The sequence below is a fragment of the Leucopleurus acutus genome, assembly GCF_964270905.1.
Source record: "Leucopleurus acutus genome assembly, chromosome: 1".
Taxonomy (NCBI): domain Eukaryota; kingdom Metazoa; phylum Chordata; class Mammalia; order Artiodactyla; family Delphinidae; genus Leucopleurus; species Leucopleurus acutus.
In genome coordinates this window covers 47,517,028-47,661,206 of record NC_139142.1, presented here as the reverse complement: position 1 = coordinate 47,661,206, position 144,179 = coordinate 47,517,028, and the positions used below count along the sequence as shown (strand labels likewise).

The following is a 144,179-nucleotide window of genomic DNA, read 5'->3' as shown; positions in this document are numbered from 1 at the left end:
ATAAAGAGTTGCATTTTGGACTTATAAAACTTGAGATGTCTGTTGGACATCCAAGTGTAAATGAGGCTTTCATGGACGTCTGCAATGTGCCTTCTTGCATTTCCTTCCCCTTCTTCTGGTAAGAGCCTGGCTGCCCTGTCTTCCTTTGGGGGCCAGCCCTCACACATGTCAGGCCATGACATTCCAGAGGGGTTGACTCCAGCCCTAGGACCGGGCATGTGACTCAGAGTATCACAACTCCTGGCCACATTGCTCTGTCTGAAGATGATGCAATTAGGACCCATCAAATGTCTGCTGGCACAGTTGAGAATCATTCTCTTTTCTGCTGGCTTGCTGAGAGCAAAGGATGCCTGGTTAGTATACATCTCACCACCACTAGCAGAAAGCCTTGATGAGAAATCAGAACTCAGAAGAAAGCAGAGGAGCACCAAGGTGAGAGTTCAAGTCTACATGTTAGAGTTTGGGCTCTTGGGTCTAACGACTCTTAAATCCTATCCTTCAAAATTTCATTTATGTTAACCATTTTTATTTGTGCCAGGTTGAGTTGGGGTTTCTGTCACTTGCAACTCATAAAGTCCCAAATAATAAATATCTCAAATTTTTCCACTGAAATAGCTCTAACAGCAAAGAAAAATAAATATAACTCAGTGGTAAACTGATAGTTCAGAGAGGGCCAAAACTTGCATAAGATATCTTTAAAATCTCCCGTTTCATCTTTAAATTTAATGTGAATTTTACATCACTTTCCAAATTACTTTGGGTTTCATACCAATAAAAAAGAATGCCCTCCATCTTCAAACAAAAAGTGATATTTTATAAAAGTGCAACATTTTTTCCCTGTAACTCTGTTTACCCTATTTTGAAATTGGCTTATGACCCTAAGAGAGCCAGAACTCGTCACAGGAATTGCATGGAGGGGATTCAGATCGAGAGAATGTTCAGTTCAATGTAAAGGATGAATTTGGAGGACAAGAGCTGGATGTGAATCCTGGTTATATACTTGCCAGGTGACTTTAAGAAAGTTTCAGTTTCCACATCAAAAAACAGGCCTTCATATTTTCTCTCTCTCACACTCATAGGCTTTCATTGTCAACCTTGGCAAACCCTTCCTACTTCACCTGGCTACTGCAAGGACAAATCTAATGGTGAGAGAATGCTCATTCTCCTTGAGAGGAGATCCTTGGGAGTCGGCATACCCTAAGAACTCATCATCACTCTTAGAATTGGAAGTATGATTGGTTACAAATGACTCTACGTTCGAAAACATAATTTAAAACAATTTGCAAATTAATGGAATATCTTCAATACACTTTCTTGACTTTCACAAAACATTTGTAAGGTTTCTTACGGTATTTTTATGAATAGAATAATGAAAGCTAACATTACTGCTTAGGTGGAGGTGCAGCTGATTGAATAATACATTGAAAATATCGATTACCGGTTCTGAAAAGAGTTCACTTAACTGCACACCACAAGGCAGTCTCTGTCCTTGCCCCTGTCAGGTGCAACGTTTTCTCTTAGTAATATGTGAGAACATTACATATAATTGATTAACAGAAACAACAGGTTCAAAATGATCCTGACAGGCCTAGAGTATTGTACAGTAACGTTTAAAATAATAATCAGTTTAAACAAATGTTAACTGTTCAGTTCATCCTTTAAGCAATTCTTGTTCAATAGGTCTGAGTATATAGTTAATTATAAGTACAAAATTATTTGGGGAAAAGTGGTTGCCTTTCAGTAACTTAGCTTTGGGTAGAAATAGGAGTATAATACCCAGAACTCAAGAACTAAGAGATCCCACATCACTCAGCACTGAGGAGATAACATTTTGTGTTATACTCTGGAGAAAGATGTAGGAAAAAGCTTTACTATGTCCTGGAAGAAGTGAGCAAATGTAGGGGAGCTGGAAAACACTGAGGTTGGAAGGGGTTCTGGGATGTGTACCCTGATGAGGGCTGAGACTGCAGGGAGGCGTGGTCTTTATTTCTTCCAGGCCGCCACAGAGCAGAGGCTGCAGGCTTCCTCCCTCTACTTGAGAGGCTACGGCCAGGAGGGAAAGGGGGCAGGTGAGGTAGGCTCTAGCTCAGGATGAGAAAGAACCAGCGACCACAGAGCGGACCCTCCCACGGCAAACCCTCTGTCACAGGCTGGTCTTCAACGAAGACTTCACACACTTCCCCAGGGACCCTGAAGAAGGGCGGCTGTGTTCATCTGGTCACGCTGGACTAGATGAACTCCGTGGTGTCTTCCAAACCTAAGTTTATGTAATTTATTTACAAATTATTAAGACAAGAAGGTAAATTAGAATGACACCAGCCCATTACAATGTCCCTATTTTTACAAACACAAGGCAAGGTAGGAGATGCCCCTGGGCGCCTTGTTGTCTCACTGTTTAACTTTGGTAGCAATTGTTTTGCTTCAGTCACTATTGCAACCAGACTGGAATTTCTATCTGGTTTTACTTTGTTCGTGTAGTGGTGAAGGGCATGAGCTCTGAGACAGAGATTGAATTTTGGTTTTACCAGCGTAGATTTGACGGATGTTATTTCACCTTTAAGCCTCAGTTTCCAATCTGTAAACTGGGAATGATAATGGACCTGCTCACGGGGTAGTTGCGAGGATCTAATGAGATACTGCATGCAAAGAACTTGAGTGGTGCCCACAACATAGCAAACCCTCAGTAAATGCTACCTGTGATTATATGGTTGGCAGTAATAAGCCATACCTTCCTTTGCAACGTATCTCTTGGATTTTACCTTCAACTTTACTCTGCCCTATTTTAGGGCCTGAGTTTGTTTTGGAACTATGCTGCTGCTTTGGGAATAGTAGAATTTGAAAATGTGAAATGGGGCTTCTTAAACAGATGATAAAGGGCAGCATCGTGCAGTGGTGAGCGCGGGAGCCTGGTTCCGGTCCTCCATTCGGACCAGCTCTGGGACTGGACAAACCACTTATGCTCAGCATCGGTAAAATGAGAGGGTTATATGGAATGCTCTTCATGCTCTTTCCGGGCTAAAATGGGCTAAAGTGTTTCATCCTCAGTGGAGCCATGGGCGGAAAACAATAATAAATCATGAGGACAGACAGAAGGAATGGGAAAACCGAAAAGCCTAAACACTGACTATTTAAAGTAGTCTGTGAACCAAAGTACCCCTTTATGCTTCACTGTGCAAGTAATGGTCCTTGGGTGCTATATAAAACAAGGCAATAACAATGTATTCTAACTGTAAATTACTAAAATTGCCCTAAATTTTAATAAGGGTGTACCTCATTCAACTGAGGGGAAGTTAAAGGGGACGTCTGCCAGACATTGCCACAATAATCCCATGTCCCCCATTATAGGCCTCCATGCTATGGAAAGTGGTCACAGCCAAATGAGATAGAAAATGGCCTGCTATATATCCCCAGTGTGCTGTTTATTTGATTTGCACTAAAATTCTATAGATTACAGGATCAAGAACAGATGGAATTAAAAGAATCCTTTTACTGCCTGACAGCCACCTGAAGCTTTACTCTAAGCCAGGTCCACAGGCTCTGTGTATTAGAGGCCTCAGAGGCTCTCTGGGTATTACCTAGAGGCCCCAGTAATCAAGTGCACACGTTTCACTTCCCCCTCCCTCCTCCTCCCTTCTACTCCCTTCCCCCAATTTATCTAGCACCTCCATTGTAAGTGCACTGTGTATTCAAAGAATAAGATGCAATTCAGGTTTCAAGGAATTGACAGTGTTATAGAAGAAACAGACACATAAATTGACAATTTAGCATAAGGAAATAAGTGCCGTGCAGAAAGGTGTTCAGAGGTTGGAAGCCTTAGAGGAGGCTTGTCTAGCCCAGAGCAGGAGTGGGAGAGGTGGGAGGCAACATAAATGATAAAGAAGATTGTTGAGGGATGGTGGGTACGGACTCATAAAAGCTTAATAGGAATTAGCCAGGTAAATAAATGGAGTAGGGAGGAGTGGGCATTCCAAGCAGAGGGAAGAACATGAAACGAGGCAGCAGGAAACAGCACAGTAACTACCAAATGCGCTATGAGCAGCTCCATGTTGCAGACTCACAAAGTGCAGGCCAGAATGTGGGAAGACAGACAAAAGAGCTTGGCGTGGCCTGAAGTAAGAAGGTCCATTTGTGTGATGCTAAGTAGCCTAGACTAGTGGTTCTCAGTGTGGTCCATGAGCCAGCAGTATCAACATCACCTGGGAATTTACTGGACATGTAAATTCTCAGGTCCTATTCTGAACCTACCGAACTAGGAACTCTGGAGGTGGGTCCAGCAATTAATGTTCCCACAGGTGATTCTGATGTACACTACATTTTGAAAAACCCTCACCTAGACTTTAACCTATAGTAGTAACAGAACTTTTGAAGACTGTTAAGAAGAGTGAGATGCACAGATGCAGTTTTTAAATATTTTAAAAAATATTATATTGATGTATAGTTGATTTACAATATTGTGTTAGTTTCAGGTGTACAGCAAAGTGATTCAGTTATACATATGGGTATATCTATTCTTTTTCAAATTCTTTTTCCATTTAGGTTATTATAGACTACTGAGTAAGAGTTCCCCGCGTTATACAGTAGGTCCTTGTTAGTTATCTATTTTAAATATAGTACTGTGTATATGTTAATCCCAAACTTCTAATTTATCCCTCACCCCCACCTTTCCTCTTTGGTAACCATGAATTTGTTTTCTAAGTCTTTGAGTCTGTTTCTGTTTTGTAAATAAGTTCATTTGTACCATTTTTTTAGATTCCACATATAAGCAATATCATATGATATTCATCTTTCTCTGTCTGACTTACTTCACTTAGCACGATAATCTCTAGGTCCATCCATGTTGCTACAAATGGCATTATTTCATTCTTTTTTATGGCTGAGTAGTATTCCATTGTATATATGTACCACATCTTTATCCATTCATCTGTCGATAGACATTTAGGTTGCTTCCATGTCTTGCCTATTGTAAATAGTGCTGCAATGAACATTGGGGTGCATGTATCTTTTTGACTTATGGTTTTCTCCAGATATATGCCTAGGAGTGGGGCTGCTGGATCATATGGTAGCTCTATTTTTACTTTTTTAAGGAACCTCCATACTGTTTTCCATAGCGCCTGTACCAATTTACATTCCCACCAACAGTGTAGGAGGGTTCCCTTTTCTCCACACCCTCTCCAGCATTTATTGTTTGTAGACTTTTTGATGATGGCCATTCTGACTGGTGTGAGGTGATATCTCATTGTAGTTTTGATTTGCGTTTCTCTAATAATTAGCAATGTTGAACATGTTATCATGTGCCTCTTGGCTATCTGTATGTCTTCTTTGGAGAAATATCTATTTAGGTCTTCTGCCCATTTTTGGATGGGGTTGTTTGTTTCTTTGATATTGAGCTGCATGAGCTGTTTGTATATTTTGGTGATTAATCCCTTGTCAGTCGCATCATTTACAAATATTTTCTCCCACTCTATGGGTTGTCTTTTCTTTTTGTTTATGGTGTCCTTTGCTGTGCAAAAGCTTTTAAGTTTAATTAGGTCCTGTTTGCTTATTTTTGTTTTTATTTCCCTTACTCTAGGAGGTGGATCAAAAAAAGATCTTGCTGTGATTTATGTCAAAGAGTGTTCTGCCTATGTTTTCCTCTAAGAGTTTTATGGTATATGGCCTTACATTTAGGTCTTTAAACCATTTTGAATTTATTTTTGTGGATGGTGTTAGGGAGTATTCTAATTCCATTCTTCTACATGGAGCTGTCCAGTTTTCCCATCACCACTTATTGAAGAGACTGTCTTTTCTCCATTGTTTATTTTGACCTCCTTTGTCATAGATTAGGTGACCATAGGTGTGTGGTTTATCTCTGGGCTTTCTGTCCTGTTCCATTGATCTGTATTTCTGTTTTTGTGCCAGAACCATATTATTTTGGTTACACAGATGCATTTTAAGTCTCTGCTCAGGTTCCTACTTGTCCTCAAAATCCCCATCCCCTTCAATAGCAAAACCAATACGATGACCTTCTAGCTCGGAGAAATCTTAAGACTTCATGGTTTGCTGGGCCATGCAACATTGGATAGCAGGGTCCCAGCTCATCAGATATTTCTGGAAGCCCACTTCTGTTCCAAGGTCCATCTTCTCCTACTATTCCTACTCAAACAATGCGACTAAATGGAGAGGATTCTGACACCGTTTCTAGCTGGTTCTAGCTGGAAGATCAAATTCCTTTAGGCCCACCACTGAGTTCTGCAACCACAATGCTGTCAACATGTCACCCCACAACTTCACAGGTTTTTATCCCCCTCACACCTGCCACCAATTCTGCAGAACTTGGTGAACATCAGTCCAGGTTTTCCTTCCTTCCCAAGTTCCTGCAGGTGGCAACCAAGAGAGAATCCACCACTCCCTGATCCTGTGGCCCCATCTTGATTTAATCTTTTCACTGATCCTGTAAAAACCAAATTAGGAATATGATCTCAAATACACATTTCCTTGCCTTTCATGATTTTTAGAGATTATTGCTCTAATGAAAGGCCACTCAAGAAGATGGACTTGCATTTGAGAAGCAAAGTCATCTATATCTTCTTAGATAGGTATAAAACTATAGAGCTGGATAGAATCAAGCTACTAGGAAAGATGGGTCCTGAAAAATCCTTATCATAGAGGTAATATCTTTACAGGCTACAAAAAATATGTATTTGGCACATTTTGGGATAGTCCCCCATCATCAGTCAAAAATTACACTGAAAAATTTACTAAAAAATCTCATTCAGATACAAGATTTATGTAAACTTTCAGAAGTTGGTTCATCCTAACTGTAACCCTGTAATTTTCAAGTTTTATTTTTAGCAGTGGGATATTTTCTAAGCACTCTTTGCACCATCTTCCAATATATAAGATAAAAGTCAAACCATTCAGGTTGAAGCTCAGAAAGGGAAGAACAGAGAGCACCTCCTCTCAGCACTTTACCTGTCCCCTTCGCTAGTCTCTGAGACCCCTCCATGGGCCCACTGATTTAGAACCATTGATCTAATTTATTCCCAGTAGGTGTGAATAATCCCACTTCATTAATAAGGCTGATAGGGCTTCCCTGGTAGCGCAGTGGTTGAGAGTCTGCTTGCCGATGCAGGGGACACAGGTTCGTGCTCCGGTCCAGGAAGATCCCACATGCTGCGGAGCGGCTGGGCCCGTGAGCCATGGCCGCTGAGCCTGCGCGTCCGGAGCCTGTGCTCCGCAATGGGAGAGGCCACAACAGTGAGAGGCCCGCGTACCGCAAAAAAAAAATAATAATAATAAGGCTGATAGTAGCTGTATTAGCCAGAATTCTCCAGAGAAATAGAGCCAATAGGATGTTTATGTGTCTGTATCTTAATTCACCTAGTGTGTGTGTGTGTGTGTGTGTGTGTGTGTGTAATATACAATACATACAGAGAGAGAAAGAGAGGGAGTGAGATTTATTTTAAGGAATTGCTCCATGTGATTGCAGAGGGCTGGCAGTCTGAAACTTGCAGAGTAGGCCAGCAGGCTAGAAATGCCAGATTTTGCAGTCTGGAGTCTGAAGGAAGTCTGGAGGGAGGACATCTTCCTTCTTCCTCCAGGGACTTTAGTCTTTGCTTGTAAGGCCTTCAACTGACTGTATGAAGCCTACTCACGTGACGGAGGACAGTCTGCTTTACTCAATGTCTACTGATTTAAATGTTAATCACATCTAACAAATACCTTCACAGTAATATCTAGACTGGTGTTTGACCAAACCACTGGGTACCATAACCTAGCGAATTTGATAAATACATTATCCATCACAGTAGCTGAAACAGATTGTGCTGATTTTCCTAGATACTATAGTAGTAAGAAAGGTTCTAAAGAGCTGGGTAACCAGAGATGAAAAGCAAACATCTTGAAGTGCCAATGTGGTAAAAAAAAATGGTTCTTTGAAATGAATAATATAACCAGGGGTCTAGCAAGGACCGTACCGGGAAAGGCAGGGAAAAGCAGACCTAATTTTGAGGAATTTGGTTTATCCCAAATACAAATTATAGAGTAGAAATTAGTCACCAAAACTCTGCCAAAAACTGAAAACTTTTCCTTAAAGATCTATTGACATTTGAGGTTATTACACCAGCAGATTGGAGTTTCGTGCGTAACTGTGACCTATTTCTCAGCAACTGGTTCTTGTTACCAGGGATGTTAATGAAGGAAATGAAATTTTTCCTTTTGAAAACTGAGATCATGCTTCTTCCCCAAAGGAATATTAGTTCTTCAATCTAAAAGAAAATAGTTCAGAAAGGAGTGGCTGGATGATAACCAATATAGGCTGTTCATGTGTTTACTCACTCAAGTTTTGGGATCAAAAAAAAGTGTGATCTCTTGCACTGTATATCTCAGGTCTCAAAATGCCGCTCCGCCCCCACCCCATTGCCAAGCTAGACTACATAAATTATTATGCTGGTACCACCCTCATCAATTTGGCCATAGCTGTTGGATCAGGACAGCCATTTTTATATCTACAGCTAGGAGGTAATATGGCACAAACGCTCTACCCCACAGACAAGATGGTGACTAAATGACAAGCCTAGTTCTCCCTTTGAGAAAGTATTGAGTCCTAAAAAGAAAGTCAGTTAAAAGCAGCTGGTGAGGGGAGCAAAGACTGAAACTCACACAGACAAGCCAGGGGATAGGAATACAGAGATGACCAAGGCACAGATATGATTTTACAATCTAGTAGAGGTGTCTGACAAGAAAAAGAGAAATATAATACAATATGAGAAACACTTCAATAGCAAGGCACAGGGGACACTAAGGGAACATAGAGAAGTGGTACTTAGGTGACGAAGGATGGCTTTCTGGAGGAGACCATACCATTAGCTGAGGGGTAATAATGGCAGAGCACTGCGATAGGGCTCCTTGAACTTCTGCTATTGAGGGGGTGACATGATGGGTCCCTAAAGCTAGAACTGGACCTTGAGGAATAGAAATCTTCTAGTTCTTAAACTACACTGTGCTTGCCATATAGCCGAGATATGTGTCTGTGGCTGTCTTTACATGACTTCTGGTTCCATTGCTATTACTTGGTTCCCATGAGGCCTGAGACACCTCTTTTCCTTACTCTTTTTCCATGTGTATTTAAAGCAAGGCCCCCTTATTTGAGACAATCAAGAGTCAGTGTTACTTGTAACCTGAAAACCAAACATGCCACTTTTGGTTAACTACTTGTTGTATAAAGAAGCTTTACAAGTTGAGGCCAAAACAACATAAAAGCCAGAGGTTTGGCTCATGATAAATCATAGTGTCCTTAAAATTCAAATTTCTTAAATGCAAAAAAAGACATACTCCATTTTTTTAAAACAAGTATCTTTTCTTTAAATTAATTAATTAATTTTGGGCTGCATTGGGTCTTCGTTGCTGTGCGTGGACTTTTCTCTAGTTGCAGCGAGCAGGGGCTACTCTTTGTTGCAGTGTGCCGGCTTCTCAATGTGGTGGCTTCTCTTGTTGAGGAGCATGGGCTCTAGGCACACAGGCTTCAGTAGTTGTGGCCCGTGGGCTCAGTAGTTGTGGCTCACAGGCTCAGTAGTTGTGGCGCACGGGCTTAGTTGCTCCGCGACATGTGGGATCTTTCCAGACCAGGGCTCGAACCCGTGTCCCCTGCATTGGCAGGCGGATTCTTGACCACTGCACCACCAGGGAAGCCCATTTAATTTTTATTATAAAGCCTGAAAGTTTTTACTTATGCTACTGTGACTGATGTATAGTAGACAAACCAAGGGTAATTTATACTCTCCCCCTTTCCAATTAGGGATGGGAAACCATGAAGTCCAAGAATCAAAAGGAATGGCTTAATTTCTATACCTCAAACCATCTTCAAGTGTTAATTAAAATTATCCACAGAACACTGACTCAAAATTAAAATTAAACACTTATATACACACACATGCACTTTATGAAAACCAGAATTAGATATATAATTTTCACACCTGCTTCTAATTGATATTTTATTTGACTCAACCTCTCCTTCTAGTTGGATTTCCTTAGTTGTCAGACTACAACAGGATATAAAAGCAAAAAAACATAGACAACTACTGGAGAATGGAGAGAAATTTATTTCCATTTATAGATTAATTGGACCATTAATTACAGTAATTGTACCAATAGTAGTGTTAGTGACACTATTTATTGTGCAAAATTATTTGTGAATGGTATCTTACAAGAGATAAAATTGAGTTAAAAATTTGAGCCTTCTAAAAATAAGATAGAATGAATTTTTAATTTACCACACACAGTGTAACATACCTTGTACAAATTAGAGTTGTGCTAACTTGAAAAGGCTGAACTTAAAATATCAATAAAGTTTCACTTTCAGCACAAAATTAGAAATAATATAAATCTATTTTTTAATCTTGAAGAATTATAATTGTAAGTTGGAGGAGGGATGAATGAATTACCAACTGTGTTTATGTTACTGGCTTATGTCTTGGCCACTTTCACTAGTAAACATTGTTTGTCAGTCCTATGGGAGCAATGAGACATGAAATATGCAAGTTTTGAATTCTGCCAAGTCTTCAGGAACACATCACTCATAAAATGAAATTGTACTGCACTTTCTCTGTTCTGGACATATGCCTGTACCGTTCATGTCAATAAAGTTTCTTTAGTTTCTTGGCTGGCATCTCAGTCTTAAGAGGCAGAAGAGAAAGTCACGATGAATTTAGGTGTCAGGCTATTAAGTTGCAATGGTTAACTTTGTATGCCAATTTGACTGGGCTAAGGGATGCCCAGACAGCTGGTAAAACATTTTATTTGGATGTGTCTGTGAGAGTGTTTCCAGAAGAGATTAGCTGTTGAATTGGTGAACTGAGTAAAGCAAGTGGTCCTCCCCAGTGTGGGTGGACATCATCCAATTTGTTGAGGACCTGAATAGAACAAAAAAGAGGAGGAAGGACACACTCTCTGCTTGAGTGGAGACTTTCATCTTCTGCTGGCCTCAGACATTGGCATTCCTGGTTCTCAAGCTTTTGGACTCAGATTGGGACTTATACCATCAGCACCTCTATCCTCAGACCTTTGTACTTGGACAGCCGTCCTGTCTCCAGCCTATAGACCACAGATCAAGGAACTTCTTGGCCTCCATAACTGCTTGAACCAATTTCTGTAACAAATCTACTCTTCAATAGATAGGTATTGGGCTAGCCAAAAAGTTCGTTCAGGTTTTTCCATAAGATGTTACAGAGAACTTTTTGGCCAACCCAGTAGATATATAGGTAGGTAGGTAGGTAGATAGATAGATAGATAGATAGATAGATAGATAGATAGATAGATAGATAGATAGATAGATAGATCCTATTGGTTCTTTTTCTCTGGAGAACCCTGATACATAAGTGATGTTTAGAAAATCTGAAATATATAGCTCATTGCACACAGTCATCTTCTAAATTTTTAGTTCATTAGTTTTTTTTCCTTTTTCACGTTATGAAACCCTTTGACAGTTTAAAGAAAGCTATCAATCTAACCCTCAGAAAAAGGCCTATGTGCACATGTATACTCCATTTTGCCTACGTATATCATGGACCCCAAGTAAAGAACCCCTCTTTTGATATACAATATTTACAGAAAGGAGGTCCACAGAAGCAAATACATACACTCTACCACAGTCACCACTGCCGCAGTTCAGCAGTCAATTTGTAGCATACCATGTATTGAGTACATGCCTACGTAGGATGTGGTCTTGGGTTCAAATTACTTTTCAATACCTTTCCCTCAACACTCTGAAATATTCTGGGATTTCTCTTTGTATTCAAGATCAAAGAATTTTAGATCATTAAACCAAAGATGAAAGAAGATGCCTGATGTTACAAATACTTACAAATAATATTTTTGGTAACCATTAGAAAGCAGAAATGACGAGCAAAACAAATTAAAACACAGAAACAGCATAAACCACTCAGTGTGCTAAATTTCACACAATAAAAGTAAAATATAAGAGAGCTAATTAAGGGTATTTTTTTATCCTAAAATAGTTTCTTCAATCAGTTTATACCAGAAACACACACACACAGGCACATATATATACACATACACATATATAGGCATACATGGCCAAGCTCTAAAATTATATGAACATACCCAGAATTTATGAGTTTTCATTTAGAATGCAATTCTTAATGTTTTTTAAGTTACAAAATGGTTTCTTTAACTGAAGTTTTGTCTGTTCAACTGCCTATCATATGTATGTATGAAAGGGCATCTACCCACAGGATTAGCCATTCAGAAAATATAAACTGTGAGTTGAAATATGTCATCAAAGTAAAAAGAAGCCCTATTTTAAAAAGACACTTGAAAACCATAAAAATCATTATTTTCTCTAGTAGGTGAAAAGCTAAAGACCATTCTCAGGGAGAACAACAGCCACGGACAGAGCCTGAACTCTCAGATTTCCTGCTCTATTAATGGAGATGAAAAACCTCCATTTTATGAAGTCAAGATTAGAGCAAGTGTTAACAAAATAAAGTCAGCTACATATTTTTTAAAATTCTGATACCATTAAGGGAATAAGGGAATTACTAGAAATAACTCCAGAATTCTTTCCCACTGAACTTAAAGTCTTTATACAGTGTCTGTCTGTTAATAGTTATGAGAAGGAAGAGAAAAACAAAGAAATTTCTATATGATAAGTATTGTTTCGTTTCTGACTTCCATTATGAAAAAATATATTTTTTAAAATTTTATGTTCTCAGTGTTAAATACTATATCTGAAATGTTTATAATAATTGCATTTGAGATGATTTCTAGAGGCTTGGGAAAGAACAATTATAGGTTTTTGCATTTACTTTTAGAAAGACAAATCATTTCTTGTGTTTCTATAAGAAAATGACCATTGTGAATTCTTGGGTTCCTGCTCATAATATACAAGATTACTTTCTCAGGAAAAACAAATTATGGTTAGAAAGTTTCTGAAGCAGAGAGCAGGGCTCAATCAGAAATTCCTTCCACGGACTGTGGAAAGTGATTCGGGATGTATCAGAACACTCACACTGAAGAAGTTTTAGGTGCTAATTGTGTCTTTAATGTTTTCCTGAAGCCAAAACTCAGATTTATGTAAGACATAAGAGGCACGAGAGGACTATCTTGAGTCTTAGCACTTGGAAAGGCCTTTGGAAAAGAAATGGAAAGGAGACATAGTTTCTGAGGAAACCTGGACAACATGAACTAATGACTGGGATAAATTTGTGACAAGTCTACAAAAAGGAGCTTTATTGGAGGGGAAAACAACAATCTATTGTAGAGAGTATCAATGATTAAAAATATCAAAATAAACTTCTAGAAGTCCTTTATAGCCTTGAAAAAATACATTTTACAAAATGCTCTATAACATGTATCACAGATCCTGAGAGCTACAAACACTTAAAAGCATAAAGTTTGTAGTATACTCCTTAAGATGGCATTATCTAAAACAAAAATTCTCAACCAACAGGTGGTAAGTGGCAGCACAAGGAAATTTTCTGAATTTTATTCTCTACAAAATCCATTTTTTAATCCTGCCCAAGGATGAAATTTTGTCTTGACTTCTGAATAATAAAAATTTGGAAAGTCCCAGTGTCAAATGTACAGGAAGAAATTTCATGATCATAGCTCTGTGGTTTTGTTTGATGACAAAAACATGGGAAGGCGATATTACATTCCATCAACATCACAGAATGGATTGTAGGTTGTATTTCCTAGGCCTTCTTTCAGTCTCCTAGAGTCTAATTTCCTTCTATTGTGGGTTCTTCTTTATGCTGCCATTTATTAGTAGAGTTTGATAGAAAACTTCAATTCACAGGTTTAAATTCCTTCTCCCACACATTCACCAAGCATATTAAGTTACATCCTTTACTTCCTTGAACCCTAGTTTCATCATTTGTAATACAAAACTGGAAATACCTACCAATCAGGTCTTCCCTCCTAGGGCTTGAGTATAACTCATCTTCTAAAACATGCAGTATCTTTTCCCCATATATATACCTAGGAAGTTACTTTGGTTCGATGGAAACTATTTTTTCAATTATTTGTTTTCAACTTTCCCACTTATCATGGATAGTTTTCCACTGTGGCTTCTGAAAATATACATGGAACAATCTATTTCCTGTGTCTCATTTTCCCACATTTCCTATTTTTTATGCATAGAAACAAATATCACATCCATACTAACAGCATGTACGACCTGTCTGTCCTCTTTCCCCATCATCCTGTAAAATGTTACCAATCTGAAAATTTCTGACCATCGACTGTCACTCCGTCTTCACTGTTGAAAATTCTTTTCTGAAGGAAAATTGCTCTAAGATGTATCTTTTTACCATCAATCCACACCCGTCTACATCCATCACCCGTAATACCTGCATCTCACCTACTGCTTCTACCTGACTTGTGATCTATGGGGAAAACTGCTGACTTACAGTCAGCAACTCTAGTTTGAGTTCTGGTTCCATTCCTTAAGAGCTCTAGAAAAGTCCTCTTAAACAGGGGATCCCAACTGGGTTCCCTATCGGCATCATCTGGGCAGCTTTTTATCTGTTAGAGCAGTCTTGGAGGTTGAGTGGGAGAGTAAACACATGAGTCTACTTTATGAAAAGCTCCTGTAGGTGATGCAAATGAGGACTTAAGTATGAGATCTACTTGCCAGAACCTCTGAATTATTTTCCTAGCTTATAAAATGCCAAGTCTATTTTATAGTGATATCATGAAGGTTAAACAGGCAATATATGGGAAAGAGTGTTCTAAACTGGAAAACTGAATATAAAACAAGGTATTATGAGTCAATATTTCTGTGGGGTTTAGAGTAGAATAAGTTCATTGTCAATCGCTTCTGCAGCAACTGTCACACACAGAGGATTAGAAACAAGCATCAATACTGAGAATCTGCTGAAATTCTCACAGTATAAAATCTCAGGGTTGGTCAGAGCACCACCTTAAAAATGCATAAAGAGGTTTTAAAGCCAACAAACAAAATACTTTTACTGCAATTGAAAATTTTAAAAAACATCTAAAAATAAAATTCACTCTGTCTGACTTGAATTACATTGACTTCATTGTGGGAATCTGCCTCTCAAAGTCCCGATCTTCTAGGAAACTAGAGAAATATTGGAACACTTTGAAGCCGAAATAAAGAAAATTGATGTGCAAATATTGGTCTCTGTTCCTCCCGTACGTAAGCCGTTTCCTGGAACTGTAGTAATTGAAATGCCAAGGGAGGTTTACTAACTCGGTCCCCATTTTTTGCATTTTATATTGCAGGGGAATAAACTATACTCTAATAGCCTGGAAAAAATACTGCAGGAAATGACTTCAGCCCTAGAGAGTTTCTAATTCATTATAATTTCCAGGATAAAACATTCACCTACAACTTTTAAGTCCCCAGAGGGTTTAATCTACTGAACCTAATGCAAGCAAACAGGCTGGCAGAAAGGGACTATTACTCTAAAATAATTGTAATTATCCATTTGGGAAGACCATGGACTTTGCACTCAATCCACAATACATGTTCAACTTTTCCCTTTCATCAAAATAGAAATATGTGAAGTTTACTTTTTCATTCTTGCAGGGAAAAAACACCTAATAAGCTTGTAACCTAAATTTATAACCTAAGATCCGGAGTTCAAGCTTATTAGTTCAACAACACTTTGCAGTGTCTGGCTCCTCTTTCTCTCTGGCTTCCTAGATTCCATTTCCCCAAATACCCTTCTCTCCATATGGAACTCCTTCTCTTGTTTCATGCACCAGTTGTATAATGAGCTGGTTTATGCAGAAATGACCTGATGCATGCAGAAACAATACCATGGGCGCCATGTCATCACCCATGCTCTTTCCTCTCCCTGGAAATTCCCGTAGCAACTTCTACTTCTACTTCAGAATTCAGCTTAAGCATCCTGTCCCCTAGAAAGTTTTCTGGCCCTTAGCCTATTTAGCTGCCCTGGGATCCTCTGGGATTCCTTATCATCCTAGGTACCCCTCTGCCCTAGCACTCGTAAGACAACGGGCAGAAATGATTTCCACATCTCTCCCCCACGCTGGATGCTAAGGTCTTGAGGGTAAAGGACAGCGCCTGATTTGTCTTTATATCCATGGTACTTGGCTCAGGGCCTGGCACTTAGTGGGCACCACAGATGTTTGGTGGTGGAATGAACGAATGATGTGATCTAAAGAAATGTTGCATGAAACCTCAGAATCAATCATACCACTTGCAAGTATTGCAATTACTACATATTTTCTAATTTTTTGTGTAGCCAGCTTTTTTCTTTAGGTGAGAGAAGGTGAACTCCACTTCTCTGGTAAGCAAGGAGGCAATCCAGGGAGTCCCTTGCGTGACATTCCTTGCTCTTGGGAGAGTCATTTGAATCCTTCTTACATGTTAAGCAAGTGAAAGCCAAGATCCTCTGGCTATAGAAATGGGCATATGAAGTCCAGTCCCCTTTGGTATGCAAAATTCAAGAAGCAGTGAACTTATTTGCCTAAGGCTCCCTGGACTTTGAGAGACCTTCCCAGTGGGCCAGAGTGTCCCTGAACAATGCTCAGGAGCAGGAGAAAACAGGGAAGTGTCCCCAGAATAAACCTTGAGGGTAGAAAGTTCTGATAATTTTTGGCTGAACGCAGGGCTGAGCTGATAGAGAAGAGCAGCAGGAATCCTGGGTCTCAAGAGATGGCAGATGTCAGAACTGCCTCCACCCAGCCTCAGGGGGCATTGGCGCCCTGGGCAAGAAGCTATGTATGAACAACGGGAGCTGGTCAGTAAGAGATGTAACAATTGGGGGACCCAGGCCTTCCCTTGGCATGGAGCTTCTCATTGAAGAGCTTGTGGGTCATCTTCACTTTGACTGGGGTGTGTCTTCAGACCAGCACCAATAAGAAGAACAAAGCAGAATAGTCATAACCCCCCCCCCTCATCTCCCACTTTCCCTCCTGTGCCAGAGACTGTGGATTGGTTACACTAATTTCCATTGCTGTTTCCCACTAGAGAGCTTGGGAAACCAAATACATGTCTTGCTTCCCAGCTCTTTTGCAGGTAGGAGTGGCTGTGTGGCCCAGCTCTGGCGCAAGCATGATACACAAGCAGAAGTCTCCCAGGCGACTTCTGATTAAGACTTTGTTTTCCATATAAAAGAGAAAGACGTATCTGGCACTGCCCTCCCTCCTCTTTTCCTGCCTGAATACATTGCTAGATGTTTGAGCCTCAGCAAGCATCTTGCAGTGAAGGGGAAACAAGCCATTACATTATGGATAGCAAAGCAAAAAACAGAACTTAGTACTACCATGGAGTCGTTATATCTACAGACTTCTTGTCACTTTGGTTAAATAAAACTTTACATGTTTAAGCTACTGTCAGATTATCATTATATGCAGTTAAAGCATTCTTAATTGATACAACATTCACACCCTCAGCTGTATTCATCAGACACTAGTAACCACAAGTGATACATAGACTCATGGGGGAGGTCACCCTTAGCAGGACATCTGGTGGCGTGCTACTCAGTACAGAATGGTGCTCTGAGGCATTGTACTCTGGGATGCCAGGAGGGTGTTCTTTTCAGCCAAAGGACACTGTAGGTATAAGTATGTTAATTTTTAAAGTTCAGATTGGAAGAGCAAACTCCAATACTAAAGCAACTACGGACCACATTTATGATCAAATGATTCTTCCAGACCTCTGTGTGGACACTAAATATAGATTTAACCAGAGAATGAAAGAAAACAATTTTTTAGTGTTGTATATGGAAAGGAAAAAGTAAATTGAATAAAACTCATGTTCTAACACAGGCATCTCAAACTCTAAAAATAAGAAGTGAAATATTTAGGTCAAATAAAAACCAAATGGTTAGTAGTGGTTACCACTTGGTTCTGTAATTAGAGTTGGAGGGAAGTGAGACAGCTATTGCATTTTTTTATATTTCTGTATTCTTTGTTTTCTTTGTTTGTTTTTTTTTGCGGTACGCGGGCCTCTCACTGTTGCGGCCTCTCCCGTTGCGGAGCCCAGGCTCCAGACGCGCAGGCCCAGCGGCCATGGCTCACGGGCCCAGCCGCTCCACGGCATGTGGGATCTTCCCGGACCGGGGCACGAACCCGTGTCCCCTGCATCGGCAGGCGGACTCTCAACCACTGCGCCACCAGGGAAGCCCTATTTCTGTATTCTTTGAATTTTTGTTACAAGAATGTATTAATTTGCTAATGGGAAAAAATTTCTGATAAATAAACCCACCTCTAAGAAGGCATTTATCAGATGCTTACTATGCATTTTCCTGTTTAATCCTCAACACTATGTGATGGGCATTATGTTCACCAATAAAGAAATTAAGATGTAAAGATTTTAAGTAACTTGACAATATCACACAGCTAGTGATTGGAAGAATAAGGACTCGAAGATTCTTCAGTCCAAATCCAAAGCCCATTCTCTAAGCACAGTGCAATACTGCTTCTCCCAGATGTTTCTGGATATGTAGGTATTCTTAATTCCCTTTACCAAGCCTGAGAGTTTCTTTGAATGACATGTTCATTAGACTCTTTTTAAGGAAACTGTCTTCCAATAGCTTCCTCCCCTCTCTCCTTCCCTCGAGTATAAGTATCAATATCTTTAGAAACAAGAATGATCCTACCTTCTTTTAGTGTCTCGTTAGGGATTTATTTACCATTCACACTTGTCAAGACCATCTAAGGCGGGTGTATCCTTAGAGTCCCATCCTGGTAACTTTGGGGAAGAGATTTAAATGCATTAGTTACTCTCAGTACAAGACACCAGGCACTCAGAAGGAGTTTCATGGCACAAAGAACTGGGTAGCAGGTTATGTTGTTTCTCTAATGAGGAAATACGTTTAAATGTGAGGAAAGTTAATTCCTCAAAAATAGGCTTCATAACTATATAAAGTATCAATGTAAGAAACAGAAAATTCAGACTGTACCTAATGTCAGAGGAAATGAATGCTTTATTTGAATAAAAGGCTGGCGTGAAATATCGCCTACTGTAAGTCAGAAGGTCTGTCTGGAATATTTCACAAGACTCCAGATTCTGCATCTTTTTTTTATAGCTCTTGAGGCCTATATAAGAACTTGACCCTGGGGTTATCCAAACTAAATCTTGGATAAGCTTCCATTAACGTATCTTAGTAAAAAAAGAATAAGGCATATTTTAAAAGACTATGAAATTACAACCATAAAGTGTTAGAACGTGAATCAACTCTAAGTGGGAGATAGGCTTGAATTCACTGCTTATTCAATGATCCAGTAATAGGTCATTTTAGTATTATTTTTACATATTGTATATGTTTAATTTTCAATACAAAAAGAAATATTATGGACAGAAAAGCCTTTACACGGCACCATCCCACTAAATGAATGTGAAAGAGACTCAGGTTTAATCCCAAGTTTTGCCATTAAGAAACTATATGACTCCCAGACTTTTATCTAAAGCTCAGACTTGCACACCCAGCTCCTTAACTCTACATATCTAGTTATCATTTGGTCGTTTTTCCCCCTAGATTAATTGTACTGTGGTCAGAGAGAATGTTCTGTATCATTTTAGCCCTTTAGCAATTATTGAGACTTGCTTTATAGCTCAGCACATGTCAGTTTTTATAAACGTTCCATGTGTGCTTGAAAAGAATGTATATTCTGCAGTCAGGTAAAGTTAGATTAAGTTTATTAAATGACAGTTTAAATCGTTGATAAATTTTCTTCTGCTGGCTCTATTAATTAATTAGGTGCTCAAAAATCTCATATGATGGCAAATATGTGAACTTCTATTAGCTTTGTGTCATATAATTTGAAACTGTTATTAGGTGATTACAGATTTACAATTGTTATAACTTACTGGCAAATTGAACATTTTATCATTATGAAGTGACCCTTTATCTTCAGTAATGCTTTTTACCTTAATGTCTTTCCTATCTGATATTAAGGCTATCTTATCTGACCAACTTCCTCTTACCTAGAATTGAATGGTATATCTTTTTCTGTCCTTTTACCTTTAACTTTTCTGTATATTTAAGTTTAACGTGTATCTCTTATAAACTTTGTATCATTGACTTTTTGATCCTGCCTGACAATCTTTTAATCGGAATATTTGGTCCATTTGCATTTTGTTTACCAGCATTTCAGTTTAAATTGCTGTCTTACTTTGTGCTATTTATCCCACCTGTTCTATGTTTCATTTATTTTCCTTTCTTGCTTTCTTTTGATTATTTTTGATAGCTACATTTTTCCCCTCTCAGAGTGAGAAAGTTTTCTATCCTTTTAGTGGATACTCTAAAAATTACAAAATGCATACTTACTGTCTGTTATAAGCTAAAATTAATCAGTAACTTTATCCATTTCCCAGGGAATTTAGGATACATTAACTCAATTGACTCCTTTCCCTACTCATATATTGTTGGTTAATATGTTAATTCCATCAAGTTTGCTCTTTTAAGTTTCGCATTTATGAGTGTTTTATACTCTCAGTGCTCATTTAGATTCACCCATGAATTTATCACTTTGCTCCTCATGCCTTTTTGCTTCTCTGCCCTCCCATCTGGGATCTCTTTCCTTCCACACGAAGTAAATATCCTGAATCTCCCTATTTTTCCTGATGGTCACTCTGTCTCTGCTATTCTGAAATGTCTTTAACTTACTCCTTTCTTTCAAAAAATATTTTCACTGGATATAAAATTCTGGGTTAGCAATTATTTTTCCTTCAGCCTTTTGAAAATATCATGCCAGTCTTTGGTTCAGTTGTTGTCTAACCGCCAATGCTGTGGAGATAATCTGTCTTTTCCTCTGACATCTTTTAAGATTTTCTTTGCCTCTGATGTTCTGTAGTTTCACTGTGTGTGGGTTTCTTTTTATTTAATCCACTTAGGGATTTATAAGCTTCTGAATTTGTGAATTGTTATCTTTCATCATCCTGGAAAATCCTCAGTAATTATCTTCTTATTTGGCATCTCTGCCCCCATTCTCTCTTTCCTCTCCTTCTGGAACTCCTATTAATCTTTAACAGATGTTAGTCTTTCTCATTCCATCACCCTGGACTTTTAATCTCTTTTCTATATATTCCATCTTTTTGTCTCTCTGTGGTATACACTGAATAATTTTTATCATCTGTCTTCTAGTTACTACTCTTTTTTCAGCTGTCTTGTTTTTTTTTTTTTGCGGTACACAGGTCTCTCACTGTTGTGGCCTCTCCTGTTGTGGAGCACAGGCTCCGGACGCGCAGGCTCAGCAGCCATGGCTCACGGGCCTAGCCGCTCCGTGGCATGTGGGATCTTCCCGGACCGGGGCACGAACCCGTGTCCCCTGCATCGGCAGGCAGACTCTCAACCACTGCGCCACCAGGGAAGCCCGAATTTTTAACCATAGATATTGTATTTTTATTTCTAAACGTTCTATTTTGTTCTTCTTCAAATCAGTTCTGGTGACTTTTATAGTTGCCTGTTTTCTCCAGATATATTCAAACTTGCCTTTTATTTTTCCAGTAACTCCTTTAACACGTTCATCATAGTTAAAGTCTCTGTCTCACAATTGCAATATCTGGGTCACCTCTGAGTTTAGTTCTGTCATTTGTTTCATCTCTTGTCAATGGATTTTTTCTCTTATTTTCTTTCTTAGGCCTTAGAATTTTTGACTGAATGCCACACATCTTGTGGAGGATAGTTGAGAGAGATAAATAATATTTACAAATGGCCATTAGTGTGGGGGACTGAGTGAATCAAGTCAGTCAAAACGGGTTTGGGTTTTATCATTTTACCTTTGGTGTACTACAATCTGCATGTTCCTCCAGGGATGGGCTACACTCAGCTTGTACTTGAGTTAGACCTGGGTGCCAGAGGATCTGTTTTCCTGCTCCACCCTCAGCTTTGAGCAAGTCCTGCTTACCTGTGTCACCTGACAAACTTCTGCCTCCCAAAGTGGTAAACTGCTCTTCTCACACTGATAGCAGATCTCTGCTTGGTATTGGCACAGGATCCTGGGCCCAAGAGGTTTTCTACCTCTCCCCAGGGACCAAAGGCGTTTTTCTTTTTTTAATTGGGGTTTAGTTGTTTTACAATGTTGTGTTAGTTTCTACTGTACAGCGAAGTGGAGTTCCCTGTGCTATACAGCAGGTTATTAGTTATCTACATTATACATATATAGTTATCTACTTTATATGTATATATGTCAATCCCAGTCTCCCAGTTCATCCCACCCCCAACCCCGCTTTCCCCCCTTGGTGTCCCTGTTTCTGCCTTGCAAACCAGTGCATCTGTACCATTTTTCTAGGTTCCACATATATGTGTTAATATACAATATTTTTCTCTTTCTGACTTACTTCATTCTGTACGACAATCTCTAGGTCCATCCACATCTCTACAAATGACCCAATTTCGTTCCTTTTTATGGCTGACTAATATACCATTGTATATATGTATCACATCTTCTTTATCCATGTGTCTGTTGATGGACACTTAGCTTGCTTCCATGACCTGGCTATTGTAAATAGTGCTGCAATGAACACTGGGGTGCATGTGTCTTTTTGAATTATGGTTTTCTCTCAGTATATGCCCAGTAGTGAGATTGCTGGGTCATATGGTAATTCTATTTTTAGTTTTTTAAGGAACCTCCATACTGTTCTCCATAGTGGCTGTATCAATTTACATTCCCACCAACAGTGCATGAGGGTTCCCTTTTCTCCACACCCTCTCCAGCATTTATTGTTTGTAGATTTTCTGACAATGCCATTCTGACTGGTGTGAGGTGATACCTCACTGTAGTTTCGATTTGCATTTCTCTAATAATTAGTGATGCTGAGCATCTTTTCATGTGTTTGTTGGCTATCTGTATGTCTTCTTTGTTGAAATGTCTATTTAGCTCTTCCGCCTATTTTTGGATTGGGTTATTTGTTTTTTTTTTGATATTCAGCTGCATGAGCTGTTTATATATTTTGGAGAGTAAACCTTTGTCTGTTGATTTGCTTGCAAATATTTTCTCCCATTCTGAGGGTTGTCTTTTTGTCTTGTTTATGGTTTCATCTGCTGTGCAAAACGTTTTACGTTTCATTAGGTCCCATTTGTTTATTTTTTATTTCTATTTCTCTAGGAGGTGGGTCAAAAAAGATCTTGCTGTGGTATATGTCAAAGAGTTCTGCCTATGTTTTCCTCTAAGAGTTTTATAGTGTCTGGTCTTACATTTATGTTTTTAATCCATTTTGGTTATTTTTATGTATGGTGTTAGGGATTGTAGCTGTCCAGTTTTCCCAGCACCACTTATTGAAGAGGGCTTCTTTTCTCCATTTTGTATCCTTGCCTACTTTGTCATAGATTAGTTGACCATAGGTGCGTGGGTTTATCTCTGGGCTTTCTATCCTGTTCCATTGATCTATATTTCTGTTTTTGTGCCAGTACCATATTGTCTTGATGACTGTAGCTTTGTAGTATAGTCTGAAGTCAGGGAGCCTGATTCCTCCAGCTCCGTTTTTTTCCCCTCAAGATTGCTTTGGCTATTTGGGGTCTTTTGTGTCTACATACAGATTTTAAGATTTTTTTGTTCTAGTTCTGTGAAAAATGCCATTGGTAGTTTGATAGGGATTGCATTGAATCTGTAGATTGCTTTGGGTAGTATAGTCATTTTCATAATGTTGATTCTTCCAATCCAAGAACATGGTATATCTCTCCATCTGTTTGTATCATCTTTGATTTCTTTCATCAGTGTCTTATAGTTTTCTGAGTAGAGGTCTTTTACCTCCTTAGGTAGGTTTATTCCTAGGCATTTTATTCTTTTTGTTGCAATGGAGAATGGGATTGTTTCCTTAAATTCTCTTTCTGATTTTTGTTGTTAGTGTATAGGAATGCAAGTGATTTCTGTGCATTAATTTTTTATCCTGCTACTTTACCAAATTCATTGATTAGCTCTAGTAGTTTTTTGGTGACATCTTTACAATTCTCTATGTATAGTATCATGTCATTTGCGAACAGTGACAGTTTTACTTCTTCTTTTCCTATTTGTATTCCTTTTATTTCTTTTTCTTCTCTGATTTCCAAGGCTAGGGCTTTCAAAACTATGTTGAATAATAGTGGCAAGAGTGGACGTCCTTGTCTTGTTCCTGATCTTAGAGGGAATGCTTTCAATTTTTCACCATTGAGAATGATGTTTGCTGTAGGTTTTTCATACATGGCCTTTATTATGTTGAGGTAGGTTCCCTCTATGCTCACTTTCTGGACAGTTTTTATCATAAATGGGTGTTGAATATTGTCAGAAGCTTTTTCTATGTCTGTTGAGATTATCATGTGGTTTTTATCCTTCAATTTGTTAATATGGTGTGTCACATTGATTGATTTGCATATATTGAAGATTTCTTGAATCCCTGGGATAAATCCCACTTGATCATGGTGTATGATCCTTTTAATGTTTTGTTGGATTCTATTTGCTAGTATTTTGTTGAGTATTTTTGCATCTATATTCGTCAGTGATACAGGTCTGTAATTTTCTTTCTTGTAGTATCTTTGTCTGGTTTTGGTATCAGGGTGATGGTGGCCTCATAGAATGAGTTTGGGGGTATTCCTTCCTCTGCAAGTTTTTGGAAGAGTTTGAGAAGGATGGGTGTTAGCTCTTCTCTAAATGTTTGATATAATTCACCCGTGAAGCCATCTGGTCCTTGACTTTTGTTTGTTGGAAGATTTTTAATCAGTTTCCATTTCATTGCTTGTGATTGGTCTGTTCATATTTCCCATTTTTCCTGGTTCAGTCTTGGAAAGTTATACCTTTCTAAGAATTTGTCCATTTCTTCTAGGTTGTCTGTTTTATTGGTATATATTTGCTTGTAATAGTCTTTTATGATGCTCTGTATTTCTGTGGTTTCCATTGTAACCTCTCCTTTTTCATTTCTAATTTTATGATTTCAGTACTCTTCCTCCTGTTCTTGGTGAGTTTGGCTAAAGGTTTATCAATTTTGTTTATCTGCTCAAAGAAGCAATTTTTAGTTTTGTTGATCTTTGTTATTGTTTCCTTTGTTTCTATTTCATTTATTTCTGCTCTGATATTTATGATTTCTTTCCTTCTACTAACTTTGGGTTTTGTTTGTTCTTCTTTCTCTAGTTCCTTTAGGTGTAAGGTTAGATTGTTTATTTGAGATTTTTCTTGTTTCTTGAGGTAGGATTGTATTGCTATAAACTTCCCTCTTAGAACTGCTTTTGGTGCATCCCATAGGTTTGGGATAGTTTTGTTTTTGTTGTCATTTCTCTGTAGGTATATTTTGATTTCCTCTTTGATTTCTTCAGTGATCTCTTGTTTATTTAGTAGCGTATTGTTTAACCTCCGTGTGTTTGTGTTCTTTATGTTTTTTTCCCTGTAATTTATTTCTAATCTCATAGTGTTGTGGTCAGAAAAGATGCTTGATATGATTTCAATTTTCTTAAATTTACTGAGGCTTCATTTGTGACCCAAGATGTGATCTGTCCTGGAGAATGTTCCATGTGCACTTGAGAAGAAACTGTAATCTGCTGTTTTCGATTGGGATGTCCTGTAAATATAAATTAAATCTATCTGGTCTGTTGTGTTATTTAAAGCTTGTTTTTCCATATTAATTTTCTGTCTGGATGTTCTGTTCATTGGTGTATGTGAGGTGTTAATATCCCCCACTATTATTGTGTTGCTGTCGATTTCCTCTTTTATAGCTGTTAGCATTTGCCTTATGTATTGAAGTGCTCCTATGTTGGTTGCATATATAATTATAATTGTTGTATCTTCTTTTTGGATTGATCCCTTGATCATTATGTAGTGTCCTTCCTTGACTCTTGTAACATTCTTTTTTTTAACGTCTATTTTATCTGATATGAATATTGCTACTCCAGCTTTCTTTTGATTTCCATTTGCATGGAGTGTAATTTTCCATCCCCTCACTTTCAGTCTGTATGTGTCCCTAGGTCTGAAGTGGGTCTCTTGTAGACAGCGTATATATGGGTCTTGTTTTTGTATCCATTCAGCCAGTCTTTTGTTTGGAGCATTTAATCCATTCACATTTAAGGTAATAATCAATATGTATGTTCCTATTACTATTTTCTTAATTGTTTTGGGTTTGTTTTTGTAGGTCCTTTTCTTCTCTTGTGTTTCCCACTTAGAGAAGTTCCTTTAGCATTTGTCATAGAGCTGGTTTGGTGGTGCTGAATTCTCTTAGCTTTTGCTTGTCTGTAAAGGTTTTAATTTCTCCATCAAATGTGAATGAGATCCTTGCTGGGCAGAGTATTCTTTGTTGTAGGTTCTTCCCTTTCATCACTTTAAATATATAGTGCCACTCCCTTCTGGCTTGCAGAGTTTCTGCTAATAAATCAGCTGTTAACCTTATGGGGATTCCCTTGTATGCTATTTGTTATTTTTCCCTTGTTGCTTTTAATAATTTTTGCCTTTAATTTTTGTCAGTTAGATTACTGTGTATCTCGTCATGTTTCTCCTTGGGTTTATCCTGCCTGGGACTCTCTGGACTTCCTGGACTTGGGTGGCTATTTCCTTTCCCATGTTAGGGAAGTTTTCTACTATAATCTCTTCAAATAGTTTCTCGGGTCCTTTCTCTCTCTCTCTCTTCTCCTTCTGGGTCCTCTATAATGTGAATATTGATGTGTTTAATGTTGCTCCAGAGGTCTCTTAGGCTATCCTAATTTCTTTTCTTTTTTCTTTATTCTGTTCTGCAGCAGTGATTTCCACCATTCTGTCTTCCAGGTCATTTATCCGTTCTTCTGCCAGAGTTATTCTGCTATTGATTCCTTCTGGTGTATTTTTCATTTCAGTTATTGTATTGTTCGTCTCTGTTTGTTTGTTCTTTAATTCTTCCAGGTCTTTGTAAAACATTTCTTGCATCTTCTTGATCCTTGCCTCCATTCTTTTTGTGAGGTCCTGGATCATCTTCACTATCATTATTCTGAATTCTTTTTCTGGAAGGTTGCCTATCTCCACTTCATCTAGTTGTTTTTATGGGGTTTTATCTTGTTCCTTCATCTTGGACATAGTCCTCTGCCTTTTCATTTTGGCTATCTTTCTGTGATTGTGGTTTTTGTTCTGCAAGCTGCAGATTGTAGCTCTTGCTTCCACTGTCTGCCCTTTGGTGGATTGGGCCAAAGGTTTTTTGCATTTACCTCTCCCTCAGAGGCAGTGTATCTTTGCCTGGGACCTGAAGGCAGGAAGGTATGCTCTCTCTCCAGCAGTGGTTAATGTTTTTTTTTACTCATACAAGAGAAAGGTCTGAGGAAGTAGGCAGTGTTTCATGTCTGTTACCCAAGATTATTAGATCAACCACTATCTGCATGCCTGTGTCACTGAGGGATGTCTTCTCACCAGGCTCCTGTCCCAGTCATTCTCATTAGCACCCAGTGGAGGCTGGTGGAAAGGAGCTCCCAGGTGAATGTAAACTACTGTCATGTCAAGGTTCCTACTTCCTCTAAGCTAATACTTTCGTCCATACTTGGCCCTTAAAGAATTCTTTAAAATTTTAGCTGATTTCTGTTGGGATACACTTCTTCATGGGTATCTCATGTTTGTGCATGATCGGTGAAAAGGCACTGACTGCCTTTGTCCTGTCTGGACTACCTTCTCAGCCTGGGAAAACAGAGATAGCATTTCCCTCTGGAAGAGAAACACTTTTGATTACTGTCTACTATAATGAAGATGTCTCCCTCCAGAGCCAAGGGGAGGCATGCTTAATACCCATTATAAAATATTTAGGTTCCTTGAGCTCAGGGTACCTTCCTGAAATGCAACCCACTGCATGTATAGGTGTTACCTGGCCTCTACTCATTGCCCTATAGGATTGGGGATCAGGGAACCAGCACAGATACTGAAACTCAGATTGATACTGTTTGGGCAAGTAATAATGTCCCTTGTCTCTGATATAAGAAACTGTGGCAAGCTAACTTATAACTTGCAGATAGAGTGAAATCTTAGAACTTTCCACGTTTCTTCTTTACTGGCAGCCTCCTATTCTCTGCCAAAGGTGAAACAGTCCATGTATTCTGTCTCAGGGGCTTGTCACTCTGAAATTCAGTTCCTTTGGCTGCCTTCTCTTACGTGTAATAGAAAAGTTATGATTTTTTTTTCTTCTTAGGATGGGAGGAACATTCTCTTGCAGCTTTCTATATCTTAAATGGAAGCACAACTCCCAAGGTATACCTATTTAATTACTTTCTATTACCAAAGATAGATACTTATTGATCTTTGAATTTAATGTTCTGCTTATACATGCTTAGTTTTTAAAAGAAGCATAAGCTTGGGTAATGAACTCTAGGAATTCTGAAAAATGGTTCATGGAATATTTCATCACAAGGGCTGGAAACAATGGACCAAGGATGTTTACGTTCCAGCATAGGTGAGTCAGGAGGGGGTAAAAGAATCTGACTCATGATGAATGAGATGTTATACAGAATGTACATATGCACAGGCCACCAACTCTTATAGAGAATCAGGGAGATATATAGGAAAATTACAACCACTTAGGGGTAGAGAGAGGGCTTTTGAAGGTCTTAAAAATGGACAGGAGGATGTGGTAGAAACACCTGAAAAGGAAACAAAGGCTAGGTAGAAGAACAGAAAGTGGAGTCTTGAGGATTCATAGATTTTCTATTTCTTTGTTGTTTTTTTCCCTCTCTACATTCACTCTCCCTTTTTCTAATAAACAGAATCTAGATTTCTCTTGTGAGGTTCACCTCTTCTGTATTGTGAAAGTCTGGTTAGGGCTGACATTTAAAGTGCCTAGTGTTCACCTAGCCAACATTCCCAGGACTCCCTGAGTCATGAAAGACAGAAAAACAGCTGGAACTGATCCATTACTGAACTGTTAGTTCCTGCTACATAGATCCCAAAACAGCTTTGGTTCCTAGCTTTTCAAAGCATAGCTTCACTCTGTGAATTACCCAATATTCTCATTTTGCTTAAGTTAACCAAAGTTGAATTTCTGTTGCTTGCAACCAAAGAACTTCAACTGATACAGGGAAAGTGGTCCAATAGAGGGCATGATAGAGGCCAAAAGAAGCTTTTAAAGGTAGCCTGAAATCCAGATACTTTATTTAAAATTATTAAAAGAACACATATTAATAACTGTCAAAATTGCTGGCTATGGTACGATGACTAATTGATTTCATGTTTTTACATGCTTGTAGTTAATGGTTAGGCTGACGATGTTTTATTACTAAGAACTATAGAGTTCACTCTCATATCTCCCAAGTAAGAAATAAAAACAACTGAGAACTGAAATAATACACATTACATGCTCTAAGAAAAACATCTAGGAAGGAGTGCTGGGAGGAGCAATAATCTATGTTACAATGAAATATACAGTCGACCCTTGAACAATATATAAGGGAATCATTATATAACATATAACAGTATATTATATATATATAATATATATATATATATCTTACTCTGCATCCTTTTTAGGGTTATTTCATTACTTTTTGAAAATATTATAAAAGTAAATTTACCATTTTGCCATGGACTAGTTTAACACAGGGTTATTCAACCTTGGCACTATTGATATTTGGGCAGGATAATTCTTTGTTGGGGGGCAGGGGAGCTGTCCAATGCATTGTAGGGTGTTTACTAGCATCCCTGGCCTCTAATAACCCCATTATATGCCAGTAACACCCCTATAATGCCAATCAAAAATGTCTCTTGAGAATGGACTTGAGGACCTGGGGAGGGGGAAGGGTAAGCTGGGACGAAGTGAGAGAGTGGCATAGACATATACACACTACCAAATGGAAAATAGATAGCTAGTGGGAAGCAGTTGCATAGCACAGGGAGATCAGCTCAGTGCTTTGTGTCACCTAGAGGGGTGGGATAGGGAGGGTGGGAGAGAGATGCAAGAGGGAGGAGATATGGGATATATGTATATGTACAGCTGATTCACTTTGTTATACAGCAGAAATGAATACACCATTGTACAGCAGTTATACTCCAATAAAGATGTTAAAATAAATAAACTAAATTAAAAAATGTCTCTTGACATTGCCAAATGTCCTCTGGGGGTGGAGGGGAGAGGGCAAAATTTTTCCCTGATTAAGAAACACTGTTTTTTAACATCATGACTACAATAAGACAAATATAACTGCCAGCTCTATGATTCCATTGTGGAATCAATTGTGATTAAACTAGAGTTACATTCATCTTTTAGTTTAAAATGTATTGTGGCTAGAACTAAGTAAATTATGCCAGTTATTGTTTAGAGCTGAGCTGTCTAATACCATAGTCACCAGCCACATGTGGCTAACAAGCACTTGAAATGTAGCTACTCTGAAGTGAGATGTGTAGTAATTGTAAAATATGCACTGGATTTTGAAGACTTGATATGAAAAAAAGAATGTAAAATAATTATCATTTTTATGTTAACTGAACAATTTTGGATATACTTACTGGGTGAAATATATTAAAATTAATTTTACCTGCTCAGTTCTACTTTTTTAATGGGGCTACAGAAAATTCTAAATTACATGAAATGGTGCATTATATTTCTATTGGACCTCACTGGTCTAGAAACTTGAAATGATTTAGTATTGTTTTTTAAAAATTATTTAATTATTAACAAACTTTATTTTTTAGAGCAAGTTTAGATTTCCAGCAAAACTGAGCAGAAAGTACAGAGAGTTCCCATATAATCCTTGCCTTCCACATGTCCAGTCTCTGACACTGAGTTTTTAATCATGAATTGGTGCTGAATTTTGTGAAATATTTTTCCTGCATCTATTCACATGTTCATGATTTTTCTCTTTTAGATGGTTGATATGATGTGTTACATTAATTGATTTTCAAATGTTCATGCATCCTTGCCTACAAAGGATAAATCCCACTTGGTCATGGTACATAATTTTTTTTGTATATTGTTGGATTCAATTTGTTGCCTATTTTTGCATCTATGTTCATGGCCCATTGTTGATCTATAGTTTTCTTGTACTTTGACTGGTTTTGATATTAGAGTAATGCTGGCCTCATAGAATGAGTTTAGAAGTATTTTATTGGCTTCTATCTTTTGGAATAAATTGCAAAGAATTGGTATAATTTGTTCTTTAAATGTTGGATAAAATTCCCCAGTGAACACATCTGGGCATGGTGCTTTCTGTTTTAAAAGGTTATTAATGATTGATTCAACTTCTTTAATAGCTGTAGGCCTATTCAGATGGTCTACTTCTTCTTGTGTGAGTTTTGGCAGATTGTCTTTAAAGGAATTGGTCCATTTCATCTAGGTAATCAAATTTGTGGACAGAGAGCTGTTCATAGTGTTCCTTTAATATACTATTATAATCCATAGGATCTGTAGTGATGTTTCCTCTTTCATTTTTGATATTAGTAACTTGTATCTTTTTTTTAAACTTTATTGGAGTATAATTGCTTTACAATGGTGTTAGTTTCTGCTTAATAACAAAGTGAATCAGCTATGCATATACATATATCCCCATATATGCATATGCTCCCATATCTCTTCCCTCTTGCATCTCCCTCCCTCCCACCCTCCCTATCCCACCCCTCTAGGTGGTCACAAAGCACCGAGCTGATTTCCCTGTGCTATGCAGCTGCTTCCCACTAGCTAGCGATTTTACGTTTGGTAGTGTATATATGTCCATGCCACTCTCTCACTTTGTCCCAGCTTACCCTTCCCTCTCCCCGTATCCTCAAGTCCATTCTCTAGTAGGTCTGTGTCTTTATTCCCATCTTCCCCTAGATTCTTCATGACCGTTTTGGTTTTTTTTTTTTTTAGATTCCATATATATGTGTTAGCATACGATACTTGTTTTTCTCTTTCTGACTTACTTCACTCTGTATAACAGACTCTAGGTCCATCTACCTCACTACAAATAACTCAATTTCGTTTCTTTTTATGGCTGGGGGATATTCCATTGTATATATGTGTCACATCTTCTTTATCCATTCATCTGTCGATGGACACTTAGGCTGCTTCCATGTCCTGACTATTGTAAATAGAGCTGCAATGAACATTTTGGTACATGACTCTTTTTGAATTATGGTTTTCTCAGGGGATATGCCCAGTAGTGGGATTCCTGGGTTGTATGGTAGTTCTATTTTTAGTTTTTTAAGGAACCTCTATACTGTTCTCCATAGTGGCTGCATCAATTTACATTCCCACCAACAGTGCAAGAGTGTTCCCTTTTCTCCATATCCTCTCCAGCATTTACTGTTTCTAGATTTTTTGATGAGGGCCATTCTGACCGGTGTGAGATGATATCTCATTGTAGTTTTGATTTGCATTTCTCTAATGATTAATCATGTTGAGCATTCTTTCATGTGTTTCTTGGCAATCTGTATACCTTCTTTGGAGAAATGTTTATTTAGGTCTTCTGCCCATTTTTGGATTGGGTCGTTTTTTTGATATTGAGCTGCTTGTAAATTTTGGAGATCAATCCTTTGTCAGTTGCTTCATTTGCAACTATTTTCTCCCATTCTGAGGGTTGTCTTTTCGTCTTGTTTATGGTTTCCTTTGCTGTGCAAAAGCTTTGACGTTTCATTAGGTCCCATCTGTTTATTTTTGTTTTTATTTCCATTTCTCTAGGAGGTGGGTCAAAAGGGATTGTGCTGTGATTTATGTCAGAGTGTTCTGCCTATGTTTTCCTCTAAGAGTTTTATAGTGTCTGGCCTTACATTTAGGTCTTTAATCTACTTTGAGTTTATTTTTTGTGTATGGTTTTAGGGAGTGTTCTAATTTCATTCTTTTACATGTAGCTGTCCAGTTTTCCTAGCACCACTTGTCGAAGAGGCTGTCTTTTCTCCATTGTATATTCTTGCCTTCTTTATCAAAAATAAGGTAACCATATGTGTGTGGGTTTATCTCTGGGCGTTCTATCAGTTCCATTAGTCTACATTTCTGTTTTTGTGCCAGTACGATACTGTCTTGATTAATGTAGCTTTGTAGAATAGTCTGCAGTCAGGGAACCTGATTCCTCCAGCTCCATTTTTCTTTTTAAGATTGCTTCGGTTATTCAGGGTCTTTTGTGTTTCCATACAAATTGTGAAAAATTTTTTTCTAGTTCTGTGAAAAATGCCATTGGTAGTTTGATAGGGATTGCATTGAATCTGTAGATTGCTTTGGGTAGTAGAGTCACTTTCACAATGTTGATTCTTCCAATCCAAGAACATGGTATATCTCTCCATCTATTTGTATCATCTTTAATTTCTTTCATCAGTGTCTTATAATTTTCTGCATACAGGTCTTTTGTCTCTGTAGATAGGTTTATTCCTAGATATTTTATTCTTTTTGTTGCAGTGTACCTGGGAGTGTTTTCTTAATTTCACTTTCAGATTTTTCATCATTAGTGTATAGGAATGCAAGAGATTTCTGTGCATTAACTTTGTATCCTGCTACTTTACCAAATTCGTTGATTAGCTCTAGTAGTTTTCTGGTAGCATCTTTAGGATTCTCTATGTACAGTATCATGTCATCTGCAAACAGTGACAGCTTTACTTCTTCTTTTCCGATTTGGATTCCTTTTATTTCTTTTTCTTCTCTGATTGCTGTGGCTAAAAGTTCCAAAACTATGTTGAATAATGGTGAGATAGTATTACTTTTTAGTGAAATAAATTCTTAAGTCTATCAAATAAGCCAAAAAGACTTCAGAAAGCTTTCCACAGCCCTATGAAATTAGCTGACTTTTGAGCATCATAATTCTTTATTATCATGCCTGAATTGTTTTTTGGCTTCTTCAAACCAATTACTTCTATTCCAATGCTTTTTTCTCAGTGTTCCAGTAGGTTCATTTCTGATTGCTGATTTATCTTCAGGCTGTTCTTTGTCATTTTCCTGCACATCAGTTTCTTTTATACACTCAGGAACTTTCCTAGTAGGATGCTGTGATGTTGCAGCATCCATCATACTTAGAAAATCATAAGCAGGCAGAGGAGGTTTCCATTTCTGAGCAGGTAAAATTTCTGGAAGAAAGACAGAATCAAGGTTTAAAGATGAACAGATATAAAATCTCATCACATGAATATACTAGAAAATGTTTTATTTTGCAAAATATATTTGTAGGAGTAAAGGTCTTATCAGTTTTCCTTATCTGAGCAAAGCTATATTTTATTATCATCATTGTCTAAGAAGCTTGATACATTTGTCACTATTAGACATTTTTCATATATTACATTTACAAGCTATTCTATTTTAAATAAAGATAAGTATTAATAGGAAAAACACAAAAGGTCCATAATCTCACTGCCTGTTAACCCTTGTTGAGGTTTTAAAAAATAGCAATATGTGTAATGAGATTACACACAGCCAGGGACAAGTTAAAATGAAGAAGTCTCTTGCTTCCCTCACTATCCCTGTCTTTTTCCCAAAGAACTATAACTATGAAACATTTCAGGAAAAAAATTTGGAACATACATAGAGATTTATTATTTAGACAAGTATTTCCTTACATTTTAAAGCATTTTCTGTTTTGGAAGATTTGATTAACATCCTTTGCACATACTTGATGAAAAAAAAGTACATTTTATAAAAATAATTATAGGCAAGAAATCATTTAAAATTGCTATGGAATCAACTACTATAAACAGACAGTGATTGGAATCACGGCAGTGAATCTTAACATTATTTTAAAACATTGGTCATTAAAAAAAGAAGATGAATTTACGCTGACAACATATATATGAGATAAACTAGCTTTTCTCCATTTAGAAAACAGATTTCACACAATTTCAGAGTTTAGTTGGCTATTTGAAATACTATTTGAGAAATAAACTATATATAAGGAAATGTGTAAAGTAAACATTTAAAAAATAAATTCCAGTGAAAGAATCTATGCACTGGTACATGAAAAGAAAGTAATGCTCAAAAATAAAAACTTTAGCATCTCTCATAAATCAAATAAAAGCTTAGGACATTTTAAGAAACTTTAATTTCCTAGAGTAGATTAAAGCACAAACGAAAATCTGCATCAATATATATGTATGTCTATACTCTACTTATTGATATATGATTTCTTCACTCAGACTCAATTATATGAAATCCATGGTACATCAGCAGGGTATTAAATTTAGGCTACCCTTGTAATTGATGTTTCAAATTACAGTGTTGTCAGGTTAGCAGATTCAAAAGTGACAAACAGATAAAATAGTTTCTTGAATATAATGACTAGGTAAGAAGTAAGAATAACTATACTTTGCAATATGCAGATAAAGCATCTTTAAGTCCAATTTAAAGCACAGCAAAGATTTAGCAGTATTTATTTTTTAAGGTAAACACTGCAGCCTAGTGGTCTGAGATGATGACAAAATGCCCGAAACTGGACATCCTAATTCTGCTAATTATTTCCTGAAGGAACTCTATAAAGATCTTAATATTTTCAGTTACAAATAAAACTGTATTCTCATCACATATGGTCAATAAAGACATTATTATCAAATTAGTAATGATAATAATAATAATCGCCAACATTGATTGAGGCTTTACTATATATCAGGCATTATGTAGTTAATCCTTACAACCCTATGAGGAAAGTACAATTATTATCCCAGTTTATAGGTGAGAAAACCAAGGCCTAGAAAGGTCAGAGAACTTGACCAAAATTAAGTGTAAGTCTCAAATAAGAATAGCCAGTGGTGACAATTTCACAGGAATTAAGATGTGCAGCAAGCAAGGTGAGGCAGGGACTGGTGGCACCACGTTACAGATTCAGGCTATTCTACGAGTGGCTGCAACATCCCTTGTCTCAGATCTGTCTCCCAAGGTGTGGTGAGAGCAGGTCCTGGCAGCACAGAAGACAAGTCCCAATACAGAAAAGTCCTGCTTGGACTTTTGCTTCTTCCCTATTCCCAGAGGCTGCAGGAATAACTTCAGATCAGGAGCAGTGATACAAAGAAGTAATGGAAACCAGAGGTATTAACATAATTGCAATGGAAGAAATACCAGTCTCTCAGGAAACTCAGAAGAATAATTCTGATTCTTTCCTCTAGTAATGGTTTGAGTTGAGGAATCAAAGCCCCCAAGGATGCTCCTTGTAGGAAAGGATCTTTATATGAAGAATAATAACACTTTAGGTTTTACACTTTAAAACGTATGCCTTCGCATACTTAATTTTGATTTTTAAAATAACTGTGACGTAGTCAGAGTAGGAACTATTAATCTCCTTTTATAGTTGTAAAGGAGGGAACAAAGAAAAAACTTGCCTAAAACCACAGTTAGTAATCAGGGAGGCTGGGTCAGAAGCTCAGGTTTCTGTGTCTTTGAACATCACACGACCTTTTTTAAAGCAATTCAGTTGGAGAGGTACTCTGGCCCGACTTACATATAATCCTATCTGACTTAGAGTCCCCGAGGCCTCTGTGTCACAGCAACTGCAAAATGACAACACTCAACTGCTTCTATAAAATAGCAATGCAGATAGAGAAGAGAACATAGACTATCTGAAGAGCTCAAGAGCTACAACCGAAAGGACCCCTATGTTGTGTGGCTAGAATGAAGAAGCCAACATTGAGTGATAACAACCATAGAAAGGCTTCTTTCAGATTATGGAAGACAAAATAGTCAATTTAATTACTTTTTTACATATCCTAGGAAAATGTTAAAACTAATAAATTATCTCAGAAAATTAAGACTTAAAAATATATACATCTAAAAGGACCCAGAAAAGCCAAAATAATCCTGCACATGAAGAACAGAGTTGGAGGATGTAAATTTCCCAATTTAAAACCTGTTACACAGCGGGAGGGGCCACAGCAGTGAGAGGCCCGCGTACCGCAAAAAAAAAAAAAAAAAAAACCTGTTACAAAGATGCTGTATTCAAGAGAGTGGGGCAACTGCCATATGCTATCTGTGTACATAATAGAAAAACATGTACATGACTGTTCATAGCAGCATTATTCATAATAGCAAAAAGTGGAGACAATGCAAATGTCCATCAACTGCTGAATGGAGAAACAAAATGGGGTATATCCATCCAATAGAATATTATTCATCCATAGAAAGGAATGAACTACTGATTCATGCTATAACATGGATGGTCCTTGAAAGCCTATGCTAAGGGAAAGAAGCCAGACCCAAAAGGCCTCATGTTGTATGATTCCATTTATACGAAATGTCCAGATTAGGCAAATCCATAAAGATGGAAGGTACATGAGTGGTTGTCAGGGAATGAAGGGAGGGGAGAATGGGGAGTGAGTGCTAATGGGTATAGGGTTTCTTTTTGCAGTGATGAAAACGCTTTAAAACTCAGTAGTGGTGATGGTCGCACAGCCTCGTGAATATACAAAAAAACCCATCAAATTGTATACTTTAAAAGGGTGCATTTTACGGTATGTGAATTACATTTCAATATACAAATACCTTTTATAGACTATTTAAACACAATAATTTAGTTAAAACTGCCTAACTTAACAGAAATGAAGTAGATAGACCTCCTGGGAAGAACAGGTATGCTGCAATGATTGGCACTTAAAACAAATAAATTCAAGAATCTGATTAAATATACATAAATATACATAATGACAGACTCACACAATGCATGCTGGCTGAGAGACAGTGTAACACTGAATTGGAGTTTATATACCAGAACTGTGTGTATATAAATATATAAAACTGTGTGTGTGTGTGTGTGTGTGTGTGTGTATATATATATATATATATGTATATATATATATTCACAGTGTGTATACATATATATTCACACACACACCCTTATTTCAGAACTCGGTCATGAACAGTGTCAAAATGTTATTATAATATAGTTCATTTGGTTTTCAATAACAAAATCCTCAGAAGTACCTTAGGAAACTTTTCATTACATCAAATTTCACACTATTTCCTCAACAGACTAATGATCTAGATGATTACATGTTAACTAATTTAAATTATATCAACAGGCCTGTTGTTGTCACAATTGTATATAAACTAACATACACATCTATACCACAGGTATAAATCCACATAGGTTTTAGAAAAATAGGGAGTATGGCATGTCATAAGCCAGCATTATAAATTCTGGGTCAAGATCTATTTTCTTGTGGTTCAAAATTCTGGCTCTGGAGTACAACAGAGCCATGTTGAAATCCAAGCTTCCTCATTTACTGGTTAATTACGACTTTGAACTAGTTACTTAACTCTTCTACAGGTAATGATAGTTCCTATGACTCTTGTGAGAATAAATGAGATAATGCATGTGAATCACGTAGCTTTGAGCCAGACACCTACTGAGCATTCAATAAATGTTAGCTATTATTATTAAATTTCATATGACACTTATTTTCTGTGGGTAGTAATGCCTACCATATAGGAGACTGTCCCATGGACAATGCTATCAGCGTATTAATATTTAGAATACTTACAAACATTACAATTCAACTCATTCTAGCATCCATGAGCGATAATTCAAGTTTAAAAAAATCCATGAAACAAAATATAAAATTGTGCACATTAAAACAGGAAACTTACTGATATGACTTTCTAGTCCTGCTTCTAATTTTTTCAGCCACAATAAAAGGTTCTGTTCAGTGATAGCCTGGTCTGAAGGAAATGCAAATACTTGGCCGCCTGAATGCAGATTTACCACAGCAAGAAGAGGAAGGGGAGGTAGGGTATCAAAATATGCCTGCAAGATTCCTCTCCCCACGGGAGTATTCTTCCTATAAAAGGGAGCAACTGAACACGTTAATTAATATTTCTTTCTATAACAAAATAACAAGAACAACAGTTTGTAAAACATATTAACCTTTAAATATAGTATCATGCGAGGAAGTTTATTTTATGAAAATATGTCCTAAAAATCAAGAGGTCTGTAACTATGTTATTAGTAACCAGAGGCATAAAAAGTTTCTTTTAACATAGGGTACTTACTGTATTTCTCTTAGCAGAAAAAAGGCAACCAATGAGTTTTAATGAAAAACATAGTCCAAAGGCTTGTCAATTTTGTCTCAATACAATCAATACGTTCCTTCCAAAGTTTAGTCAAGTATCTGATCACATGTCAGCTCAAAAATTAAATGGCTACAAAACTATAAAATAACAAGATACTAATAATAAATACCCCTTTTCCAAATAAAATTGTCTCTTTCCTCAGGATTAATTTCAAATTAAAAAGATTTTTTAAAGTATTCATACAAGGAAACCACAAGTTTAAGACACCTATTTTTCCTAATACATCACATTCCACATAATGGAAAGGACTATTTCACTCTGACATAGCTACAAGGATAATTACCTGGGAAAATTTTGTTTCAAGTAGTAGGCTGTACTGTTAGTGAACTCTTCACAACAAAAGTGTACACTGCCCCATTTTTGTAATTTTTCCAATGAGTTAAAAATGAAATGTCTTTCATCTGATGACTTTGAACAATGGATAGTGTATCTAAATATGTGAACTGTGTTCAGAGACATTAAGTGTAATAACACAAGCCACACATCTAGAAAATATACCAGGAAATATTGTTGGTAAATGCACTGATAATTTTCTGTAAAGTTTTAGGCTGCATTTTTAAAATACAGAAATACAGAAAAAGGAATTAAAGAAAAATGCCAAAATAACACAATGTTTATTTTTCTGTATTTGCCAAATTTCCCTCAATGAACATCCATTACTTTTAAAATCAGAAAAATTATTATCTTTAAAAATTTACTGTATGACACCAAAAACAAAGGCAACAAAAGCAAAAATAAACAAGTGGGACTACATCAAACTAAAAAACTTCTGCACAGCAAAGGAAACCAACAAAATGAAAAGGCAACATTCAGAAGGGGAGAAAATATTTGCAAATCATATATCTGATAGGGGATTAATATCCAAAATAACTAAAGAACTCACACAACTCAATCACAAAACAACAATTCAATTAAATAATGGACATAACTGAATAAACATTTTTGCAAAGAAAACATACAAATGACCAAAAGGTACATAAAAAGATGCTTAACATCACTAATCATCAGGGAAATGCAAATAAAAACCACAATGAGATATCACCTTACACCTGTCAGAATGGCTATCAACAAAAGACCACAAATAACAAGCACTAGGGAGGATGTGGAAAAACTGGAACCCTTGTGCACTGTTGGTGGGAATGTAAATTGGTACAGCCAGTATGGAGAAGAGTATGGAGGTTCCTTAAGAAACTAAAAATAAAGCTACTATGTGATCCAGCAATCCCACTCCTGGGCATATTATATCTGGAGAAAAACATGGTTCAAAAAGATACATGCACTCCCAATGTTCACTGCAGCACAGTTTACAATAGCCAAGACACTGAAGCAACCTAAATGTCCATCAACAGAGGAGTGATAAAGAAGATGAGGCACATATATACAATGGAATATTACTCAGCCATTAAAAAAATGAAATAATGCCATTTGCAGCAACTTGTATGGACCTGGAGATTATCAAAGTAAGGGAAGAAGTCAGAGAAAGACAAATATCATATCATATGATATCACTTCTATGCAGAATCTAAAAAAAATGATACAAATGAACTTATTTATAAAACAGAAACAGACTTAGAGAATGGAATATTATTCAGCCATGAGAAAGAATGAAATCCTGCTATTTGCTACAACATGGATGGAATTTGAGGGCATTATACTAAGTGAAATAAGCCAGAAGGAGAAAGACAAATACTACATAGTAGTATCACTTATATGTGGAAGCTTAAAAAAAAGTCAAATTCATAAAAACAGAGTAGACAAGTTGTCAGGGACTACAGGGTGGGGGAAATATGGAGAGATTGGTAAAAGAATACAGATCTTTCAGTTGCAAGATGAATAAGGTCTGAGGATTTAATGTATAACGTGATGACTATAGTTGATAATACTGTACTGTATCACTGAAATTTGCTAAGCGAGTAGAACTTAAATGTTCTCACCACCCCCAAAAGTTTATATATATAAAACAAATATGTGAGGTGATGGATGTATTAAATAATTAGATGGAAGAATCTTTTCACAATGTATACATATATCAAATTATCACAATGTATATTTTAAATATCTTACAATTTTATTTGTCATTTATATCTCAATAAAGCTGGAAAAAAAATCACACAGCAAAAAAAAAAAAAAAGAATTTACTGTAAAACAGAATTCAGTCTAAAACAACGTCATCTTAGACAGTCTGAGGGAGTTTAGTTACTAAAATATCATGATAACATACACATTGGTCCCATAATATATAACTCCACAAGTAGAGTTTCATTCCCTAATGAAAATTTAATAATAATTATACTTTCTTTACCTTTTACGTATTAAAAAATAAAAAAATATATACTTACAGATTTAACCAGCAAGGGGTAAGTGAATCCAAGTGTTTCTCTTTTAGCAGCGTCAATATTGCTTTTTTATGCTGAGGATTTATGCTGCCATCACTGAATAAAATGAGTAATGGTTTCTGAAGTCTTAAGTAAGTGGGAAGATTTTCCACAGTGATTTCTGGCTGTTTAAAACAAACCAAGAAAAATGGAGAGTTATAGTGTATAAAGTAGAAAATAATGTTCAAATCACTCTTGCAATTTTAGTTTGTAAAATGTATTTCAAACATTTTCATTTAAGTGGAGATTTTGCTATACTGATTAATAACTATGAATCTCAAGAGTTTTTTAAATTTAAACCCAGTTTGTCTTAAGAATGAGTTATTTTCAAAATTAAACTAATAGAATTTGAAAACAAATTAAAGGAGCTCCCTGTTTTACAAGGATGTAGCACTTCTAATAATTTCTTATGCTAAAATCTGGATCAGACTAGCCAACATACACATGACAAATAAAATTCTTGTTATATCTTTATAAAATTTTTGAAAAAAACATAAGCTGAGCTTTAAAGATATAATCTTTTAACATCTATGATTACTTAAAAATTAATAAAATCTTGCTTTGTTTCAAAATTATGAGTTTTTAGCATAATTAAAGTAATTCAATAATATGCTAAAACAAATTTTAAAAGTCTCTTATTTCTTTGGGGTTTAAAATAACAATGAAAAAATTTAGTAAGAAATAAGAAATCTTACCCTTTTATTCTTTTTATTAATTAAAAGAGAACAATGTTTTTTATATATTTGTAGAAGACAACTTTGTCTAGGCTGTTATTAATAAGAATTGAAAGAGTAACAAACAAAGTTAACATATTCAGGATTAAAAATAGCAGTGACACTATATATAAAATAGATAACTAATAAGGATGTACTGTATAGAACAGGGAATTCTACTCAATACTCTGTAATGGCCTATATGGGAAAAGACTCTAAAAAGTGGATATATGTATATGTATAACTGATTCACTTTGCTGTATACCTGAAACTAACACAACATTGTAAATTAACTATACTCCAATAAAAATTTAAAAAAGAAAATAGCAGTGACTTAGAATATTAAAGTCTTCTACCATTTTCCATTTTTAGTACCACATCTATTAATTCATCTTCTGGATGTACTTATGAGCTGGATTAAATCTTCCTATATCATAAAACTAATCCCCTGCTGACAGATAAGGAAACCAAAGACGAGAAACTGACTTGCTGAAGTCACACAGCTAAGTAGGAGGAAGAGTTGAATGAAACTAGCGCTCAGGCATCCTGTTCACCAGCTTCCCATTTCATTGGATCACACTAGAAATCCAAATGAACAATTTTTTTCATGGTGCCAACCACCTCCGATTCATCCCCAAACACCAAACTCTGGCACGTACTTTTCCGTACTTAGTTCTCAAAACCACTTTCCTCTGCCAATTCTCATTTTTCTTTAAATTCTTTCTCTTTCACACTAAAAATCCTCTTTTCACACCTTCCTCTTTCATGATTTAAATCTTAGATCCCTTCTTCTCCAAACTCCCCTGTGTTGTATTCTTGTATTAACTATCATCTTTTCTCTTCTACATGAGTTACGTCCCCTTCCTAAAATTGACAGATCTCATCAAACCAGCAGAATGGATTTGACGAATCTGGTGCAATGGAGCCATCACTGCTCAATTCAAAAATTTATTGAGAACTTCAAGATCTTATGCTGGGTACTGAATCAAAAAGAATTAAGGTGCTTACCCTGCCCTCAAAGAGTTCATAGTTAAGAGAAGCAAAGAAGTATACAAACTGCTGTGATCCAAGAAAAAAATTAATGTGTGACACTAAGGAAACCTATTGGTTCTAAATTAAAACTAAAAAACAAGTTAGGGGAGCTCATGGGTGATTTTAGGAAGTGGTATTTGATCTGGGCCTTGCATAAGGAATAAAACCTTGATAGATAGAGGTGTGCGCTTAGAGCGGGGATTCCAGATACAGGGAGCATCATGAGGGTGCAGACAGATGTTAAGGCATGCAGAGTATCTGGGGAACAGTGAGAGTGAAGCATACCAGACTTAGGCAGGCAAGAGGCAAATGTGGCTGTCAAACCAGATGGGAAAATGACTCCACAGGCTTTCTAGCTCTCAGGAATACTGAGATTTTGTATCAAATGAGTGACATGGTTAGGCCTGTTTCAGATGACTAACTGGAATATGAATTTGTGGAAAGACAAGCTAGTGACAGGCACTGCTCTTTCCTAAGTCAGGAAAGAAAGAGTAAGAGTTGTGTGAGTTTAGAGGTTATGATTAGAAACAGAGTTAGGAATCATCAGCTGGTATGACAGTAGAAGTTATGGGTATAGATAAAGTCTCCAAAGAAAAACATAGCAAAAAAAGAAAAAAGCGTTGAAGATGTAATTCTAGAGTGGCCAGAGGGTTGAAAGTGTACCTAGAGAGGATTGAATTGCAAAAGCCAAAGGAGGAGAGAATTTTAAGAAGGAAAAGCACAATCAAGAGTTTTGATTGCTATTCAGAGGTTAAGGAGAAACAGAAAAGGTCGTCAAATGTGGTCCCTGGAAGGTGACCTTTGGCTATTTGAGTACGTAAGAGACTATAATTGTGTGGGTTCTGATATTCTTAACTTATTCATAATAAGAACATAAAAAGGAACTCCATGTATCTGAGAAAAGTGCTAAACATATTACCTAACAAATAGTTCTAAGTGTGACAGCCTTGGATATATCATTGCTTACTTACGATATTTACATAGCAAATTATCATGTATTTCAGATTTGGGCACTATTTACCTGGACTAATTTGTCATCAGGTTCATTAAAATAAAAGTTCGATGTTATGTAAAAAATGTTAACCATCCGGCCATCCACTCCTCTTTCCTATCCAGAGGAAGGATCCAAAGTCCTTCTGGTAACTAGGTGTAGGCCAGGAGACAGATTACTGCTAGCTGGCTACTGTACACAGTCACTGATGCTCTGGACTTAAAGCTCCAACACAAAGCAGCACTGAGAAATTTAATAACCACTTGAAGGTTTTAGAATTTATGAAAAGATCGTAACTAAAAGCAAAATAAATATTATTACAGCTGTTCATTATTTACTTGAACACTGCAAACCAAATGTTGTAAATTTGCCTTAACTATAAACATTGATAATTGTTAAGCTTGCCCACAGTTTCTCAGCCTTAAAGAATATAATCTTAAAGAAAACAATTAGATACCTATTTTTATCTAGCAGTTAGGCAAAGATTAAAGAGTAAAATGATACAAATCTTCTGTTGGGCGAGACAGGAATAAATGTCAGAAGCCTTCAAAATGTGCCTACCCTTTGGACTAGCAATTCAAATTCTATGAATTTACCGTAAGTACATAGTCATAGCAACACCCAAAGATTATCTATAAGGATGGTCCCAGAATAAAACAAAACAAAACAAAGGCATCTTAAATATTAACAAACAGAAAATTAGATAAATTGTGGTTTATTAGTACAACAGAATATTATGCCAATATTTAAAAACTAATATGCAAATATTTATTTCTTGGTGGAAATATCCCTTAATATAAAAAGATAAACACATATATACACATGGAATTTTTTTTTAAGTTCGGGAAAATATATCCCCAAATTTAAACTTGGTGAAAGAAGTTATGGTTTATTCTGATTTTCTTCTTTATACTTTCCTGTATTATCTCGGAAAAAAAAGCTAAAGTCTTACAATAATTCCAAAAATATTACACTATGTATATGCTAAAGAAAGTCATTTAATAATGTCATTAAAGACAAAAATGTTACTTTATAAATAATTTAGAAAACCACATCCTGAAAATATTAATGATTTGATTGATTATAAACTGTAACTTTAATTGGGGGAGGGGAGGCAATAGAACTGAGGTCACAAAAAACTTAAAGAATACATTCATTTCTTTGAGCCTAAAATGTAGTATCATTTAGGTCAGCATGACAAAAAACAGTAACAGGAGGATATTCGTTCAGTATTTACAGTTGATAATAGTGCCCCTATGGCACTTTAGAAAGGTACAAAAGCATAGATTTATAATATTCTAGCTACAGTTAATATTAATGCAAAACAACCAAAATCAAGAAATGCAGGTTACATCCGCTGGGCCCCTGAATCCATTATTACACAAAGTAAGCATCGGAAAAGGACTTTCGTAAGACAGTATTTTGCTCTAAAATGGTATAATACCAGCTAACATTTGTTGAGTGTTTACCAGGGGCCAAACACTGTACACAGAGCACTGAACACCCATCTCGTTTAGTCCTTACAATAACGCTCTGCAGCAGGGGCTACTATCACCTACATTTTACACATGTGGAAACTGAGGCACAGAGATGCTTACATACAGCCAATAGGGAGACAAGCAAGGATCTGAAGCCCAGAAGTCTGCTCTCTGGAATCTATGTGCTTTATGCCAAGTTTCAGCCTAGATTGAGTACTTCAACTGGCCATCAGCCACAAGCATCTCAGCAATAAAAATAATCCAAAGACATGTAAACTTTTGGCAGTGGACTAAAGAAGCTGTATGCATAACAGGTGAATAATAAAACAGAGCAACCCAATGAATCTTGACATCACAACACATCATGCCCTGTGCCAACAAAAGCTGGAAACTCATGTATTAAAACACACTGTCTTTAACTGGTCTAGATTTTCTTATTTCAAATAACATCCTTATTATAAAATATACTCACAAATATTTCCAGTGATGCATTTGTTATTATTTGAACTATTTCTTGAGCATGGACATTAGCTAATGAAATGCTCTCGATTTTGCCTTCTTTGTGTCTGGCAAGCAGCAGGGCTGGAAGAGTTACAGCATATTTATTTGACCTATGGAGAAATGTAGTATTAAAATTTCCAGGCAAAATATAGCAAATCATCAAAAATATGAACAGTTAGGCCAAGAAGTCACAATGGAGGCAGCAAATGGGAAGCCCTACTAAGGAAAAAAGAACTCGATTTCCAGACAAACTTATCTTCTATGTGAGGCTATCTGAGCAAGTTCAAGAACCTTGATAATCTAGATTAGAAGAAAGCAACAGATAGTAATCTAGCCAGATTTGTATTTCTAGACAACTTATTCATCAAGAAAATGTCCAAATAGGATTAGGAACACACTGAATGGTTCTCCACTTTTTGGGCTGCTCACCAAACTGCTGAGCCAAGGAGACAGGCATTTATGAGAATGGGCCTGTTATTTGCCAGGCACTACACCAGGTGCTTCTAGTTAAGTCTTTAACCATCAGAACATCCCTATAACCCTCTGTTTACTGATGATGAAAGAGCAGTAAACAGCAGAGACAGAATTCACACTGAGGTATTCCAGATACAGAGTCTGTGCTCTCTCCACTGAAACAGAGCCCAAATCTGCTCCCTCCTACCACTACTTTTGCTAACTAAACTTAAAAGAAAATCACTAAATAGGAAAAAAATGTCTTGTGTGAAATTACCAGTGATGTAGTCACATTTATATCATGTAAAAGCTTAATTCATGCTAAAACAAAAGTATAGACGTTATAATATTATAAACATTAGTAGAAAGCCCAGTTTTCAGATTACCTGTTGGTAATATAACCAGTTGGTTATAAACGAAACATACTCTGAAAACTACTGGTCTAGAAGAGAGTGGGTGACTGTCCATGTGTCAGGTGAACAGGTCTCATATTCCCTAAAGATCTGGAGTTCTGTATTCACTTTTAAAAACTCACTGATTTCATGGAGCTCGATCATCAAAAGCATGTGTCACCAGTATTCAGGATGAAAGATTTAAGCTCAGAAATGACAATGAGGAATAATATAGTCAGAGGGTAATAAACACAAACTGGGGCTTATTAACTCCACGTGCATCTGAAGAGGAGTCATAAGTGTAGAACGTGCTATGTATTCATAATTTCCAAATTTTCAGTTCAGTCCTTCATTCCGCAGCAACTGAAATACTTGATAGTTCACAGGAGCCCCGAATTCTACAAATAAAGCAACTTAAGTGGCTAAAAGAAGCACTGCTTAAGTGTATGTCTGCAATAACAAAATTAAGTAGAACTATCCGTTCGTCACCTAAAACTCTGCGAGAAATATAGAAAAACTGATTTTTATGTAGACCTTGGTGGCAAATCAAAACCCAGACACTCAAGAAATAAAATTCCTCATAAAACTATGACAACTGAAAAGAATTTACCGCAGGTAATAGAATCCAAAGAGGAAAACTTTTATAGGAAGATGAAGTAGTATGAATCCAATGTTGCCCCATGAGGGCATCTAGCCTAAAGAAGAATTTTGAATATCTAAAAATTCTAAATAGCCAGGTAGTACCTTCCTAGATCTTCCCAGAAGGAAATTAAAAATTTAGTTATGTTGCTGCCCTATTTTCCTTCATCAACTTTGTAAAGACAAACAATAAATTATTTTGCAAACTTCTTCCTCCCTAAAATTAGAAGACCAACAGACTTACAGTGTCAAAACATCTTCTTCAGAATAAATTCCTGTGATAACACATCCTTTTAGGTAGTTTCCTGCTTCAGTGAACTCTTCTTTTGCTATAAATACACAAACAAGTTAAAAATCTGAAACCTTTCAAGTTATGTATGCTATTCAACTGATGAACATGTTTACAGATGATAGTGCTTAATTACTAATTAATTATAAAGATGTTTAAGTGCAGACCTTACATACCTTATTGGTTCTAAAATATATCTGTGTTCTTTTTATAACATTTGATAACTACAGAAATGTACATTGATATAATACAACTATGGTTCTGTAAATAAATGTACTCCAAATGTACAGATGACCCTTGAACAACACGAGTTTGACCTGCATGGGTCCACTTTATACATTAATTTTTTCAATAAATACAGTACCTGTATTTTCATTTAACAGACCTTTAAACTAACTAAGTGTGGGGAAAAGTATGTGTTCAACTGTGTTCAAGAGATCACAATACGTGGAATCAAAAGAAGTAGAGTTTCTATCCAAACTGAGCTTCCTGCCCTTGGGTGGGTCATTTATCAATTCCTTTATTTTTGAGGCAGAGACAGCAGTCTGGGGATTTTTAACTGTGCAGGGGGTCAGCACCCCTAACCCCCTCGTTTTCAAGGGTCAACTGTAATTTATAAGATTTACAGGATTCTAATCATACAGATTAAGTAAATAAATATTGGTTGCTTTTTAATCTACTCCTAAGGCAAGGTAAATGGAGACAGCTGTCCTATATGTAGCCTGGAAAGAAAAGCAGGTATGTGAAATGATACACACATTATAACCAGAAAATCTAAAAGTGCTCATATGCATAGAAAAAATAGAAGACTGGAAATTCTAGTCCTCTAACAGTGTCTCTGTTAGGGTTCTATAATTATGAGGGATTTGTACCTTCTTCTCTTATTTCCTGTATTTTCTGTAATGTGTTTTTGTTACTTTTAAACTTTGATTAATTTGTGTATCAGTCTTTTCCCATTTGTTATGATATACATTTTCAAAATAAGAACTATTATCTCTGTAGGTTTCTGAATACATTTTCATAAATAATAGCATATTCTGGACCTTATAACCAAGAAGCAAGTCTGAATTAAACAGTTGTAGACTAATGAGAAAAGAGCAAAGGTAGACTGATATAAATGATGTATTCTTGACAACTGAAGGCCAGATGATAGCTCAGCTCGCTGCACAAAAGGTTCATAACAGTTGAAATAGAAAAACTATGATGGAAGAATTGAATCATAAAGCACCTAGAGGTCTGGGTATGCTGAACCCAAAAGATCTGTACCTTAGTAGTCAGCACTATATTCGTGATGTGAGCATCAACACTGTTAACCTGGGTAACCACAAGATTGTTTTCTTTAAAAACGATGCATACTTTCCACAAGACTGAGAAACACTGTAGGAAAGCCAGCTTACTAAAGTGGCAAAATCCACCAGCAGGCAGCACTGAGAGCTCATTTATAATCATAAATTTAATGAGAAACGAGTAACCCATGAAAATATTTTCTTTAGCCTGTGCTATACCAAAGTAGAAAAGATTCATAAGAAAACTAGGCAACTAGAAAGAACTGAGTGCTGTACTTTCATTTCTAAGAGAAATTTCTCTAAATTCTGATCAATAATTGATGATTGTTATCTAAAGCAATGACATAATGGAATCTGTTTTAGCTTCTTTTTTGATAAGAAAATTACACTAATATTCCCATATAATTTCCTCATGAAGAAGACTCTAAACTCATGAATATGTTTCTTGCAAGCCTCTGCATGAAACCACTTGTACATAAATCCTAAGTTCCTTGGGGAATGGTAGCATTTAAGACTGTAGACCTCAGTTACATATCCATTCCCACTAAATCAAAGTGTAAATTCTCCTCTGAATATTTGAAACCAGGCACATTCTCCTCCTTGGTGAAAACTGCATATATGTCAGAATATAGGGCAACCCAAATATAAGGAAATAATCAGTTATCTAAATAAAAAGTTTTTTTAACCACTATAAATATACTTGAGGTGTGATATTAACGGTGACTTACAATATTCAGTTGTTTTAACTTTAAACATATTTTAATTGCATAAAATAAATACATTAGGAGCTTCAAGATGGCACAAGAGTAAAATGCAGAGATCACCTTCCTCCCCACAAATACATCAGAAATACATCTACATACGGAACAACCCCTACAGAACACCCACTGAACGCTGGCAGAAGACCTCAGACGTCCCAAATGTCAAGAAACTCCCCACGTACCTGGGTAGGGCAAAAGAAAAAAGAATAAACAGAGACAAAAGGATAGGGACGGGACGTGCACCAGTGGGAGGGAGCCGTGAAGGAGGAAAGGTTTCCACACGCTAGAAGCCCCTTCGCGGGTGGAGACTGCAGGTGGCGGGCGGCGGGGAGCTTCGGAGCCGCGGAGGAGAGCACAGCAACAGGGGTGCTGAGGGCAAAGCGGAGAGATTCCCGCACAGAGGATCGGTGCCTACCGGCACTCACCAGCCCAAGAGGCTCGTCTGCTCACCTGCTGGGGCAGGCAGGGGCTGGGAGCTGAGGCTCAGGCGGGCTACAGAGCTTAGATCCCAGGGAGAGGGCTGGGGTTGGCTGCGTGAACACAGCCTGAAGGGGGCTAGTGCGCCACAGCTAGCTGGGAGGGAGTCCGGGAAAAGGTCTGGACATGCCGAAGAGGCAAGAGACCTTTTCTTGCCTCTTTGTTTCATGGTGTGCGAGGTGAGATTAAGAGTGCCACCTAAATGACTCCAGAGATGGGCGTGAGCCGCAGCTATCAGCGTGGACCCCAGAGATGGGCGGGAGACGCTAAGGCTGCTGCCGCCGCCACCAAGAAGCCTGTGTGCGAGCACAGGTCACTATCCACACCTCCCCTCCTGGGAGCCTGTGCAGCCCGCCACTGCCACGGTCCCGTGATCCAGGGACAACTTCCCCGGGAGAACGCACGGCGCGCCTCAGGCTGCTGCAACGTCATGCTGGCCTCTGCCGCTGCAGGCTCGCCTCGCATCCACGCCCCTCCCTCCCCCCGGCCTGAGTAAGCCAGAGCCCCTGAATCAGCTGCTCCTTTAACCCCGTCCTGTCTGAGCGAAGAACAGACGCCCTCAGGCGACCTAGATGCAGAGGCGGGGCCAAGGCTGAACCACAGGAGCTGTGCGAACAAAGAAAGAAAGGGAAATCTCTCCCAGCAGCCTCAGGAGCGAGGATTTAATCTCCACAATCAACCTGATGTACCCTGCATCTGTGGAATACCTGAATAGAAACGAATCATCCCAAATTGAGGAGGTGGACTTTGGGAGCAACGACATATATATATTTTTCCCTTTTTCTCTTTTTCGTGAGGATGACAGGGTCTTGGTGCTCCGACCGGAAGTCAGGCCTGTGCCTCTGAGGAGGGGAAGCTGAGTTGAGGACACTGGTCCACCAGAGACCTCCCAGCTCCACGTAATGTCAAAAAGCGAAAATCTCCCAGAGAATCCATCTCAATGCTAACACCCAGCTCCACTCAATGACCAGCAAGCTCCAATGCTGGACACCCTATGCCAAACTAGCAAGACAGGAACACAACCCCATCCATTAGCAGACAGGCTGCCTAAAATCATAATAAGGTCACAGACACCCCAAAACACACCACCAGACGCGGACCTGCCCACCAGAAAGACAAGACCCAGCATCATCCACCAGAACACAGGCACTAGTCCCCTCCACCAGGAAGCCTACACAACCCACTGAACCAACCTTAGCCACTGCGAGCAGACACCAAAAACAACAGGATCTATGAAGCTGCAGCCTGCAAAATGGAGACCCCAAACACAGTAAGTTACACAAAATGAAAAGACAGAGAAACACACAGCAGATGAAGGAACAAGGTCAAAACCCACCAGGCCAAACAAATGAAGAGGAAATAGGCAGTCTACCTGAAAAAGAATGCAGAATAATGATAGTAAAGATGATCCAAAATCCTGGAAATAGAATGGAGAAAATACAAGAAAGGTTTAACAAGGACCTAGAAGAACTAAAGAGCAAACAAACAATGATGAACAACACAATAAATGAAATTAAAAATTCTCTAGAAGGAATCAACAGCAGAATAACTGAGGCAGAAGAATGGATAAGTGACCTGGAAGATAAAATAGTGGAAATAATTACTGCAGAGCACAATAAAGAATGAGAAGAGTTGAGGACAGTCTCAGAGACCTCTGGAACAATATTAAATGCACCAACATTCGAATTATAGGGGTGCCAGAAGAAGCAGAAGAGAAAAAGAAAGGAACTGAGAAAATATTTGAAGACATTATACTTGAAAACTTCCGTAATATGGGAAAGGAAATAGTAAATCAATCCAGGAAGTGCAGAGAGTCCCATACAAGATAAATCCAAGGAGAAACATGACAAGACACATATCAATCAAATTATCAAAAACTAAATACAAAGAAAAAATATTAAAATCAGCAAGGGAAAAACAACAACTAACATACAAGGGAATCCCCATAAGGTTAATAGCTGATCCTTCAGCAGAAACTCTGCAAGCCAGAAGGGAATGGCAGGACATATTCAAAGTGATGAAAGGGAAAAACCTACAACCAAGATTACTCTACCAGCAGGGATCTCATTCACATTCGACAGAGAAATTCAAACCTTTACAAACGAGCAAAAGCTAAGAGAATTCAGCACCACCAAACCAGCTTTACAACAAATGCTAAAGGAACTTCTTTAGGCAGGAAACACAAGAGAAGGAAAACACCTACAAAAACAAACCCAAAACAATGAAGAAAATGGTAACAGGAACATACATATTGATAATGACCTTAAATGTAAATGGATTAAATGCTCCAACCAAAAGAAATAGACGGGCTGAATGTATACAAAAAAAAGACCCATATATATGTTGTCTCCAAAAGACCCACTTCAGACCTAGGGACACATACAGACTGAAAGTGAAGGGATGGAAAAAGACATTCCATGCAAATGGATACCAAAGGAAAGCTGGAGTAGCAATTCTCATATCAGACAAAATAGACTTTAAAATAAAGACTATTACAAGAGACAAAGAAGGAAATTACATAATGATCAAGGGATCAATCCAAGAAGAAGATATAACAATTGTAAATATTTATGCACCCAACATAGGAGCACCTCAATACATAAGGCAAATGCTAACAGCCATAAAAGGGGAAAGCAACAGTAACACAATCATACTAGGGGACTTTAACAGCCCACTTTCACCAATGGACAGATCATCCAAAATGAAAATAAATAATGAAACACAAACTTTAAATGACACAATAGACCAGATAGATCTAATTGATACTTATAGAACATTTCACCCAAAAGTGTCAGAATACACTTTCTTCTCAAGGGCTCATGGAACATTCTGCAGGATAGATCATACCTTGGGTCACAAATCAAGCCTTGGTAAATTTAAGAAAATTGAAATTATATTAAGTATCTTTTCTGATCACAATGCTATGAGACTAGATATCAATTAGAGGAAAAATCTGTAAAAAATACAAACACATGGAGGCTGAACAATGCACTACTAAATAACCTAGAGATCACTGAAGAAATCAAAGAGGTAATCAAAAAAATACCTAGAAACAAATGACAATGAAAACACGATAACCCAAAACCTATGGAATGCAGCAAAAGCAGTTATAAGAGGGAAGTTTATAGCTATACAAGCCTACCTCAAGCAACAAGAAAAATCTCAAATAAACAATCTAACCTTACACCTAAAGAAACTAGAGAAAGAACAACAAACAAAACCCAAAGTTAGCAGAAGGAAAGAAATCATAAGATCAGACCAGAAATAAATGAAATAAAAACAAAGAAAACAATGGTAATGATCAATAAAACTAAAAGCTGGTTCATTAAGAAGATAAACAAAATTGATAAACGATTAGCCAGACTCATCAAGAAAAAGAGGGAGAGGACTCAAAGCAATACAATTAGAAATGAAAAAGAAGAAGTAACAACTGACACTGCAGAAATACAAAGAATCATGAGAGATTACTACAAGCAACTATATGCCAATAAAATGGACAAACTGGAAGAAATGGACAAATTCTTAGAAAAGCACAACCTTCCGAGAATGAAGCAGTAAGAAATAGAAAATATAAACAGAACAACCACAATCACTGAAATTGAAACTGTGATTAAAAATCTTCCAACAAACAAAAGCCCAGGACCAGATGGCTTCACACGTGAATTCTATCAAACATTTAGAGAAAAGTTAACACCTATCCTTCTCAAACTCTTGCAAAATATAGCAGAGGGAGGAACACTCCCAAACTCATTCTACGAGGCCACCATCACCCTGATCCCAAAACTAAACAAGGATGTCACAACGAAAGAAAACTACAGGTCAATATCACTGATGAACATAGATGAAAAAATCCTCAACAAAATACTAGCAAACAGAATCCAACAGCACATTAAGATGATCATACACCATGATCAAGTGGGGTTTATCCCAGGAATGAAAGGATTCTTCAATATACGCAAATCAATCAATGTGATACACCATATTAACAAATTGAAGCAGAAAACCCATATGATCATCTCAATAGATGCAGAAAAAGCTTTCAACAAAATTCAAGACACATTTATGATAAAAATCCTCCAGAAAGTAGGCATAGAGGGAACTTACCTCAACATAATAAAGGCCATATATGACAAACCCACAGCCAACATCGTCTTCAATGGTGAAAAACTGAAAACATTTCCAGTAAGATCAGGAACAAGACAAGGTTGCCCACTGTCACCACTATTATTCAACATTGTTTTGGAAGTTTTAGCTACAGCAATCAGAGAAGAAAAAGAAATAAAAGGAATCTAAATCAGAAAAGAACAAGTAAAGCTGTCACTGTTTGCAGATGACATGATACTACACATAAAGAATCCTGAAGATGCTACCAGAAAACGACTAGAGCTAATCAACAAATTTGGTAACGTAGCAGGATACAAAATTAATGCACAGAAGTCTCTGGCATTCCTATACACTAATCATGAAAAATCTGAAAGTGAAATTAAATAAACACTCCCATTTACCACTGCAACAGAAAGAATAAAATACCTAAGAATAAACCTACCTAAGGAGACAAAAGACCTGTAGGCAGAAAACTATAAGACACTGATGAAAGACATTAAAGATGATACAAACAGATGGAGAGATATAGCATGTTCTTGGATTGGAAGAACGAACATTGTGAAAATGACTATACTATACAAAGCAATCTACAGATTCAATGCAATCCCTATCAAACTACCACTGGCATTTTTCACAGAACAAGAATAAAAAATTTCACAATTTGTACGGAAACACAAAAGACCCCAAATAGCCAAAGCGATATTGAGAAAGAAAACGGAGCTGTAGAAATCAGGCTCCCTGACTTCAGACTATACTACAAAGCTACAGTAATCAAGGCAGTATGGTACTGGCACAAAAACAGAAATATAGATTAATGGAACTGATAGAAAGCCCAGAGATAAACCCACAGACGTATGGTTACCTTATTTTTGATAAAGAAGGCAAGAATATACGATGGAGAAAAGACAGCCTCTTCAATAAATGGTGCTGGGAAAGCTGGACAGCTACAAGTAAAAGAATGAAATTAGAACATTCCCTAACACCATACACAAAAATAAACTCAAAATGGATTAAAAACCTAAATGTAAGACCGGACACTATAAAACTCTTAGAGGAAAACATAGGTAGAACACTCTGTGACATAAATCACAGCAAGATCTTTTTTGACCCACCTCCTAGAGAAATGGAAATAAAAACAAACAAATGGGACCTAATGAAAATTAAAAGCTTTTGCGCAGCAAAGGAAACCATAAACAAGATGAAAAGAAAACCCTCAGAATGGGAGAAAACATTTGCAAATGAAGCAACTGACAGAGGATTCATCTCCAAAATTTACAAGCAGTTCATGCAGCTCAATATTAAAAAAAACAAACAACCCAATCCAAAAATGGGCAGAAGACCTAAATAGACATTTCTCCAAAGAAGATATACAGATTGCCAACAAACATATGAAAGAATGCTCAACATCATTAATCATGAGAGAAATGCAAATCAAAACTACAATGAGATATCATCTCACACCAGTCAGAATGGCCATCATCAAAAAATCTACAAACAATAAATGCTGGAGAGGGTGTGGAGAAAAGGGAACCCTCTTGCACTGTTGGTGGAATGTAAATTGATACAGCCTCTATGGAGAACAGTATGGGGGTTCCTTAAAAAACTAAAAATAGAACTACCATTCGACCCAGCAATCCCACATCTGGGTTTATACCCTGAGAAAACCATAATTCAAAAAGAGTCATGTACCACAATTTTCATTGCAGCTCTATTTACAATAGCCAGGACATGGGAGCAACCTAAGTGTCCATTAACAGATGGCACATATATACAATGGAATATTACTCAGCCATAAAAAGAAACGAAATTGAGTTATTTGTAGTGAGGTGGATGGACCTAGAGTCTGTCATACAGAGTGAAGTAAGTCAGAAAGAGAAAAACAAATACCATATGCTAACACATATATATGGAATCTAAAAAAAAAAAAAAGTGGTCACGAAGAACCTAGGGGCAAGATGGGAATAAAGATGCAGACCTACTAGAGAATGGACTTGAGGACATGGGGAGGGGGAAGGGTAAGCTAGAACCAAGTGAGCGAGGGGCATGGACATATATACACTACCAAATATACAACCGATAGCTGGTGGGAAGCAGCCGCATAGCACAGGGAGATCAGCTCGGTGCTTTGTGACCACCCAGAGGAGTGGGATAGGAAGGGTCGGAGGGAGGGAGACACAAGAGGGAAGAGACATGGGGATATATGTATATGTATAGCTGATTCACTTTTTTATAAAGCAGAAACTAACACACCACTGTAAAGCAATTATACTCCAATGAAGATGTTAAAAATAAATAAATACATTAATTTAGCAATACTGCTGTTTTCTACTGTCACATTTTATTACACAGTTATATTTATACACATACAGATACATCTATATTTTAGCTCTGTCAGCAAAAGAGTTGAGAGGCAAGAACACCGCCATTACTAAAATATTCCTAACCCCTAGATCTTGGTTTCTAAATTCAGTGTCCCATTAAAAGGAAATTGGACTCCTTGGAGAACTGGCTGATTCTAGGAATGGGGCTGGGAACATCTTGTGACAAAAGGACGTTTTCAGAAAATAATGGAGACATGTCAAAAGGTCATAGGTACCCAGGACGGAAAAGAAAAAAAAAAAAAAGGACATGATAGAGTGAAAGGCTCCCACTGACCAAATCTATCTAGGGTAACCTGAGCAATCTAATGATAGTAACTGATTATAATCCACTGAAATAAATAACAACTCAGCCATCCATACTGATAAACAAACAAATGAGTAGTATGCCAACTAATAAAGGTAGAAGGAATAATGGAGTTAGAAATTTCCCACTTGGCAACTATCATAGTAATACCTGTTGCAGGCAGTGAATTTTAAAACTGCTGTGCAAAAGTAAAGTGAGGAACAGGACATTTACAGAGTTTTAAACTATAACCCTACAAGATATTTATTAATTAAAAAGCAAAAAGTAGTAACTTTCTAGTAGAGGGGCCTGAAAGATAACACCAGTGGATAAAAGAGACATTTCACCCCTCATGGAACTCACATTAGTCTTCAAACCATTAGAATCTATATGAACAAATTAATATCTGATACAAAATAAGTGATCAGCAAATGTTAATAGTTAGCATTTATGAATAAAATCCAAATGTACATAAAAATGTTAATGGATTATAAGAGCCTTTTATTGTTATATGTTTTCTCATTCTATATGTTGAAAATTATGTTGAAAATAATGTTTTATATGAAAATTGAAAATAATGATTTTCAAAATAGTGTTGAAAATCCAGCAACTATCATATGAATGTCTGCAAAAACCAAAAACAAAAAGGAAGAGGAACTAATACCTGACTTAAAAGGCTTAGAAACAATCAATCCAGTAAAATAATTAAAAAGCATCATATCCAGATTACATCATTCTGGCACACCAGACCACCTTTATATACTTTAACATTATGCTTTTGAGAGATAACTACATGTAAATTTTATCATCATTTGTACAGCAATATGATCAAGTACACTGTTCCTTATGTTGATCTCTAAATAAAATATACACGTACATATACATACGTGAAAAATTCCTCTAAGCATGTACAATCAGAGAAATAGTTTCTCTATGGGTGACTCAGCACCCTAACTTCTAGTTTGCCATTTATTGTATAATGATTATAAATTGGCAAAATTTTTATCTTTCTGTTTCTATTTGCTACCAGATTGCTCAGGGTTAAGTTTTAAGATCAACTGCAGTGTTTCTAGGTATTCTACATAATTATCCCCTACTTTTATTGCTTAACTCTTATCCTTGTTTTAATGATTTTATTGTATTTGTGCTTTTTATTTTCTGAAGACTAATTCTTTTTGGAAGGAGGCCCAGTGTAAATAATAAACAAGAACTTCAGGACACCAGGCACTTGAGGTAGGTAGAAAACAAAGTCAACTGTGGGTGCAAAAACATGAGAAAGGCAAAGACGGAGTAAAACACAGAGTCATTTACTTCATGATTTTTCATAGAGAGAATACAAATTTAAAAGTTATGCCCTCTGGATTTTGCCTTCTAAGATGGTAAGCCACATTGCACACATTAACATTCCTTTTATTTCTTTCTAGTGAGTTCTTTTGGCTTTTATTTTTAAAAATTCTGAAGACAAAGTAGAAGGGGAAAATTACTAGACAGCAATTTGTAGAAAGCAAAATTTAATAAGTACCTAATAGTATCTACTAAATAAAATTATAATGCTAGACTTTGGGGATCTTCTTCCCATACAAATATCCTTAAGATATTTCATTCAGAATTTGAAATTCATCTTAAATAAAAGAAAAATAAGAAGGAGGGAAGTTTGCTACATAAGTGGAAAGAGTTAGCATGAGATTGCCAACTAAAAATTGTCACTTGCCATCTGCCTCTGCAAGGATGAGGTCACTAGCCACTGCAGTCACCAACCTTCAATACACCCTGAAGGGAGTTCAGGGTGAGATCAGTAATGAAGCACTCTGTGCTCTGGGAAAAACTGGCAGAACAGGCCTTCAGATAGCCAGCTATTTTCAGGAGACTTTATGGGCCCAGTTTCTTGCATCTTCTCATATCTAGAAAAGCAGCACTAAAAGCATTAACAGAGACATCTGCTCCTCGTGACTAGCAACAACCTTCTTGTGACTAGCAGCAATCTTCTGCCAAAATATGTGCTTGACTGCATGTATCCCCTTCACCACAGTTACGTATATACTGACTACCCTCTACCTCTTTGGAGCAGTTCCTCAGAGCTATCTGAGATGCTGTCTCCCAGGCGATAGTCCTCATTTTGCCTCAAATAAAGCTTAACTCACAACTCTCATGTTATGCACTTTTTTTCAGTCAACATGATGAGGAAAACACTAAGGGTTTTGCTACCCAGGTTTTGGAGAGGCCATCCATCTCCAAAGCCAAGATAATAACATTCTAAGTAATACCACTGGTCAGAAAAAATGCCCTGTGTACTCTTTTCTTTAAAACTTACTGAAAGACACAGTCCTATGAAGGACAGAAAAAAAATAAAGAAAGAAAGAATAGGAGTTTAAGAATAGAGAAATTGTAATATTAAAAGAACACTATAGCCAATGATACTATGTAAAAAAAAAAAAGTAAAACTAATTGCTGTAAGTGCTGTATCAAAGCTGAAAGCAAAAACATTAATTTGAAATTAAATATAAGATGAATTCATTTCCTTAGTTCAGTCTCCAAAGGCAATGGAAATGAAAGCAAAAATAAACAAATGGGACCTAATCAAACTTACAAGCTTCTATACATCAAAGGAAACCATAAACAAAACAAAAAAGACAACCTACAGACTGGGAGAAAATATTTGCAAATGATGTGACCAACAAGGGCTTAATTTCAAAAATATACAAACAGCGCACACAACTCAATAACAAAAAAAGCAAAAAACCCAATCAAAAAATGGGCAGAAGACCTAAATAGACACTTCTCCAAAGAAGACATACAGATGGCCAATAGGGACATGAAAAGATGCTCATCATCGCTAATTATTAGAGAAATGCAAATCAAAACTACAGTGAGGTACCACTTCACACCAGTCAGAATGGCCATCATTAAAAAGTCTAAAAATAATAAACGTTGGAGAGGGTGTTGAGAAAAGGGAACCCTCTTAGACTGTTGGTGGGAATGTAAATTGGTGCAGCCATTATGGAAAACAGTATGGAGGTTGCTCAAGAAACTAAAATAGAGTTGCAATATGATCCAGCAATCCTATTCCTGGGCATATACCCAGACATAACTATAATTCGAAAAGATACAAGCACCCCTATGTTCATAGCAGCACTATTCACAATAGCCAAGACATGGAAACAACCTAAATGTCCTATGAAGAATGAATGGAGGAAGAAGGAGTGAGATAGATAGATACACACACACACACACACACACACACACACACACACACACACACACACACAATGGAATACTACTCAGCCATAAAAAAGAATGAAAAATGCATTTGTAGCAACATGGATGGACCTAGAGATTATCATACTAAACAAAGTCAGTCAGAAGGCGAAAGACAAATGCCATATGATATCACTTATATGTGGAATCTAAAATACAACAAAAATGAACATATCTACAAAACAGAAACAGACTCACAGACATGGAGAACAGACTTGTGGTTGCCAAGTGGGGGAGGAGTGGGTGGGAGGGAAGGATTGGGAGTTTGGGATTAACAGGAACAAACTATTATATATAGGATGGATAAACAATAAGGTCCTAGTGTATAGCACAGGGAACTATATTCAATATCCTGTGATAAACCATAATGGAAAAGAATATGAAAAAGAATATATATGTATTACTGAGTCACTTTGCTGTACAGCTGAAATTAACACAACATTGTAAATCAACTATACTTCAATAAAATAATTTTTAACATCTTTATTGGAATATAATTGCTTTACAATGTTGTGTTGGTCTCTGCTGTATAACAAAGTGAATCAGCTATATGCATATGTATATCCCCATATTGCTTCACTCTTGCATCTCCCTCTCACCCTCCTTATCCCACCCTTCTAGGTGGTCACAAATCGCTGAGCTGATCGCCCTGTGCAATGCAGCTGCTTCCCACTAGCTATCTATTTTACATTGGTAGTGTATGTAGTCAATGCTACTCTCTTAACTTTGTCCCAGTTTACACTTCCCCCTCCCCGTGTCCTCAAGACCATTCTCTACAGCTGTTTCCTTATTCCTGTCCTGCCCCTAGGTTCATCAGAACCATTTTTTTTCTTAGATTCCATATATATGTGTTAGCATACAGTATTTGCTTCTCTCTTTCTGACTTACGTCACTCTGTATGACAGACTCTGGGACCACCCACCTCACTACAAATAACTCAATTTCATTTCTTTTTATGGCTGAGTAATATTCCATTGTATATATGTGTCCCATCTTCTTTATCCATTCATCTGTCAATAGACACTTAGGTTGCTTCCACGTCCTGGCTATTGTAAATAGTGCTGCAATGAACACTGTGGTACATGACTCTATTTGAATTATGGTTTTCTTGATATACGCCAAGTAGTGGGATTGCTGGGTCATATGGTAGTTCTATTTTTAGTTTTTTAAGGAACCTCCATACTGTTCTCCATAGTGGCTGCATCAATTTACATTCCCACCAACACTTCAAGAGGGTTCCCTTTTCTCCACACCCTCTCCAGCATTTATTGTTTCTAGATTTTTTTGATGATGTCCACTCTGAGTGGTATGAGGTGATACCTCATTGTAGTTTTGATTTGTATTTCTCTAATGATTAATGGTGTTGAGCATCCTTTCACCTGTTCATTGCCAATCTGTATATCTTCTTTGGAGAAATGTCTATTTAGGTCCACTGCCCATTTTTGGACTGGGTTGTTTGTTTTTTTGAAATTGAGCTGCATGAGTTGCATGTATATTTTGGAGATTAATCCTGTGTCAGTTGCTTCATTTGCAAATATTTTCTCCCATTATAAGGGCTGTCTTTTCATCTTTTTTGTTTCCTTTGCTGTGCAGAAGCTTTTAAGTTTCATTAGGTGCCATTTGTTTATGTTTGTTTTTATTTTCATTTCTCTAGGAGGTGGGTCAAACAGGATCTTGCTGTGATTTATGTCATAGAGTGTTCTGCCTATGTTTTCCTCTAAGAGTTTTACAGTGTCTGGCCTTACATTTAGGTTTTTAATCCATTTTGAGTTTATTTTTGTGTATGGTGTTAGGGAGTGTTCTAATGTTATTTTTTACAGGTAGCTGTCCAGTTTTCCCAGCACTACTTATTGAAGAGGCTGTCTTTTCTCTATTGTACACTCTTGCCTCCTTTATGAAAGATAAGATGACCATATGTGCATTGGTTTATCTCAGGGCTTTCTATCCTGTTCCATTGATCTATCTTTCTGTTTTTGTGCCAGTACCATACTGTATTGATTACTGTAGCTTTGTAGTATAGTTTGAAGTCAGGGAGTCTGATTCCTCCAGTTCCGTTTTTATTTCTCAAGATTGTTTTGGGAGAGACCTTCAAGATGGCAGAGGAGTAAGGCATGGAGATCACCTTCCTCCCCACAAATACATCACAAATACATCTACATGTGGAACAACTCTTACAGAACATATACTGAATGCTGGTAGAAGACCTCAGACTTCCCAAAGGCAAGAAACTCCCCATGTACCTGGGCAGGGCAAAAGAAAAAAGAAAACACAGAGACAAAAAAATAGGGACAGGACCTGCACCTCTGGGAGGGAGCTGTGAAGGAGGAAAAGTTTCCACACACTAGGAAGCCCCTTCACAGGCAGAGACGAGTGGTGGGCTGGGGGAAAGCTTCAGGGCCATGGAGGAGAGCACAGCAATATGGGTGCAGAGGGCAAAGCGGAGAGACTTCCACACAGAGGATCGGGCCTACCAGCACTCACCAGCCTGAAAGGCTTCTCTGCTCATCCGCCAAGGTGGGTGGGGGCTAGGAGCAGAGGCTCAGGCTTCAGAGTTCAGATCCCAGTAGGAGGACTGGGGTTGGCTTCGTGAACACAGCCTGAAGGGGGCTAGTGCACCACAGCTAGCCCGAAGGGAGTCTGGGGAAAAGTCTAAGAGGCAAGAGACCATTGTTCCAACAGAGACCCCCTGGCTCCACATAATATCAAATGGCAAAAGCTCTCCCAGAGATCTCCATCTCAATGCTAACACCCAGCTCCACTCAACGACCAGCAGGCTGTAGTGCTGGACACCCTATGCCAAACAACTAGCAAGACAGGAACACAATCCCACCCATTAGCAGACAGGCTGCCTAAAATCATAATAAAGTCACAGACACCCCAAAACACACCACTGGACGTGGTCCTGCCCACCAGAAAGACAAGATCCAGCCTCACCCACCAAAACACATGCACTAGTCCCCTCCACCAGGAAGCCTACACAACCCACTGAACCAACCTTAGTCACTAGGGGTAGAGACCAAAAACAACGCGATCTACAAATCTGCAGCCTGCGAAAAGGAGACCCCAAACACAGTAAGTTAAACAAAATGAGAAGACAGAGAAACACAAAGCAGATGAAGGAGCAAGGTAAAAACCCACCAGGGCAAACAAATGAAGAGGAAACAGGCAGTCTACCTGAAAAATAATTCAGAATAATGATAGTAAACGTGATCCAAAGTCTTGGAAATAGAATGGAAAAAATACAAGAAACGTTTAACAAGGACCTAGAAGAACTAAAGAGCAAACAAACAATGATGAACAACACAATAAATGAAATTAAAAATTCTCTAGAAGGAATCAACAGCAGAATAACTGAGGCAGAAGAACAGATAAGTGACCTCGAAGATAAAACAGTGGAAATAATTACTGCAGAGCACAATAAAGAATGAAAAGAATCTAGGACAGTCTCAGAGACCTCTGGGACAATTTTAAATGCACCAACATTCGAATTATAGGGGTGCCAGAAGAAGAAGAGAAAAAGAAAGGGACTGAGAAAATATTTGAAGACATTATACTTGAAAACTTCCCTAATATGGGAAAGGAAATAGTTAGTCAAGTCCAGGAAGTGCAGAGAGTCCCATACAAGATAAATTCAAGGAGAAACACACCAAGACACATATCAATGAAATTATCAAAAATAAATACAAAGAAAAAATATTAAAAGCAGCAAGGGAAAAACAACAACTAACATACAAGGGAATCCCCATAAGGTTAATAGCTGATCCTTCAGCAGAAACTCTGCAAGCCAGAAGGGAATGGCAGGACATATTCAAAGTGATGAAAGGGAAAAACTTACAACCACGATTACTCTACCCAGAAAGGATCTCATTCAGATTCGACAGAGAAATTAAGAACTTTACAGACGAGCAAAAGCTAAGAGAATTCAGCACCACCAAACCAGCTTTACAACAAATGCTAAAGGAACTTCTTTAGGCAGGAAACACAAGAGAAGGAAAACACCTACAATAACAAACCCAAAACAATGAAGACAATGGGAATAGGAACATACATATCGATAATTACCTTAAGTTTAAATGGATTAAATGCTCCAACCAAAAGACATAGACGGGCTGAATGGATACAAAAACAAGACCCGTATATATGCTGTCTACAAGAGACCCACTTCAGACCTAGGGATACATACAGACTGAAAGTGAGGGGATGGAAAAAGATATTCCATGCAAATGGATACCAAAGGAAAGCTGGAGTAGCAATTCTCATACCAGACAAAATAGACTTTAAAATAAAGACTATTACAAGAAACAAAGAAGGACATTACATAATGATCAAGGGATCAATTCAAGAAGAAGATATAACAATTGTAAATATTTATGCACCCAACATAGGAGCACCTCAATACATAAGGCAAATGCTAACAGCCATAAAAGGGGAAAGCGACATTAACACAGTCATAGTAGGGGACTTTAACACCCCACTTTCACCCATGGACAGATCATCCAAAATGAAAATAAATAAGGAAACACACGCTTTAAGTGATACATTAAACAAGATGGACTTAATTGATATTTATAGGACATTCCATCCAAAAACAACAGAATACACTTTCTTCTCAAGTGCTCATGGAACATTCTCCAGGATAGATCATATCTTGGGTCACAAATCAAGCCTTGGTAAATTTAAGAAAACTGAAATCATATCAGGTATATTTTCCAACCACAACGCTATGAGACTAGATATCAATTACAGGAAAAAATCTGTAAAAAATACAAACACATGGAGGCTAAACAATACACTAAACAACCAAGAGATTACTGAAGAAATCAAAGAGGAAATAAAAAAATACCTAGAAACAAATGCCAGTGAAAAACGATGACCCAAAACCTATGGGATGCAGCAAAATCAGTTCTATAAGAGGGAAGTATAAAGCAATACAGTCGTACTTCAAAAAACAACTCAAGTAAACAACCTAACCTTATACCTAAAGCAATCAGAGAAAGAAGAACAAAAAAACCTCAAAGTTAGCAGAAGGAAAGGAATAATAAAGATCAGATCAGAAATAAACAAATAAGTGAAGGAAACAATAGCAAAGATCAATAAAAGTAAAAGCTGGTTCTTTGAGAAGATAAACAAAATTGATAAACCATTAGCCAGACTCATGAAGAAAAAAAGGGAGAAGACTCAAATCAATAGAATTAGAAGTGAAAATAGAGAAGTAACAACTGACACTGCAGAAATACAAAGAATCATGAGAGATTACTACAAGCAACTATATGTCAATAAAATGGACAATCTGGAAGAAATGGACACATTCTTAGAAAAAGCACAACCTTCCGAGACCGAACCAGTAAGAAACAGAAAATATAAACAGACCAATCACAAGCACTGAAACTGAGACTGTGATATAAAAATCTTCCAGCAAACAAAAGCCCAGGACCAGATGGCTTCACAGGCGAATTCTATCAAACATTTAGAGAACAGCTACACCTATCCTTCTCAAACTCTTCCAAAATATAGCAGAGGGAGGAACACTCCCAAACTCATTCTATGAGGCCACCATCACCACCAAACCAGAAAAAGATGTCAAGAAGAAAGAAAACTACAGGCCAATACCACTGATGAACACAGATGAAAAAATCTTCAACAAAGTACTAGCAAACAGAATCCAACAGCACATTAAAAGGATCATACACCATGATCAAGTGTGGTTAATCCCAGGAATGCAAGGATTCTTCAATATACGCATATCAATTAATGTGATACACCATATTAACAAACTGAAGCAGAAAAACCATATGATTATCTCAATAGATGCAGAAAAAGCTTTCGAGAAAATTCAACACCTATTTATGATAAAAACCCTCCAGAAAGTAGGCATAGAGGGAACTTACCTCAACATAATAAAGGTCATATATGACAAACCCACAGCCAACATCGTTCTCAATGGTGAAAAACTGAAACCATTTCCTCTAAGATCAGGAACAAGACAAGGTTGCCCACTGTCACCACTATTATTCAACATAGTTTTGGAAGTTTTAGCCACAGCAATCAGAGAAGAAAAAGAAATAAAAGGAATCCAAATCGGAAAAGAAGAAGTAAAGCTGTCACTGTTTGCAGATGACATGATGCTATACATAGAGAATCCTAAAATCTACACAAAGACTCATAAATAAAAATATTCTTTACATATAGCAAAAAGAAAAAAGGGAAACAAAAATATTATTTGTTGGCAAATAGTTAAATAAATTATGGTATATTCATCCAATCAAATATTATACAGCTATGATTTTTTGAAGAATATTAATCACATGAAAAAAGGCACCCACTTAATATTAAATAAAAACAGCAGATACTAACCTAAATACATAGTACTAGCCCAATTACACTAAAATGTACATAGATATGCAATATATCAGTACACAGAAAAACAGTGAAGGAATTACATTAAAGTTCAACAACTCTAAATACAGATTTTTATTTTTTTCTTCCAACTTCTCTGTATTTTTAAAATTCTCTAATTGAATTCTCTATAATTTAGAAAGATATTAATTCTTTAAAAAAAACCTAGTAAATGAGTCTTTAGCTCTATATTACATAATTTAAATGTTCAATTCCACTTACCTGTTGTCATAGTTGGACTAAACAGCCCCAGTACTGACACGCTAGAATAGGAGATCAGGTCTTTATGTAATTTCCCACTTAAATATTCTTCTGCTTCTTGGACAGACGTAATATTCACTGGGCATGAAATCCTGTTGCTGGATGAATATTTAACTATATTCAAAATTCATTTTTAAAGATACTTTTCAGCTTGTAAAAAAATAGTAAAATATACTGAACGTAGCATATTCCACAGGACAAGCATCTGACAAAGTAAAGACAATTAAATACTATTCTAAACAAAAAATCAGCCTCATTAAACAAAACTTCTATCTCCCTAAAGGTGATGGAATGTAGTAGATAGGCTCTGCTCATTAGTGTTTCCCCGGTGATCTCAATTCATACCTCCTTAACCTATCCAAAGTGTGTCAAAAAAGTATGGGAATTAGAAGTTTTATAGACCTAACATTTTAAAAATCTTAGGGTGAAGCTGAATACTTACAGCTTGATAAATTTTAGGAGATCTTCAGTTCCTAGCATACCAGTGTAAGATACTGGGTTCTCGCCTTCCCTGTACATCTTTACAACAGGAAATTCAGTAACATTTTGCTTGGCACATACATGAGACCAATCTGCACAGTTTACTCTAGTAAGCAGCATAGTAGAGGTGCCTAAATAAAAGGAAAATGCACATTTTACAAATGTTAATGTAGAAAACTCATTTGTTGAGAATTGTCAATACTTTTTATATCCCATTCTTTTATTTAATGCTTATTGGAGTATAATGGCTTCACACTACAGTGTCAGTTTCTGTTGCACAACAAAGCCAATCAGCCATATGCATACACATGTCCCCATATCTCCTCCCTCGCACCCCTCTATGTCATCACAAAGCACCGAGCTGATCTCCCTGTGCTATGTTGCTGCTTCCCACCAGCCAACTATTTTATATCCAGTAGTGTATATATGTCGATGTTACTCTCACTTTGCCCCAGCTTCGCCCTCCCACTCCATGTCCACAAGTCCATTTTCTATGTCTACCTCTTTATTCCTGCCCTGCAACTAGGTTCATCAGTACCATTTTTTTGGGGGGGGAGAGGGGGATTCCATATATATGCATTAGCATAGGGTATTTGTTTTTCTCCTTCTTACTTCACTCTGTATGACAGACTCTAGGTCCATCCACCTCACTACAAATAACTCAATTTTGTTCCTTTTTATGGCCAAGTAATATTCCATTGTATATATGTGTCCCATCTTCTTTATCCATTCCTCTGTCGACGGACACTTAGGTTGCTTCCATGGCCTGGCTATTGTAAATAGAGCTGCAATGAACACTGTGGTACATGACTCTTTTTGAATTATGGTTTTCTCAGGGTATATGCCCAGTAGTGGGATTGCTGGGTCGTATGGTAGTTCCATGTTTAGTTTTTTAAGGAACCTCCATACTGTTTTCCATAGTGGTTGTATTAATTTACATTCCCACCAACAGTGCAGAAGGGTTCCCTTTTCACCACGCCCTTTCCAGCATTTATTGTTTCTAGGTTTTTTGATAATAACCATTCTGACCGGCATGAGGTGATACCTCTTTGTAGTTCTGATTTGCATTTCACTACTAATTAGTGATGTTGAGCATCTTTTCATGTGCCTCTTGGCCGTCTGTATGCCTTCCTTGGTGAAATGTCAATTTAGGTCTTCTGCCCATTTTTTAACTGGATTTTTTTTTTGATATTGAGCTCCATGAGCTGTTTGTATATTTTGGAGATGATCCTTTGTCTGTTGTTTCATTTGCAAATATTTTCTCCCATTCTGAGGGTGGTCTTTTTTGTCTTGTTTATGGTTTCCTTGGCTGTGCAAAAGCTTTTAAATTTAATTAAGTCCTATTTGTTTATTTATTTTTTTATTTCTGTTACTCTAGGAGGTGGGAGAAAAAAGATCTTATGTCAAAGAGTGTTTTTCCTCTAAGAGTTTTATAGTGTCTGGTCTTACATTTGAGTCTTTAATCCATTTGGAGTTTATTTTTGTGTATGGTGTTAAGTAGTGTTCTAATTTCATTCTTTTACGTGTAGCTGTCCAGTTTTCCCAGCACTTATTGAAGAGTTTGTCTTTTCTCCATTGTATGTTCTTGCCTCCTTCGTCGTAAATTAAGTGCCCATAAGTGCCTGGGTTTATCTCTGGGCATTCTATCCTGTATCATTGATCTATATTTCTGTTTTTGTGCCAGCACCATACTGTCTTCATTACTGTAGCTTTGTGGTATAGTCTGAAGTCAGGGAGCCTGATTCCTCCAACTCCATTTTTGTTTCTCAAGATTGCTTTGGCTATTCGGGATCTTTTGTGTTTCCATATGAATTGCAACATTTTTTGTTCTAATTCTGTGAAGGATTCCATTGGTAGTTTGATAGGGATTGCATTGAATTTGTAGATTGCTTTGAGGAGTATAGTCATTTTCACAATATTGAATCTTCTAATCTAAGAACATGGTATATTTCTCCATCTGTTTATGTCATCTTTGATTTCTTTCAGCATTGTTTTATACTTTCTGAGTACAAGTCTTTTGCCTCCTTAGGCAGGTCTATTCCTAGGTATTTTATTCTTTTTGTTGCAGTGGTAAATGGGAGTGTTTCCTTAATTTCTCTTTCTGATTTTTCGTTGTTGGTGTATAGGAATGCCAGAGATTCCTGTGCATTAATTTTGTATCCTGCAACCTTACCAAGCTCATTGATTAGTTCTAGTAGTTTTCTGGTGGCATCTTTAGGATCTTCTATGAATAGTATCATGTCATTGGCAAACAGTGACAGTTTTACTTCTTCTTTTCCAATTTGTATTCATTTTATTTCTTTCTCTTCTCTGATTGCTGTGGCAAGGACTTCCAAAACTATGTTGAATAATAGTGGCAAGAGTGGACATCCTTGTCTTTTTCCTGATCTTAGTGGAAATGCTTTCAGTTTTTCACCATTGAGAATGATGTTTGCTGTGGGTTTGTCATATATGGCCTTCATTATGTTGAGGTAGGTTCCCTCTATGCCCATTTTCTGGAGAGTTTTTATCATAAATCGATGTTGAATTTTGTCAAAAGCTTCTCCTGCATCTATTGAGATAATCATATGGTTTTTATTCCTGAATTTGTTAACGTGGTGTATCACATTGATTGATTTGCATATATTGAAGAATCCTTGCATCCCTGGGATAAATCCCACTTGATCATGGTGTACGATCCTTTTAATGTGCTGTTGGATTCTGTTTGCTAGTAGTTTGTTCAGGATTTTTGCATCTATGTTCATCAGTGATATTGGCCTATAATTTTCCTTTTTTTGTGATATCTTTTTCTGGCTTTGGTATCAGAATGATGTGCTTTGTAGAATGAATTTGGGGGTGTTTCTTCCTCTGCAAATTTTTGGAAGAGTTTGAAAAGGATCAGTGTTAGCTCTTCTCTAAATGTTTGATAGAATTCGCCTGTGAAGCCATCTGGTCCTGGACTTCTGTTTGTTGGAAGATTTTTAATTCTGGATTCAATTTCATTACTTGTGATAGGTCTGTTTATTTTAATTCTTCCTGGTTCCATCTTGGAAAGTTCTGTCCATTTGTCCAAGAATTTGTCCATTTCTTTGTGGTTGTCCATTTTATTGGTGTATAGTGGTTTTTAGTAGTTTCTTATAATCCTTTGTATTTCTGCAATGTCAGTTGTGATTTCTCCTTTTACGTTTCTAATTTTATTGATTTGAGTCCTCTTCCTTTTTTTCTTGATGAGTCTGGCTAAGGGTTTATCAATTTTGTTATCTTCTCAAAGAACAACCTTTTAGTTTTATTGATCTTTGCTACTGTTGTCTTTGTTTCTATTTCATTTGTTTCTGCCCTGATCTTTATGATTTCTTTCCTTCTACTGACTTTGGGTTTTCTTTGTTTTTCTTTCTCTAGTTTTTTTAAGTGTAGGGTTAGATTGTTTATTTGACAATTTTCTTGTGTCTTGAGGTGAGACTGTATTGTTATAAACTTCCCTCTTAGAACTGCTTTTACTGCATCTCATAGGTTTGGGGTCATTGTGATTTCATCAACATTTGTTTCTATGTATTTTTTTATTTCTTCTTTGATTTCTTCAGTGATTTCTTGGTTATTTAGTAGTGCACTGTTTAGCCTCCATGTATTTGTGTTTTTTACAGGTTTTTTTCCTGTAATTGATTTCCAATCTCATAGTGTTGTGGTCAGAAAAGTTGCATAATACAATTTCAATTTTCTTAAATTTTCCAAGGCTTGATTTGTGACCCAAGATGTGATCTATCCTGGAGAACGTTCCATGTGCACTTGAGAAGAAAGTGTATTCTGACACTTTTGGGTGAAATGTTCTATAAGTATCAATTAGATCTATCTGGTCTATTGTGTCATTTAAAGTTTGTGTTTCATTATTTATTTTCTGTCTGGATGATCTATCCATTGGTGTAAGTAGGGTGTTAAAATCCCCTACTATTATTGTGTTACTGTCAATTTCTCCTTTCACGGTTGTTAGCATTTTCCTTATGTATTGAGGTGCTCCTATGTTGGGTACATAAATATTTATAATTGTTATATCTTCTTCTTGGATTGATCCTTTGATCATTATGTAGTGTCCCTCCTTATCTTATAACAGTCTTCATTTTAAACTCTATTTTATCTGATATGAGTATTGCTACTCCAGCTTTCTTTTGATTTCCATTTGCATGGAATATCTTTTTCCATCTCTTCACTTTCAGTCTGTATGTGTCTCTAGGTCTGAAGTGGGTCTCCTGTAGACAGCATATATATGGGTCTTGTTTTTGTATCCATTCAACCAGTCTGTGTCGTTTGGTTGGGGCAGTTAATCCATTTACATTCAAGGCTACTATCGAAATGTATGTTCCTATTACCATTTTCTTAACTGTTTTGGGTTTGTTTTTGTGGGTCTTTTTCTTCTCTTGTGTTTCCCACTTAGAGAAGTTTCTTTAGCATTTATTGTAAAGCTGGCTTGGTGGTACTGAATTCTCTTAGCTTTTGCTTATCTGAAAAGATTTTGACTTCTCCATCAAATCTGAATGAGATCCTTGCTAGGTAGAGTAATCTTGGTTGTAGGTTTTTCTCTTTCATCACTTTAAGTATATCCTGCCATTCCCTTCTGGCCTGCAGAGTTTCCGCTGAAAAATCAGCTGATAACCTTATGGGGATTCCTTTGTATGTTATTTTTTGTTTTTCCCTTGATGCTATTTTTTTCTTTGAATTTAATTTTTGTTGGTTTAATATATGTATTGGTGTGTTTTTCCTAGAGTTTATCCTATATGGGACTCTCTGTGCTTCCTGGACTTGATTGACTATTTCCTTTCCCATGTTAGGGAAGTTTTCAACTATAATCTCTTCAAATATTTTCTCAGACTCTTTCTTTTTCTCTTCTTCTTCTGGGACCCCAGTAATTCGAATGTTGGTGCGTCTCGTGTTGTCCCAGAGGTCTCTGAGATTGTCTTCAATTCTTTTCATTCTTTTTTCTGCTCCTCAGCAGTTATTTCCACCATGTTGTCTTCCAGCTCACTTATTCGTTCTTCTGTCTCCGTTATTCTGTTATTGATTCCTTCTAGTGTATTTTTCATTTCCGTTATTGTGTTGTTCATCTCTGTTGTTTGTTCTTTACTTCTTCTAGATCTTTGTTAAACATTTCTTGTATTTTCTCAATCCATGCCTTCCGAGATTCTGGATCATCTTTATTATCATTACTATAAATTGGTGCTGAGATGGGGACCTCCTTGAGACCTCACTCTGATGAATATTCCCTGAGATCTGAGGTTCTCTGTTAGCCCAGTGGTTTTGACTCGGAGTTCCCACTGCAGGAGCTTCGGCCAGACCCCGGGCTTGTGAACCAGGATCTTGCAAGTTGCCGGTTCACTTTGGGGTTCCTCCCATCTCCTTGGGGATCAGAGTCCCCCACCAGCAGCCGGCAGGTGCCCTAGTTGTGGGGAGATGCTATCTCTGCATCTTCCCACCTCACCATCTTGACCCCGCCTCTATATCCCATTCTTATTACAACTTCTCAGCAGCATGAAACACTCCAGCTGAAACACTCTCTTCCCTTGATTTTCTGCACCACCTTCCTCTATTGGCTCCCATCCCCACCCCTGACTCTCTAGCTGCTCCTTTTTGGTCCCTCTTGCAGGCTCTTCTGCCAGTGGAGTCAGGAGTTCCCCCAAGGCTCAGTTTAAGCTGCTTTCTCTTCTTGTTCTACCCTCTCTTCTAGACAATCTCAATAATCATCGACAACCTAATGAATCCTAAATTTATAGCTTTGGCCCAGGCTCATCCTTTAAAGTTCCAGACCAATGTATTCTTACTGCCTTCTCTAGTTCCCTTTGAACAGAAACATCCTCAAACTCAAGATGTCTAAAACAAATATGGTTTCTTTCCTCTGAATAGTGGTGAATGTTGCCATCTTTGTATAACTCGGAAAACAAAGTATCATCTCTTGCGCTTCCCCATTCCTAAACTCCACAGGTCTAATCACATCAATCAGCATGCCCTTCAATTTTACCACCTGAATTTTAAATACCTCTTATATCTGTCCCTCTCTCTTCACTGCCACCATTTATCATTTCTCCTAATTTATCTCCCTGAATTCGATATGTCTCTACACTGAAGCTAGAGATATCTTTTCAAAACTCAAATCTACTTTGCTACCAGCCCACACCCACCAGTTTCTGCAGTCAGGTCTTTTCACCCCTTCAGATCTCTGCACATGTGACCATTTCAAGGAAGCCTCCTCTGACACCCTGATCTGCATCAGATTCCTATGCTCTTAGAGGACCAAGCTCTTTTCCCTATCTCATCATGTAATTATGTACTCATCTGTGTTGTTGTACAATTAGAGCTCCCTGAGAGTAGGGACTGTGTCTGTTTTCCTTGTCACTGGTTTTCCAGCACCTAGAGTGGTCCTTGAACATGAAACACCTTAAATATGTGTGTGAATAAACTAACACATGGAATTCATTTAGGGCTTCACATACCCATCCTGTCTAAATATTATAATTTCTTATTTATTTATTTAAAATATTATAATTTCTTCTCAGCCCAAGAAAACACATCATAGTGGAATCCCAAAGAGAAATTTCTACTTGTTCTATACTAATACAGTTGACCCTTGAATAACACAGGTTTCAACTGTGCAGGTCCACTTATATGTGGATTTTTTTCAATAGTAAATATTACAGTACTACACATTCCAAGGTTGGATGAATCCATGGATATGGAACCTCAGATATGGCACAACCATGTATACAGAGGGCCAAATCTGTTATTCTTGGATTTTCTACTGCACGGAGGGTCAACATCCCTAATCCTTGTGTTGTTTAAGTCAACTGTATATGCAAGGCCCTCCAAAATGTGTAACTAATTAGGTGAAGAGATATCAAAAAACAAATGACAAAGCACCACACAACTCAGCTAATGAAAGAATAAATTCTAATAAAAGGAAACTTTAATATAATATTAGATCAAAGAAGGAATCTTTGTGTATCAATATAGGTTATATCCTACTTTAAGATGTTATCTACCCATATGACTAAACTTGTGAAATGCAGTATTTTAATATTTTATTGCCAGAAGTTTTAATACTGAAAATTCTTTCTTACATTTTAAATGATCCTAGATTATATCTCATAGATGCAATAACTTACTACCTTAGATTTAGTGTTAGCAATCTGTTTGATAATATAGGCAGGGTCTAGTCTGTCTTATTCACCCCTATAAACCTGCTGCCTAGTACAATGTCTGTTACATGTTATGTGCCCAATAAAAATTTGTGAAATGTGCCCTGATATTTCTTCATGAACAAATTTTCAATGTTTACACTAAAGTATATTAATACCTGAATATTATATGTGCATATAAACAAAAATAAATCCTTATTCCTTGTAAAGTTGGATCTACTCTATAAAGTTCTCTTACCCTTTATTTTAATCATTTAGTCAATAAATATCTAGTGGTGCTTGTACTGGTGCTTGTTCAGACAATATCATATTATGTACTGCCACCCAAGGATGGAACATGGTGTTATTACAAATGTAGTTCTTTCCCTTCAATAAGCATCCTCAATGGGTCTACTGCTAAAAATGTTATTATTCCTTTGTCCAAGTTGAAAACTTTGATGTTATCTTTAAAACTGGAAAAAGAATATTGATACATATCATTAAAAGTTATAAGGCTACTTATACTGAAGTTATCACATTTTAATTTTCTTTCCTGTAAAATGGTTTCAATACTTAATCATGTTTCAAATGGAAATAGTCTAATATTCTAAAATGACTGTAGTATTACATTCCACATACTTTATCAATGCAGCAATTCCAAATAGGGGTCTTAATTTAAAAGAAAAACAAAGCAAAACAGACTCTCTTAGCTACAGATACTATGTAATTATAAAAACTTGACATTTGCTGCCACCTTGTGACTGACTATAAAATATTCTCCATCCTCTTGTACTAAGAGATAAAAAGTGGCTTTTTCCCAAATCAACATGAGAGATTACAGGACTAAAGGACCAAAGTATTACAATATTTTCCCAATTTACAAAATTACAGTATAGGCTTCACCATAGACACAAAACACTATTGTTACATATAGTATGCATTTCTATATTAAGCCTCATGAACTTCCAAAACAATCCATTTATCTGATATCTAATTACTAACAGGATTGTTATTCATAAAGAACATACTAATCAAAAAAGGAATCAAGCCCTTGGGTTGGTTATCTGCTTTTTTATTCTACAAACACATACAACCAAGAGTCCTTGCACTGAGGGGTCACATCTTTATTTGGTCATTAACAGAGAAGAAAGTAAGAGAATCTTTTTCCATTTTCATTTGGTATCTAACCAAATGGGCTGGGGAGGGGGGAATAATTCTATTATTCAGGGACATTATCCAATTACTATTTCATTGTGGTTTATATTTTCCCCCTTTTTCTTTCTTCTAATTATTTACCAATAAGGCTGGAAAACCTAAGAGAAGAAACTTAAATCTGTCTATAAATTGCCACCATAAAGGAGAATCTAAAAGAGAATAACAAGATTGCTTTTAAAAAAAAAAAAAGTTAAGGGGCTTCCCTGGTGGTGCAGTGGTTGAGAGTCCGCCTGCCAATGCAAGGGACATGGGTTCATGCCCCGTTTTGGGAGGATCCCACATGCCACGGAGCAGCTGGGCCCGTGAGCCGTGGCCGCTCAGCCTGCGCGTCCGGAGTCTGTGCTCCGCAACGGGAGAGGCCACAACAGTGAGAGGCCCGTGTACCGCAAAAAAAAAAAAAAAAGTTAGGGATCACAGTATCTATAGACTTAATCATCTCTTCACTTGGGGAATGAAATAATCAAAAGTTGGATCAAATGTGGTTGGGAAATGAATGGAAGAGAAATGGTTCAAAAATGATTTTTTATACCTCTGATGTTTTTATTACTGTAGAACATGTTGCATTTAGAATTGACTTTCTGGAATCAATTTCTTGAGTTCACAAAAGTCCCCAATATATAAGTTGTATACCAGTACACATTTTCCACTAAATAAAACAAAATTTATGAAACTCTACTACATTTGCTTAATCATTTACTCAACAATTATTAAACACCAGATATTCTGTAATGTAATGCAATGCACCAAGTCCAGTGAGCCGAGTATAAGACACACTCTCCACCCATAAGGAACTTACTAAAAAATGAAAGAGCCTGTAAGCTAGTGCCTCAAAACTAAATGGTGGATGCATTCCTGGAGTAGCCAAGAAAAAGCCTATTTAGCCGTAATAGCTTTTATTAACAAGAAAAACAGAGTAGAGGAAATCATATTAAAGATACAAAGCATGATATATTCTGTCTTATTCAAGTGATTACAAAACATTATACTTACCTAAGCCAACACTATCTGTCCCTTACTAATGCAAAGAGGCCTCCCTACTCCTCCTTTTTTCTTTGCTGGGATGGTGGCATAGACATTTTGAGTTCATTCCTTGGATTCTTATTTGTCTACCACTGAATCAGGTTTCATAGAATAGTTAAAATAAAAAGATCCTGGCTATTAAAAAATATCCTAACTGTATAGCTTCAAGAACACTGGTATCTTAGTTCCTTCATTAGGATGTGGTCTTATCTATCAAAATTTTATTTAATAGTATTTAGTATATATAGTATTTAGTATATATTTAATAATATTTAACAGTAACTGGCACAGAGTAGGCACTCAATAAATGTTTGCTGAATGACTGAATTCAGCCAAAAAGATTACTGGATTAACTATGTAGCTACAAGACAGTTTTATGAAGACAAAGTGAATGCTTCTGAGAGTTCTGAAACTCATGGTTCATTAACTTATTAACCTTGGAGACACAAACATAATAACCTGAAATTTTACATGGGTTTCTACATCTTTAGCATGACACAGTTATACAAATAGCTATGGCTCAAAATCAGGCAAATAAGCATGCATACCACAGTATACCTTTCAACTTAATTGCCACATCGATGTAGGACTGCAGAAATGCCATGGATACTGCCTGCCCTACATTAAAATAAAAAATTAAACAGATATTACAATGTACATATCTCTAAAGCAGTGGTCCCCAACCTGTTTGGCACCAGGGACTGGTTTCGTGGAAGACAATTTCTCCACGGACTGGAGGGTAAGGGGATGGTTTCGGGATGATTCAAGCACATTACATTTATTGTGCATTTTATTTCCCTTATTATTACATTGTAATATATAATGAAGTAATTATACGACTCACCACAATGCTGACAGGAGGCAGAGCTCAGGCAGTAATGCGAGCAATGGGGAGCGGTTATAAATACAGATGCAGTTTCGCTGGCTTGCCTGCTGCTCACCTCCTGCTGTGTGGCCCAGTTCCTAACAGGCCACAGACCAGTACGCGTCCATGGCCCGGGGGTTGGGGACCCCTGCTCTAAAGCATCCATACTTATATATAACAAACATATAGATTTATGGGGTTTCCCCAAATTGTTATTTATTAGTAAGAAATATCCTAGTATGCAGTAGTCAATATTGTTCAAACATTTAAGAGGGTTTCTACGTTCATACTGCAAGGAGTATACTTGAACAGCTATTGTTTGAGGATAAAAGCAATATAGTGCCTATAAATCTATAATAACTGTTAATCAGTCGTTAGCTTGAATAACAATTTTTCTAAATTAGTAAGCTTAACATCTAGTTTAATCATGAACCTTCAATTTGTAAGTCAGATATATATAATCAGTTTTACAACCCCAGAATCAGCTAGAAGTAAATATCTCAAAGTGTGGAACATATGAAAATTATGTAGCTTTAAAATGTGCAATAACAGAATGCAAAAATAAAGTCTGCCTACTTTAAATGCCCTAATATGCAATATAGTAGTCACCTCTAAAGGCTCATACTCACAACCAGCATAGAAAAGCACTATGCTGTCAGAAGCTGTTACTGTCGCATTAAATGTCTCTTCTGTTAGTTCCACTGCGAGTTCCAAAGGTAACTGTCTCTTCCTGTCTCTGTAAACAGTTTCTGCCACTTCATCATCTTGAATATCTAAAATGTTTGAAGAGGAATTAATATAAATATAAATGTATAATTTAAAAAATTTAAGCTCTTCTCCGAGGCAAGCATGTGAAAATTTGGTATTTTATAAAAACTTTTGAATTCATACAATCTTAATATTTAAAATGCATGATATTTAGAAAATTTTCCAGTTGTCTGGCTTCCTATCTTAAATGACTCTCAGATGCTTCCTGACCCAGAAATTGTCAAGTTTTAGTCAATTCCAAAAGGCATTAAACTTGTCAAGAAATAATATAAATATTGCTCTTTTATTTCTAATCAACATATTAATTTATAAGCCAAAAAAGTCCTACCATACATATTTGACAGTGTTTCTTTAGCTTCTACTACATGCCAAGCACTGTGACAGACACTAAGGAAAGTGGTAAACAAAACAGACATAGTCCCTGACCACTTAGAGCCTCTATCTATGGAAAAGTCAGTCAATAAACTGATCACTAAATAAATATATAACTATAAATGTGATCAGTTTAAGAGGAAAGGTAAAATACACAGTGAGAGATTTTAACAGGGAGATTTAGATTGGGAGATCCAAAGTCCACCAGATAGCGAATCAATAAAAGGCTGTTTTAGGCAAAGGGAAAACACATGCAAAGCTCTGAGAAATAAGAGCTAAGCATATTCTAGGTACTGAGGGAAGGCAAATTTGACTAAAACAAGATGGCCTGAAGAAATAACATGAGAAAACTCTAGGCTAGACAGTAGCTGGATTATAAGAGGCCATATAAGGCAAGAATTTTGAATTTTATTCTAAGTGTATTGAGTTAAGGGTGGATTCTGAATATGTAAAAAACTTTCATTAACCACAATATATAGAAATATTGAATCACTATGGTGTTCAACTAACATGTTACATGTCAATTAAATCTTAAAAAAAAAAACTTTTCATTAAGATAGACAGATAGACCCATCCACCCACCCATTCATCCATCCATCAAAGTATGTGGTAAAAAATTAAAAAACACATTATGAATTCACAAATATCCTATTGGAATTTATATAGATTGTACGATAACACTGGAGGGACATCTAACTTGATAAGAGAGACAAGCTTCCTAGAAGAGTTGACACAAGATGAACATTAAAAGAAAAATAAAACTTAGGCAGGCAGTAGAGGCATATGGAGTAAAAGGGACAGCATGTACAAAGCAACAGTGGCATGAAAAATCATGATGAAGTTGAAATCTGAACACTGACTCTCTGATATTAAGAATTATTGTTAACTTTGTAGATGTAGTAATAGCATTAATTATGTTCATTTTAAAAGGAGAATCCTTACATTTCTGAAATACACAGGGAAATATTTATGGATGAATTTGTATGTTTGGAATTTGCTGCAAAATAATAAAGGGAGGGCAGTGATTGGAAGAGGATTAGCCATAAACTGATGGTGGCTGGGCGAGGCCAGGTAATGGGTACCTGGAGATTTGTTCTATTATGCTGTCTACTTTATGGTAAGTTTATAATTCTCTGTAACAAGATATTAAAAAGAAAGGAAGGGAGGAAGTGAGAAAGGCAATGCATTCAGAAAACTAAATTATTATTTTCCATATGATTGCTAATACTATAAAATAAAATACTAGGTCTGGATTTCAGTACCATATTGGCAATTTTTAGCTGTGTAACTCTAGTCAATTATATAACTCTGTGTCTCAATATTCAAACCTGTGAAACATAAGAGTTCGACTATTAATTTTAAGGTACTTTTAAATACCACATTCTATGGCACTAAAAGTTATGTCCTCAATACCAAAATTAATAAAGGCCAATTTTCTCATTTACTGTATTTTTTTCTTATTATTCATGTATTTTCATTTTCCTGCCAGTCCATTCTTATTTCCCAATCCATCCTTTCTTCTCTTATCTTGTCCAAACACCTCCTTCTTGCTTCCCCATTCTCTTAATAAGCCACCCTCATTTATAAATTTATAATTTATAAATTTATTCCTCAGCTCAAACTTTTACCAATTCATATATATATATATATATATATATAGTGTGTATATATATATATACACACACACTCTCTTTAGCCACATATGTTTGTTATTTTTTTTCATACTCTCCTTTTGGAGACCTCCGTCCATTTAATTCTGATTCATCTTGTGCCCATTTCCTTTGAAGGGCATTTTTCTTTATATTCCACTCTTACATGGTAACAAACTCTTTCCAAACCCTCATCCATGTCTCATATAAATGGGAATGAAATGAAAATGAGAAGGAAACTGTGTATATGGGCATGACATCAAACTATATTATGGGTCAGTATGGATTACAAACATAGGAAGTTAAGACCAAAAAAAAAAAAAACCCAAAAAAACAAAACAGAACAAAAAATTCCACTACAAAGCGGAAAAAGAAAGCTGTTTAAGAAACATGAGAACTGGGCTGAGGAGAGAAGATAGGGGAGAGTTAGAAAAAAAGAGAAGGTAGCACCAGAGGGCAAACTAAAGCCAGAGAATCAGGAAGTAAAACAGGGGACATGGCAACAATGAAATTTTGAAACAGGCAACTACCACTGAGGACAGGAATCTTATTAAATTGACAGATAATTCCTCTGACTCTGAAGAATATATGAACCATGATAGGAATAAAGCAGGGAGCAAGAGAGCAGAACACAGATCTGCCTATACAATGACGATGCTATGGAGAAGAACTCTGGCTTAAATCACAAGCAATTCTAACCTCTGTATATCAGAAAAAAACTAGAGCAGTGCTCAAACCAAGAAGCTGGTCACCAGTAACAGTTAAAGCTCAGAGCCCTTATTAAATGTATAATATAGATGTTGATCCTAATAATAAAGGGACCTCATGAAAACAATATGTAAATTACTTCCATCTTGGGACTCATGATAATAGGACTATATAAAAAGTATTTACGGGACTTCCCTGGTGGCGCAGTGTTTAAGAATCCACCTGCCAGTGCAGGGGACACGGGTTCGAGCCCTGGTCCGGGAAGATCCCACGTGCCGCAGAGCAACTAAGCCCGTGTGCCACAGCTACTGAGCCTGCGCTCTAGAGCCTGCGAGCCACAACTACTGAGCCTGCACATCTAGAACCCATGGTCCACAACAAGAGAAGCCACCACAATGAGAAACCCGCGCACTGCAACGAAGAGTAGCTCCCGCTCGCTGCAACTAGAGAAAGCCCACGCACAGCAAAAAAGACCCAATACAGCCAAAAATAAATTAATTAATTAATTTTTTAAAAAGTATTTACTAAATGGGACTCATGATAATAGTACTATATAAAAATTCAAGTATTTGCTAAATGGGATACAAGAATGCACAAGACATAATCCCTGCCTTAGAAATTTTATAGACCAATAGAGAGAAAAGTAAATAAGCAATTTCAGAATAGGACTGATGTTATAACAGAAGTACTAGGAATGATAATGATCATAAGTAAGATTTCAAGTCAGAATGCTCCACATGCCATTTGTGTGACATTGGGCAGATCACTTAACTGAGCTAAAACACAGATTTTTTCCTCTACAAAATGAAGGTGACCTCAGCTAACGCAGAGGACAGCTATCAAAGTAAATAATGAGTGGGAAATAGCCTTGAAAACTATAGAATACTTCAAAAATGTAAGCAATAAAAAGAAAAACAGAAATAACATATTAAAAAGAATTATTAAAATGTTATCAAAATTTACTCCCTATACTGCTAACAATTGGATTCATTTACAACTACAAATACAACTATATTTATCAGAATTTCATATCCTAATAGGAATAATAAAAATAAAATATCATACTGTGGCTCCTGGGTCCTTTTTAAACACGGAGTAGACCAGTAGGGCTCAAAGAACTGATGTGGAGGATAAAGACACACTTGTGGAAAGCTAGAAGCCTGACATGTAACAATGAAAGGTATCGCACTAAACAAAATAGAGCATCCTTATATCTTTACACCTCATCAAGTTGCTAAAATGAAATTCAAAATTAATTTCTTCAGGCCTCTTCACATTCTTGAATGTGACAGTTAATTCACTGAAATTTCACTGACCTTAAGGATGCTGGGCATAAATGGGAGGGGAGCATGATCATCAAAAAAACATATTACCCATATCTGGACCTTCAATGTCATTGTCTTCATCTTCGTGCATTTCCTCAATGTGCATACTACTTTCCACACGGGATACGATTAAATCAATATTATTTAACACCAAAAATTCCACTGGCACTCCCTAGAAATACATTAATTTTAAAAGATATGACTAAAATATAACAAAGCATTTTAATACAAAAATGTTTTACTTGTTTGATACTAAAATGAAATGAAACTAAACCTCTGAACCTCAATTTTAATATTTTTTTTAAAAAAGGTAAATTAACTCCACGATCACTATTAAAAGCATCCAAAGTATACGTTATAGAAAGATAGTGTGTGCTACTGAAAAAGAGGGCAAAAAAGAACTGAAAGTCTCGCTTGCTTCTTGTTACAATCACATCACACTGACATCTGAAGCATTTTACATATAACAGTAAGTCCTACCTCAATACAATTGAGGTATAAAAACATATACAATTTTATTGCAAACAGAGACAAAATTATTTTGTATTCTACAGAAATATTCAAAATAATACTTCATCTAAAAAAATTCCACTAAAAAGTTTAATTGCCTGTTTAGCCATAAACATAAAAATACTATCTGCCCCTAGGTATTTTAAGAATATCAAATTCTATTCCATTGAAATTATTCCATTAAAATTTCTTTCACTAAGCCTCAACCAAAACATTTTTAAAACATGAAATTTTAGGCCACTGGATTATTTTAGTAAATTATCCCTGCTGCAACCTCATGATAAAACTTGAAGGGATGAGGAGTTGCTTCTTATGGATGAGCAAAGAAAGTGGTTTCTTGAGATGGAGTCTACTGCTGGTGAAGATGCTGTGAAGACTGTTGAAACGACAACAAAGGATTGAGAATATTACAAAAACTAAGCTGATAAAGCAGCAGCAGGGTCTGAGAGGATTGATTCCAATTGTGAAAGACGTTCTACTCTGGGTAAAATTCTACCAACAGCATTGCTCTGTAGCATACTACAGAGAAATCTTTCATGAAAGGAAGAGTCGATCAACGGGGCAAACTTCACTGTCGTCTGATCTTAAGAAACCGCCGCAGCCACTGCCCTGGTCGGTCAGCAGCCACGTCAACATCAAGGCGGGACTCTCCACAAGCAAAAAGATTACAACTCACTGAAGGCTCAGATGATGGTTAGCATTTTTTTAGCAATAAGGAATTTTTAAATTAAGGCATGTACATTATTTTTTTAGACATAATGCTATGGCACACTTACTAGACTACAGTATAGTATATATATAACTTTTATATGCACTGGGACAACAGCATGAACTTTAATTCTTCTACAAAACCTATTTCCCAATAACAAATTAAGTAATTTCCTACTTAGGGGTCTTTACCTAATAGTAAAAAAAATAGCTTCAGAAAGTATTCTTTCCATTACCTGGTCAAAAAGCAAAGCACACTAGCCCCACAGTGTACACATTTGAACAATACTACAGTTCTCAAAGTATTTTCCTATTGGGTCTCATAAAACTTCTTGTAAGTTAGAAGGGGAGGTTTTACGACTATTTCACAAATGAAAAATCTGAGCTTGAAGAAGTTAATTCAGTTATCTGGACCCAGAACTAGCAGGAACAGAATCCAAGTCTTCTGACTCTTTAGCCCAGTATTCCTACCATAGACTTATGCAAGGGAATTTAAGTTTAAACTGTCTGGCAGTTCATAAACATATCAATAATTTTTTGGCATATGTATATAATATTTACAAGATGTTCAGAATTAAAGAGTTCTTAATTAAGAACAATTTAAGGAAAAAGGGACATTAACAGAAATTTACAGAGGAAATACAAATGACCTAACTAGTCAAAGTTATCAAAGACATGCAAATTAATACTGAAACTTTTTTTGTGTATAGAAATGATTTTTTTTTTTTAAGATTACTGTTCAGTACTGGCAAAGATGTATGAGAAACAAGAAATTCCAAACCCTGCTGGTAAAAGTATAACCCTTCTGGAGGGAAATTTGACAATGCATTTTAAAAGTCTTAAAAATTCCCATTTCCTTTAATAAAACTTACTTTCAGAAATTTAGCAAAAGGAAAGAATCAGTGATGTCCAAAACAGTGTACAAAGGCAGGCATCACAGCACAATAGCAAGTAATGAAATATAACTGTACATGAAAAGCAGGATATATAGCATGACCCTAAATTTCTTTACAATATATATATAGGCAGAAGATTCGCACCACTTGGCCACAGGCCGCCTCCAGTGCCGCGGGATGTAGCGCGGGGTCCGCGGCCCCGAGCAGAGCCCGCCGCCCGCCTGTCTTCCATCACAGGGAACTCTTTGCTCCCTGGGCCCTAGAGACCCCACCCTTTCCCCAAGCTGAAGCCACAGGGCATTGATGTACCAGCCAGATGCCTTCTCACAAAGGACCTGTGGTGGCCCAGGGCAGTGGGGCTCCTGCCGGGAACAGGGAGGCTGACACAGCAGAGCTGGCTGAGCTGGGCCCCCTGCTAGAGGAGCTAGGCAAGCAGGGCATCGCCAGCCCAAGCAAAGCTGAAGAAGAGCAGGCATGCCCAGTGCCTCAGGAAGAGGAGGAGGAGGGGTGGGTGCTGACACTTCCCCTGCAAGCCCACCATGCCATGGAGAAGATGGAGGAGTTTGTGCATAAGGTCTGGGAGGGGTGCTGGAGGGTCATCCCGCACGACGTGCTCCCCGACTGGCTGAAGGACAACGACTACGTGCTGCACGGCCACAGGCCGCCCATGCCCTCCTTCTGGGCCTGCTTCAAGAGCATCTTCCGCATGCACACGGAGACGGGCAACTTCTGGACCCACCTGCTTGGTTTTGTGACGTTTCACTTTCTGGGAATCCTGACCATGCTGAGACCAAACATGTACTTCATGACCCCTCTTCAGGAGAAGGTGGTGCTCGGGATGTTCTTCCTGGGCGCGGTGCTCTGCCTCAGCTTCTCCTGGCTCTTTCACACTGTCTATTATCACTCAGAGAAGGTCTCTCAGACCTTTTCCCAACTGGATTATTCAGGGATTGCCCTGCTGATTACGGGGGAGCTTTGTCCCCTGGTTCTGTTACTCCTTCTACTGCTCCCCACAGCCACGGCTCATCTACCTCTCCAGCGTGGGCACCTCTGCCATCATTGTGCTGCAGTGGCACCAGCTTGCCACTCCCAAGCACCAGCAGACAAGAGCAGGGGTGTTCCTGGGGCTTGGCTTGAGCGGCATCGTGCCCACCATGCACTTTACAATCGTGGAGGGCTTCGTCAAGGCCACCACGGTGGGCCAGATGGGCTGGTTCTTCCTCATGGCTGTGATGTACATCACCAGAGCTGGCCTTTATGCCGCACGGATTCCCGAGCGCTTCTTCCCTGGAAAATCCGACATGTGGTTCTAGTCTCATCAGATCTTCCACGTCCTGGTGGTAGCAGCCGCCTTCGTCCCCTTCTACGGGGTCTCTAACTTTCAGGAGTTCCGATATGGCCTGGAAGGGGGCTGTACTGACGACTCCCTCCTCTGAGCCGCCCTGCAAGGGCGTAGGAGGAACTTTCCAAGTGCTTTTAAAATAACTTCTTTGCTAAAGTGAGAGCAAGGGTCTGAGTTGTCTGTTTCTAGAAGAAACCTCTTAGAGAATTCAGTACCAACCGATCTTCAGCCCACTTCACACTCCTGGGCAATAAACTCTCCTTTCCCTCGCTGAGAGCAGTGGGGATGGGCAGACGCGGCCGCCTCACCACTGAGCCGCGCCCTCCTCAGTAAGGCAACTACTGTCCCCTCACAGAGATGGGGCTTTGAAACTCATGTTGAGATTTTATGCCCCCTCCAGCCATTCTAGGGAAAAATGATGGACTGGGACTCTTCAGAAATTCTGTTTCCAGAAGAAACTGTCCCTCCCTCACCCACGTTTTGACTTTGTAACCTGGCTTATAACAGGCCATCTGTTTTTGTAGCACACTTTTGAAAAACAATGATAACCTCGTCCATCTTTTGAGGGCCTGGACCTGCTCACACAGCAGGAAGAACAAAGCTACCAACTTTTACACAGCCCGGCTAATCATGGAAGTGTGTCCAGGCTTCAGATAACTTGAGTTTTAATTTTTTTTCTTGGCAGAGTAATGTAAAATTAAAGTGGGGAAAGATATTTAATATTTAATACTAAGCTTTAAAAAGAAACCTGCTATCATTGCTATGTATCTTGATGCAAAGACTATGATGATAATAAAAGAGTACAGAAGACACTTGGCATTCAAAAAAATTAATAAAGAATACATATATATTTAAATAAACACACACACACACACACACACGGAGAGACAGAGTAACTAATAGATGAAAAAAAACACACCAAAATGTTAACAGCAATTATCTTTGAATAGTGGCAATTCACAGAATTTTCCTATAATAAGTGTATGTTACTTTAGGACCGCATGTATTAAATAAGCAGACACTGTAGACCAATATATAAAATGACTAACCTCTTCTGCTCTTTTGAAGACCACATTAGCATTCTGAGGAAAGTCCACTTCCAAAGAGTCCCTTTTTCAAAATGGAAATAAATGTTTTATGTTGTTAATCTCAAGAATAATAGTCATCCAGGATGTCAATCTAAACTAGAGCTGTAAGTTCTTATACTAAAAAATGTTTATGAAGAAAGATTACAATTTAGTGAGTCTGAGAAATTTTACACATAAATACAGATCAGATTTTCTACCCTCTGTCTTAATCTACAGCTTCATTTAGCAAAGTTTAAAGGTCTAAATATTAATCAAGCTGATAATTCAAGACTTTAGCTCAGCAACTGGTTTTAACTATATTAGAGTCCATTAGAGATCTGATTTTATTTGTAAGTGAACAGATTACCATATAAGAAAAATATTAGTGTTCTGCTAAATACAGTATAGTGACTACTTTATATTTAAAATACCTTAACAGGAGCAGAACTCCTGCTTTTCCCAGAAGACGCCAAGCAACCCATTCTGCAGTTGTTCTATCAGCTTCATATGTAGCTTGTTGACTAACAATAAAAACCAGTGGTAATCCTAGTTGAAGATGAACAGTTGAAACTTGTTGAGGATCTTCAGCAACTTCAGTCTTCATTTAGAAAAAGAACAAAACGTCTTTACTATGTGATAATAATGTTCCAACATTTGGATTTAAACGCTGCTAATTCTTATCAATAAAGACGAGTGAAAAAACAAGTCTGTGAAATAAATCCATTAACATTAACAGAAATGGTCTCATGATTTTCTAAGTTTAATGCTCCCAGTGTACCTGTATAGTTTAAGCATTATGAAACTAACAAATTTTACAAGGAGTTAAACAGAAATTTACAACCATAAAGGATAAGGATATTATAAAGAAACAAACAAAAAAACCAATAAAAAACCTGTGGTACTGATAAATAAAGAGAGAGATATTTGAAACAAAACAGAACAGATAACTAAGGAACAAATACTGACACATAAGAATTTAACATATAATGACATATTACGGAACAATGAGGAACATCTGAGTTGACATCAGCTTGAATATACACATCTAATTTCACCCCCTCCAGAAATCCCAGCACAACTACAGCAGTAGGATTTTTCAAAAGAGATAAACATGCATATGTGAAGAAAGGAAAAGAGAAAAGGCAGCAAAATTTTGGAAGCTGGAGAGCAAAACCCTAAAGCCATGAGAGAGGAAAAGCTAAGAGACAATTTCACTTTAACTGCAGAATCCTAAAATTGCTCAGGAACTGTCACTGCCTGGCGTCTCTGGAACTGGGAGAGAAATATTGGAAGGGGAATGGCAGGAAGGCTCCAAAATAAGGAGGAACAGGTAAAACTTTTGAGGAAGCATTAGATCCCTAGATTCCCCTCCCCAACTCCATGAACTTAGGTCCCTCCCTCACACCAGAAGAAATCTGGCCGGACTGCAGGAACAGCTGAGAGTGGGAATACCATACCCAAAGCAGGGGGATTGAGTACCCAAATGCTGAGACTCCTTTTAGCCCTTTTCCACTCAGTTTCCAGTATGCTAGCAGCCAGACTTCTGTACACCAGCAGAAAACTGGAAGTTCCTTTTCTGGGGACCTTGAGTAACCACAAGAAAAAGTCTAAAGCTACTGACATTGAGGTTCACCAGAAAGCAGCCCAGGTCCAATCACCCTATGGGGCTCAGAGCTAACAAGTGCGATCTACAGCCTCAGAATTTCCAATCAGCTTTTTTAGTTTCAGATTCTAAATCATGAACAAGGAGTAACAAGCATCTAAGGAAAGCCTCTAACATGAAAGACAGAGACCAAAATGAACAGAAAAACAAGTAACGTGGAAGAAACAGACTATTCAGAAGAAGGTTCAGAAAACCACCACTGATAAGCTCAAAAGGATGGGAAGATAGACTATCCATAAAGAAATGAAAAATACAGTTGAATAAATCTGCCAGAAAGTATAGCAAAAGACAGATGGATAATAGAAAAGATAAAATTGAGGGACTAGTTCAAGGGGTCCAACATTCAAATAGGAGTCCCAGAAAGAGAGAAGGGAGAAAACAGAAGGGAAGAAATCATCACTGAAATACACACAAACGTTTCCCACAACTGAAGAAGCATGAGCTGCCAGATTGAAAGAGCCCACTGAGTAACCAGCAGAGTGGATAATAGCAGATACACGGGAAGATGCATTCTTGTAAAATTTCTAATTATTGAGGGTTTTTTTAATCATAAAAGTTTTCACAGAGAAATCTATATTTACCTATGGTAAGCAGAATTCTAAGATGGTCCCCAAGATTCCTGGTGTACACATTTTGTATAATCCTAATTCCTTGAGTGTGGGTGATAATTATAGCAGTCATTCCGTGGATTAGGTCACACCATGTAAGACTGTCATAGCACAAAGGAGTGAGATTTGTCTGCTGGCTTTGAGGGAGAAAACTGCAATTTTTTGAGGGGGCCACGTGGTCAGGATCTGAGAACAGCCTGTAGGAGGTAAGAGCAACACCGGCCAACAGCCAGCGAGAAGGTGGGAACCTCAGTGCTACAACAACACATAGCTCAATTATGCCAAAACCTGAATGGGTATAACAGCCTGAAGGAGTAGAAAAGCCTGGTTTTTTCTTTGTGTATTTGGAGAACTATAAGAAATTTAGTATTAAAAAAGTAAAAAGGGGGAACAGACAGTAAGACTGGAGATCTGGCAAGGGGCCAAATCGTTAAAAACTATATATATCCTCCTAAGAAGGTAGGGCTTTATTCTGTAAATAATTGGAAGCCAGTTAGGAACTGCAAAAAATATTGTAACAAGATCATATATGTGTATTTAAAATATATCACTATGTTTAAATAAAAAAAGAAAAAAGGGACTTCCCTGGTGGTCCAGTGGTTAAGACTCTGGGGAACTAAGATCCCACATGGCATGTGGCCAAAAAAAACCAAAGAACAGAAACAAAAAAACATATACTAAAAACCAATGAATCCTACAATTTAAATGGGTGAATTAAATGATATGTGAACTATAGCTCAATAAAGATGTTTTATAAATAAAATAAAACATATCACTCTGCAAGCAACAGAGAGCATAAACTTATAGAGAGTGAAGTACAGGAATACAATATAGACCAGATCAGTTGTTATTGCTAAAATAGTACACGAGAGAGAGGGAGAACCTGGATTAAAGCGCTGGCTGTTAGGATGAAGAATTCAAAAGATATTTAAGATCTAAAATTAGATGCAGAGAGATGTAGGAGCTGAGAATGGTTTTCCAGGTTTCTGCCATGAATGACTGGACAATAAATTAACCAAGATAATGGAGCGAGGACAGAGGATAACACATTAATGCCAGACATGTAGAGCTTAGGAGAAAGACATCTAGTTAGTAGTTAAATATATGGGACAGGAACTCTGAAGAAACATCGGACCTGAAAATTCAAATCTGAGAACCAGTGTAGTTAATGCCATAGAAACAGATGAGGGTGTGTTCCAAGCATCTATCACTGTGTATGTAGCAAAGCACGCCAACACCTGATGGCTTAAAGTAACAAGAATCATTTATTTTGTCCATATGTCTGCAAGCTCATCTCTGGTCCACATTGCATTAGTGGGGCATTTCGACTGGAGGGTGAAGGTTCCACTTTAAAGATGGCTCATTCACTGGCTAGCAAGCTGTTGCTGACTATTATGAGCTCAGCCAGCACCGTGGGCTGCGGACCTCAATTCCTCTTCACATGACTTCTCCTCAGGCTTAATTCCACAGAAAAGTAGCTGGATTTTAAGAAGGAGCAATCAAAGAGAGCAAGGCAGAAGCACATGGCATTCTATGACACATAGCCTCAGAAGCCACATATCATCATTTCAGCCTCATTCTACTGGCCAAGGCAGTCACAAAGGCACAATCATGTTCAAGGAGAGAAGACACAGACCCTCCCACTGGACAGGCACACTGATAATGTCACATGATAAGGACAGTTTATGAGATGGGAGAGTTGTTATTGTCATCTTTGGAAAATTTAATCAAAGTCTGATAGGATGAGGCTTTGGGGGGCTTGGAGAGAGAAGTGAGTATTTTGCAAGTGGGACAGATATGAATTGTTGTAGTCAATGGTCTACTCTCTGGCTACAGTTTCCACCCCTATCCCATGCGAATAACACTTCTCTCCAAGATTTCCAAGCCTCATCCCATCAGACTTTGAGACCAATGCAAACGCGAAGATCTCATCATCTACATTCAGGTCTAGTGTGGTCTCTTGGATATAGCCCCTTGAGAACTGTTCCTCTCAATTTGAAGAAATGAATGAATTATTTTTCCCCATTCTCAATAGACAATGATGGAACAGGCAAAAGATAACCACTATACACATTACTGTTTGAAAGGGGAGAAAGCAGAAGCATGAAATGGTCATCAGTGTGTAAGGATTCTGAAGCCCATTCAGGCATATGGGCCAGTTCCTTGATTAGGGCTCAGTCCTAATCCCTAAGGGTTTGTTCTCTGAGGCTCTGGGTTACATATTTGGGCTCTTGACCTGCCCTCCAACTCATCCTTTCTTGCTTACAAGAAAAGGGAGCCTGTGTTTGCAGCTCAGCAGATTTCTCAGTCATTTCCTGTCCATAGAATACGGGGAGTCTAAAGACTTCTTTTCATTTTGTGCTGTTTCTGTCCCTTTCCATACAAGCTGGTATACTTCTTCTAAAACCCCATGGTTCCTTAATTATAAAGTTATAATCCATTCCATTAGACAAAAGACAAAATTACAAATGTCCTTGATAGATAGAAAAAGTAATAGAGTAGTACCAAGAAGATTGCTAATAGTACCATAAAAATTACTAATAATTTTACATATCTATAAAAATATGTATATTTTTAAAATTATAAATTAGTATAAAATATACAAAAGTGACAGAAGCACTCTTGCACCAGGGGTGAGATTACAACTTAGAAATTTTCAAAAAACAATATAAGAAAATGAAGGACTATAAGAGACTGCTATGAACGATTATACACCAACAAATTAGATAAACTAGAAGAAACTGATAAACTCCTAGACATATACACCTACCAAGACTAAATCAAGGACTTCCCTGGTGGTGCAGTGGTTAAGACTCCATGCTCCCACTGCAGGGGGCACAGGTTTGACCCCTGGTTGGGGAAGTAAGATCCCATATGCCACACAGCATGGCCAAAAAAAAGACTGAATAAAGAAGAAATAGAAACTCTGAACATATAACTAGTAAGGAGAGACTGAATCAGCAATCAAAAATCTCCTAACATAGTAAAGTGCAGGCAGAGATGACTTCACTGTAGAATTCTATCACACATTTCAAAAGAATTAATGCCAATCCTTCTCAAACTCTTCCAAAAAAATAAAGAGGGAACACTTTCAAACTTATTGTATGAGGCCAACATTTTTCTCATACCAAAACCAGACAAAGATACTATAAGAAAAGAAAACTACAGACCAATATCCCTGATGAAAACTCATGCAAATATCCTCAATAAAATACTAATAAAATGAATTCAACAAAACTTTAAAAGGATTAAACACCATGACCAAGAGGGACTGATTCCTGGGATGCAGGGATGATTCAACATATGAAAATCAGGATTGGTTCAAGATGGCGGAGTAGAAGGACGTGCTCTCACTCCCTCTTGCAAGAACACCAGAATCACAACTAACTGCTGAACAATCATCGACAGGAAGACACTGGAACTCACCAAAAAAGATACCCCACGCCCAAAGACAAAGGAGAAGCCACAATGAGACGGCTGGAGGGGCGCAAACACAATAAGATCAAATCCCATAACTGCTGCGTGGGTGACTCACAAACTGGAGAACACTTATACCACAGAAGGCCACCCACTGGAGTGAAGGTTCTGAGCCCTACGTCAGGCTTCCCAATCTGGGGGTCCAGCAACGAAAGGAGGAATTCCTAGAGAATCAGACTTTGAAGGCTAACAGGATTTGATTGCAGGACTTTGACAGGACTGGGGGAAACAGAGACTCTACTCTTGGTGGGCACACACAAACTAGTGTGTGCATCAGGACCCAGGGAAAGGAGCAGTGACCCCATAGGAGACTGAATAAGATCTACCTGCTAGTGTTGGAGGGTCTCTTGCAGAGGTGGGGGTGGCTGTGTCTCACCATGAGGACAAGGACACTGGCAGCAGAAGTTCTGGGAATTACTCCTTGGCATGAGAACTCCCAGAGTCCGCCATTAGCCCCCGCAAAGAGCCCGGGGAGCCTCCAGAGTTGGGTCGCCTCAGGCCAAACAACCAACAAGGAGGGAACCCAGCCCCACCCATCAGCAGACAAGTGGATTAAGTTTTACTGAGCTCTGCCCACCAGAGCAACAGCCAGCTCTACCCACCACCAGTCCCTCCCATCAGGAAACTTGCGCAAGCCTCTTAGATAGCCTCATCCACCAGAGGGCAGACAGCAGAAGCAAGAAGAACTACAATCCTGCAGCCTGTGGAACAAAAACCACATTCACAGACAGATAGACAAGATGAAAAGGCAGAGGGCTATGTACCAGATGAAGGAACAAGATAAAACCCCAGGAAAACAACTAAATGAAGTGGATATAGTCAACCTTTCAGAAAAAGAATTCAGAATGATAGTGAAGATGATCCAGGACCTCGGAAAAAGAATGGAGGCAAAGATCGAGAAGATCCAAGAAATGTTTAAAAAAGACCTAGAAGAATTAAAGAACAAACAAACAGAGATGAACAACACAATAAGTGAAATGAAAAATACACTAGAAGCAATCAATAGCAGAATAAATGAGGCAGAAGAAAGGATAAGTGACCTGGAAGACAAAATGGTGGAATTCACTGCTGCTGAACAGAATAAAAAAAAAAGAATAAAAAGAAATGAAGACAGGCTAAGAGACTTCTGGGAAAACATTAAATGCAACAACATTCACATTACAGAGGTCCCAGAAGGGGAAGAGAGAGAGAAAGGACCCGAGAAAATATTTGAAGGGATTATATTCAAAAATTTCCCTAACATGGGAAAGGAAATAACCACCCAAGTCCAGGAAGTGCAGAGAGTCCCATACCGGATAAACCCAAGGAGAAACACGACGCGACACATAGGAATCAAATTGGCAAAAATTAAAGACAAAGAAAAATTATAGAAAGCAACAAGGGAAAAATGACAAATACCATACAAGGGAACTCCCATAAGGTTAACAACTGATTTCTCAGCAGAAACCCTACAAGCCAGAAGGGAGTGGAACGATATACTTAAAGTGATGAAAGGGAAGAACGTAGAGCCAAGATTACTCTACCTGGCAAGGATCTCATTCAGATTCAATGGAGAAATCAAAAGCTTTACAGACAAGCAAAAGCTAAGAGAATTCAGCACCACCAAACCAGCTCTACAACAAATGCTAAAGGAACTTCTCTAAGTGGGAAACACAAGAGAAGAAAAGGACCTACAAAAACAAACCCAAAACAATTAAGGAAATGGTCATAGGAACATACATATCAATAATTACTTTAAACGTGAAGGGATTAAATGCTCCAACCAAAAGACACAGGATTGCTGAATGGACACAAAAACAAGACCCATATTTATGCTGTCTACAACAGACCCACGTCAGACCTAGGGACAAATTCAGATTGAAAGTGAGGTGATGGAAAAAGATATTCCACGCAAATGGTAATCGAAAGAAAGCTGGAGTAGCAATACTCATATCAGATAAAATAGACTTTAAAATAAAGAATGTTACAAGAGACAAAGAAGAACACTATATAATGATCAAGGGATCAATCCAAGAAGAAGATATAACAATTGTAAATAGACCTTCCTCTCCACAGATACACCAGAAATACATCTACGCGTGGAACAACTCCTACGGAGCACCTACTGAACGCTGGCAGAAGACCTCAGACCTCCCAAAAGGCAAGGAACCCCCCACGTACCTGGTTAGGGCAAAAGAAAAAACTAAACAGAGACAAAAGGATACGGACGGGTCCTGCACCAGCGGGAGAGAGCTGTGAAGGAGGAAAAGTGTCCACACACTAGGAGCCCCTTCGCGGGCGGAGACTTCGGGAGGCGGAGTGGGGGAGCTTGGGAGCCGCGGAGGAGAGCACAGCAACAGGGGTGCGGAGGGCAAAGCGGACAGATTCCAGCGCAAAGGATCGGGCCGACCGGCACTCACCAGCCGAGAGGCTTGTCTGCTCGCCCGCTGGGGCGGGCGGGACTGGGAGCTGAGGCTCCGGCTTTTGTCGTAGCGCCGGGACAGGACTGAGGTTGGCGGCGTAAACACAGCCTGCAGGGCGTTGGTGCGCCGCGGCTGGCCGGGAGAGAGTCCGGGGAGGGGTCTGGACCTGCCGAAGAGGCAAGAGACTTTTACGTCCCTCTTTGTTACCTGGTGCACGAGGAGAGGGGATTAAGAACGCTGCTTGAGAGAGCTCCAGGGACGGGCGCGAGCCGCGGCTAAGAGTGCGGAGCCCAGAGACGGACATGGGACGCTAAGGCCGCTGCTGCCGCCGCCAGGAGGCCTGTGTGCGAACACAGGTCACTAGCCACACGCCCTTCCGGGGAGCCTGTGCAGCCTGCCACTGGCAGGGTCCCGGGATCCAGGGACGGCTCCCCCGGGAGAACGCACGGCGCGCCTCAGGCTGCAACGTCACGCCAGCCTCTGCCGCCGCAGGCCCGCCCGGCACTCCGTGACCCTCCCTACCCCCCCGGCCTGGGTGAGCCAGAGCCTCCGAATCAGCGGCTCCTTTAACCCCGTCCTGTCTGACCAAAGAACAGACGCCCTCCGACGACCTACACGCACAGGCGGGGCCAAATCCAAAGCTGAGCCCCTGGCAACTGTGAGAACAAAGAAGAGAAAGGGAAATCTCTCCCAGCAGCCTCAGAAGCAGCGGATTAAAGCTCCACAATCAACTTGATATACCCTGCATCTGTGGAATACCTGAATAGACAACGAATCATCCCAAATTAAGGAGCCCTGTGGATGAAAGGCTCTTGGTGCTCCAGCCAGGAGTCAGTGCTGTGCTTCTGAGGTGGGAGAGCCAACTTCAGGACACTGGTCCACAAGAGACCTCCCAGCTCCACATAATATCAAACAGCAAAGATCTCCGAGAGATCTCCATCTCAACGCCAGCACCCAGCTTCACTCAACGACCAGCAAGCTACAGTGCTGGACATCCTATGCCAAACAACTAGCAAGACAGGAACACAACCCCAGCCATTAGCAGAGAGGCTGCCCAAAATCATAATAAGTCTACAGACACCCCAAAACACACCACCAGACGTGGACCTGCCCACCAGAAAGACAAGATCCAGCCTCATCCACCAGAACACAGGCACTAGTACCATCCACCAGGAAGCCTACACAACCCACTGAACCAACCTTAGCCACTGGGGACAGACACAAAAAACAACAGGAACTACGAACCTTCAGCCTGCAAAAAAGGAGACCCCAAACACAGTAAGATAAGCAAAATGAAAAGACAGAAAAACACACAGCAGATGAAGGAGCAAGATAAAAACCCACCAGACCTAACAAATGAAGAGGAAATAGGCAGTCTACCTGAAAAAGAATTCAGAATAATGATAGTAAGGTTGATCCGAAATCTTGGAGACAGAATGGACAATAGAATGGACAAATTGCAAGAATCAGTTAACAAGGACCTAGAAGAACTAAAGATGAAACAAGCAACGATGAACAACACAATAAATGAAATTAAAAGTACTCTAGATGGGATCAATAGCAGAATAACTGAGGCAGAAGAAAGGATAAGTGACCTGGAAGATAAAATAGTGGAAATAACTACTGCAGAGCAGAATAAAGAAAAAAGAATGAAAAGAACTGAGGACAGTCTCAGAGACCTCTGGGACAACATTAAACACACCAACATTCGAATTATAGGGGTACCAGAAGAAGAAGAGAAAAAGAAAAGGACTGAGAAAATATTTGAAGAGATTATAGTTGAAAACTTCCCTAATATGGGAAAGGAAATAGTTAATCAAGTCCAGGAAGCACAGAGAGTCCCATACAGGACAAATCCAAGGAGAAATACGCCAAGACACATATTAATCAAACTGTCAAAAATTAAATACAAAGAAAACATATTAAAAGCAGCAAGGGAAAACCAACAAATAACACACAAGGGAATCCCCATAAGGTTAACAGCTGATCTTTCAGCAGAAACTCTGCAAGCCAGAAGGGAGTGGCAGGACATATTGAAAGTGTTGAAGGAGAAAAACCTGCAACCAAGATTACTCTACCCAGCAAGGATCTCATTCAGATTTGATGAAGAAATTAAAACCTTTACAGACAAGCAAAAGCTGAGAGAGTTCAGCACCACCAAACCAGCTCTACAACAACTGCTAAAGGAACTTCTCTAGGCAAGAAACACAAAAGAAGGAAAGGACCTACAATAACGAACTCAAAACAAGAAAATGGGAATAGGAACACACATATCGATAATTACCTTAAATGTAAACGGACTAAATGCTCCCACCAAAAGACACAGATTGGCTGAATGGATACAAAAACAAGACCCATATATTTGCTGTCTACAAGAGACCCACTTCAGACCTAGAGACACATACAGACTGAAAGTAAGGGGATGCAAAAAGGTATTTCATGCAAATGGAAACCAAAAGAAAGCTGGAGTAGCAATTCTCATATCAGACAAAATAGACTTTAAAACAAAGACTATTAGAAGAGACAAAGAAGGACACTACATAATGATCAAGGGATCGATCCAAGAGGATGATATAACAATTGTAAATATTTATGCACCCAACATAGGTGCACCTCAATACATAAGGCAAATACTGACAACCATAAAAGGGGAAATCGACAGTAACACATTCATAGTAGGGGACTTTAACACCCCACTTTCACCAATGGACAGATCATCCAAAATGAAAATAAATAAGGAAACACAAGCTTTAAATGATACATTAAATGAGATGGAGTTAATTGATATTTATAGGACATTCCATCCAAAAACAACAGAATACACATTTTTCTCAAGTGCTCATGGAACATTCTCCAGGATAGATCATATCTTGGGTCACAAATCAAGCCTTGGTAAATTTAAGAAAACTGAAATTGTATCAAGTATCTTTTCTGACCACAACGCCATGAGACTAGATATCAATTACAGGAAAAGATCTGTAAAAAATACAAACACATGGAGGCTAAACAATACACTACTTAATAATGAAGTGATCACTGAAGAAATCAAAGAGGAAATCAAAAAATACCTAGAAACAAATGACAATGGAGACACAACGACCCAAAACCTGTGGGATGCAGCAAAAGCAGTTCTAAGGGGGAAGTTTATAGCAATACAAGCCCACCTTAAGAAGCAGGAAACATCTCGAATAAACAACCTAACCTTGCACCTCAAGCAATTAGAGAAAGAAGAACAAAAAAACCCCAAAGCTAGCAGAAGGAAAGAAATCATAAAAATCAGATCAGAAATAAATGAAAAAGAAATGAAGGAAACAATAGCAAAGATCAATAAAACTAAAAGCTGGTTCTTTGAGAAGATAAACAAAATAGATAAACCACTAGCCAGACTCATCAAGAAAAAAAGGGAGAAGACTCAAATCAATAGAATTAGAAATGAAAAAGGAGAGGTTACAACTGACACTGCAGAAATAAAAGAGATCATGAGAGATTACTACAAGCAACTCTATGCCAATAAAATGGACAATCTGGAAGAAATGCACAAATTCTTAGAAAGGCACAACCTGCCAAGACTGAATCAGGAAGAAATAGAAAATATGAACAGACCAATCACAAGCACTGAAATTGAAACTGTGATTAAAAATCTTCCAACAAAGAAAAGCCCAGGACCAGATGGCTTCACAGGCGAATTCTATCAAACATTTAGAGAAGAGCTAACACCTATCCTTCTCAAACTCTTCCAAAATATAGCAGAGGGAGGAACACTCCCAAACTCCTTCTACGAGGCCACCATCACCTTGATACCAAAACCAGACAAGGATGTCACAAAGAAAGAAAACTACAGGCCAATATCACTGATGAACATAGATGCAAAAATCCTCAACAAAATACTAGCAAACAGAATCCAACAGCACATTAAAAGGATCATACACCATGATCAAGTGGGGTTTATTCCAGGAATGCAAGGATTCTTCAACATACGCAAATCTATCAATGTGATAAACCATATTAACAAACTGAAGGAGAAAAACCATATGATCATCTCAATAGATGCAGAGAAAGCTTTTGACAAAATTCAACACCCATTTATGATAAAAACCCTGCAGAAAGTAGGCATAGAGGGAACTTTCCTCAACATAATAAAGGCCATATATGACAAGCCCACAGCAAACATCATCCTCAATGGTGAAAAACTGAAAGCATTTCCACTAAGATCAGGAACAAGACAAGGTTGCCCACTCTCACCACTCTTATTCAACATAGTTTTGGAAGTTTTAGCCACAGCAATCAGAGAAGAAAAGGAAATAAAAGGAATCCAAATCGGAAAAGAAGAAGTAAAGCTGTCACTGTTTGCAGATGACATGATCCTATACATAGAGAACCCTAAAGATGCTACCAGAAAACTACTAGAGCTAATCAATGAATTTGGTAAAGTGGCAGGATACAAAATTAATGCACAGAAATCTCTGGCATTCCTATATACTAATGATGAAAAATCTGAAAGTGAAATCAAGAAAACACTCCCATTTACCATTGCAACAAAAAGAATAAAATATCTAGGAATAAACCTACCTAAGGAGACAAAAGATCTGTTTGCAGAAAATTATAAGACACTGATGAAAGAAATTAAAGATGATACAAATAGATGGAGAGATATACCATGTTCTTGGATTGGAAGAATCAACATTGTGAAAATGACTCTACTACCCAAAGCAATCTATAGATTCAATGCAATCCCTATCAAACTACCACTGGCATTTTTCACAGAACTACAACAAAAAATTTTGCAATTTGTATGGAAACACAAAAGACCCCGAATAGCCAAAGCAATCTTGAGAACGAAAGAAGGAACTGGAGGAATCAGGCTCCCTGACTTCAGACTATACTACAAAGCTACAGTTATCAAGACGGTATGGTACTGGCACAAAAACAGAAAGATAGATCAATGGAACAGGATAGAAAGCCCAGAGATAAACCCATGCACATATGGTCACCTTATCTTTGACAAAGGAGGCAGAAATGTACAGTGGAGAAAGGACAGCCTCTTCAATAAGTGGTGCTGGGAAAACTGGACAGGTACATGTAAAAGTATGAGATTAGATCACTCCCTAACACCATACACAAAAATAAGCTCAAAATGGATTAAAGACCTAAATGTAAGGCCAGAAACTATCAAACTCTTAGAGGAAAACATAGGCAGAACACTTTATGACATAAATCACAGCAAGATCCTTTTTGACCCACCTCCTAGAGAAATGGAAATAAAAACAAAAGTAAACAAATGGGACCTAATGAAACTTAAAAGCTTTTGTGCAGCAAAGGAAACCATAAAGAAGACCAAACGACAACCCTCAGAATGGGAGAAAATATTTGCAAATGAAGCAACTGACAAAGGATTAATCTCCAAAATTTATAAGCAGCTCATGCAGCTTAATAACAGAAAAACAAACAACCCAATCCAAAAATGGGCAGAAGACCTAAATAGACATTTCTCCAAAGAAGATATACAGAGTGCCAACAAACACATGAAAGAATGCTCAACATCACTAATCATTAGAGAAATGCAAATCAAAACTACAATGAGATATCATCTCACACCAGTCAGAATGGCCATCATCAAAAAATCTAGAAACAATAAATGCTGGAGAGGGTGTGGAGAAAAGGGAACCCTCTTACACTGTTGGTGGGAATGTAAATTGATACAGCCACTGTGGAGAACAGTATGGAGGTTCCTTAAAAAGCTACAAATAGAACTACCATATGACCCAGCAATCCCACTACTGGGCATATACCCTGAGAAAACCATAATTCAAAAAGAGTCATGTACCAAAATGTTCATTGCAGCTCTATTTACAATAGCCCAGAGATGGAAACAACCTAAGTGTCCATCATCGGATGAATGGATAAAGAAGATGTGGCACATATATACAATGGAATATTACTCAGCCATAAAAAGAGACGAAATTGAGCTATTTGTAATGAGGTGGATAGACCTAGAGTCTGTCATACAAAGTGAAGTAAGTCAGAAAGAGAGAGACAAATACCATATGCTAACACATATATATGGAATTTTAAAAAAAAATGTCATGAAAAACCTAGGGGTGAAACAGGAATAAAGACACAGACTTACTAGAGAATGGACTTGAGGCTATGGGGAGGGGGAAGGGTAAACGGTGACAAAGCGATAAAGAGGCATGGACATATATACACTACCAAACGTAAGGCAGATAGCTAGTGGGAAGCAGCCGCATAGCACAGGGAGATCAGCTCGGTGCTTTGTGACTGCCTGGAGGGGTGGGATAGGGAGGGTGGGAGGGAGGGAGATGCAAGCGGGAAGAGATATGGGAATATATGTATATATATAACTGATTCATTTTGTTGTGAAGCTGAAACTAACATACCATTGTAAAGCAATTATACTCCAATAAAGATGTTAAAAAAAAAAAAAAAACAATTGTAAATATATATGCACCCAACATAGGAGCACCTCAATGCATAAGGCAATTGCTAACAGCTATAAAAGAGGAAATCGACAGTAACACAATAATAGTGGGGGACTTTAACACCTGACTTACACCAATGGACAGATCATCCAAACAGAAAATTAATAAGGAAACACAAGCTTTAAATGACACAATAGACCAGATAGATTTAATTGATATATATAGGAAATTCCATCCAAAAACAGCAGATTACACTTTATTCTCGAGTGTGCATGGAACATTCACCAGGACAGATCACATATGGGTCACAAATCAAGCCTCAGTAAATTTAAGAAAATTGAAATCATATCAAGCATCTTTTCTGACCACAACACTATGAGATTAGAAATCAATTACAGGGAAGAAAACGTAAAAAACACAAACACATGGAGGCTAAACAATACGTTACTAAATATCCAAGAGATCACTGAAGAAATCAAAGAGGAAATCAAAAAATACCTACAGAAAAATGATAATGAAAACATGACAATCCAAAACCTATGGGATGCAGCAAAAACAGTTCTAAGGGAAGTTTATAGCTATACAAACCTACCTCAAGAAACAAGAAAAATCTCACATAAACAATCTATCCTTATACCTAAAGGAGCTAGAGGAAGAAGAACAAACAAAACCCAAAGTTAGCAGAAGGAAGGAAATCGTAAAGATCAGAGCAGAAATAAATGAAATAGAAACAAAGAAAACAATAGCAAAGATCAATAAAACTAAAAGCTGGTTCTTTGAGAAGATAAACAACATTGATAAACCATTAGCCAGACTCATCAAGAAAAAGAGGGAGAGGACTCAAATCAATAAAACTGGAAATGAAAAAAGAGAAGTTACAACAGACACTGCAGAAATACAAAGCATCCTAAGAGACTACTACAAGCAACTATATGCCAACAAAATGGACAACCTGGAAGAAATGGACAAATTCTTAGAAAGGTATAACCTTCCAAGATTGAACAAGGAAGAAATAGAAAATATGAACAGACCAATCACAAGTAATGAAATTGAAACTGTGATTAAAAATCTTCCAACAAACAAAAGCCCAGGACCAGATGGTTTCACAGGCGAATTCTATCAAACATTTAGAGAAGAGCTAACACCCATCTTTCTCAAACTCTTCCAAAAAACTGCAGAGGAAGGAACACTCCCAAACTCATTCTACGAGGCCACCATCACCCTGATATGAAAACCAAAGATACTACCAAAAATGAAAATTACAGACCAATATCACTGATGAATATAGATGCAAAAATCCTCAATGAAATACTAGTAAACAGAATCCAACAACACATTAAAAGGATCATACACCATGATCAAGTGGGATTTACCCCAGGGATGCAAGGATTCTTCAATATAGGCAAACCAATCAATGTGATACACTATATTAACAAATTGAAGAATAAAAACCATATGATCATCTCAATAGATGCAGAAAAAGCCTTTGACAAAATTCAACACCCATTTATCATAAAAATTCTCCAGAAAGTGGGCATAGAGGGAACCGACCTCAACATAATGAAGGCCATATATGACAAACCCACAGCAAACATAATTCTCAATGGTGAAAAACTGAAAGCATTCCCTCTAAGATCAGGAACAAGACAAGGATGTCCACTCTTGCCACTATTATTCAACATAGTTTTGGAAGTCCTAGCCACAGCAATCAGAGAAGAAAAAGAAATAAAAGGAATATAAATTGTAAAAGAAGAAGTAAAACTGTCAGTGTTTGCAGATGACATGATACTATACATAGAGAATCATATACATAGAGATTCCTAAAGATGCCACCAGAAAACTACTAGAGCTAATCAATGAATTTGGTAGAGTTGCAGGATACAAAATTAATGCACAGAAATCTCTGGCATTCCTATACACTAATGAAAAATCTGAAAGAGAAATTAAGGAAACACTCCCATTTACTATTGCAACAAAAAGAATAAAATACCTAGGAATAAACCTATCTAAGGAGACAAAAGACCTGTATGTAGAAAACTATAAGACACTGTTGAAAGAAATTAAAGATGATACCAACAGATGGAGAGATATACCATATTCTTGGATTGGAAGAATCAGTATTGAGAAAATGACTATACTACCCAAAGCAATCTACAGATTCAATGCAATCCCTATCAAATTACCAATGGCCTTTTTTTACAGAACTAAAACAAACAATCTTAAAATTTGTATGGAGACACAAAAGACCCCGAATAGCCAAAGCAGTCTTGAGGGAAAAAAACAGAGCTGGAGGAATCAGACTCCCTGACTTCAGACTATACAACAAAGCTACAGTATTAAACGTAATATGGAAGTGACACAAAAACAGAAATATAGATCAATGGAACAGGATAGAAAGCCCAAAGATAAACCCATGCTCCTACGGTCAACTAATCTATGACAAAGGAGGCAAGGATATACAATGGAGAAAAGACAGCCTCTTCAATAAGTGGTGCTGGGAAAACTGGACAGCTACATGAAAAAGAATGAAATTAGAACACTCCATAACACCATACACAAAAATAAACTCAAAATAGATTAGAGATGTAAATGTAAGACCGGACACTATAAAACTTTTAGAGGAAAACATAGGAGGAACATTCTTTGACATAAATCACAGCAAGATCTTCTTTGATCCACCTCCTAGAGTAATGGAAATAAAAACAAAAATAAACAAATGGGACCTAATGAAATTTAAAAGCTTTTGCAAAGCAAAGAAAACTACAAACAAGACGAAAAGACAACCCTCAAAATGGGAAAAAATATTTGCAAGAGAATCAGTGGACAAAGGATTAATCTCCAAAATATATAAACAGCTCATGCAGCGCAATATTTAAAAAAAAAAAAAAACCAATCCAAAAATGGGCAGAAGACCTAAATAGATGTTTCTCCAAAGAGGACATACAGATGGCCAAGAAGCACATGAAAAGCTGCTCAACGTCACTAATTATTAGAGAAATGCAAATCAAAACTACAATGAGGTATCACCTCACACCAGTTAGAATGCGCATCATCAGAATATCTACAAACGACAAATGCTGGAGGGGGTGTGGTGAAAAGGGAACCCTCTTGCACTGTTGGTGGGAATGTAAATTGATACAGCCACTATGGAGAACAGTATGGAGGTTCCTTTAAAAACTACAAATAGAATTACCATATGACCCAGCAATCCCACTACTGGGCATATACCCAGAGAAAACCATAATTCAAAAAGACACATGCACCCCAATGTTCATTGCAGCATTATTTACAATAGCCAGGTCATGAAAGCAACCTAAATGTCCATTGATAGACAAATGGATAAAGAAGATGTGGTACATATATAGAATGGAATATTACTCAGCCATAAAAAGGAATGAAATTGGGTCATTTGTAGAGACGTGGATGGACCTACAGACTGTCATACAGAGTGAAGTAAGTCAGAAAGAGAAAAACAAATATCGTATGTTAACACATATATGTGGAACCTAGAAAAATGGTACAGATGCACTGGTTTGCAAGGCAGAAATAGAGACACGGATGTAGAGAACAAACTTATGGACACCAACAGGGGAAAACGGCGGGGGGCGGGGTTGGTGGTGGTAGTGGTGTGATGAATTGAGAGATTGGGATTGACATGTATACACCGATGTGTATAAAATGGATGACTAATAAGTACATGCTGTATAAAAAAATAAATAAAAGAAAATTCAAAAAAAAAAAAGAAACCTCTTAAAGAAATTGAAAATAGAGGAAAAAACTAATTTTAGTTTTGATTGCTATTCAAATGTAAACATTTTCCATCAATAGCTAATTTTCTATGTGGGTGTATGTAGCATCTTTGCCCTATTTTGATATTATATTTTTACCACAGTAAAATAATTATGTACACATGTAATAAAAATATGAAAATCAATAAATGTAACACACCTCATTATCACAACAATGGTCAAAATCACATAATCATCTCAATTGATGCAGAAAAAGCATTTGACATAATTCAACACTCTTTCATGATAAAAACATTAAAAAACTAGGAAGAGAACCTCAACATAATAAATGTGATATATGAAAAGCATACAGCTAACATACTCAATGGTGAAAAACTGAATGTTTTTCCTCTAAGATCAGGAACAAGGCAAGGATGTCCACTCTTTGCCACTTCTATTCAACATAGTACTGGAAGTCCTACCCAGAGCAACTAGGCAAGAAAAAGAAATAAGCATTTGAATTGGAAAGGTAGAAATAAAATTATCTCTGTTCACAGATGACATGGCCTTATATGTAGAAAACCCTAAAGATTCCACAAAAATACTATTAGAACTAATGAATAAATTCAGCAAAGTTGCAGGATAAAAAATCAACCCTCAAAAATCAGTTGTGGGGCTTCCCTGGTGGCGCAGTGGTTGACAGTCCGCCTGTTGATGCAGGGGACATGGGTTCGTGCCATGATCTGGTAAGATCCCACATGCCGCGGAGCGGCTGGGCCCGTGAGCCATGGCCGCTGAGCCTGCGCATCCGGAGCCTGTGCTCCGCAACGGGAGAGGCCACAGCAGTGAGAGGCCCGCGTACCGCAAAAAAAAAAAAAAAAAAAAAAAAATCAGTTGTGTTTCTTACACTAACAATGAACAATATGAAAAGAAAACTAAGAAAATAATCCCATTTATAAGAGCATCAAAAAGAATTAAATACTTAGGAATAAGCTTAACCAAGGAAGTGAAAGACATACATTGAAAACTACAAAACATTGCTGAAAGAAAGAAAAGAAGACAAAAATAAATGGAAGGACATCCCATTCATGTTCATGTTCTTGGATTGGATATAACATTATTAAAATACTACCCATACTACCCAGTCATCTAGAGATTCAATTCAATCCCTCTCAAAATCCCAATGGCATTTTTTGCAGAAATAGAAAAGCCATCCTAAAATACATATGGAATCTCAAGGGACCTTAAATAACCAAAACAATCTTGAGAAAGAAGAACAAAGCTGGGGCCTCACACTTCCTGATTTCAAAACACATTACAAAGCTACAGGAACCAAAACAGTGTAGTACTGGCATAAAGACAGACATATAGACTAATGGAACAAAATAGAGAGCCCAGAAATAAACCCTTGCATATATGGTCAACTGATCTTTGACAAGGGCACTAACGCTATATAATGGGGAAAGGATAGTCTCTTCAACAGATGGTGTTGGGAAAACTAGATATCCACCTGCAAAAGAATCAAGAGGAAGCCTCATCTTACACCACATACAAAAATTAACTCAAAATGAATTAGAGCTCTAAATGTAGAAAATGAAAGTATAAAACTCCTGGAAGAAAACATAGAGGGAAATCTTCATAACATTGGAATGGAAATGATTTCCTGAAAATGACACCACAAGCACAGGCAACAAAAGCAAAACCAAACAAATGGAACTACATCAAACTTAAAAATGTCTGCACAGCCAAGGGAACAATAAACAGAGTGGAAAAGTAACCTATGAAATGGGAGAAAATATTGCAAATCATGTATCAGACAAGGGGTTAATATCCAGAATATTTAAAGAACTCCTACAACTTAACAACAATAATAAAAATAACCAATTAAAAAACAGGCAAAGGACTTACACAGATATTTCTCCAAAGAAGATATATAAATGGCCAAAAAGCATATGAAAAGATGCTCCATATCACTAATCATCAATGAAACACAAATCAGAACAACAATGAAATATCACCTCTCAATCATCAGGATGGCTAATATTAAAAAAAAATAACAAAAACAACAGAAAGCAACAAGTATGAGCAAGGATGTAGAGAAAAATGGAACTCTTGCACACTGCTGGCAGCAATGTAACGTGGTGTAGCTACTATGGAAAACAGTACAGAGATTCCTCAAAAAATCAAAAACAGAACTACCATATGATCCAGCAATCCTATTTCTGGGTATATATCCAAAAGAAAACAGGATCTCAAAGAGATATTTGCACATCCATGTTCATTGTAGCATTATTCACAATAGTCAAGATGTATAAGCAACTTAGAACATCCATCAATGGATGAATGGATCAGTAAAATGTGATATTGATACATATACATCTGTACACACACACACACACACACACACACACACACACACACACACACACAATGGAATATTATTTGGTCTTAAAAAAGAAGGAAATCCTAACAAATGCTACAACATGGATGAACCTTGAGGACATCACGCTAAGTGAAATGAGCTAATTATAAAAAGACATACTGTGGGCTTCCCTGGTGGCGCAGTTCTTGAGAGTCCGCCTGCCGATGCAGGGGACACGGGTTCGTGCCCCGGTCGGGAAGATCACACATGCCGCAGAGCGGCTGGGCCCGTGAGCCATGGCCGCTGGGCCTGCATGTCCGGAGCCTGTGCTCCGCAACGGGAGAGGCCACAACAGTGAGAGGCCCACGTACCGCAAAAAAAAAAAAAAAAAAAAAGACATACTGCATGATTCTATTTATAAGGGGTCTCTAAAGTAACCAAACTCACAGAAGCAGAAAGTAGAATGGTGGTTGCCAGGGCTGAGGAGAGAATAGGGGAGTTGTTTCTGAATGGATACAGAGTTTCAGTCATTCAAGATGGAAAAGTTATAGAGATCTGTTGTACAACAACGTGCATATAGTGAACAATACTGTACTGTATATTTGTAAAAATTGTGAAGAGGATAAATTGCATTTTTTGCCACAATGAAAAAAAAAGATATGAGACAATAATGTCAGGAGCCAACACCTTGCTATATAATATTGTACACTGCCACATGAGCCTGCAAGAAATAATAGGAGCTAACTGAACAAACCATAATAGCATCCTTCTAATTACCTATATAAGAATAGGCTTAAATTAAGTCAAGTGTTTTGGATCTGTCTGAGACAGAGCTCTCTCAGATGCACAAACAAAAAATAAATAAAAATTTACAGGAAAATGATTATATAATAATTTATCTATTTTAAAATATTTTATCAGGTATTTGCACTTGAAGATTCTTCCTAGTATTCAGACACAAATTTTCTATCAGAATAAACTGATCATAGAGAAGATCATCAGCATTCCAAAATGTCCTTGGTATTAGCCAACAGCACAATAATTGTACCATTTTCCCATCTGTTTTCATTGCTGGGAATCTTAAGAAGGCATCTAGGGTAACTCCATGCCTGCCAGAAACTCACTTAATTGACTTAAGATTGAAATCACTTAAAATTCCTATGCTTAAGATTTATTCTCAGCTTGTCAAGACTTAAAATGACATGCCCCTATCATGATTATAAGATGCAGTTGTGCTTTTATATCTACAATAATTAAACACATTTGTATCTACTTAAAATAGATACAAATATACACACACAACTACACACACAAAAACTCCAACCTGCATCTATTTTCCCATGCTTAGAAGTAAAATAATGCATATAATTGCAGTGATCATGCATCCAGAGTTTACCAGAAGTCTGAATCCCAGTTTCCATTTTTTATTAATGTTTATAGATAATGTCTACTGGTGAATAGATAAAATCCTGAGAATTCTTAATATCTTAAAATTGGAAGAAAAGGAAATGAGAGAAATGGTGAAGAACTGTACAAGGAACTGACCTGGGCTTTGTGGTGAAATGGAAGATCAAACCAAATTCAGAGGATTATCTCCCCATGGAAATAAGATAAATGTCCCCTCTCATCACCCAGGGAAAGGAAAGGAAAAAAGATTTACATACTGCTTTTTTTTTTTAGCTGTTTGAAGCCAAAATCTAACCAAATAAAAACTGACCAAAATAAAGAACTCAGGAATGAAGCCAGTAAAATTGGGACTGGTGAGCTCTGAATCTATTTAAATGTGGAAGAAAGGCTTTTTTTTAAAGTCGGAATTATGGTTATAGAACACAATATAAATATTATAAACTTTACAATGTAAAATAACACAAAACTAAAATCTGGAGGATAAGAGGAGCTGAGATGGAAATAAATGTAAGAAGTCAGTACTCTCATCTTTCATAGCAAGGAGTAAATCAATATTAGCTAAAATACAAATATGTAGTTTTTTAAATAATGATTTTCATTTCTTAATGTTTTTCATAAACACTTAAGACAATATTTCCTAAAAAGCCCTCTGATGAAGAAACAATTTCTCAAAAGTTCCATAATTCCTCTAGTTTCACATCAGTTTCTTCTTCTTCTATTAAATTCAAATAAGATTAAATATAATGTTTCTTACTATAAAGTAACTCATGTAATATATGTCCATTAATCCATTCATCCCTCTATCTGTATGTATCTATATGGATGCAGAGATGACTGGTGTGCATCTAACAGTTCATTTCTGAATGATGGGAACTGGTGGCTTTTAAAATTTTTATTCTTTATACTTTGCTGCACTGTTTGGATTATTTATGGCACATATGCACAATTTTTATTTAAAAAGGACATAGTGAGTGAGAAGGCCTACTGAAGGTTTTACATATGCTCAGGACAACCCTTCGAACTTTCAGAGAGAAAAGTCTGCTGATCACCTACTGAGTCTCTCTAAAATTCTTCCAGGCTGACAGTAAGGAAAGTGGGGCACTGGAAATGCTATAGTTCCAACATTTAGGAACTTTTAAAACAGGGATCAAAACATTCACAAAAGAGGTCTTTTCTTAACCCATGATGTAATTAATCTTCATGATCTTAGAATGGTCACAGTTCTTTATAACTACCACAGAATATTTCCACAGTTCATTACAACTGCCATTATAATTACAGTGCTATATTGGATTTCAAAACAACAACACTTCAAGGCATTTTCAAAACAACAACACTTCAAGGCATTAAAATATCATTTTATGAATACATAGTCTATCTTCTATTCTACCTTTAATAAGGTACTACTCCTAAATCTGCCTAAATGAAATAAATATGTGCAAGGGGAATAGATATAGCTCATCTAAGTAAAATGCATATCTGTGAATCAAAACAATAAATCTTATATATGAATTATCTAATATACTTAAATAAGACACATACCAGCAGAGGTGCTTCCATTGTTTTAATAAAACGATGAATGTTCAGTGTAGTCAATGACTGTTCCATTAGTGTTCTCCTACATTGCTGGGTCAAGTCCAAGACTGGTTTACAATGAAAAAAATAGAGATGTGCGTATTCTATATCTTCAGTGCTGTAAATTAAAAATTAGGGACAGACCCACTTGAAGTTCAACGTGTGATCCTTCTACCATGCAGAAAGATATAACAAATCTCTTTGTCCATGCTTTTGAATTACTGTTTTGGTAAAATCCTAAAACAGTATAACAAAATAAAATGGACCTAAGCAAAAAAGAGGATATAAGAAATTTCTGAGTTGTATAAACATTTTTTTTTCCTGAATTCTTTCATATGGTAGCTTCTAAATTAGAGACGGGTCTACACAATCTTTTTTTTTAGATAAAAGACTGTCACCTTGAGGACAATGAGATTATCTTAAAGTATAGTAGCTTTTCTATAGCTGTGCTAAATAAATAAAGCTTTGTAACACGAATTTTCTAGGTTTAATTTAAACCCAAATCTGTTTTGAATAAACTTCAGCCAAAACATACCTTAAGATAGAAACCATGTGACACTTTGTGGGAGTTAGTGAGTTTGTATCTGAAATATTACAAAACTCAGCAAATATGGCTTATAATTTGAGTTCTGGCATTCCCTTCAATATGAGAATTCAAAGATAAACTTATAGTGAGTAAGTAAGGTTTGCCAAAATTAAAATAGCATTTTATAAATCTCCATATGGCATTAGTAGAGTTTGGCAAAATACTGCAAATTTTTATTTTTACAATATTATTTTAATTCTTGATACATGCTTCAACTGAGCTCCAAGATTCACTGATTTCAAATTTAATTGCAAAGTAATTTCTAATAGATTCAGTGACTAAGGAAATGATCATTCAAAGATTACTTAATGCCTACCCTGTTAGGCCCTATGCTAAATATAAGAGAATAAGATGAATAAGATGATTCAAATCCTTGAGGGGCTTAGGCTAAAGGACATATATTTAGTAAAAAAATGAAAATATGATTCATAAGTGCTACAATATACAAAGTACTATGAGAAACAAAGAAATATTTAATTCTGCCTTAAGTCAGGAAAGAGAAGAAAGGGAAGGGAAGGGAAGGGAGATCATCATAGAGACTGAAAACAGTAAGAGAGAATGACTTCTCCGAGAAGATAAGACTAATGGGTATTTCAGACAAAAGGAACTATATAGCCAAGACCCAAACAAAGTATATAACTTTTTGAGAAGAACAGTAAATAGTCACATATTGCTGAAAGGAAAGTGTTGAGAGCAAGAGGACCCAGCTGAGGTTGGACTACCTATCATAATCTCTGAAATAATAAAATAATGTTGGAAAGTTATTTAATCAGGGATCATTTGGTTGTAGGTAACAGACACCAAAAAGGTGGGAGTGAGGGGGATTTACTGGTAGTTTAGAAGAGCATCTCACAGAATACAAGGAAAATTCAAGTAACTGGATCACAGGATAAATGTATATAGATCTGAACAGCAAGAGTTCAGGGACATTTGGCCATCAACACTTTTTACCTCCTCACTCTCTCTGCTTTACTTCTACAAGAGCAAAACATTCCTGTGGGCAAGAGAGCCAAAATGCTGTATAGTCCAGCTTCTCCATGCCCAATTCCAAGTTCCTAGAAAAAGGTATCTTATCTGCTCAGGTAAGTCCATGGATTGGATGACTCTAGGTCAGGTGGCCACCTCCAACTTAACTGACTGTGATATGTATGAGGTAGGGGTAACACCCTTCTTAGCCTATACACAGATTCTTTAAGAAGGGAATATGGGGAGGTAGCAGAAAGTACTGGTGTCTCTACAGCATGCTACCTCTTGTTCTACCTATCACATATACCCTTCTTTTTTTATTTTTTTACCATTTAAAAAAAATTATTGTAGTTGATTTACAATGTTGTATTAGTTTCAGGTGTATAGCAAAGTGAATCAGATATATACATATATATATATCCACTCTTTTTTAGATTCTTTTCCCATATAGGCCATTACAGAGCATATATACCCTTCTTAACCAACATTTCACATACTCAGGCCCAACATGATATAACAATTAATATACTAGATTATTCAATGTTATAGCCCCAGCAACTAGAATAGTGCCTAGAACATAGAAGGCATTCAATAAATATTTGTTGAATGAAAGAATGAACAAAGGAAAGAAAAAAATAAAAAGAACAAATGAAAGAAAAGATACGTTCACCTCTTCCCCATTAGGAGACAACTCGAAGTCATCACTAACTACTTCACTCAGAAGTGATGTCCCAGGACTACATTATTCTGAATCCACAGTCCTACCCTATCACATCAGGTCCAGATATGACTCCTCACCATTTTGTAGCCATGAATAAATGAGAATGAAAACTTCTCCAATACGTCATGTACTCAAAAGTTTATGACAAACAGAATAACTGTACATTTTTAAATTCTCATTTTTAAAATGGGGGAAAGCATAAATCCTTCAAGAACATCAATATATAGTCTGTCTTGCTGAACAATATTTGTAAAACAAATGAGAGGACTTATACCTTGCCAATAAATAACCAAACCTCTATGTTTTAAGCATGTCACCGTTACTTGCAATTATTCATTAACAGAAAAATAAAGAAGCTAGTAATGCAAGAGAAAATACAAACAACCCTCAGAGAAAGTGTGGGGCTAGCACAGAATCATAATGGGACTGAGAATCTCAAGGTTCCCCCATTCCAAGATGGGAAATTGGTCGTCTACATTGGGAGGAGCAAAGTAGCTGGCTACACTACTGCTCACTGTAAGTATCTTGAGATTCAGTGACTACTTACCGTAAAGTTTTAGTGTACCGTCAGCATGATTCTCAAATTGTTAAAAAACATTAATTCTTATACAAATAGCAAACATGCATCAAAGTTTAATTTAACTCACTGAGGGAACCAGCAGAATGGCAGTTCAATAAGAAGATAGAAAAAGGAATGCTGGGTAATGTCGTACAGAACAATAAAAACATAACTTTTCTTTGCAAGCACTTCACTCTCTGCCTATCCACTCCCCGCCCAAAAAAAAAAAAAAAAAAATTGTTTCACTTTATCAGTTTTCTGTGTACTAACCTCCATGTTTACAAAGTTGTAAAATGTCTGGGATTTAATTAATTGTGTGTGGTATATCAAATAGTCACTATTCTCTGAGAGGTGAGCAGGAGGGCTCGTTAAAAACTCTTGCATGGGGCTTCCCTGGTGTCGCAGTGGTTGAGAGTCCGCCTGCCGATGCAGGGGACACGGGTTGGTGCCCCGGTCCGGGAAGATGCCACATGCCGCGGAGCGGCTGGGCCCGTGAGCCATGGCCGCTGAGCCTGCGCGTCCGGAGCCTGTGTTCCGCAATGGGAGAGGCCACAGCAGTAAGAGGCCCGCGTACCGCCAAAAACAAACAAACAAACAAAAAAACTCTTGCATGGTTTAAAAAGGTCACACAATCACCATTTTGCCCTGCTTTGGATTCATTTTCCTGAAGAGCATTTTGAAGCCAAACTTAGAAGTCTTCAAATGCACTGGTTATTCCTGTGTCCCCATGTACTAAACGGAAGAAAAACTTTAACCCTAGGTTGCCCAGCCAAAAGCAGTCCAAAGAAGGTCTCTACCTAAAATTGTAAGCTAGAAACTAGACAAGAAAAACATGTAAAACATTCTGTTCAAAACTGTACTCAAATATATTTAAGATTTTTCTGGTATAGTAACTTATGGAACTCTCAGGAAGAATCTCTGGAGCTTAGTTATGAAAGCTGTTATTTTATCACCTATCTGATCACTGTGGCAGATCTATTCGTAAAATACACGTGGCCACTCAAGGGATCATATCTTGTGGCTTATGCATACTGCCTTCGTTCACCTTAACATCCCTTCTGTATATTTAAGTTCATTTTAGTACAGCAGGTAATAGTAATGAAGAGGATTTCAGGTTTCATTTATATATTCACATCTGGTTACGATTCCCCTCAGATAAGTCCACATTGTGGGAGTATAATGGAAATGCTGCATAAGTAATGTGAAATAAGTGAACTTAAAATTGTTAACTTATGCTTCTTATACATACCCAATACTTTCCAAAAGGGCAATTTCTGTGGTTAAGACAAATTGGTACGTGGTCCCATACACAAAAGCAGCTTCCATGACTGCTCTGTGCTCTGAAGAAGAGAGAAAGAAGTTGGGAGAGAGGAGGAGTTATTCTATTCAGAATACTTTCGTACACCCTTTTATGCTCTATTATGTTTAAATAAAAAGCCTTTGTAGGGATCCCAGTTGGGAAAATACAGGCAGTTAAAGAAGTTATAAAAAGTCTGTTCTAGTTAACGTAAGAGAAGAACTAAGAGGGAATAGAAAATGAGCTATACTTGAGAATATATGACAAATCTGTGATAGTTTCTTCCTAGTAGTAGGGAAGAGAATATGAATTCATCATACAACTTTCATGTTATATTTTATATACAAATATTGTACACTATTTCTGGCTTAGTTTTTTTTTAATCAAACTTATTTTTATATATAGTTTAAAGAGACAATTCTACAACGTGTATTAAGAAAATGAACAGTTCCTCTACCCTCAGCCACCATTTCCAACTCCCAAGGGACAGCTACTTTCAACTCTTTTACTCTTCCTTTCGGTATTTACCTCCAAGTCTCTAAATGACCTTCTTATACTCTTATTTCCTGTTTTTTTTTTTACTTTTAGTGTTAGTATTTTCTATCAACTTCCCACTACGGAAGATGATAAATTAGCTCTCCTTTCCAAAACCCCACTCCACAAATATACACAATTCTATGCCCTCAATGTGTTCAATATAGTCCTAATTTTTATTAGATCAATAGTCAGGATTTACACTGTTGGGACTCAGTAAATACTATTTCCTTTTGAAATTTTTTTCACTACAGTTATAGGTATCTTTTAAAATTTTTGTTTAGATTTCTTGCTAATTTATTCCTAAATTCTTCCACAGTTGTCTAACACTCTGAATACTTCAAATACATCAGTTATATTATCAATTCCCTCTTGTTGCAGACATTTTTGCAGAGCCTTCTGATCTGCTCCAATGTGGACTCTGCTGCTCGACCCGCTGCACAACTTTCATCCTGGGGACTCACTTCATTGTCACCCTGGGGATGCTCCGATTCTCACTCTTACGTTGGGTCCTTAGCCTATTACCCACATCTTCTTGACTAATTTGTTCCCTTGCTCCCATTCTCTAGCTCCTTCCTGGGAGAGGATATATGGAATACACAAATTTTGCAACCTTACACCTCTCAAAGCGTCTTTATTCTACTTTCATAACTAACTATAGTTGTTGGCATGTAGCATTCTAGCATTTCCCCTGAGAATTTTGAAAGCATAGCTCCACTGTCTTCAGTTCCCAGGACTGCAGTTGAGAAGTCCAAAGCCATTCTGATTCTTTTTCTTTTTTTAATTTAGTTATTTTTAATTAATTAATTAATTTTTGGCTGCATTGGGTCTTCATTGCTGTGCACGGGCTTTCTCTAGTTGCCGTGAGCAGGGGTTACTCTTCCTTGTGGTGTGCAAGCTTCTCATTGCAGTGGCTTCTCTTGTTGTGGAGCATGGGCTCTAGGCATGTCGGGCTTCAGTAGTTGTGGCACATGGGCTCTGCAGTTGTGGCTCGCGGGCTCTAGAGCGCAGACTCAGTAGTTGCGGCACACAGGCTCAGTTCCTCCGCGGCATGTGGGATCTTCCCGGACCAGGGCTTGAACCCGTGTCCCCTGCATTGGCAGGCGGATTCTTAACCACTGCGCCACCAGGGAAGTCCCGCCTTCTGATTCTTGATCCTTTAACTGCAATACTTTTTCCTTTCTTAAAGATTTTAGAATAGCGTTTGTTGCCAATATTCTGAAAATTCAATATGAGATGCTCTCGTGTGGCTCTGCATTTAAACACTCTCCTGCGATTCAGTGGGCCCTTTCAATTTGGAAGCTCAAAATCCCTCAGTTCTGGGAACTTTTCTTAAAGTATTTCTTTGAAGATTCCTTCCTTTTCATATCTTATTTTCCCTTTTCTCCTCACTGCCATTTCTAGGTAGTTATCTTCCCCTCCCCGACCTAATCTTCTACCACTTGAATCACATATCATGAGATTATTCCACTCACCACTCTGCCTCGTTGGCGTCATCTACAACCCGAGCCAGGGTTAATCGCCCTCATTCCATGAAAAATTTTGTTTCTGTCACACTGTCACACTCTCCAATACTACTAACGTAACCTTGGTGATTTTACTATCCCCATAGATGATCCTTGCAAAATCCTAGCCTTTCAGTCCTTGGTTTTCTCTGGAGACTCCAGTGATCTCTCTTCAGCCCTGCCTTACCCACTCACTGCCATGGTCCCACTCCAAGCTTTGTAATCACCAATCACTGCAAATCCCTCCAAAATGTCCAGCACTCCTCCCAACACACACACACACACACACACACACACACACACACACACACACACACACACACCCTTCCATCTCCAGGTCACTCTATCTAGTACATAACTTTAACCTTCCCGGACCTACAATCCTACCATTTTCACTGTCCTTTATCCACCTTGGGTCCTCTCTTCCCTCCTAAACCAGCTTAAATTCCATGGTCAGTCTTTATAATCACTCCCCCGCCTGTCTAGCTAAAACACAGTCCAAATTAAATCAAATAATCTGCCTATTCTGTACTTACATCCATGAAAGTGAATATGGCTGGGGAAAAAAAAAAAAAGGAAAGAAAACAAGAACCTGCTAGCATCACCATGTCAATGGTTTCACTTTAGATTACTGGCATCAACTATTACTGCTGCCTAGCAACCATTCTTTATTTTCAGGCCTTCTAAAACAACTATTTCATCTCTTCTTTCCTCAAACTATCTGATCACTTTATTTCTATTTCATTGAGAAAATGAACCAATTAAGAAAAACCCAAAAAAGCTCCCAGCACCATATCTATCTGCCCCCTTAACTAAATTGATGTCCATATTCTCTGTCTTCCCTCCTAATACCATAGGCGAATTTTCTGTGCTCCTAGTAAAGAACCAGCCCTCCCCCTGTTCACTAGATTCCATCTCCTCTAGTCTATTCAAAGATGTTGCTCCAGTAATTCTGCCCTCTTTTTCCTCCACGATGCATTTTCCTTTTGCTACAAGAACTTTTTTGTCAACATACAAATATGCTTCTTAAAAAATTCTTGAGGACTTCCCTCGTGGTGCAGTGGTTAGAATCTGCCTGCCAATGCAGGGGACATGGGTTTGAGCCCTGGTCCAGGAAGATCCCACATGTTGCGGAGCAACTAAGCCCGTGCACAACTACTGAGCCTGTGCTCTAGAGCCAGTAAGCCACAACTACTGAGCCCGCGAGCCACAACTATTGAAGCCCACCACCTACAGCCCATGTGCCGCAACTACTGAGCCCATGTGCTGCAACTACTGAAGCCTGTGCACCTAGAGCCCATGCTCCACAAGAGAAGCCACCGCCATGAGAAACCCACACACCGCAAGGAAGAGTAGTCCCCGCTTGCTGCAACTAGAGAAAGCCCGTGCGCAGCAACAAAGACCCAATGCAGCCAAAAATAAATTAAAGAAAAATTTTTTTAAAAATTCTTCACTTGACCCCACATACTCTTCCAGCCACTGCCCCATATTTCTCCTTCCCTTAAAAGGAAAACTTCTCAGATTAGTCTCTATAGTCACAGTCTCCAGTTGCTTTCTACCTATTCTCTTACACCCCTGTCAGGCATTTACCCCTACCACTCTACAAAAATTGTGTGCATCAAGGGCATGGATAACTTCCATACTGCTAAGCATTAATGGTCAACTGGTAGTTCTCATCCTAATTAACCTTTCAGTTTCCTTTGATACAATTGCTTCTATCTCGTCAATAAAATCCTATCATCACTTTGCTTACACACAGGCCATTCCTTCTGCCTCCTTTACTAACCTGTGGAAGATGAAGTATCTAATGAGTTCAGTCTTCTCTTTTGCATCCAGCCTCATTCCCTTCACGGTCTTCTCTGGCCTCACAACTTTATGTCACAAATTTATATCCCTAGTCTGTATCCCCACTATCAGATGCAGACTAGTAAAATCCCACTACCTTGTTGATATCTGTACTTGGCTGTCTAATGGGTACTCCACAAGTATAATGTTCAAAAGTGGATTCTAGAGCTTCCTCTCCAAACTGTCTATTTCCACTCTTCCCCACCTTAGTTATCAGCAATTTCATCTTTCACATAGCTCAGGCCAAAATCCCAGAGCCACCCTGGTCTCTGCTATTCTTCTCTCATTCTACAACCAATATGTCAGAAAACTCAGTTAGTCTTACATCCAAACTACTGCTAAAATTCAAATGTATTGCCACCACCACTGCTAACACCCTGGTCCAAGCCACCTACCACCATCTCTTGCCTGCATGATTGCAGTAACTTCCTGATTTTCTCCCTTATTCTACTATTGCTCCTTCTAGTCTATTCCAAACCCAGAAGTCAGACTGACCCTGTTAAAATATAAATCAGGGATTTCTGGCTCCCTGTATAGCTCATCCCTCTCGTTAATTACAATTACAAACCATGGACAAAATACAATAACCTGAGGGGCCTTGAAAAGTAAACAATAAACAGGCTGATTCTGGAGCATTATTTTACAAGTACATTAAGTTCAATGGCATACTGTGTAGCCATCAAGCTTTATGTGTATAAAAATTGAAATTTCCAATAAATGATTTTATTTCATAGAGTACATATAATTTTTTAAATGTCTTTAACAACGTTTTATATTAACATGTTCAAGTTATAACCATTAACAAGTAAAAATCCTGAAAGCATAACTATAATTTGTTCATGAAACATTTAAAAACTTCTTTATGACAAAATTACCTATGAATGTGCAAGGTGATGCTGTCAAAATTAGATTTTTTAAAAATCAAGAAAAATATGTCATAAACAGCAAATACCAAGGTAAAGAAGGAAGCCAAGACAGTCAACAACATTTATCAAATACTATAAACTACTATATCAGGTACCACGAGGACTGTAAGGAAATAAAAAACAGTAATAGCTAACACAGAGCACCAGGAAACTTTTTAAGTTATTCAAATTCACTTGGTCCTCATAATAACACTAAGAGGTAGGCACAATTATTTTCACCACCTTAGTGACCAGGAAACAGGCTAAATAAGTAAGTTGTCCAAGGTCATACTGTAAGTAGCTGGTGGAACAGGGAGTCTAACCTAGGCGTCTGGCTCCAGAGTTCTCATTCAAGCACTATACTATGCTGCCTGCTTGAAGAAAGAAAATATAATAGTAAAAGACACTTTAAATTTATTTTAAAATATTAAGATTGTGGTCAAAATACACTATGTTAAGTCCTTCAACATAAACACACGTGTATAGAGGCATGACGAAGATTAATGTAAAAGTTGATAAATACCTGGTGTTCCAATGGCTCTGACATATGAGAATGCAATGTTTGCTTTTCCTTTCAGAGCATTTTCTGTGTTCTGAAGGTCCCCCAGAGTGGTAATATATTTTACTTCATTAAAAAGAAGAGCACTGAAATAAATAAAGATGTAGTTGGTAGAAAAATCTGACACGTACTTAGTTATTTAATACATATTTTGAGTAGGTTAAAGAACCTAATCAAAAAAGAAATTTAATCTTTTGAACAAACTCTCAATAGTAAGAACCTAAGCATTTCAAGTCTGAATCAAAATCACCCTCTAAATCATTAGTCTGTCACTAAGAACATTAACCAGGGACAGTTGTGAGAAACAGTGTGTGTATTCTCCATCACAACCACCTCAATACATTTAAACTCTATTTACTAGCATCCTATTCCGGACAAATAACCCCTTACAAATCTCTCAGCCATGGATACATTTCAGCCCTTCACACATCTATACTGAAATCATCTTTCCATGGCCTATAGGGCCCTGAATGGTAAGCCTTGTCTACTTCTCCAACATCATTTTATACTACTATTCCTCATGTCTACCATACTTTAGGCAACCCCCCAGGGCATTTGCACACACCATTCTCTTTGTTGAAAGCTGTTCCCTTCTCATATATCTGGTCTCAGCTTAAACATCATTGACTTAAGAGAAGCCTCCCTTGTTTGTCCTATAGAAGTAGGTCTGTGGCATTTTCCTCTTGAATTTCACACTATTTAATCCTTTGTAGGATCAAATTTATAATTATTCACATATACTTTTTTACTTGTTTATCCCTGCCTCTCTCATTAAACTGTTACCTTCTTGTGACAGGGACCTTGCATATTTTATCACTATACCCATAACTTAGAATAGAACCTGGTACACTGTAAGTATTCAATAAGTATTTGTTGAATGAATGACAGAAAACATAGGGCAGGAATTATTTATTGCCATTCTTCATTTGAAGAAACAGAAGATCAAGTCAAAACACTGAAGAGCTTACTTACTCAAAAACACATATACTGAACTGAGGAGCCAGGAACAGAACATAGAACAGGTCTTCTCACTCCTAATTTAGTGATCTTTCCACTTGACCATAATTCTTCCAAATCATCTTTTTTTAAATATAATCTCTATTTATTTATGTTTATTTATTTGGCTGTGCCAGGTCTTAGTTGCAGCACACAGGATCCTCGTTGTGGCATGTGAGATCTAGTTCCCTGACCAGGGATCAAACTCGGGTCCCCTGCACTGGGAGCGTGGAGTCTTAACCACTGACCATCAGAAAAGTCCCCCAAATCATCTTTTTAATGTATAGATCAGAATAACTGATCATATTTCTTCATTCAAAAGAATTTAAAAATTTCCTACTTCTATATAAATTCTCTATCACTAACAACTAATTTCACTTAATCTCCACATGCATATCTGTGTGTGTTTGTGTGTGCATGTGTGTGCGTACTTTTGTTAAGCTAAACTTTAAGAATTTTTGAAAGCTGTTCCAACTCCACATACTCAAGTAAGCAAAAGTTCACTCCAATAAAGTAGTCAATTATAGTTTCCTCTTACGGAAAACATAGCACTTTCCACTAATACAGCAATTCTCAGACTTTTTGGTCTCAGGATCCCTTTATACCCTTAAAAATTATTGAGCTCTTCAAAGGGCTTTTGTTTATGTAGGTTACATTTATCAATAGTTGCCAAAATATAAATTAAAATAGCAATTAAAATATTTATTAATCCCTTAAAAAATAAAAATAGGGGCTTCCCTGGTGGCGCAGTGGTTGAGAGTCCGCCTGCCGATGCAGGGGATGCGGGTTCGTGCCCCGGTCCGGGAGGATTCCACGTGCCGCGGAGCGGCTGGGCCCGTGGGCCATGGCCGCTGGGCCTCATGTCCGGAGCCTGTGCTCCGCAACGGGAGAGGCCACAGCAGTGAGAGGCCCACGTACCACAAAAAAAATAAAAAATAAACACCATTGCATATTAACATAACACTTTCTTATTAAAAATAACTAAATTTCCAAAAGGAAAGAAAAATCCAATGAAAAGAGTGGCCTTGTTTTACATTTTTGCAAGTCTCTTTAATATGGGACTAAATAGAAGACAGGTGGATTCTCTTATCTGCTTCTTCGTTCACTCTGTTGTGACATCACACACACAACACAAAATGTAGCCTCTAGAAACCGCACTCATAAAAGAAGGAAAGTGAAAAAGGCAAACGTCTTAGTATTATTATAAAAATATTGTCACTTTGGGAGCACCCTGAAATGGCTGCCCTAAATTACACTGCTTAAATATTTACCTATATATTACAGATTTCAACTTTTTAAAAGAAATGTAAAACTTGAATTTCTATACGTCCCAGGGCTCTTGTTTTGTTTTTAAAAGAAATATTTACTGGGCAGTACTCACTATTTGCTAGATATTTTCACATGTTTTCATTTAAATCCTCAACGATATTCTTGGAAAATTCTTTATTACACACACACACACACACACACACACACACACACACACACACACACAGAGGAAAGAACCTCAGGGATTAAGTAACCTGCTCCAGGTCATACCAGTAGTCACTGATAGAGCTGAGATTCTAATCCAGGTCTTCTGACACTTTGCCTGTAACTTTCTAAACTATGTTATTACTGACCACTCACACATGGTAAACCAGGTAAAAAGGGAGGCAACTAATGAATAGCTACAGAGTCTCAGTGGCGATCTGGGCTACTGGCTACTTATACGTTTTGGCTAGCAAGACCAGAATTACCCTTGAGTTACTTCAAAACTGCTGGAAGACACCATCTAGTGAAGTAATTGGACTGCCGTGTAAATTCTCGGCTTGGGAATGACATCCATCCATTTACCTTTACTTCTCTAGCAGCTCTAATCCATTTGCTTCAAAAATCTAACCTAGGAGTAGAAATATCCCTAAACTTTTTTCTCAATAAAGACCAGCAAATATAAATTGATAAAAGCCAGTGTTTGGGGGGACACTTCCCACATGTCAGGCATAGTACTAAGTACTATATAAGTAGTGGCAGTTTATCAGTTTTGGGATTGCCTGACTCTTCTGCTTTGGGAATTCCCAGTTTTCTAAGTCTTCATGGTGGGCAGAGCCCAAGTCCCCACATACAAGCTACTAATACTGTAAATTGCTTTTCCAGGCTCCCTGCTGCTAGGCTATATGACCCAGAATCACTTATCTGACATCCCAGACTGGGAGCTAGTGATGTAAAGAATCAGGAGCAGTGCAGAATTATTTCCAGAAGCAGCAGCAGCAGCAACAGTCAGCTTTGAAGGCAGGAATGACAATAGTGCTAATGACAGCTGTAGTGCTAGCAATGCAAGTTGTGGCATCCAATGCCTAGAAGTAATGCAGCAGTCCCCCGCAGGCTAGCTCCATGTCATGATTATGAGCCAAATAATTCAGAGCCAGATAAACCTGAGTCCAGTTCTCCAACCCTTCTAGTGAGCCTGAGATTTCCTACATCTGCTCTAAATCCTCTTCTGCTTAAGCCAGTCAGACCCAGATTCTGGGGCTTATAACTAAGAACACCCAACAATACACTCAGTTGTGCTTAATTTTCATGGCAACCATGTGAGATCAGTACTATCATTAACTCCATTTTACAGATAAGGTCATGGGCCTTAAAGACGTTACCTTGCCTAATGTCCCAAAGCTCATTAAAGAGTCATTATCCAAGAGGTAATAATACCAAAACTAATGACATTCATAATCTCACGATCTCCATGATTGTTCCCAATGGCTTCCTAACTTTAATATATTTTTTAATGTTAACTTCCAGAATATGGGGACATCTAGGGATCTCTAGGATCCATTCCATGAGCCTGTGCTCCTCCACTCCAGTTCCAAAGTGGAGAAATGGGTTAAAGGAAAAGTCTGTCTTGCGATTTTCTTGCTCTATAGATGGGGTAAAACAGCCTGAGGCTGCTCTGACCTAGGAGCTCTTCCTGCCCCAGAAAGGCCTTCCTTTTCCTTGGCATACTCTTCCAGAGACCCTCCTAACACAATCATTAGGTAGATAAGATATATGGCCAAGAACTGAATGGGTGTCAGAAAAAAAAAAAAAACAACTCAGGAGTCCACCTGACCCTGCTTTTAGAGCAGCAGGTTGCTCAGCCTTTTCTCAGACAAAAAGACCACTTTTATATCATATTTCTGCCATTATTCAAATTCTAAACAACCCAATAAAAAAAAAAGTTACCTTCTATTTTGCCTTACCAAAACTCCTAGGGGAAAAAAAAAAAGCAAAAAGGGAGGAGGAGAAAGAGGGAGAGACAAAGGAGAGAGACAGACAAATTACTTTTACCTAAATTAATTACAGTTGACCCTCAGTATCCATGGGTTCCACATTTGCAGGTTCAGCCAACTGCAGGTGGAAAATATTTGGAAAAAATAATTCCAGAAAAGTCTAAAAAACAAAACTTGAATTTCTCATATACTGACAACTATTTACACAGCATTTACACTGTATTAGGTATTGTAAGTAATCTAGAGATGATTTAAAGTATACAGGAGCTACTAGAGCTAATCAATGAATTTGGTAAAGTAGCAGGATACAAAGTTAATGCACAGAAATCTCTGGCATTCCTATACACTAATGATGAAAAATCTGAAAGAGAAATTAAGGAAACACTCCCATTTACCACTGCAACAAAAAGAATAAAATACCTAGAAATAAACCTACCTAAGGAGACAAAAGACCTATATGCAGAAAACTATAAGACACTGATGAAAGAAATTAAAGATGATACAAATAGATGGAGAGATATACCATGTCCTTGGATTGGAAGAATCAATAATGTGAAAATGACTATACTACCCGAAGCAATCTACAGATTCAGTGCAATCCCTATCAAACTACCACTGGCATTTTTCACAGAACTACAACAAAAAATTTCACAATTTGTATGGAAACACAAAAGACCACGAATAGCCAAAGCAATCCTGAGAAAGAAAAACAGAGCTGGAGGAATCAGACTCCCTGACTTCAGACTATACTACAAAGCTACAGTAATCAAGACAATATGGTACTGGCACAAAATCAGAAAGACAGATCAACGGAACAAGATAGAAAGCCCAGAAATAAACCCACGCACATATGGTCACCTTATTTTTGATAAAGGAGGCAAGAATACACAATGGAGAAAAGACAGCCTCTTCAATAAGTGGTGCTGGGAAAACTGGACAGCTACTTGTAAAAGAATGAAATTAGAACATTCCCTAACACCATACACAAAAATAAACTCAAAATGGATTAAAGACCTAAATGTAAGGCCAGATGCTATAAAACTCTTAGAGGAAAACATAGGCACAACACTCTATGACATAAATCACAGCAAGATCCTTTTTGACCCACCTCCTAGAGAAATGGAAGTAAAAACAAAAATAAACAAATGAGACCTAATGAAACTTAAAAGCTTTTGCACAGAAAAGGAAACCATAAATAAGACGAAAAGACAACCCTCAGAATGGGAGAAAATATTTGCAAATGAAGCAACTAATAAAGGATTAATCTCCAAAATTTACAAGCAGCTCATGCAACTCAATATCAGAAAAACAAACAACCCAATCCAGAAATGGGCAGAAGACCTAAATAGACATTTCTCCAAAGAAGATATACAGATTGCCAACAAACACATGAAAGAATGCTCGTCATCACTAATCATTAGAGAAATGCAAATCAAAACTACAATGAGGTATCACCTCACACCAGTCAGAATGGCTATCATCAAACAATCTACAAACAATAAATGCTGGAGAGGGTGTGGAGAAAAGGGAACCCTCTTGCACTGTTGGTGGGAATGTAAATTGATACAGCCACTATGGAGAACAGTATGGAGATTCCTTAAAAAACTACAAATAGAACTACCATATGACCCAACAATCCCACTACTGGGCATATCCCCTGAGAAAACCATAATTCAAAAAGAGTCATGTACCACAATGTTCATTGCAGCTCTATTTACAATAGCCAGCCCATGGAAGCAACCTAAGTGTCCACTGACAGATGAATGGATAAAGAAGATGTGGCACATATATACAATGGAATATTACTCAACCATAAAAAGAAACGAAATTGAGTTATTTGTAGTGAGGTGGATGGACCTAGAGTCTGTCATACAGAGTGAAGTAAGTCAGAAAGAGAAAAACAAATACCATATGCTAACACATATATATGGAATCTAAAAAAAATTTAAAAAGGTTCTGAAGAACCTAGGGGCAGGAGAGGAATAAAGACGCAGACGTAGAGAATGGACTTGAGGACACGGGGAGGGGGAAGGGTAAGCTGGGATGAAGTCAGAGAGTGGCATGGACATATATACACTACCAAATGTAAAACAGATAGCTAGTGGGAAGCAGGTGTATAGCACAGGGAGATCAGCTCAGTGCTTTGTGACCACCTAGAGGGGTGGGATAGGGAGGGTGGGAGGGAGGGAGACGCAAGAGGGAGGAGATATGGGGATATATGTATATGCATAGCTGATTCACTTTGTTATAAAGCAGAAACTAACACACCACTGTAAAGCAATTATACTCCAGTAAAGATGTTAAAAATAAAAATAAGCATACAGTGGGCTTCCCTGGTGGCGCAGTGGTTGAGAGTCTGCCTGCCGATGCAGGGGACACGGGTTCGTGCCCCGGTCCAGGAAGATCCCACATGCCACGGAGCGGCTGGGCCCGTGAGCCATGGCCACTGAGCCTGCGCGTCCAGAGCCTGTGCTCCGCAACGGGAGAGGCCACAACAGTGAGAGGCCCGCGTACCGCAAAAAAAATAAAAAATAAGTATACGGGAGGATGTGCATAGGTTATATGCTAATACTACACCATTTTATATGAGGGATTGAGCATCTGGGGATTCTGGTATCCACGGAGGGTGAGGAAGGCGCAGGGGTGGGAGGTGCTGAAACCAATCCCCCTCGCATACTGAGGGATGACTGTATAGTATTCTAGGCAGATCCATGTATAAAATGAAATATCCCAAAATGTTTCATTAGGCATTTTCTAAATTAATACAGTTAAAAAAACAAACAGAAGCCATCTCTGAAATTTGAATTGAGAGTACAAGTAATAACAAAGTTCAAAAACATCAGTCTAAGTCTTTTTGTCATACGCTGTGTATTTTCCTACCAGCTTACCACTTATAAAATTCTTAACACCAGAAACAATCTTATGGGCTTATAATATAAGAAGATTTCTGCTCCTCCAATTTTCAACAACCAAAAAGTGAAGCTTCCCAATTCATTCATCCATCAATCCAATATTTTTCAACACCTAATACATGTCACACACGATGTTATGCACTGGTAGAAGGACTTTGTGTAAGAAGGCACAGTCTGGGGATATAACCATTACTACCAATTAACATAGAGCTGTGAGGAATTCAAATCCAAGGCAAGTAATTTTTTATTACAATTTCCCAGTATGTCACTATCAAACAGGAACCCACCTGACAATATTGTGTAGGAACAAATCTGATAGAGATAAAGGAAGGAACAATAGCTCAAAACCTATTAGGAAGGGACCAGCTTGAGCACAGCTCAGGAGTTTTAAAGGAAGACACCTCCAAGAGGAGCTTTCCCCAGAAGTTCTATCCAAGCTCAAAACCCAGGCTCTGCAATAATGTGTTAAAAATAAACTACTAGCAGAAATTATGATAGTTGAAAATAATTACCATAATATTTGTAGTTCATATTATCATCAGTAGTACATTAACTTAAAAGGAAAGAAATCTTCCACTTGACAAAATATTATCACAGAATATCAATTAGCACACCTTAATAAAGAGTTACTGAGATTTCATTGTTTCTTACAGTACTGCACAGTCTTTCCTTTTTGTATCAATATCATTTGATGATTTCCATGAGTCAACAATGACTAGGGGGGAAATGGCCTTTCTTTGCAACTGCTGCCTCATGGCAAACATTCCCAGCGACTGTCACAGCACGGACTTGCATGAACTCACTTCTATTAGTACTGTGTGTGCAACAGAACGGCAGGTAGATATTTGAATTTGGATTCCTTTTTTTCTTCATTGCAAAATGAGATTTCCTGCATTTATATAGAAAAAAGCGACTAACATTTGTAGAGCGCTGGGTAAAACACAAAGCATATTTTCAGATGTATTACGTTATTTGGTCTTCAAAAAAATCTAATGACAGTGCAATTTTTAACATTTAAGAGATGAGGAAAACCAGCAATCAGAAAAGATAAACTGCTATGATCACACAACGGATAAATCCTCCATAAACCCAGACTTCTTCATATATCATTCCGAAGCACATTTGAGATTATAGTGCCTCAATCTTCTACACCTCCATCTGACTTGCCTCAGACTGGTTACATATGGTATTCTCAATCAACAAATAAAGATTGTTACTTTACTTTCTTTCTCTAAATATTACCCTTCTTAACCCAATCTAGAAGCTGGGAAGTGAAATTTTCCTCACAGTTACCAAACCACACAATTCCATCGGTTTTTTGTTGGTTTTTTTTTTTTTTTTTGGTTTTTTTTGCGGTACGCGGGGCTCTCACTGTTGTGGCCTCTCCCGTTGCGGAGCACAGGCTCCGGACGCTCAGGCTCAGCGGCCATGGCTCACGGGCCCAGTCGTTCCGCGGCACGTGGGATCCTCCCGGACCGGGGCACGAACCCGTGTCCCCTGCATCGGCAGGCGGACTCTCAACCACTGCGCCACCAGGGAAGCCCCATCGGTTTTGACTATGTATATTTTAGAAAACAGAGCTGAGAATTTGTAGACTATAAATCTATAATCTTACCTTTATTTTAAATTTTATTTATTTTGCAAATTTTAACTCTTTTGTAGGACTCCTAACACAAGAAGTATACAAAAAGTTAAAGAGTGAAAAGTCCACCTCCAACTCCTTCCCCCCATCCCAGCTTCCGCATTCCCTTCCCGTAAACCAATAATCATGTTCTTGTGAAACTTTGAAATATTTATACCAAATACATATATGCCATAAATATTTATATATGTCTCTGTTAGAAAACTATCCCTCCTAGATTTCTCAGTGTTCCTACACAGTCCCTGTCTCCTGAAGATGAAAATTGGCAGTACACAAACATGGAAAACATCTCTTCAAGTTCTAATCTTGTTTCCTTTTCTCTGGAGCCACCTGGTCCCATTCAAAGGTAATAAAACCTTCCTTATCTTTCCTGGAGCTAAATGCTTATATTTAGGGGTAGAGATCTTTTTCTCCTGCCCCAAGCAATTTGTTTAAATTCCAGAGAAAAAGATAAGCACTCTATCTCCAGAAGGAAAAAGCAGATTTGCCAGCTCCTATGTAAACTCAGAGATTCATAATTTAAGTTCTCCTTCTCCAAACCTTGCTGTAAGTACAGATTTAAGCGTATGGCTCTCACCTTGTAGCTCTGTGGAGAACTGGGTACGGCAAATCCAGTACTACCATGTTACTGTGATTGCTGTTACCGCTGTGTCTGATTTCTGATTCAGAGGCTTGGTGTTTCCGCAAGTATTATGCAAGGAGGGTAACATCGAAGACCCTTCAGAGTTTTAGACTTAACACTCCCTTTCTTACACACACAGAACAATGCTATGCTCTAAACACTTGGTTTATTTCATTAATATATCCTGAAAAATCAATGTGTTAAAAATGTTAGTAGACCATTTACTCAGAATATTTTTAATCAATGATGTTTTAGGAATATTTTAAATGTCCTCCAAAAATACACTACTTAATTGGCCATGATGGTTCAAAAATATACAATTCCGTAAATATTTAGTATAGGGTTACCCTAAGTTTACACTTGTTATTCTAGTCTTAGATTTTACTAACTTAATTCTTCCCCAATTGCAATTTTTCTATATTCTGAGACTAAGAAATTGTCTAAAACCTTGATCTTTTCTGTTTACAAAGAAGCAAAGTTCAAGTGTAACTGTGGATCACTGATCACATAAAAATTTATCAGTGTGTATGTATTAGAAGATAATGGAAGAAAAATCCCATTTACAATAGAAACAAAAGATATAAAATACCCAGTAATAAATTTCAGTGTCCAAGCATATATGAAGAAAGCATTAAAACACTACTAGAGAACACAAAAGAAAACTTGAATAAATGGAAAGACATCTGGTTCTGGGATGGGAAGATTCATTCTAAAGATGTCAAGTGTCCCTAAAATAACTTATAAATTTAATGCTAGTAGGATTTAGTCAGGGAGAGGAAGAAACCAGACAAGCTAATTTTAAATGTCACATGTAAACAGAACAAAAATGCAATTCTAGAAACAGAAACATGAAGGGGCCTGGACCTTTCAGATATTACAATACATTATAAAGCCTCAGTAATTAAAGCAACAGTACTAGTAAAAAAAAAAAAAAAAATAGATTAATGAACCAGAAAGTCCAAAGTAGACCCCAATATATATGAGCGTTTAGTATAAAAAAATCACACCTTGAAAACTGAGATTAATTTCAGTTGTGTTGGGACAATTATTTAGCCACCTGACTAATATATTGCTCATACTATTTACCTAGTTAAATTCCATACAAAGCAAAGATTTAAATGTTAAATTGAACAGTTAAAACATTGAGAAGAAATACACCTACATAGAGTCTGATCTTTGACAAAAGAGCAAAAGCAGTTTAATGGAGAAAGGCTCCTCTTTTCAAAAAAGGGGCTAAAACAACTGGACATTCACATGCAAATAAGTGAATCGAGACACTGACTTTACACCTTTCATAAAAATTAACTCAAAATGGATCATAGACCTAAATGTAAAACATAGAAGAAAATCTTGGTGACCTTGGATTTGGCAATGAATTTTTAGACACAACACCAAAAGCATGATCCATGAAAGAAAAAAAATTGTAAAGTTGGATTTTATTATTATTAAAAACTTCTGCTCTGCAAAAGACACCGTTAAGAGAATGAAGAAACAAGCCACAGACTGGGAGAAAATATTTGCAAAACATATAGCTGATAAAGGACTCGTATCCAAAATATATAGAAGAACTCTTAAACTCAACGAGAAAAAAAAAAAAACATTTAAAATATGGGCAAAAGATCTGACCGGATACCCCACCAAAGAAAATATACAAACAGCAAATAAGCATACCAAAAGATGCTCAATATCCTTTGTCCTTAGGAAGCTGTAAATTAAAACAATGAGATACCACTACACACCTATTAGAATAGCTACAGTTAAAAAAAAATTAACAATAACAAATGTTGGCAAGAATGTAGAGCAACAGGAACTCATTCAATGCAGGTGGTAATGCAAAATGATACAGCCACTTTGGAAGACAGTTTAGCAGTTTCTTACAAAGCTAAACATAGTCTTACCATATGATCCAGAAATCACACCCCTAAGTATTTGCCCATATGAGTTGAAAAACTACATCAATACAAAAAGACCTACGCATGAACTTTACAGTAACTTTAATCATGATTGCCAAAACTTGGAAGCAACCAAGATGTCCTTCAACAAGTGAATAGATAAACAGTGATACATCCATACAATGGAATATTATTCAGCAATAAAAAGAAATGAGCTATCAAACCATGAAAAGACATGGAGGAACCTTAAAAACATATTGCTAATTAGAAGCAGCAGCCAATCTGAAAAGGCTACATGCTATATGATTCTGAAAACGAGCCCCCACTAAAACCAAGTCCCCCTGCCAAGGTGATGATTAAGCTCTCTCTCCAAAACTTTATTCCCTTTCTTGTCCCCTCTGACTTCAATCCTGTGCTAACTGAACAGTAGTCAACCAGAGTCAGATGACTAAAACTGCTATTGTCGACAACATTTAGTGCATTAATGTACTAAAATTTCTGTGGTTGATAACTTATTGTTAATGTACAGACACAAGTTGCTTCTCCAGGGCAGGATAAGCTAACAGACCCCCCCTAGGGTCATGGACCACCAGACCAGATGCTAATAAACCACAGGTATCCTGACTCCTGAAACTACAATTAGGAAATGTCACAGAAATGTCACTAGACAATGATTAATCCCAGCTCCTTTGTTCTTTCCCTTTAAAAACCCCCTAACTCAAAGACCAAGCTGGAGTGGATCTGAGTCACCCACTCCCTTGCTTGGCGCCCTGCAGTAAACCCTTACTTTGCTGCCCTTACTTTGCTGCAAACACCTGCTGTCAGAGTTTGGCTTTCTGTGAAACTGACACATGAGCTCTTTTTCTGGGTTACAATTCCAACTATATGACACTCAAAAAAGGCAAAACTATAGAGACAGTGAAAAGGTCAGTGGTTGAGGAGTGGAAGGGAAGGATGAATAGGTGGAGCACAGGGTATTTTCAGGGCAGTGAGACTATTCTGTTTGCTACTATAATGGTGGATACATGTCATTATACATTTGTCAAAACTCATAGAACTGTACATCACAGAGTGAACCCTAACATAAACTATGCACTTCAGTTAATAATAATGTGTCAATATTGATTCATCAATTGTAACAAATGTACCACACCAATGCAAAATGTTAACAGAGGAAACAGTACAGAGGAGAAAGGAGGAATTCTCTGTACTATCTGTTCAATTTTCTGTATTCTAAAACTGCTCTATAAAACAGTCTTAATTTCTTTAAGTGAATTCCTTTGTAACAAGAGCATAAGGGAGACCTTGGTACAACTTAAAATCCAGAAGTCAAAAGAAAAAAGATAAATTTGACCTGTTGATATTTAAAAGAACAAAATAGGGAAATTCAAAAGATAAATGACAAACAGGAAAATGTACAATTTGTGTCTCCTTTATATAAGGAGACCACCTAGAAATTAATAAGAATAAAAGTTCAAAACATGATAGAGGACTTCCCTCGTGGCTCACTGGTTAAGAATCCGCCTGCCAATGCAGGGGACATGGGTTTGAGCCCTGGTCCAGGAAGATCCCACGTGCTGCGGAGCAACTAAGCTCGTGCGCCACAACTACTGAGCCTGTGCTCTAGAGCCTGTAAGCCACAACTACTGAAGCCCAAGTGCCACAACTACTGAAGCCCGCGTGCCTAGAGTCCGTGCTCTGCAACAAGAGAAGCCACCGCAGTGAGAAGCCCCCGCTCCCCACAACTAGAGAAAGCCTGCACACAGCAACGAAGACCCAACATAGCCATAAATAAATAAAAGAAATAACCAGCTCTAGGACAAAATCACCCTTGAAAAAAAAAAAAAGAGAGAAAAGTGGGCAAAAGATATCAAGCAACAGTTCAGTTCCATTTCTAGGAATAGTATACAACTGAAAAGAGTACAAGGGAGGAACTGCTTGCCAGGAACTGGGTATTTCAAACTGATGCTTTTAGCACAAAGAAGTAGGGTGACGGCTTGAGAGGCATTTTCTTCCTCGTGGCAATTTGCAAGGTACAGCTATGATATGGCATACTATTTAGCACAGTTCTTCAAGATTCTAAATATCATTACTGAAAATTTTTGTAAAATACTGTATTCCACAAGTCAGTTTTCTTATATTTGAAACAAAAATGAGGGCATTGCCTCTTTGGAATTCTACCTCCTTGACATTTGTGTTTTCCTGCTCAGTTTCTTCTTCCTTTATATGTTGGTGTTATCCTAGCATGCTCCCTAGATGACCTACATGTTGACAACACTCCCCAGGGGTGCAAATTCCTACAGCTGCCTACTCAAGACTCAGGTAAGATGGGCATCCACTTGTTAAAGCAGACTCATTTTCTCCTGTAAATTTGCTCTTCATCCTTGCCTACTTCAGATGGTGATCAGATCAGATGTGGGGTAGAGTGAGATGGGAAGGAAGGAAAAGAAGAGATCAGGGATTAATCAAATTAATCGTTACCAAGCCCGGTTAATTTTACCTCCTAAGAATTAAAAAGAAAACCCCCTCTTTGCTATCTTTACTTCCCTAGATTGCACAATGGCCACACAATGGTGTCTACATGTGATTGGACCCCACAAATTTGTCTCTCACCCACCAGAAAGAGTCCTCAAGTGCTAATCTGATCACATCACTTATCTGCCTACAACCCTGCAGTTGAGCAATCAGGTGTTGAAGTGGTCACTTAGGACAGAGAGCCAAACTAAAAGTAACAACCAAGCCTTTATTCACTTACTGCGACTGTGCAAGCAAGAGGCAAAAGGAGAGGCACAGCCTCCACGATGTTCCGTTCCCATCCCCCGCCACTGAACAGCTCCAGGCCAGGGCCAGTGGGCGTGGGAATCATCTCATTCCAAGGAGCTGCGAAGAGAAGGCTCCTGCCTCTTTATGGACCCGTGGAATGGTGGGGGGACTGAGCAGGTGAAGGGCGAGGAGAAGAAAAGTACAGAGTTAAAGCAGAGAAAGTGTTTAGCCAAAGACCTGTGATAAGGAGGTCTTGGCAAAGCACCTGGAAGGTGCCTCAGGCCACGTCCCTGATAATGAGGCCCCAAATGGAGACACCTGGGACTAAAGGTCAGTCTGGTCAGAAGGATGGGAGAGGGAGGGGTCCGAGGGATTGGGAAGGGGAGGGGTCTGAGTCCTGGACCTCAATTTTCTCTAGAAAACTGCAATGCTCTGGCTGTGCACCAGTCTGGTGTGGGAGAGCACCTTCCCCCTATGAGGCCTGCCGGGCAAAGCTTGTAATTGCCTGTGGTTGGGTCTGAAAGATCACACAAGGATTCTGGCCCAGAGCTGGCCTCCTCACCCTTCAGGGGCTGCCCCAAAGCCTAAACTTCTTCACGTGGTAAACAAAGATCCCTTCCTCTGACCCCATGCCAACTTCTCTGCTCTCACCTCCTGCTTCACATTTCAGACTCCAGTAAAAACTACCCTCTCCAAACTGTCCTAACCTCCCTGCCTGGGCTCACAGTTTCCCCTGCTTCTTCCACCTTCCATTTCTTCACCGGGCAAACCCCCGCTTATCCTTTAAGACTCATCCCAAGTGCCACCTCCTTCAGGAAGGCTTCTTAACAAACATCCACCCTCATTCTAGACACAAGGAACTATTCACTACCCTGTGGACATATGCAGACGTACTTCTACCATTTTACTTCCTACATATTTTCTGTTTACATACCTGTCTCTGCAACAAAACATTGAATTCTTAGAGAACAGAGCCACATCTTATGCTGTCTTGCATCTCCAGTGCCTTACAAGTGTCTGGCACATAGCAGGAACGTGGGGAATACTCTATTTGTGGAATTAGTGTTCTATAAATCAGCATTAGTACAGCACAAGGAACAGGACACCATGGCAGGATTGAATGACACAAGCCCCACAGGATACCCAGTTCAGGTAACAGCGTCCTCTCCACATCTAAGGCCCAGTTGTTTCGAAACCAACTTGTCATCAGGCTGCCCAGCGTGGACCTGCCGCTCCAGGACTTGCTGTCAGACTTGTCAAAGACAACCTTAGTCTCCCCTCCCCCATCCCTTAAAGAATCTTCTTTCTCTGATTCTTCACCCTTGTTTCTGGGTCAAAGGCAGTCATTGGGTATCCATTGTAAAAAGCATAAACGAGTAAGCTTCCTGAGAACAAATATATCTATGACTTGGACTTTTTGCTAAGCTTTTCATGACCCCCACTCTCAAGATAGCCACCCCTTCTCTATCCCAGGAAAGGGCTTCCAAGGCAGCCCAACAGGTCTTTGGAATTCCTTCTTCAAAAGGCCATCTTTCATGCCTTACAACTGGCTGCTCAGTCCACAGGCCTCAGGGTCCATGGTTGGCCGGGATTTCTAAAGACTGTTATTAATATATTATTAGTACTGGAACATGTGATAACCACAACTTGTCACCTATCAAGTTTAGAGTTTCCTGTAACTTAACTTTCACACCATTTTTGCGAGAATCAGGTAGAAGAAGAGGAGGAAGATGGGAGCCACACAGAAAACAGAGATAGTCAAGGTCAGTAAAGGTCTCAGCAAACGTTAATTTGGAAAAGTCCCTGTAAACCCGTGTCCTGAAAAAGTCATAGCTTCTAGCTCTGTTACCAAAGATACTACTACTTCATTTGAGGAGAGACTGCAGGAGTGGACGCCAGGTAGGGCTGAATCCCAGGCCTAAAGATTCCATGCCAGGCAACTTAAATTAGATTCACTCTCTCTCAATAAACATTCAGCACGTGCTGGGAACACCTGAAATGTTTCTGCACGTACTGAGCAGGAAGGGAGCTACAGACTCCGGGAAAAAAAAAAAAAAAATCAGGCTGGGGTGAAAAGGAGGCTAGATACTTCAAAAGCCCGAGTGAGAATAGCAAAGATGAGCTTCTGTCCTGGTAACATCCTCACTCCACAGACAGAATCAAAGGCAAGAGCGATTGTATGAGCCAGGTGGCCGTGTTGTGCCACCTCCTACTTTTATACAGAATATCTCCATGTTTCTGTATCCTCTGCCATTCAAGACATTTTAGATCCTCTGTGTGGGAAGATAGACCAGCAATATGTGTGAAACTGATGCTTACAAGTATAATGCTAAGACCCTAAAATATTGTAATGGACTGTGGTTGTCTAAAATGAAATCAACAGATAAATAACAAGTGAGTAAGTAAATGGGTATCCCCTGTACTTACAAGAGAACATGAGCAACGATGGCATCCACATCGAACAAGGTATCGGTTGGGAATTCTCTGAGTAATATGTGACCCCTGCAAAAAGTTTTAAAAAGCATTACCGAAATATTTCCTTAGCATTCAATTCACTTGTCTCTCTAACACACCAGGCTGGAAGCTCTGGCAGTTCTTGGAGCCTGTGTCTTATCCACTAGCCAATATACCTACCAGAGTGCTGGCCATGATACACACTCAAATATTTGCTGAACACACAGGCATAGATACACTGACTTTGAAAAGCTTAGGCCCTGGGCCTGGCAAAAAGACTGGGAAGCAACAGGAGTCCCAGCCAGGCTTCCTCCCAGCACACACAGATTCCCCAGATGGGCTGGGAAGGAGACAAGCAGGAGACAGAAAGAAGGGTCCTCAGCAGTAGGTCCCTGAGGAGACAGGATCTCTCCCCACTTCCTAGGCCAAATCCCAAGAGTGTGAGGAAAGGATTTTGAGAAAACTCAGATTAGCAGACCCAAGTAACGGAGGAATCCATAACCTGGACATCTGCAGATCCCTCAAAAATAAAGTACATTTATTTCCCACCCGAATATGGACCTGACATACCTACTTAGAACACTAAATCTGCTAAGTGCTGACTTACCAGGCCTTTGCCGTCAGAGCTTACACAAGATTCTCATTTAATATCCAAAACAATCCTGTGAGGTAAGTATTAATCTCCTCAATTTACAGATTAGGAAGCAAAGTGGAGGTAACAAATCTATTAGTTAGACTTCTTCTAAGCTTCATATGACCCCTACTACATACACCTTTATTCTGGCCTAGTGATATTTTGTATACTTGAATATTCTAGAAGTATAGCTTTATGTTTGTCCATCTGAGCCAAAAAAACTAAAAATAGTTTACCTGAATAAAAAAGCTTTCATCACATTCTTTTCGCTTCCACAGTACCTCGATGTTTCTTCTGTGACGCAATTAACCTTTAAAAGATTATATTTAACGTTTAGAGTACATATCAAAAGGTCGAGTTTCTTGGTTAGGGAAACAGAAAGGAAAATTAAACATTACAGTTTGTCTCCAGATCAAATTTCTTTTTTACTTTTCTTTCTGATTTGTATGCTATAATTGCTCACTTATTCAAGTGCTTGAGGTAACCCAGAGAAAGGAACTGTTCCTACACCTAAGAGTTATATTTAATTATACCTAAGATTTAATTCAATCTGATGAACGAAGTAGAAGGTAATGAGGTAGGAAAGGAAGGAAACAATTAAGGCAGGACAAGAAAATCATGAGCAAAAGCCAGGAAGCACAGAAGTGGTGCTAAGTTGGGACTACGAAAGTATCTCAGTAGCTGGAGCACAGGTATAGCAGATATTGCTGGCTCCTAACCCCAAATCCATCCTACCCTTTTGCGTCACTAACAGAATTTCATTAAAAGCAAGTGCCCCATTAAAAGACTTTTCCAGACTCCCCCAACAGCTAAGGCTGGCTAAATGATGTTAGGAGAAGTCACTGGTTTGGGATGCCTAGAAGGATCTTAAAAGGGGGTTGAGTGATAGATACTCTTGCTCTTCCCACTTCTTCCAGACAAAAAAAACCTGACAAGATAGGTAGGCACCAGCAGTCATCATGGACCATAAGGCATCTTTAAAGAAGAAACCTTTGCTAAGGATGGTGCAACGGAAAGAATGAACCTGAGTCCCTGATGATGTTAGAGAAGCCACAACAGCCATTGATAGCTTACAATCACGACTCTATGTGAAAAACATAAGGCCAATCCTGGCAGCAACATGGAGATACAATGGAAGACATGAGAGCACAAAGGCAAGGAAGCCGGTTAATAGTGTATCCCATTCGTACAGGTCAGGGATGACTGGGACCTGTAGTAAAGCAGAAAAGGACAGAAGAGATTCAAGCGACTTTCCACAAATACAGTAAGTAAAACTAGGGAGAAGACTGAGCGTGTAATATGCAACATGGGATAGATGGGGGAAGGCAAGAGATAAAGAGGATGAAGAGGTTTTAGATGGGGCAAGTGGGTAGCCACCGACATAACTTACCAAAACTAAGTCTGGAAGAAGAACAGTTAGTATTTTGTTTTGGATTTTGTTAAGTTAGAGTTTTTTTGGTTTTTTTTAGATGAGGCTTTTTTGTTTTTGCTGTTCAAGTTAATTTTAACAGAGTTTGAGAAAGCAGAGTGACAAGTGGGAAAGCTACATTTGTTTTATAGAAAAGCTACTAACAGAGAACCGATACTCTAAAAAGATATGAGGAATAGAGAATTCGAATTAAAAGAGTACGGTCATAACCAAAAACAGTGAATTTTAGTGTATGTAGCTTTTTTTTTTAATTTTTAGAAGTCAGAGCATAGGGGATGGTTGGTATTATGACGACAGATTTATCCATTCATCCGCTCAACACACATTTGAACACCTACCATATGTTAGTCACTGTTCTCATCACTAGGAGTACAGTTAAGTTCCAAATTAAAATGTTTATCTTTAGAACTTACATTCTAAAAGTAGAGACGGACCATTAAAAAAAAACTAATTAGTATGCAATGTTAAGAGTTATAAAGAAAAAAGCACTATTAGAGGGATAGTACATGACCGAACATTTTAGATAAGTCATCAAAGAAGACTTCTCTGAGGAGGTGACATTTGCACAAAGAACCGAAGTAATGGAGTGATGCATACAAATATACAAATACGTGGAAGAGATGAGTTCCAAGCAGAGGAGAAAATACCTGCAAAGGCCTTACGGAAATACACACCTAGAAGGTCCAAGTAAGAGAAAGATGACTAGCATGTGTCAGGAACAAGCTGAGCAAGGTGGAAGAACAGAAAATGAGATTAGAGGAATTAAATGTCCAAAGAGGAGTTTCCATGTTAGTATAACTGTAATGGGAAGCCTTTCTGAGAGAGCAGCAATGTGATCTGACTTACATGTGGAGAAGGGTTCAGTGAGACAAGAGTGAAAGGAGAAAGGCCAAATAGGAGGCCTGTGGTTTCCCAGAGGAGAAGTGAGGACAGTTTAGACAAGGGCAGGGGGGTAAAAGTGAAGGTACAGGAAGTGGTCAGACGTGAAAAGTTTTGATAGCAGAACTTGAAGGACTTAATGATGGATTGGTTATGACAGAAAGGATGACAAAGGTTTTTTGTTTTAAAATCTACATTGATACAGTAATATAGTCATACCAGCTTTCTTTTGGTTATTATTTGCATGATATATATATTTTTTCCTTCATTTGCTTTAAGGATTTCTAAAGCCTTTATTTTAAGATGCATTTCTAAATAGCTTACAATTAGATTTGGTTATTGTTCCCAGCCTGACAATCTTTTTCTTAACTGGAACACTTAGTCCATTTATATTTTAGTGTTTTCTTCATCTATGTCTGTCTCCTGAAGTCTTAACTTTTGAAGACAATCTCAAAATGCTACTTTTTGTGAAGTCTTTCCCAATACCATAATATGACCTTCCACCTTGATGATCATGTAAGATTTCTTTCTTTTAAACCTCTACAGCATTTTATTTGTATCTCTTATTATAATGACCAAGTTCTTCTAGTTATTAAAATGGTCTATGGGAATTCCCTGGCGGTCCCGTGGTTGGGACTCCTCACTTTCACTGCCAAGGGCCCAGGTTCAACCCTTGGTTGGGGAACTAAGATTCTTACAACCTGTGCAGCGCAGCCAAAAAAGAAAAAAGTCTGTGAATGTGTTTTATCGCCCCATTTTGGATATATACTCTCCAAAGAAAGAGACTGGGGTCTTAGCCATTTTGCTATCCAATAAAAGACTAAATATAGCAAGCTCGTTTCAATCTCATAAACAGTACTGAGTATCTACTATGCACCAGGGACTGAGCTAGGTACTCAATATAGGTCTATCTCTTTCACCCAGTCTCCTTTCCACATAGCTTAAGATTCCTCAACTGTAAAAGCTTTACAAACTGTTAGTTCACAAAGGTAACCCCTGGGCATGAACCTTAATATTCTACTCTAGTTACTAGACACACAGTTACTAGTTTATTAGTTACTAGATAACAGCATGACTATCCTTTTAGAGTATCATACCAACCTAGCATTTTGTTTCTAAATTTCAATTTTGATTTTTATTCAAAGCTCCTTAAAGATGAGTGCCATTATCATTCCAGAGTATAAACAGTGGTTCAAAGTTAACTGAGACCTCTATACAAAACAGAATTGACATTAAAAAAGAGGTTTTTGAGGTATATAAACATGATATAATAAGAAATATATATTTGGTCTTTGCCCCTTGTTCCTAACACAGAGCTCCTAAAACGCTGTAATTTCCTGCATGATAGAGTGCCGGGAGTATCTTTTCTTCTAATATTTGGTCTTTAACCTGAAATATAAGAGCTTCTGAAACCCTTGGAATCTCTGGGAGTCATAAGAGTATCTGTTTGCATGCTAATGAGATGACTGGTGGCTGGGGGCCCCTAGACAGCTTCAAGATGGGGGCTGGTTACCAGCAAGACAAGGGAAAGATCAGAGGGTGGGAACTTTCAGCCCCACCTCCCCACCTTAGGGCTGGAGATGGAGTTAATCAGCAATGGCCAGTGATTTGACCAATCATGCCTACATAACAACCTCCATAAAAACCCTAAACTACAGGGTGTGGAGAGCTTCCAGTGAACACATCCAAGTACAGGAGGATGACACACCCCAGACCACACGGGGATAGAAGCTCCTGCACTTGAGACTCTTCCAGATGTTGCCCCGCACATCTCTTCCATTTGGCTGTTCCTGACATATCCTTTATAAGAAGTCAGTAATAGTAAGTAAAGTCTTTCCCTGAGTTCTGTGAGACATTATGGACAATTATGGAACCTGAGGAGGGGGTTGTGAGAACCGCCATTTGGAGCCAAGTCCTACAGAAGTCACAGGGACCCTGGTGACCCACTCACTCCTTGTGACTGACATCTGAAGCGAGGGGCATCTCATAGGACTGGGCCCTTAACCTGTGGGGTCTGTGCTAATTCTGGGTTGTTAGTGTCAGAACTGCTTCATATGAAAAACACACATCTGGTGTCAGAAGTGTTCTGTGGTGAGAGTGAACAGTTTCCCTTTAAAAGTCACAGTTAACTTTTCTATGCTTCCTGCCCTGGGAACTCTAGCTTCAGGGACCAAGAGGGACAGTAGCCATCTCTCAAAGGAGGAAGGCTAATGAACTAAGAAAGAATAAATGTACACAGAAAGTCAGGGAGACACTAATCTGAAAGAATTTAATAATCACTGGGTTACTAATCATTCCGTTTCCTGAGGTACAAATTCTAAGTTTAAACTAAATGAAAGGCTCCTGTAGCTATCTAAACCATGATGCATGTAGAAATTTTCCATAATACTCCATGGCAAGTTCAAACACTTTTTGAGAAAAAAATTAAGTATGTAATTTCAAATTAGGTTGTTTTACACAGGCTCTGGACGCACAGGCTCAGCGGCCATGTCTCACGGGCCCAGCCGCTCGGTGGCATGTGGGATCTTCCCGGACCGGGGCACGAACCCATGTCCCCTGCGTTGGCAAGCGGACCCTCAACCACTGAGCCACCAGGGAAGTCCCAAATTAGGTTGTTTTAACTTTTTTCTAAAAATAAATATGAGAACCCACAACATAAGCAATTATAAAGACTTAGAAGAATAGGAAAGAAAAAAAAAACACTTGAATTACTTCAATTTTGGTACCTCAGTTTGTGTTAATAGAAAAATTTTAATCGCTAAATTATGGACATCTATTATGATATATTTGTCAGGCAAAAAAAAAAAACTTAAATAGAAGATTGAAAAAATAAATGACACCATAGCCCCAATAGAATGGTTTACAAAATAAAGTTTTAAGCTCCAGAATTTTAAGTAGCTTTTTTCCCTGTATTTATAATTTATACAATAATCTGGAATCAACTATACTTCTGTTTATTCTTATGAAAAAAAAGGTAGAAAAAATATTTTTCCAGTTTGGAAAAAGATGTGAAACAATGTAGTATTTTTAGATACTCAGTCTTAGGTCACACAGCTGTAAAATGTTTGTCACTAGTAATTTATTAACATAAATATCTTTCTACCTTTGTGACTGAAATTCCATAGTCCTGGAGAGGTTTATCAGCCTCATTCAGTTCTTCAAGAAATACAGAGGTACTTGGAGAATCTAAAATAAGAAATGTTTTATGAATGTTTTATGACTTGCCCCTTAGGAAAGATGAATTTTTAAAATTAAAGCCCAAAGCTGCAAACTGAAAAAGAAATATATTAGTTTGCCCAACTAGTATGCAACAACAAATAATCAAGTAACTAAATGAACCTAGTTACATATTCTTGTACCCTTATTTCCTATTGTCTCATTACTCTTATTTCTAATATTTTTATCATGACATATTTTCACTTTGTAAGTGACCTTAAAAGCTGTCTAAACATAAACTGGATAAATGTTTAATTTAAATGGCACATTTGGCGTTACTTTTCCAAGTTTAATACTATATACACAACACACAGGTACAAAATTTTCAAAATGATTTTAAAATACCATTTTCAAATCACAATTATAATAAGGGAGCCAACAAAAATATGAATTCACTTCATTTACTAATTCCAAGAATAGTATTTTTTAAGGCACAAAACAACTTAAATGGAACCATGATAAGTTATGTTCAATAGTTATATTAATCAATTCAGTATAATTAATGGTACAGCTAAAGCAGAGTATTAAACTAAGGCATTACTAATACTATATTTAAAGTTTGAAAACACTTTTAAAATATTTACATGCTAAAAATATCCAAAAGTTTACTTTCAGAAATGATGATGAAATTCAGATATTATTAACAGCTAATTCTTATCTAGTATTTACTATGGACTAAGCACATGAGTAAAGTCACTTAATCCTCACAATAAACTTATAAAGCACACACTATTTCCTCATCATGGATGACAAAAAAGACATGTGGAGAGGCTAAGTGACTCAACCAAGGTCACACAGCAGGTCAAGTGGCAAAGTCAGGATTGAAACCCAGGCAGGCATATTATAGTAGCAGCGTTAAAGCACATATTATTAATCCTGATAATAAATTCTTCCTAGCATATTGATTAAACAGCAATAGAAACATCACAAAAATCATATTAGAATATAAAAAATACTTACCAGCTTGACAAAAATAAGCTAAGGTAGCTTTTCCTGGTTGCAATGTACTGAAGAATTTCTGAGGACTCAGCTCTGGTAGAGAGTCTACTGCTGACATATAAAAAATGCACATCATGACAAAAGAGATGCCAACTCTAAGTACACTGAAACTGGAAGACATCATCAGCTGTGGCTGCATATGGGCAGGAGAGTCAATTTTGTTCACCGCTGTGTTCTGTTGCCCAGGACAATACCTGGCAAGAGTAGGCATTCAACAGAGTTTTTCTGAATGAATTCATTAAATAAATGAATGAAGTAAAATCTGCAAAAAGAATAATATAAGGCATTACTTCCATGTTTGATTTTACTAATACTTTACTATTTCCTTCTAGTAAAAACATGAGAGGGGATGATATATAATGACATTGATTTAATAATACTATGAAT

At 37.8% G+C, this 144,179-nt stretch overlaps 1 protein-coding gene and 1 pseudogene across 2 annotated transcripts; one reads left to right on the top strand and one right to left on the bottom strand.

Moving 5' to 3' along the window:
• Positions 1-33,444: 33,444 nt before the first annotated feature.
• Positions 33,445-143,931, bottom strand: TXNDC16 (thioredoxin domain containing 16; the record flags this gene model as incomplete). Its single annotated transcript, XM_082854061.1, has 19 exons — positions 33,445-33,864; positions 38,360-38,550; positions 41,182-41,342; positions 45,904-46,042; positions 47,661-47,745; positions 66,871-67,007; positions 67,352-67,520; positions 77,319-77,378; positions 78,255-78,398; positions 82,496-82,619; positions 86,953-87,013; positions 87,402-87,568; positions 110,600-110,750; positions 114,714-114,804; positions 120,074-120,195; positions 136,609-136,683; positions 137,506-137,579; positions 142,681-142,763; positions 143,754-143,931. The coding sequence occupies 19 exons, from the start codon at positions 143,929-143,931 to the stop codon at positions 33,596-33,598; spliced, it is 2,481 nt and encodes an 826-aa protein (XP_082710187.1). The 3' UTR covers positions 33,445-33,595.
• LOC309971222 (adiponectin receptor protein 1-like) lies at positions 84,878-85,997 on the top strand (annotated as a pseudogene). The gene has a single exon. The product of its transcript is annotated as an adiponectin receptor protein 1-like (transcript).
• Positions 143,932-144,179: the final 248 nt, after the last annotated feature.